Source organism: Eptatretus burgeri, chromosome 12 (genome assembly GCF_056783735.1).
Source record: "Eptatretus burgeri isolate ZD-2024b chromosome 12, Ebu_testis_v1, whole genome shotgun sequence".
In the NCBI taxonomy this organism is placed as follows: domain Eukaryota; kingdom Metazoa; phylum Chordata; class Myxini; order Myxiniformes; family Myxinidae; genus Eptatretus; species Eptatretus burgeri.
Genome location: NC_140972.1, coordinates 21,249,879 through 21,381,871, shown reverse-complemented (window position 1 = coordinate 21,381,871; position 131,993 = coordinate 21,249,879). Strand labels below are relative to the sequence as shown.

The window sequence follows — 131,993 nt, the reverse complement described above, 5'->3', positions numbered from 1 at the left end:
TCCCAACCTGGCACACTGTTCCATTCTATTAAACCTGGGCAAGGCCCTTATTTGTCTTTTTCCATTTGGTGGTGCCAGGCATAACTTGCTGGCTGGGGAGTGTGACAACTACTATGCCTCCTTGCCTGCTTCCAATCGGGGGTGGAGGACACCCAGCGACCTCTGGGTTCACCTGAGCGTGCCTCTGGCGCTCCCAACTAAAGGGTGGCTTTCTCTTGCCCCCATACTGTGCTCTCATAGGACCCACACTGTGCTCTCCTGGCACTGAACCCTACGCTGCTCTCCTGGCACCTCTGACAGCCTTCACCTGGCAGGAACCCCCAAAGCCCTGCTGCCCTATTTCCCGACTCACCAACTTCCCATACCATGTCACACTACCAGCCAGTATCCCCAAACGTTGGCCTGCACCTACCCCTCACAGTCTGCCTGCACAATGGAACAGTGTCCAGAATCCATGTCAAGTCCTCTAAGTCCCCCTAACCTACACTAACCTGGTGAGGAGACTCCTACCGACAGGTTACGTTGTTCGCACTCACTCTTTTCATTCGCACAATCACGCCATTCACCCAAACACTTTAGTCATTCATTCCACAGTGCCACACACCCAGCCCACAACACCATCCAACAACTTTCACTTTTATGTGAAAACAACAACACACCAGTCCCCTGGATCCCACTTGGTCATCAAATTTAACCAGTACACTTTTTCATCAAACCCCAATTAATTTGTCACGACGTCCGTCGTCCTCTGGCCTCCTCCATACTACCCAAATCGTATATTTCCAACAATTTATACGAACCATCAAAATCTCTTCACCAGCCTCATGAACCTCTGCATGGTTCTCACCAGGCATTTCAATCCTTCCTCAAACAAGCCACTCTTTGTCATCCCCTTGTTTCAGGTGTGTTTAACACTCTGCCTGTGATGTCTCCACTACCTTTTTTCAATAGCCACCCAAATCCACTCGTGCCACTCATGCCTTCTGTCATCGCTCAATTTGCAATCACTTCCGGTACAATTTTCAATCAATTTTTCTTGCATCCCCATATGGCATGCTTCTTTGGTTCATTGGACGGGGAGTGGGAACGAATACCTCATTTCCCATTACATGACCCCCCGCCTTTCCGCCACGGCTCAAAGGGGTCACGTCTCAATTGGGGTTGTGGTTCACCCCCTCCTTTTCTCCAGGGTTCACGGAAATCAGGTAAACCCCAACCGGTGGAATGGCCTCCCCCTCTTCTCCAGGGTTCACGGAAATCAGGCAAACCCCAATCGGTGGAGCGGCCTCCCCCTCTTCTCCATAACTCCCTGAAGACAGATAAACCCCACTCAGCTAGCCAAAGCACTCGTGTGCTCAGAAAGGTCTGAAGACCAAGTGACACATGCCAATGCCGCCTGCCACTCATCTGCACTCCACCCCAAACTTCCTGTGAGGCTGAAGTAGAAATTAAATCCAATTTCTAAGACCTGCTCCTGGATACAGCACTTCCAACTCTGTAAGAACCCATGCGGAGCTGTCCACCATGGTATCCGTCCCCTGGCTCAAGCTCCGTCCTGGTGGCACCTCTATTTCCCTTGCACCTCAAAACCATTTCTTATGTCACCACTCATTCCATGCTCAGGACTCCCACACACAGCAGGCTGCACACATTCCAAGGTTATGTGTTGACATTCCACACCTTCAACCTTGCCTGCGTACTGACCAACTGCCTCACACCCCAGTGTCACATTCTCGACCGCCAGGTGAATACCCACACACACTTTGGCCTCGGCAGCACACACCGTTGCTGCAGTCTGGACTGTGGGCTCACAGCATTCGTTCACAGGCACTCCACACACACATTCAGGGGTCACGCATACGTGCACCCCATCGGACAGAGTCTCTTCATTAATGCAAAATTCAATTTCTACCTTAAGCTCCTCGTCCGCACCATGTATGCATGTGCCCACGTACCTGCTTCGTTTCAGTCACCTTGGTCCGGTCGCTTCTCGCCAGCAGGTTGCTCATCATTGATTCACCACACTCCTCCGGGGCTGTCAGCAAAACATGCTGGACCTGCTCAAAATGCATTTCATTCGTCAACAACCCCGTATGCTCCCTCAATGTCTCCATCACCAGGGTTTGCTCTAATTGTGGTGTCATCCGACAAGTGATGTCAATCAAGTTCCGCACCAGTAACATTACTCCCTGTGGTGATATCACACATCCCACATTATTGTGCTGTTCTACTTCCTGGCTCCATTTTCCTTCCCATTTGAGTCGTTCTTCCTCTCTGAACCTTTTGAGTCGTTCTTCCACTCTGAGCCTTTTGAGTTGTTAGTTATCTTTCCGGAGTTTTTCCATCTCCGTGTACTCCAACCTTGCTCTCTTCTTTAGTTGGTCAGTTTCAAATTCGTTTTCTTTTTGTTTTCTATCCCACCGTCTCTCATATTCTTCATTCTCCAATCTCATAGTTTCCTTCAATTTGTTGATTTCCTTTTCCTGTTTCATTCCTTGTTCATTTTGTTTCTTATCCCACTGTCTCTCTTGTTCATCCTTCTCCAATCTTGTCGTTTCCTTCAATTGGCTGATTTCCTTTTCCTGTTTCATTCGTTGTTCTTTCACTATCTCCTCGTACTCCAACCTTGCTTTCTCCTTAAGTTGTTCAATTTCCAATCCATGTTCTTTTTGTTTTCTGTCCCACTGTCTCTCTTGTTCTTCCTTCTCCAATCTCGTAGTTTCCTTCAATTGGCTGATTTCCCTTTCCTGCTTCATACCTTGTTCTTTTTGTTTCTTATCCCACTGTCTCGCTTGTTCTTCATTCTCCAATCTCGTAGTTTCCTTCAATTGGTTGATTTCCTTTTCCTGTTTCATTCGTTGTTCTTTCACCATCTCCTCGGACTACATCCTTGCTTTCTCCTTTAACTGTTTAATCTGCCCAGTGTGGTTCCTTAACGTTTCATTCTGCGTTCTCTTTCTGTTCGTGTTCACATTTTTCATTTTCTCGCTTTTTTTTCCATTCTTCCTCCAAGTTCTTCCTATCCTGGGAGATACCCATCTGCTCTTCCTCTATTCTTTTGTTCAGTTTGCTCTTCTCATATTCCAAATTATGGGTATACAACACAACGAAATTCTTTTTTCCACAGAGTTCGTCGACTCTGTTGGCTGAGTCCTCTTTCAGCCACCGAATTCGTTCCCATACATCGGCCAATTGTTGTGGCCCCCCCGTACACATAATTTTTCTGAAGCTCGTCTGCGTGCCGTTGCACCTCGTCCACTTCAATTTGTACCTCCTTTATATAATTTTCATAACTCACCTCTTCCAAGGCACCCCCCAATTGTGTCTGAAGCTTGCCAATGTTCACGTAGTCGTCCTGCCACGGCACATGCCGTGACCACGTGGTTTGGACCGGTGGCTGGGAGCCTCCGCCTCGTGTTGTGCCATTCGTTGCGCTATTAATAGCCCACTCCCGCTTCGTGTCGCGCCAAGGTGGAGCCGCGCTGCCATTTTGCGACTCCATTTTCATTACAATTTCCAAGTTCCTCACCCGATCTGCTCAAACATAAAATAAAATAAAATTTGGACCGTTTTTTTTCCGCTTCTCGTAACAAACTTTCCGGGTGCGAAATGCACCACTGGTCCAAATATCCCACTCCTGACACCAATTGTTGCGGATCCGGGGTGGCGGGATTCTCACCTGATCCTTGGCACCACCCTCACCACCACAGTCTCTGGGGTTTAAAACTCCGCCCGGCTCGGCACAGGCCTCGGGTCACGTGTCTTCAGTCGCGATACCAATGTAATCCTGAACCTTAACAGTTGGGGAAATAGAACCCCGGTTACAGACTGGTTTTGTCAGATGTCGAGCGTTTTCTGCCAGTCTGTAACCATTTTGATTTTATTTGCCAATCGAACGGATCGTTCCTCGACGCGACACGAATTAATCCATAGCGGCAACTTCATACGAACGAACCACATTTATTGGGGAACATCGGAGAACACGACACAAGCAAAACATTCACGAGAATGTTTATATTAACAATCTTTAACCCGTTCTTAACTGGGGAACCACGGACTTCAAGTTTTGAGGGGGTCGCTACCGAGATATGCCTTATACCTAGTGCAGACAAGACAGCATGCATGCAGACAAGACAGAGTACTTGGTGATGTTTCATGGACAAGAGGAAAGTGTCAAAAAGCACGAATGTTGCTCGTAACAAGTGGATGTCCATGGATTCGAGCCCCCAGCTCGAACTCGAACACGCCGCGTGGCGAGACGGCGCTCGCCTGCCTTTTCCGCACCGCGCGCAGTCTCCGCGAGCTCTGACCCCGCGTAAGGTCGAGGGCACAAGACAGTCAGATCAACGATGGGCCTTAGCTGATTTCTCTCAAGGTCCAGCATACAAATCCAGGCCTGTGAACCAGACAAGGCTCAAATCGGGGTGCCGGGCTCCGGCAAGCGGACCGGCAAACGTGTCGAGCCGTGAGGTGAGCAAGGACCGTCAGAGGCTGCATCGTTTCCTCTCTTGCCTTCCCGCCTCGAAGCCCGACTTCTCAACTCCGTCCTCTCAGTTTCTTTCTCTGCAGAATCACCTTTTCTTTCCTTTTCCACGCTCGCCTCTCAAAGCCGACTGCCGTCTCTCTCACAGCAGAATCACCTCCCAATAAGAGTCGATATATATATATATATATATATATATATATATATATATATATATATATATATATATATATATATATATATATATATATATATATATATACATATACATACACACATATACACGGATCTGGAAACTATATGCATTCAAACATACAGATGTCCCAAATGTCAGTGATTCCGTTAAGTACATGTGAGACAGGTCCCTTCCTTTTGTCTTGTGGGAGAATCAAAGGTGTGCATTGCGATGTTCTTTTAGGTTGGTTATTACATCCAACGAACCATCCAGCAAAGAAACCGACAAAACCACTGAACAAGCACTTCACTCGCCGAACCGTTGACTCGCTGTCCGAGGCAGAATCTCTGGCAGCTCCTTCTCGGCTTCCACAAACTTTGTAACTTCTTTTTGACGAGTATGGGCACGCATGGAGTGGGGGCGGGGTTTTCCCCGCATGGCTGAAACCCCGCCCAGAAAGGGCGGACTGATGGGAGCCCCATCCAATCAGGGCAGACAGTGACGTCTGTTCTACAGAGCCCCCGCCCCGTTCGAGGAGGACCATAAAAGTTACGACGCCATCGTCAGCAGAGAGTTCTGAGGGGATTCGGTCGTTGGTTCAGAGTTCTGTGGAGAAGAGTTCTGAGGGGGTTCAGTCGTTGGTTCTGAATAAGTCTCTTGGAGGAGCAAGTTGGTTGGTGTGCGCTCTACATTTGGCTGGCGATCATGGAGTTTTCCTGGGTCCCGTCCGTGACCCTGATCTCCGCCCTGGGACTCCAACTGCCCCGCTCGGTTTCCTCCACGGGCAAGAGCCCCACGCGTGTGATTGTGGGCAGAGCCGCACGAACAATTGCAGGTGCTGCACCATGGAGCACTCCCTCCCTTCAGCGTGCAGGTACACACGTGAACTGCGACCCCCAGCTCGTCTCTCCCTCTTTGGCTGAGGGGATCTTTCAATAAATCGTCTGAGTGTGTGGGCCCATCTTCTAAGTAGAACTGTTAAGTGTTTTCCATCATTGTAAATTCTTGTTTGTATATTCCGCGATAAGTCTCGCTCTGTCTTCTTTATTGTAAATAAATTACCATCATTAGAAATGTTCCCAGCTCGTTTCCATCCTTTCATTGGTCCAGCATGGTTCGGATCTGAGTATAGGCGGCTTTTTATACCCAATAATGTGGTCATCCGAGCCGGCACAGCTTTGGCAGTTCTGCTCGGCTGCACCCGAACCGGAGTTGGTAGTCGGTAGTTGGAAGTCTACCGCAGTCAGTAGCGTGACCGGGTTCGTGCAAGACGTGCCGAGGGTGTGGTTCCCCTGTAGTCGAAATCGCGTAGTTAATTAGGTAAATTGGTTCTCGACAAAAAGACTACGCTACGCAGTTTAGATATTGGCGTCCACGGTCGGTTCAGCGACCCGCCGGCTGACGGAGTTATCCGAAAGCGACGGCCTACAATTCCAGGGAGCCTGGTGGAGACGACTTAACTTTCCCCACCTTGTGGTCGTTCTCGCCACTGACCCCCGGCCCGCAACAATATATCCATATATACACATGCATACATATTGTTGCGAATTCTGGCCCGCCTGGCGTGCGATCGGCTGCGTACCTCTAATGGCAGCCGCATCGCCCACCGGACGGACAATTCAGTCGTGACCCTCCTGGAACTACCGCCAGGAGCCAGTCACGGGTGTGGGTTTAACCTCACCACGATTGTGCCAATTGTCCACCCGCACAGGATAGGGTTGCTCGCCAAATTCGACCTACCTAAGTACCTGCGCGAGTGGTCGATCGGGCGATCGTACCTCGCCGGTCGGCCGAGGACACGAACCGCTTAAGCGGTTCGTTCTGTGCTACAGTGATAACCGAGCGGTGTCATCGCCGACCTCGACGGATGTGATTCTGTTTACCGGGCGTTCAAAACCCACAACTCATTCCACGATACAAGATGGCACTTCCAATGGGGAAAGGACGCAACGAACGGGATACGTTTCACACAAGCACATTTATTTCAATTACACACACAACACAAGCAAGGCAGTCATGCAATATACAAGCAACAAATAGAATGCAAAAGCAATATGACCGACTATAATTATTATTTACAAGCACTTACACAGTTTCGACTTGACAGGACACGGCACCACAGCATGCATACAAAAACAAAGAAAGACCTCCCTCACAGGCAAGGGGGTAGACGGGGTCCGTAGACCTTTATGGTCGTGGGCCGTGGATGACCGAAAAGACCCACGAGACCGAAGGGTCTTACCCGTACCCTCGTGGTGCGACGGTGGGCAGGTCGCGACGTCTCGTCCCCACGGCAACTAGCGTAGCCGCGCCTGATCTCGGGCCTTGCAACGGTGGGCAGGTCGTGACGCCTTCTCCCTACGGCCACTAGGACAAGACTTCCACCCGACAGCCCCAAGTCTGTCTCTGACGAAGACTTGGACCACGACAGATTTGGACCAAGACCATGACGACCAAGACTTCCACACGACTGCCCCAAGTCTCTGCTATCCGCTCTCTTTCCCAGGCGCTCCTCTTGTCCTTTTATTTCTCCTGTGCCCGCCCCGCCCTTCGCGGCGCGTGGGTGGGGGGAGGAACATTCCAGAGAAATTGGGGCGGGAGCTGGTTTCCAACCGTCAAACTTGTTTATTGGAGGAGAAATTGGGGTGGGGCTGGTTTCGTTGCTCCTTTCGTGGCATTGTGGTTGTTGAGATGGCGTGGTGTTGAGATGGCGTGGTTGTTCCAAAATAACGACAGGTAAAGAAAAATGGCTAAATCAAAGTGTCGCAGCCCAGATGAATCACACATATTCCCTCTAAACAACGGGTGTGGACTAACTACACATGAACTTATCGATATATCTAACCTGAGGACCTTTCTGGTGTATTGCAAATTTCCACAGCCGTAACTATATATATATATATATATATATATATATATATATATATATACACACATATATATATATATACATATATATATATATATACATACATACATACACATACACACATGAGGCCCCGTGAGCAGGAGTGATGTAAGCGACATTTTTTAATGATATGATGATGACAGGCTCAGATGATAGGGTAAGGGTTAAAATAGTGCTTTGTGGCATTAACTCTAAAATGGCCGATGTGTCCCTAACATCACTCCTCCTCACGGCACCTCATATTATATATATATATATATATATATATATATATATATATATATATATATATATATATATATATATATATATATATATATATATATATTTATATATATATGCATATACATACATACATGCATATACATACATACATTCAATTAATGTCGTTCTCTGACCTGAGAAAAATGTCGTGACGTCACCTCCACAACCCACGTACTGTCTATGGCTCCTGGAAGAGCTATCTCGCAGTACTAATTACAAAGGTGTAATTTCAGATGCTGTCACAAATGCATGGAAAATGCAGTTACCGACCAGTTTTGCCTTCATGGCATCATCAGGGCAACATAGCGAGGTTATAAACCAGATACTGTGCGACTCCAAACCATGAGTGAAACAACATTGCAGGATTAACAAGTCCCATACAGCCCTTGCTGCACAATACTGGGAGCGATAAGTGCCGCTTGCCATGTGGAACAGTATCTCCCGCTTTACCAATCTGGAATCATTCATGGTTTGTGGTCAGGCACAATGATGATAAGTATCTGGTTTATAATTGGAAACTTTTCACTCACAAGTGCATGGAAGCTTGCTGTATTGCCCCGATGATACTCTGAGGGCGAAACTGGTCTGCAACTGCATTTTTCATGCACTTGTAACTACACCTTGGTAATTGGCACTGCGAGATAGCTCTTTTGGGAGCGGCAAACAGTACGTGGGTTGTGGAGGTGACGTCACGACATTCATCTCAGGTCAGAGAGCGACATTAATTATAATCATTGCGCCGAACCACAAATCATGAATAACTCTAGATTGTGTTTGGCGAAGCGAGAGATAATGTCCCGCATGGCAGGTGACACTTATCTCTCCCAGTATCAGCGCTTTCACCACTCGTGGTTTGGAGTCGCACAGTAACTGTTACATATCACAGGTACATTCAAGCATGTTTAAGGATGTTTTAATTAGAGCCAAAAGGTAACACCTCACAATGCTTAAAACACAAGTAATAATAATATTAAGAATGCAACATTGTAACCAAAGACACTTGTTCACACGTAACATGTGAAAACCTGAGTGAGAATTCCTGTACTGGACTTTAAAGTGTAGAAGCTGCAGCCCCGCACTGAGATAGCAAGCAGTGTAACCTTGTGTCAGTGTCAAAGACCGACTGAGAACAATAGAACACTTGCCATTTTAACTTTAGATCGGAAGTATTTGTTCAGGGTGCTTGCATTAACTCAGTTTCCACATTGCCAAAGATCCCATGGGATTTTTAATAAACACCATCTAATGCTCGCAGATGGGACACCACATTTTACGTCCATCTGAAGGACTGCGCACACTGACGTCTTGCCCTGCTTTTCCCATTGTGTGCATCATTGGTTAGGGGCGCAGCGATGCCAATGATAGTGCCCCTATTGCCAGTACTCGCAGATACTCGTCTACGACGGGTATGGGGGACAGGACGGATCACAATACCCGGTCACGGTAGTTTCTTTGGATGTTTTGCACCGCATTAAACAGCTCAGTTCATATTAGCGGCGTGTCTGGGTGCCATGGTCGCGTTTGAGACCGGTCGCTTTCGATTGTTGGCCTTGACACATCGTGCCGGATGAGTAACACGAACGATTTGATATATTCATTGTTTCTATATTACCTCCATCAACAGATTAACAACATGGCAGGATAAAAGCCGTAAATGCTGAGTTGAACAAACGTCCTGAACTCATGGACTTAGTGAAGTAAAGCACGTCGTTTGGGACCTGACCGTCGATTTGCCGCCGAACGCTGCTGATTGTAACATCATTGATTCCTCTTTGAAAATTCTATCTATATTCGATTTTTTTGAATCCGCCATCACCTGCGTAAATAGATGGAACACATAATGTGAAGATTTAGGAAGTATGAACAGAATATGTTTGGAGAAAAGTGTGTTCGAAGTTCCAGGCTTACGCCCATTATATTATGATGATGATATTGGTGCTCATTTCACCGACTTCAGAAGGATGACAGGCTGAATCAACCCCTTGGTGTTAATTCAGTGGCCAACGGGCTCAAACTCAGGACCCTAGGATCCCAAGTCACCACCCTAACCGCGAAGCCAACACCAGGCTGCCCTGCCTGTGAAACACCAGGTTGACAGTTTACAGTTGGATCAATATTCATATCCAGGATAGACAGCTCAGAGGGGAGTTTGAAACCTCAAGGTCGAGGCCATCCTACCGGCCCAGAATACAAGGAAACTATAAGTAATTACTTATCATCTACTGAAGTCCCCTACATGAGGCCCAGAATACAAGGAAACTATCAGTCATTAGTTACCATCTACTGAAGTCCCCTACATGAACTTAACCCACCCTCTCCACCACCCCCCCCCTTTCCCTTCTCGCCTTATAATCAAAACAGAATGAGAAAAAAAACAAAAATTCCACACTGGCCACCTGAAAATTTGGCAACCAATCCATACAATACTTTGAGCAAGACTCATTGGTCATTACTTTTTGTTGTCTTTTTTTTTTTCTTTTGTTCCAAACATTACACACCAACATTAAAGAACACGCACACAAAAACAGAGTGCAACATCAAAATAATGCTTTAATTAATAATAAAAAGAACAACCTGGGAGCAAATAGCCAGACATGAACAAAAATGAAATAGTAGAAAGAACAACAAAAGTTTTTTTTTTTTTTAACATCAGCATGAAAGGGAATAAGGAAATGGTGATCAGAATGCAGCAGAAAAATCCAATGATTGAGAAGTTTTGATGTTGCTGTTATTCTTGAAAATATCTGTTCATTTTTAATTCGCAAAACCACAGGAAAACATCGAACAACAGATTGCATCGCGAGTGCAATGAAGAATGCGAAACTTAACAACATTCCGTGACAGACAGTTGCAACGGGTGAAGTAGATAGTGGAATAGAAAGAGGAGGCCCACATAGGAACAAAGAAAATTTCCTCAAATGTACTTTCTATACAGCCATATCTAAAGCATAAATGATAAAACAACAAAAGTAAAACAACATCAAAGATTACTTGAATGACTGCAAAGAAAACGTTTACTTGTTCACACCAAGCAGCAGACGAATACAAACCCACCAATGTCGATGTATGTGGAAAAGTGAAACAGCAGACAGTTTACACACGTAATCAAATTCAGTCGATCCATGTATATTCTGTCAAAGTGTGTGTTTTTACCTTTCACCGTTTGTCTGCGTCACAATACTCCTTACCTTGTGGTCCACTCCATCAAAATCCTTTTGGGGTCATCTCTTTATATGTATCCAAATGTGGTGGAACTGAACCCCATCCCCCCTCCCCCAATGTCCAAAACAACAAATAATTTCAGACTCTTCTCCTATCATCTCAAAACCTACCAACTCACCTGCACATCTTAACTAAATTGCTCCTTTGCAAAACCAAAACACCTGTACTATCAATCACGTGAGTGTTCCCCTCACCATGTTCCTCGAGAACATTTTGTACAGCTGATGAACAAGTAAAGAGTTTCAGCGGTGATTATATCATGCAAACAAATAACAGGTAATTGTAATTGGTGCTTCTCTAGTATTCACCAAAAAAAAAAATTGTACTAATTAAAATAAAAATGAGGAAAGAAAAAATTATTATAATGTATAAAGTCAAACAACACAAAGCATTGCTAATGAGAGCTTCCCCATAGCTGTCCACATGCATGTCTATATTGTAAGGGAAGTTTGAGGAAGAGGAGTGAATAAAGGGTGTGACTATGTGGTGAGGGAAGTGGAATGGGGTGAGCTTGGGAGAGTGAAGGTAGGAGCCAACCAGCTCCAAACATGACCCTCTCTCCTCCCCACCCGCCCCTCTCAACTTCCGCTACCCTACACACGACGCCATCCATACGAGCACTTGGTAACACCAGGTAACTTGCACTGCATACGTTAACAGCGACATGGGGAATCTACGAGTGGGACAGAGACACACACAGGCACAGAGGAGCAAACACGGTGACTGCACAGCACAGCATAACATAACTTGAGCTTATTACAAACGCCTGACCTGCACACAGGAAAGCGTAACGTTGATATCCAGAGGCGGCCAACAAAGGTGATCAAATGACAATGGACCACAGAGTAAATGACACCTTTATCTAGAGATTGTGAGTTAATCCGCGAGACCCCTCCCCCCTCCCCCCCCCCCCCCCGATTCACTTAAACCTGGAAAACGACCTTTCAACCTGATCTTGATAAACTACTACATTGTACATTTCATTAAGGCTTTCACCAACAAAATATATAAGTGAAATAAAGGGCTAATTTCAGAGCATTAATAGATCTATTGGTCTTTAAGTTCATTTCACAAAGTCATCAGAAATATCCAAACAAGTTATAAACAAAACTTAAAGATGATGAAATGAAAATAGAGTGCAATATCACCATATTGCTATTTCATTGAAAAAAAATTTGATAGTTCTTCAAAGGTTCATAAACCAAACTGAAAATGCACCTGAAAGTATTGGCAATTCAATAAAAAAAAAAATCCTGGCAATTCGATCATAAAATTCAATTGCAATGGATTACATCTGTGTGGGATACTTATATCAAGTCCCTGGCTCAAGGCCGTCATTTAAAAGAAATAAAAAAAAATACATACCTACCTCATACGTCAGCCCCACCATCTTAATCTTTCCACTTGTTTATCTTTGATGCATCAACCACATTCTCAACACAACGCAACATCCATGCCTTTTTGGAGAATTCACTTGCATATCATATTTAAACTTCAAAGAAAGAATATAGCCAGAGTACCAACACAAAATGGCCTGCTCCTTTCAAGATGATGAAAAAACCGATTCAAAACCAAAATGCAGAAAGGACAGCCAAATTGAAGACTCCCTCCAAAGGACAGTGTGTTAAACCTCAACAAAGCTCCAATTAAAAACGAGCACTTGGTCTCAGATGGCATCAGTTCCCCAACTGTGAAAGCTAAGAAACTTTCTTCAAAGTCTCCCATGAAATGCTCAAGAAAAATCACCCCCCCCCCCCAGCCCTTTGTTGTAACATGCCCCTCCAACAAGATCAGAGAAAGGGGACATTAAAATAAGCTCTGTCTGACCGATCATCCATGATACTGTCCATGTACTTTTGTCTGTCCATGTACTTTTGTGTACCTGATATTTCAGAAACCATTGACCATTTAGCAGATATCTATTCTTCACGACAATCTCAACCTGTACTGATGATATCAAGGCTGCAACTTGTGGAATTTTGTTGCCGTGGCAACCATCTCGGTAAATTGGCTTGTGTACGTGATATTTCAAAAATAGTGGAATATTTATCCTTCACAAAACAGACCCATTCCTCCTACCACCCGAAAAGCAGGTAACCTCCAGTATCAGCCCCTTGTTTGCACAGCAACTGCCACAGTAAGGCCTTGTTTTCAGGTGAAAATGTATGCCAAGTAATCCAAACCCACCTTTCATTGTGACCTACACTGTGCCCTCTGTTGGTTGCACAAATCCAGGCTGGAACCATCTTTCTCTGTTGACATGGATCATCTTATAACAAACCATCCGAACACTATCGGCCTCAAATTTATATTTTTGTACGCATAGTTGAGGCTCGTGGCGGAGCCAGAACAAAGAACACCTCAGGACACAACGTAACAAAATAAACAGGAGAAAGAGAGAAGGGAACCACAACAGCAACAGAATTAAAGGACAAAATTGGTCATTCCTCAAAACTCGCAACAATGTGTCCTCTCTCAGGAAAGCCAGAAAAGAACATTTGGCAAACCTCAAGACTAAACTCCCAAACTAGTCTCCTTCAATGACCTGTTGGTGTCTTGTTAGGTCTGTCTCTGGTGTATGTTCTCCCTCCACCCCTTCCTTCACTTCAAATAGCACCACAGCTGACTTCTCATGAGAAGGCTGAATGCATCAATTGTGTGTTTGCTCTCAAATTGTGTGCACCCAACCCCCCGACTTCACAACACCTATCCTACACTCTCATACCAAATGCTCTTGGATACTGTGTCATTACCACTTAAGATGGAGAGGTTTCTGGAAAAGCTCGACACCGATTCTGCGACAGGTCTAGACGACATCAGTGCATATGTCCTAAAAACCCACTCTGTTGCTCTGGCTCATCCCCTTTCTGGTATGTTCACTCGAGCATTCTCTCTGGGACAGTTTCCATCTGCCTGAACGTTAGGCAACATCACTGCAATACACAAACATGATGCACAAATGGATCCTTTAAACTACAGACCCATTGGCTTACTTCCAATCATCAGCAAGCTTGTCATGGAATCCATCACAGTGGACATCAAATCCTTCATTTACTCCAACTAGAAGCACCCACTCCCTTACGGGAGCCGTCAAGGGGGACATGTTATTACATTTATGCCTATTTTACTCCAAGGGGTCCCAGGATTACACACCCAAAAAATGGTTGCGTTCGGTTCAGCCGTTTTTGCAGTACCTGGGAACAGACAGACAGACAGATAGATGGTAAATTATAGTAAGATGGCCTGATCTCAGACAATAACTTCAGCTCAGACCAGGTCACTCACTACCTTGGACATGCTGTTCTGCTCTCCTCATCAAATAACTGACCAAATACAGCACTGGAGTATCAGGATGAACAAACAGACAGAGACGGAGTCATCGGGAGAAGCCTGGATCGGATTTAGGTTTCAGCTGCTACAACTACCTACATACCCATCCAGGTGTAGCCAAGTGAACCTACAAAAACTATTTTCAAGATTCATCCCTCCATAGACAAAGAAAAAGAAAGAAAGAGATATGGAGAACAGAAAGAAATAAAGATAGAGGATAGAAAAGACAATGGATCTCCGGAGGCCCTCAAAGTCAGATATGAGATCAGGGCCATCTCTCTGGACAGATCTTGAGCATTCAATGCAGTCTGACACCCCACCTTGTTTCCAAAGTCTCTGCTGATGGCATCGAAGGTAAGTTCCTCCATGGCTTACTGATTACCTACACTCCCATATTTAATCTCTCGCTCTTTATGGGATCCCCTATCTCCTCTCTCTGTCAAGGCTGGAGTGCCCCAAGGCAGTGTCCTCAGCCTAATCTTGTTCCACATCTTCCACAATGATCTTTATGATTTCCTGGAAAATCCTGCCTTCTCTTTGCTGACAATTCCACCCTATGCCATATTTCTCATCCTTCAGTCAAACAGGCAACAACCTCTTCACTCTCTGAAGACCTTGATATAGTCTACAGCTGGTCCAACACTTCAAATATTTATTTGAACTCTGACAAATCCCACACACTTGCACTGTCTGAACCATCTGGCAAACCCTTCCTTCTTCATCCTAACAAACCACTTGAAGAGGTTAAGTCATTCAAACTTTTAAGCCTAACCATTAGCCATGATCTTTCAAAGGCAAACCATATTTCCAAGATGGCCTCCAAAGCGAGCAGTCGACTGGGCATTTTTCATCATGCAAGGTCTTTCCTTGGACAGTCTGAACTTTTGACAACCCAAAAGACCTTCTTTTGCAGTTTGAAGGAGTACTATTCTCTCCTTTGTTCACTGCCCACCTCCACTCATTGTTTGTTCCTCTTTTCTCTCCTGTGGAACCAACTTCCCCCATCTGTTCAGTCCAATTCTTCCTCCAGGGGTTCAAGGCACTACCCCCCATCCATACTTGTGATCTCATATCCCAAATGACCCCATTGACAAGTTCATCGCGATTTCTCCCCCTCACCCCGATCGATCTCGATATCTCTCTTACTCTGCTCTTGGTATTTCCCCATCTCCATTTTGTTCCATTCTATTCTGCTTTAGTTCTTCGAAGAGCATTGACCATGTGCTGTATACCAAAAAAACAAAAACCCAAATTGGCCAAACAACAGAAAGCACAATTTGGATTGGAATAAAAGGTGGGGATCTTTCTATATTGCTTCCTAATGCAATGTGATACAAAAAAGGTGATCCACATTACTGCAAAAACTGAGGAAGTCACCTGTTTTATTCAATGTTAATAACAAGTGAATAAATGATGATAAACATCATGGAGATCTGAGAACAATAAGTTTCTTCACACATGCACACATATTTCTCAGCTCTGAGAGAACTGCTTCGAAGCAAAGTAAACCATCCCAGATTTGTCTCGTCGTTTGCTCCCCGTATCCATTCTCATTGTCTTGTTGTACTTACTTGGTCCTGTTTTAATCGATTCAAGAGCTATTTATCTCAGCCTTTGCTCGGCAGCATGCTCATGAGTCTAAGGCTGTACATTCCATGTTCTGCCTTTCAGTTGCCCTCGTCCCCTCACTCTATCATCCTTCTCCCTTTTACAATTCAACACTTGCAAAAAAAAAAAAAAAAAAAAAAAAATCCCAAAATCATTCTTTCCTCTTACTACTTCCTTCACTCTCCATCACCTATTCCCCTTGAGGACAAAACTATTAAAACCCGTTTTAAAATGTTTAACCTCCCTTTATTGTCCTTCCCAAGTGCTTCTCACAAAGAGCTCCTTCTTCTTCCGTTCCATTTCCTTCCTGGGTCACTTGTAAATCCTCCTTTGCTCTCCTCCCCTCATGCTAATCCTTTATAACCCCTCTCCCTTTCACAACTCAAAAAAACAACAACAAATGAACAACAACAAAAATAAACCTGCCACACCAACCAATCCCTTCCCAAACTCATTTTTCTCTTATTCAATCCTTCACCAATTATTCAACATTACTATCCTTTTACGATACAAAACTTCTTTAAACTGCTGGAGCTTGACCAAAGGCAACCTGAGATCATCAGATTGGCTCACAAGAGGTGCATTTCCATCCTCAGGTGTGTCAGGAAACGTGATATGGTTAAACTTTCCAATCTCCCTCACTCCTCACAGAACCAGATGGCATTGGTTCCCATGTTCTCAAAGCCTGCAGTGCTGCTCTTGCTTCTCGTTTCAACATGTTCATCACCTTAGGCCAAGTATTGTCTGCTTGGAGTAAAGCAAACGCCAATCCCACACACAAGTAAGGTGCCAAAATAGCTCTCCTCAACAACAGACCTGCAAGGTCAAGGAATCAATCTTTGCAGCTGACAAGTTTTTCCTTTTCTCAAACAGCCGAATCTCTGATCAGTTTGGATTATGTCCCGATCACAACTTTGGTGGTGCTTTCGTATCCCTCTTTACAATGGATCGAGGCCCTGATCCTTTAGTTTAACTTTCCAGGGTTGTCTTCCCAAACATATCTAAAGCATTCAAAAGTGTGGCACCCTGTTCTGCTTGGCAATGTTTTCACCTTGCCGACTTCCTCTGCTTATGCAATCATTGCATATCCCAAAATGGAATCCTGTCATCTTTTCTCCCAGTGAAGGTTGGAGTTCCCCAAGGCAGCACGTTTGAATAATGTCTTGTTCCTCATTTACTTAAATGACCTCTGATGCCTTGTAAACACTCAAAAAAAAAATCCTCTTTGCAGACTACTGTACTCAATTTGATCGCATACTGTACCTCATTCAAACAACAAGAATGTTTGTTACAGTTGCTTCTCTCTCTGCATATATGAAAAGGGTCAGATGTTGATCTGACAAATTAACATACCATTCAATCCACGCAAATCTCAAACTCTCCAGCCTGTCTATCTGGAAGGACCATCTCATAAAAATACTTCTTAATACATTTCCAAAATCAACCAGAAAAAGAGGTTCAAGCTCTTGAACTTCTGGGCCTTAACATTAGTCATAACATTTCCAGGGTAGACCATGCATCAAAGCTGACCCCAATGGCAGATAAGGACTGGGCATCTTCCATTGCATGAGGTCCTTCCTTCATAAATATGAGCTTCTCATGACCGACAAAGCCTTTGTCCATAACTCAATGGAACACAACTATTCCCGATAGGCCAGTGGTGCCCCATTCTCCCTTCTTACTTCTCTCTCCTGAATGCTTTGGAATCCAAAGCTCTCAGCATCATGAATATCTTCCACAAAGAAGCTGAAGCACAAAGTTTGCTGATCTCCCATTGTAGAATGGTGGCCTCTCCATTTTCTACAGCCTCTTTTCCAGTCTTTCTCCCTCTGTCCTTTCAGCCCCCCCCCCCCCCAGTTCAAGGATGCACAAGCTTTTCCAGGAAACCCCTCCAATTTCAACTCCCCAAAATCCAGGCTTACTGCATACACCCACTTCCTTGTTGCACTTTTCTACCACTTGTGGAACCACATTCCTGAAGCAGTGTGATCCCAACTCTTCCCTCCAGGCAACTATCACCAAGCACCTTGATCCAATCCTATCCAAGCTCTTTTACTCAAAGGTTACCATGTTCCTCTCCTCTAACAATTCCTTCCATCATTCACTTGCTAGTTATGTCTAACTGTTGTCCCACTATCTGCAAGTTGCCAATCTTACCTCAGTCGCATGAGCTTCTTGCACTTCCGTGAACACAGATGTTTACAAAAAAGAAAATTGCCATTTTCAAGCTGAGTGTACATCTTGACTGCTGGGAGTGGTTTGATAGCAATGGGGGTAAAATAGACAATAAATGCATGTGAAATTATTAGATTGTAAATGATCACTCAATTCATCAAACTCTGATCATCCTTCCTTTATAGTCAGGGAGCAAGGGTTTTTTTTATATATATATATATATATATATATATATATATATATATATATATATATATATATATATATATATATATATATATCTATCTATCTATCTATCTATCTATCTATCTATCTATCTATCTATCTATCTATCTATCTATCTATCTATCTATCTATCTATCTATCTATATATATATATATATATATATATATATATATATATATATATATATATATATATATATATATATATATATATATAGTGGGGAGAACAAGTATTTGATACACTGCCAATTTTGCAGGTTTTCCCACTTACAAAGCACATAAAGGTCTGTAATTTTTATCATAGGTACACTTCAACTGTGAAAGACGGAATCTAAAACAAAAATCCTGAAAATCACATTGTATAATTTTTAAATAATTAATTTGTATTTTATTGCATGAAATAAGTATTTGATCACCTACCAACCAGTAAGAATTCTGGCTCTCACAGACCTGTTAGTTTTGTCTTTAAGAAGCCCTCCCATTCTCCACTCATTACCTGTAATAACTGCAACTGTTTGAACTTGTAATATGCATAAAAGACAGCTGTCCACACTAAATCAATCAGACTCCAACCTCTCGACAATGCGCAAGACCAGAGAGCTGTCTAAGGACATCAGGGACAAAATTGTAGACCTGCACAAGGCTGGGATGGGCTACAGTACAATAGGCAAGCAGCTTGGTGAGAAGGCAACAACTGTTGGTGCAATTATTAGAAAATGGAAGAAGTGCAAGATAAGTCGATCTCCCTCGGTCTAGGGCTCCATGCAAGATCTCACCTTGTGGAGCCTCAATGATCATGAGAAAGGTGAGGGATCAGCCCAGAACTACATGGCAGGACCTGGTCAATGACCTGAAGAGAGCTGGGACCACAGTATCAAAGAAAACCATAAGTAACACACTACGCCGTCATGGATTAAAATCCTGCAGCGCACGTAAGGTCCCTCTGCTCAAGCCAGCGCATGTCCAGGCCTGTCTGAAGTTTGCCAATGACCATCTGGATGATCCAGAGGAGGAATAGGAGAAGGTCATGTGGTCTGATGAGACCAAAATAGTGCTTTTTGGTTTAAACTCCACTCGCTGTGTTTGGAGGAAGAAGAAGGATGAGTACAACCCCAAGAACACCATCCCAACTGTGAAGCATGGATGTGGAAACATCATTCTTTGGGGATGCTTTTCTGCAAAGGGGACAGGACGACTGCACCGTATTGAGGGGAAGATGGATGGGGCCATGTATCGCGATATCTTGGCCAACAACCTCCTTCCCTCAACAAGAGCATTGAAGATGGGGCGTGGCTGGGTCTTCCAGCATGACAACGACCCGAAGCACACAGCCAGGGCAACTAAGGAGTGGCTCCGTAAGAAGAATCTCAAGGTACTGGAGTGGCCTAGCCAGTCTCCAGACCTGAACCCAATAGAAAATCTTTGGAGGGAGCTGAAAGTCTGTGTTGCTCAGTGACCGCCCCAAAACCTGAAGGATCTGGAGAACATCTGTATGGAGGAGTGGGCCAAAATCCCTGCTGCAGTCTGTGCAAACCTGGTTAAGAACTACAGGAAATGTCTGATCTCTGTAAATGCAAACAAAGGTTTCTGTACCAAATATTAAGTTCTGTTTTTCTGATGTATCAAATACTTATTTCATGCAATAAAATGCAAATTAATTATTTAAAAATCATACAATGTGATTTTCAGGATTTTTGTTTTAGCTTCCGTATTTCACAGTTGAAGTGTACCTATGATAAAAATTAGACCTTTATGTGCTTTGTAAGTGGGAAAACCTGAAAAATTGGCAGTGTATCAAATACTTGTTCTCCCCACTGTAGGACCCCCCCAAAACCTGGTAAAAAACCTGGTAAAAAACCCCCCCAAAAAAAACAAAAAAAAACCTTTTTTGTGATTAAAGTAAACAAGGTCCATAATATCTTCATTGAGGTCTAAAGTAACAGAAAATGTGTTTCCATTGTTAATTTGGTAGTGGGCACCAGCAGTGATGTCAATATAAAATAAGTGACACAATTGAGTCATCTTCAGGATGCAAGTGATATGACATTAAAAAAAAAAGTTATATCCACCCATTTCTGGGCTAAGCAAGTAAAAAACAATTATTTAATTACTGTGTTTAGGTTCAGAACAATACAAACACCGTTTCAAATAAAATGCCGTCATATTTTATTTTTAAAAAGCCAAAAATAAACAAATGCACAAGCCAATGGTTATACATCCCAGTTTCCAATAATGAATTAAATGGAAGTATGGTATGTGATTTGCTGACATTTTAATCAGAACAATAACTATAATTTTATCTCATTCCAAATGAAGGTTAATCATGAATTTCTCCAGTCATGATGTGCTCTCGTGCAAACACCAAATCCATTCAGATATCCATCTGATTTTAGTCAAAGGTTCCTTCCTCCTTATCAGACAACAGGACAATGGATGGATCTTTGTCACCACAGTTGTTGCGGGAGTTGCCAGTCAAAAAAAAACACACGCACACACGTTTGGGATGTGCATATAATGTGCAATGAGTATTGCCCTGTAAAATGTCTATTTTCACAATTGAGCACAGCTTTTTTGAGAAGTTTGGCTCCTCCAAATAGCACATACAGATCTTATTTGAGGTCAGTTGCATGCATTTCAGCATCTTTAATGGCAGCAACTGGGGTTAACTTTAACCTCACTCTCTATGACTCATTGGCCCTTTAAGTGGCTCAAAACTCAATGTCAGGATGGTTTTCTAAGATCTGTTCCTTCAATATCCGTCTGGTAATTGTTGGTTGCAGAAGACCATTGACATGACTGACATTTGTGTACAAAACTACTGAAGGGATGCAAAGCTGATAGCATTTCCATTCCTTGAAAAAGATGAACAACTTGATTCAAGTCTCTCATCAATTCCACATTACTATCATTCTTCAGTTCAAAAAAAAACAACAAAAAAACCCTGTTGGTGGCATAAAACGTGCTCAATGTGTGGTCCAACGGTTTCTTTGATGGATAACATCAATGGCATGTGCATCAGATTGGCTTATAGTTATAGCGCATCGGCACACTTCAAATTTGTTGTTGATACCAATTTGTCAACAGAAGCTTTAAGAATTGATGTGAAGAGTCTTCAGTCGATTTCATCTTCATCACAAAAGAAAGTCATATATAGCTGACACAGAACATCAACACATGGTGCTGATCAGCTTCCTAATACGAGCACCCATGTCGGGTTTTCTCCTTTCGTTAATGTCTTTTGCATGAGGAATGTGCTCCATCTATGCCCATTGTCTCCTGACAAAATGATTTCTTTCCATTTCACCTTCTTCCCAAATCCTCATTTCTTTGAACAACTATTTCTTCTGCAGTGACATTTTCCAGTCTTCTGCTTATTTCAGGGAAGATCCATCTCCAGAGTGCTCTCTCTTTTATAGTTGAACATTATTTTGTAGTTTGTAAGAGAAACAACCAGCTTCTAGAGACTCTACTTCCTGACAAACCAATAACTTGGAGAATAAAAACAAATCGGTTTCCAGGTGGCACTACACACAGAAGACACATCTAATCTTCTCCAATCACACACAGACCAGGGGTACCTCAAATTTGACTTTGTTCTCCACATTGCCAGAACAAAAAAAAAAGAAAAAAAAAAAAAAAGAGGAATTGAAGTTCAGTCCAATTACGACAACCACAAGTACACCCACTACAACTACTATAACAACAAACTAATATTGAGGGGTTGGAAACGATTAGAGGGAGTTGAAAGACTCAGGGGAGATAAAGGAGAAGAAGAACTATGGTTATAACAAAAAAAATTTTGGTACTAAAAATGGCAAGAGCCTGGGATTATACAAGACATATAGGTGGGAGATTGCAGATTTTATCGGTATGAAAACGTCAAACGTCATAATGACAGAATCGTATTGCTATTTGAAGTAGGTAATTAATTTGCTGTACACATCAAATAATAGGTCAATGATATGAACAATGTTTTCAAATCCTAATCAGGATTGTTAAAAGATTTCAAACATGATAACCATAATCAAGGAATATATAGTAAGAAGATGAACTAAAAGGCAAAAAAGAAAAAGAACAATAACAATGAAACATCAGGTGGCCATCTCGAGGACGTCATCAAATTCATCTGCCATGGTATCTGGAATGGAAACGTATTTTCTGTTAGCTAACTAGCCTTTTATTATAAAAACAAAAAAGTAGTTGGGTTGCTTTAATCACAAAAAGGCCCATGGTATTACACGTGCCCCCTGACTATGAAGTTGAAGGATATTGCTCACCTCCACCTTTGTTTCACTATTTGCCATCCTTGGAATCAATTTCACATTCAATATTATTCTTCCTTCTTGGAGCTCATGATAACAGCTTGCATTCAACCATTTCCTACTCACTATATTTTGTATTTGCTCATTAAGATTTCTGTCCCATCTCCACCGGTTAGTCCACCTCAAACAAGTATGCAAACCTTACATATTCTACGATGTTCCTCTTTCATGGATTTTCCATTAGTTATATACTTTTAAGAAAGAATTATACTGTATTAGTTTTAAACCACAGAAAGACGGACACTTTATTCAGTCCTCCGTAACATATCTTCCCCTCCAAAATAAAGTCATCATTTCACTTCTCCAACTACACACAGACAATGACAACCTCATCTTTCCTCTTTCCATCCATGACTCAAACAGTTAAGAAACAGAGGTGAAAGGTCATGTTGCATTTGAAGTGCTACATATACAAAGTTTAATGTCAATTGCAAGCTTGAAAGTAATTGCCCGTTTTCATGGTACTTCTGCAGTGCTTCATAGATGAGCAGAAAGACCGATAACAAAAAAAAGAAAAAAAAAAAGCCATCCCAAAATTGTAAATAAAAATAATTAAAAAATATATACAAAAATAAGTTTAAAAAAAATTAACTGAACACACTAACACAATACAATAATCTACAACTGAGAGACATCGATGGCTCAGGAATGATTAAAAAAATAGACTGGGTAAAATATTTGAATGAAAATAAAAGATGCATGAAGGAGGGTGAAATTTAAGGTTGTCGACTTTCAAGTTAGATGAGGAAACAACATTTAAGAGGTTAAAAAACAAAAAGTGAACACTCGAGATACGTAGGTTGAGAGAATATCAGAGCATAAATAAACAGGTGATGAGAATAAGAGAAAGGAAGAGGGTGGAGGAAAAGAAAAAGCAGGGTGAGGAAGAGGGCAAGGGCAAGGAAGGGGCAGGAGAGGAGGAGGTGGTTGGGCGAGGCTGGAGAGGAGGGAGGACGAGGGTGGAGAGGAGGTAGGACGAGGGTGGAGAGGAGGTAGGACGAGGGTGGACAGGAGGTAGGACGAGGGTGGAGAGGAGGTAGGACGAGGGTGGAGAGGAGGTAGGACGAGGGTGGAGAGGAGGTAGGACGAGGGTGGACAGGAGGTAGGACGAGGGTGGAGAGGAGGTAGGACGAGGGTGGAGAGGAGGTAGGACGAGGGTGGAGAGGAGGTAGGACGAGGGTGGAGAGGAGGCAGGACGAGGGTGGAGAGGAGGAGGCAGGACGAGGGTGGAGAGGAGGAGGCAGGACGAGGGTGGAGAGGAGGAGGCAGGACGAGGGTGGAGAGGAGGAGGCAGGACGAGGGTGGAGAGGAGGAGGCAGGACGAGGGTGGAGAGGAGGAGGCAGGACGAGGGTGGAGAGGAGGAGGCAGGACGAGGGTGGAGAGGAGGAGGCAGGACGAGGGTGGAGAGGAGGTAGGACGAGGGTGGAGAGGAGGAGGCAGGGCGAGGGTGGAGAGGAGGAGGCAGGGCAAGGGTGAGGGAGGAGAGGAGGAGGCAGGGTGAGGGAGGAGAGGAGGAGGTAGGGTGAGGGAGGAGAGGAGGAGGTAGGGTGAGGGAGGAGAGGAGGAGGTAGGGTGAGGGAGGAGAGGAGGAGGTAGGGTGAGGGAGAGGTCGCAGGTATGGCGAGGAAGAGGGTGCGGGTGAGGGTGAGGGTGGCGAGGAGGAGGCAGGGCGAGGAAGAGGACGGAGAGGAGAGAGTGGAGGAGGCAGGGCGAGGAAGAGGGCAAGGGAGAGGGCAAGGGCGGAAAGGAGGGGACAGGGCGAGGAAGAGGACAGAGATGAGGCGGCAGGGCAAGGAAGAGGGCACATGCAAGGGTGAAGGTGGAGAGGAGGAGGTAGGGTGAGAAAGAGGGTGCGGGTGAGGGCGAGGGCAGAGAGGAGGCAGGGCGAGGGCGGAAGCGAAGAGGGCGAGGGCGGAAGCGAAGAGGGCGAGGGCGAGGAAGAGAGGAGGGGGCAGGGCAGGAAGAGAGGAGTAGGAAGGGTGAGGAAGAGAGGAGTAGGAAGGGTGAGGAAGAGAGGAGTAGGAAGGGTGAGGAAGAGAAGATGAGGCAGGGCGAGGGCGACCGAGAGGAAGAAGGAAGAGGGCGAGGGCGACCGAGAGGAAGGAGGAAGAGGGCGAGGGCGACCGAGAGGAAGGAGGAAGAGGGCGAGGTGACCGAGAGGAATGAGGAAGAGGGCGAGGGCGACCGAGAGGAATCAGGAAGAGGGCGAGGGCGACCGAGAGGAATGAGGAAGAGGGCGAGGGCGACCGGGAGGAAGAAGAAGGCGAGGTTTTCCGAGAGGAAGAGGAAGATGAAGAGGGTGACCGAGAGGAAGAGTAAGAGGGCGAGGGCGACCGAGAGGAAGAGGAAGAGGGCGAGGGCGACCGAGAGGAAGAGGAAGAGGGCGAGGGCGACCGAGAGGAAGAGGAAGAGGGCGAGGGCGACCGAGAGGAAGAGTAAGAGGGCGAGGGCGACCGAGAGGAAGAGTAAGAGGGCGAGGGCGACCGAGAGGAAGAGTAAGAGGGCGAGGGCGAGGGCGACCGAGAGGAAGAGTAAGAGGGCGAGGGCGACCGAGAGGAAGAGGAAGAGCAAGAGGGCGACCGAGAGGAAGAGGAAGATCAAGAGGGCGATCGAGAGGAAGAGGAAGAGGGCGAGGGCGAGGGCGACCGAGAGGAAGAGGAAGAGGGCGAGGGCGACCGAGAGGAAGAGTAAGAGGGCGAGGGCGACCGAGAGGAAGAGTAAGAGGGCGAGGGCGACCGAGAGGAAGAGTAAGAGGGCAAGGGCGACCAAAAGGAATAGGAAGAGGGCGAGGGCGAGGGCGACCGAGGGGAAGAGGAAGAGGGCGAGGGCGACCGAGAGGAAGAGGAAGAGGCGGACTGCGAGAGGGTCGCAGAGATGTAGAGGAGGAGAGCGAGGGTGACAGAGGAGGAGAAAGAAGGTGAGGGCGAGGGGCAACAAAGACAGAGGAAGAAAGAAGGCGAGGGCGAGGGCGAGGGCGAGAAAGACAGAGAGGGAAGAAAGAGGGCGACAAAGACAGAGAGGAAGAAGGGAGGGCGAGTGCGACAAAGACACAGAGACACAGAGACAGAGACAGAGACAGAGAGCAAGACAGAGACACAGACAGAGAGCAAGACAAGACACAGACAGAGAACAAGACAAGACACAGACAGAGAACAAGACACAGACACAGACAGAGAGCAAGACAAGACACAGACAGAGACAGAGAGCAAGACAAGACACAGACAGAGACAGAGAGCAAGACAAGACACAGACAGAGACAGAGAGCAAGACAAGACACAGACAGAGACAGAGAGCAAGACAAGACACAGACAGAGACAGAGAGCAAGACAAGACACAGACAGAGACAGAGAGCAAGACAAGACACAGACAGAGACAGAGAGCAAGACAAGACACAGACAGAGACAGAGAGCAAGACAAGACACAGACAGAGACAGAGAGCAAGACAAGACACAGACAGAGACAGAGAGCAAGACAAGACACAGACAGAGACAGAGAGCAAGACAAGACACAGACAGAGACAGAGAGCAAGACAAGACACAGACAGAGACAGAGAGCAAGACAAGACACAGACAGAGACAGAGAGCAAGACAAGACACAGACAGAGACAGAGAGCAAGACAAGACACAGACAGAGACAGAGAGCAAGACAGAGAGACACACACAGAGACAGAGAGCAAGACAGAGAGACACACACAGAGACAGAGAGCAAGACAGAGAGACACACACAGACATAGGTGACAGTGATAGATAGATGGGATAGGGATAGGGATAGATAGGGATAGGGATAGATAGGGATAGGGATAGATAGGGAGGGATAGGGATAGATAGGGATAGGGATAGATAGGGATAGGGATAGATAGGGATAGGGATAGATAGGGATAGGGATAGATAGGGATAGGGATAGATAGGGATAGGGATAGATAGGGATAGATAGGGATAGGGATAGGGATAGATAGGGATAGGGATAGATAGGGATAGGGATAGATAGGCATAGGGATAGATAGGGATAGGGATAGATAGGGATAGGGATAGATAGGGATAGGGATAGATAGGGATAGGGATAGATAGGGATAGGGATAGATAGGGATAGGGATAGATAGGGATAGGGATAGATAGGGATAGGGATAGATAGGGATAGGGATAGATAGGGATAGGGATAGATAGGGATAGGGATAGATAGGGATAGGGATAGATAGGGATAGGGATAGATAGGGATAGGGATAGATAGGGATAGGGATAGATAGGGATAGGGATAGATAGGGATAGGGATAGATAGGGATAGGGATAGATAGGGATAGGGATAGATAGGGATAGGGACAGATAGGGATAGGGATAGATAGGGATAGGGATAGATAGGGATAGGGATAGATAGGGATAGGGATAGATAGGGACAGGGATAGATAGGGATAGGGATAGATAGGGATAGGGATAGATAGGGATAGGGATAGATAGGGATAGGGATAGATAGGGATAGGGATAGATAGGGATAGGGATAGATAGGGATAGGGATAGATAGGGATAGGGATAGATAGGGATAGGGATAGATAGGGATAGGGATAGATAGGGATAGGGATAGATAGGGATAGGGATAGATAGGGATAGGGATAGATAGGGATAGGGATAGATAGGGATAGGGATAGATAGGGATAGGGATAGATAGGGATAGGGATAGATAGGGATAGGGATAGATAGGGATAGGGATAGATAGGGATAGGGATAGATAGGGATAGGGATAGATAGGGATAGGGATAGATAGGGATAGGGATAGATAGGGATAGGGATAGATAGGGATAGGGATAGATAGGGATAGGGATAGATAGGGATAGGGATAGATAGATAGGGATAGATAGATAGGGATAGATAGATAGGGATAGATAGGGATAGGGATAGATAGATAGGGATAGATAGATAGGGATAGATAGATAGGGATAGATAGATAGGGATAGATAGATAGGGATAGATAGGGATAGATAGGGATAGATAGGGATAGATAGGGATAGATAGGGATAGATAGGGATAGATAGGGATAGATAGGGATAGATAGGGATAGATAGGGATAGATAGGGATAGATAGGGATAGATAGGGATAGATAGGGATAGATAGGGATAGATAGAGATAGAGAGAGAGAGAGAGAGAGAGAGAGAGAGAGGAGACACACACAGACATAGGAGACGGACACAGAACACAGACACAGAGCACAGACACAGAGCACAGACACAGAGCACAGACACAGAGCACAGACACAGAGCACAGACACAGAGCACAGACACGGGCACAGACACGGGCACAGACACGGGCACAGACACGGGCACAGACACGGGCACAGACACGGGCACAGACACGGGCACAGACACGGGCACAGACACGGGCACAGACACGGGCACAGACACAGATAAAACAAATAAATTAAGGTTGTAGAAAAGGGAGAAGTTAAAGTTTGTAAGAAAAGAGGCATGCAAAACATGTCAAAGCTTCGAAGGAAAGCTGACAGTGGCAGACTCACCTAATTATGCCATCCCAAGAGCCTCAATATGGCTTCTTGTCATTCTTCGAGCGTTTTAGCTGCACCTTGAGGCGTTTCATGCCAATCTGAAAGCCATTCATTGCTTGTATGGCTGACTGAGCAGAATGAGGATTGTCATAGCTTACAAAGCCTGGAAAGATAAATGGGCACAAGAAGAAGAATATCTTCTTATTATAGTTATTAATATTGTGATGACAAGGATTTACTAAGGATCAGAAAGGTTTGTGTCAGACTTGACAATTGATGTAATTTGTCACTCTTGAGTGTAAAAATAAGCTTGGACTGATTCTCATATGTTAAGCCAATGACTCGACATCATGATGCATGGAAAGCAAGGTACGAGAGAACCAATGCACAACAGCAACATTATGTCACTCCCCAAAAACTTAAATTTTAGCTTCAAAATCCACCAAAGAAGGGCAATTTCATGCAGGAAGGGTCAAACTAGAAATCAAATAAAAATTGACCACATTCCAAGTCACACGCTCAGCAAAATGCACAACACAAATACAGACTTTACATGCTCAGTTAATCATAATACCCAGTTATTGGGCATTTGTTACAAATGTACAAACGTTTACACACCACTACATACCAAAGCACTTGCTGATTTTGGTCACACGATCTATGAAGACCTTTGCAGAGACAACATTCCCAAATGGCACGAACATCTGAACAAGATCTGCATCACCAAACTCTTGAGGCACGTGGTACACAAAGAGATTAGCACCCTCAGGGCCTACCCAGAAGAGACAACAAAAAAACAAACCACACGTAGAAAATGTCACCATGAACAATGAACAAACAAAAATAAATAAATAAATCAAAATACAGTGTTGTTTTACAAACATGTGCAACATGGCGATCATTAATGGAAATACACTCGGCCACTGGAACAACTGGCGTAAAACTTAAAAGTAAAACTTGACATTTCAAAGGATGCAAGTTATTGCATATGAATATTCTCTCAATTTTCATTCACATCCTAATATGACAAACACTCCATGAAGCAGTAAATAAAAAGCAATGAAGTTTTCAACAATTTCTGTGGACACAGCCAACAATTTGGCTGTGGAAAGCATGTGATGTGCTGCCATTTTAGATGACCCATGTTTAGGCATTACAACTCGGCCAAGACCAGTTTTTTTTTTGTTTGTTTGTTTGTTCTGGCTAGGCCCACCAAAAAAATAAAAAACTCAATTTTAGACTTCCAGACTAGTTTTGAATGAATAAATGCCACAAAAGCTCAAGTGCAAAAAATGATGGTTTGCATTTTCATTTCTATGAAGCAGATTATCTACTCAAGCCACTAATCCAGTAGTCAGTCAGTTTCCATCGCTAATGTACAAAAGAAAGCTCAATTACTTTGTTCATGATACTATTCTAATCCACATCAGCTCAGAGGTCAAGGACGTATTGGAAAGGAGTACTGGACATCAACCAGTGATGTTTTAAAAAAAAGAGGGAGAAATGGATGAACGATTTCAAAATGGAGGAAGTGGGGTGTTCTTCATGTACAAAAAACAACAACTTTCAAAACATGAATGCACAATTACCATTCAGGTAATGCAGTTCATTGTATATTTGTCCATAATCAAATGAAGAAAACACGAAATGATTATTTAATGAATACATGTTGAGTTAAGGTTCAATAACCTTTTACAGATAAAAAGTAAGAAGTTGGTACACAGAATCATTTTTGGCCCACCCCATGCTTGTGGTGTGGTCAAAAACCAAACAATGCAATTATGGGCACATTTTTAATGAAACTTTGTATAAGCAATCAATATTGGAGGATGCAAGAAATATGTAATGATTGTTTGAGTGTGACCTCTGGTTCATACAAGATTTTATTTATTTTAACTAAATATTTGATATTGGGTCATTGACCTGAATGCAAAGCACTACTTCTGGTGGAAATTTGATATTGGGTCATTTCTGGTGGAACATTTTGCCATCTTTCATCTTTGCTTTAGGGAGGAAGCGTAGGGATTTGCCATAGCAGACCATCGACTGCGCTGTAGTTTTGATCTAATTTTGACAATTTTTTCAGAACACATTGGCTTGGCTTCAAAATAAAATAATTTTTAAAAGGATCATTTATAACACGTAGTTTTTGTTGTGCTCCTTCCATGTGCTTTTAATACAGTGCTTTCAGGAAGTATTCACACCCCTTGACTTTTGTCACATTTTGTGTAACAGCCTAAATTTAAAATGAATTAACTTTCAACTTTTTTGTCACCGATATATACAAAATACCCCATAATGACAAAGTGAAAACATGGTTTTAGAAATTTTTACAAATTTATTAAACATGAAAAGCTGAAATGTCTTTTGTCAATAAGTATTCAACCCCTTTGCGATGACACTCCAAATTGAGCTCAGGTGCATCCAATTTCCTTTGATCATCCTTGAGATGTCTCTACAACATGACTGGAGCCCCACCTGTGGCCAATTCAATTGATTGGACATGATTTAGAAAGAAACACACCTTTCTATAAAAGGTCCCACAGGTGACAGTGCATGTCAGAGCAGAAACTCTACCATGAAGTCCAAGGAACTGCCCGTGAAAGTCAGAGATATATTTGTGAGGAGGCATAGATCTGGGGAAGGGTATAAATCAATTTCTAGAGTGTTGAAAGTTCCCATAAGCACAGTGAGCTCCAACATTAGGAAATGGAAAGAATAGTGAACTGCCCAGACTCTTCCGAGAGCTGGCTGTCCAACTAAACTGAGCAACTGGGCCAGAAGGACTTGGGTCACGAAGGTCACCAAGAACCGAATGACCACTCAGACAGAACTACAGAGTTCTTTGGCCGAGATGGGAGAACTTGCTGGAAGGACAACAATCTCTGCAGCACTTCACAATTGAACTCTCTGACATGAATGCAAAGCGCTACTTCTGGCAGAAACCGAGCACAGCTCATTACCCATCGAACACCATCCCTACCATGAAGCGTGATGGCATAATCATGCTTTGGTGAGGCTTTTCAACGGTAGGGACAGGGAGACTTACAAGGATAAAGGAAACAATGAATAGAGCCAAATACAGGTAAATCCTTGAGGAGAACCCGCTTTAGAATGCAAAAGACCTGAGACTGCGGCAAAGATTGATGTTCTAACAGGACAATGACCCCAAGCATAAAACGAAAGCAACACTGGAATGGCTTCAGAACAAGGACATGAAAGTCGTTGAGTGGCTCAGCCAAAGCCCAGACTTGAATCCTATTGAGAATCTGTGAAAACACTTGAAGATTGCTGTTCACCAACAATCCCCATGCAACTTGACAGAGCTTGAGAAAAAATCCCCAAATCCAAATGGGCAAAGATGACACAGACATACCCAAGAAGATTCGAAACTGTAATCGCTGCCTAAGGCACTTCTACAAAGTATTGACTCAGGGGTTTGAACACTTATTGATGCAAGACATTTCAGCTCGCAGCCAGAAGAGACATAAATATCACTGCCAAGGTAAGTGAATCTCCACATGACCTCAACATCCTCACCACAAACAGGTAAAGACAAGATAGCAGCATTCAAGATGTCATTGAAAGACTGAATCTTAGTTGACACAGGAAACACATCATTCCAGCGGCTCAGACTCCTAATTCAGCACCTCAAGGGCCCCCAAAAGGATATCCAGTCTCCGCAAATATGACTGCATCATCTGCAAAATGAAGGTCAGAGATTTTGGCATTCCCAAATGACGCACCACAGCTTGATCTCTCCTCCATCCTCCCCAGAATCCAATTGATAGAAGCACTGAAAAGTGTGTGGGGTGGGGGGGGGCAGTACCACACCCCGGACGAACTCCAGTAACAACTGGAAATAAGTCTGAGATTGTATCACCACATCTCACAGCACTCTCAGTACCAGAGGAAAGTTCAGACATCACATTGATCAGTTTTGGTGGCACACCACAAAGACCAAGAATCCTCCAGAGGGCATAACGATACATCAAATTGAACACTTTGCAGAGATCAGCATAGGCTGAAAGCAGCCCCTGCCAAAACTCTCATCTGTGTTGGGTGAGGACCGGAAGGGCAAGGATACGGTCAATCGTTGACCTCTGATGTAAAGCCTGACTGCTCTGGGCTCTGGTGCTCAAGCAGATGGAGGCGAACCCCATCAACAATTATCTGAGCAAAGACCTTGCCCGGCACTGAGAGCAGCGTCATCCCTCGGTAGTTGTTGCAGTCCTGGCAATCACCCTTCCCTTTCCACAGAAGGACAACAAGGCCCCTATTTCAGTCAGTTGGGATGATGCCTGTGTTCCAAGCAGAGCACAGAACTGCATGCAACAACATGAGTACAGCATTTCCACAGGCTTTGAGAAGTTCAGCATGGATGCCACAGATCACAGGAGCTTTACCCCATTTCATCCAGTTCACTGCAGCCTGGGTTCCCACAAACGACGGTGGATCACAGTTGATTGGAGTCAGCAATAGGCATAGTAACACCCCTGATATTCAACTCAACAGCTGGTGGATCAGCCTGTTACAGCCGCTCAAAGTCAAAGGACCCAGCGGGCCTTCACTTCAGACTCCTCAACCACCCTCCGCTACAACTGCAGTACACCGAGGGATGGGCTTGGAGGAATGCAATGCACGAATTGCCCTTTAAGTGTGACGATAATCACTTGACCACAGGTGATGCTCTACCCCCTCACAGATTCCTCGCACATAGGCCTCCTTGTCCGCCCTCAGCACACGTACAGTTTTATGCCTCATCACCCTGAGTAGCTCAGCTCTGCCATTCAGCCTGGCCCTGCGACTCTGGTCAATGGTATCCAGTGTCCCTTGAGACCCAAAATTCTTCTTTGCCTGACGGTGAGTTCCAAGACATCCACCAGAAATATTGGGGATGGTGGCCTTGAAAGCACTCCAACTCTTCAATATTCCCCAATGCACCCAGACCCCCCCCCCCAAATCCCCACTCAGCCTGTTCACAAACTCAGCTACACTCTCATCCTTGAGCTTGCCAACATCCGGCCTTAGCTGGGATGGTACCATTCTCCCGGATTTAAGCTGCAATTTCAGAGTTGCTACAACCAGCCTATGATCGGTATTGAGGAACTGCACTCCAGCCGACCCTGCAGTTCTGGATCATCCTCCAGCGACCATCAACGAGCACATGGTCAATCTCTGTTGCCACACCACCAGCGTTGGAATACTAAGTCCAGCGATGAGCCTATGGGTGCTGAAACCATGAACCACCCACCCTGAGTCCACAACTTCTTGCAAAGTCAAGGAACATAGTGCTGTTCTGGCTCCATTGAAATCCCCCAAGACTAGAAGAGTATCTCGCCTGGGGCACTGATCAACTACAGACTCAAGCATGGCATAAAATGCTTCTTTCACAATGAGATCACTCGCCTCAATCGGAGCATATACAGAGACCAGGGAAACAACACCCAAGGAGTGATGAATCCTTCGTCTCATAACACGCTCTTTGACCGGTGTTACCTCAATTATCATTGGAATCAGCTTATTGGACACAGCTTCTCCAAATTTATGGGGCACTGCATGAATGGCAGAGCCACACCCCTGCAAGACCTGATTGAAACTTATGGCCACGTGCTGCATAGGAATGAATTAATCATCTGTGTGGAAGAACAAAGAGAAAAGCCTTTGTATGAAGCACAATTCACATTGTATTATGTCAAGCCTGGTACATTATTTTTAAGCAACTTCGATTTGAAAATTAATTTTATCTTTGACTGCACTTGTGTGATTGAATGGCTACCTAATGAGAGGATGGTATCCAATTGTGTTGTTCATCGTATTTAACATTCATACTAACAAGTGTACCATATAAACAAATGACATTGCTCAATAAATATTTGTGAAGAACCACCCTAACAAGGGGGAAATGTTTTTTTTTTTCACCATGAACCTATTACATGTCCACTTCAATGTAAACATGCATGCATCATTTGCATGCGAAATACTTGGACTCACCTTCCTTCTGACTACCATTGGTATTTAAGGAATATTGGGGCATATTCCTGCCTTGTCCTGGGTAGAGGTTTGCATACTGCTGCATCCCAGAGTATGCCTGAGCCATGGTGTCTGCACTGGATGATCCACTTAAATCTATAAAAAAATAAGATATGGTGAGAAAAGTTTGAACAAAATAAGAATATATTTGAAGTTTCAATTTTGAACTTTAGAAGAAGAGAACAACTTCGCAAAGAAAATTAACACACTTACCCAAACCTCCTGCAAGGGAACCAAGATGACCTCCACCCATGCCCATGCCCATGCCCATCCCCTGCCCACCACCTAATGGTAAACCATGACCTCTTGATCCCTGTGGGCCAGAGCCCATGCCTGGGCCATGAGAGAAGGGAGCAGAAACTTCAGAGATACACATACTTCATACATAAAGTACTGAACATGCAACAACATTTTTGGATCGATTTACCAGTTTTAGAGTTGAACATTTAACATTTTCAAAATAACTATTATACAACACATCAGATATGACAGAAAACACTTCAGTAAACAAAGATAACCTTAGATGCCAAGAGTAGAATTAACTGGGATGGCACTCAGTTGAGTCCGTCCCTCCGCCAGGCTAAAACAGCTTACGTTCTATATCCCACTGAAGAGGTCGGATCTGAATCCGGACGTTAACCAAAATAAAATCAGCTTGCTCTTGTCACCAAACCAACTCATCCACTTAATTTTGTCACAATTCGTCCACAAGTATTTGAGATATAATGCTATACCATAGTTTTTGGCCCCATCTCTCCATGGTGAAGAATAGCTTTAAAAATTATTATATCTGGATACAGATCTTCAGCAAAATCTAATCATTTCGTCCTTGTCCCACACCAAACTTCGTCCGAATCTGTCAACAACTTTTTGTGATTTCCTGTTCACAGAGACAAACAGACAGAGGGGTGACAACATAACCTCCCTCCACCTTCGATGGCCATGGTAATAACAAAGATGATAGATTAACTTTCCTATTCAATAGATCCCAATGCATTTGTTTAAAGGTTTCAAATTTGAAAAGTAATCAAATTGTTGAACACATACCATTATAATGGGAGAATTCACCACAGTTTGAGGGTCCAGAACCTAGACCTGGTAGGCAAGACATTCCACCTGATGCAGAGTTGCCAGAGTAGCCAGGCAAAGATTGCATAGAACCTGTGGAATAGTGGGTAAAATTATAAACATGCCAGTATAACCCCCAGCCTCCCATCCCACGTTCATTTCCACACCAGTGCTGATGCAAAAAAAATCACATTTGACTGCAGGACAATCAAGATACATTCCAACACTGATGCTTTGTCCAAAGAGTCAACGACAAATATTCATCAAAACAAACAACACAGACATTCCAGTTGGGATTGAAAAAAAAAATTTTTTAAAGAAAAAGAAAAAAGAAAAAGGAAAACCTTATAAACCACCCACCTCCACCCCCACCCTCCCCCAACATGCAAAGAATAAATAAATATATTGTTGCGGTTTTGGAAAGACCCCGGGAAGTTAAAATCAACGCAACAGGGATCCCGAGCAGAGTTAACTCCATTGCAATTGTTTTCAGATAAAATAACCCTGCCCCTCATATCAGTGGAACAGTGAAGATGCGTTGTGAATGTCGTTAGAGCGATCCCCTTTGTGCTCTTCCTCACTCTCAAATGCTCACTCTCCAACTTTGTGCTCTTCCCCATACTCAAACATCATTCCCCAACTCTATACTCAAACATAATTCTCGAAAGCTCATTCACCACTCCGTACTTGAATACGCTTCTCAAAGCACACACGACTCCATACTCTAATCACATTCAAATACCGCATTCTCAAGCTTCACTTCCAAACCGCTTCATTTCAACAGTGCTTTGACCGAGTAATCATTTCAGCGCGACAAGCGTCCTCCACACTGCACGACTCTGGGGACGAATTAACACCACTGGATCGTAGCACGCCAGCAAATCGGCGTGGCTGGATGCCAAGGAGCGGACATTGTTGGAGATAGTACGAAGGGTAATAAAGATCCTGGCAGAGCAGCTAGTAGAGAGATTCAGTCGGTGCTGGGTGCAGAGTCAGGAATTGAGAGTCAAGGAGGAATTCCAGTCCAAAGAGTGAGTGCTGAGCTCCAAAGTGCAGAGTTCCCGTCCAGAGAAGGACCTGGCCGATCGAGTCCTGCTGCCCAGCACCAAGCAGAGCAGTTGCTACACAGCGCCATGTGGAATGAGCACTGACCAAGCCAGCAGAACTGATCTCTCTTTTACACGTGATATACCTTTGCATCTTCCAGTGCATACACCGAATTTACTCACACTTTGAGCTCACGCTACACTGCACCTTCCACCACCGCACCAAACACCTTGAGCGATACGCGTGAGCCCGGGGTCGAAAACCATACCCTACAGACTTCTCTTCCCTCTGTCTATCCCCCTTTATTATCTAATTTCCCAGATGTATGAGGTGCCGATGTATTGTTTGGTGACAAGGTTGAAAGGGACTTGTGTGCATAAGGGATAAAATCTCTCATGTGACACTGCATATCCCTGTAAATACGTGCTCAAATAAACAGACCTGTTGTGTCCAACCTGCCTGCGTGTCTTTCCTCCATTGGTTCAATGTACCATGCAATTGGTAGACAGGAGTTTGCCACACTGTTTCACTACGATACACTTTAGCCAACGTTTCCACCGATGGTACATCGCTCAGCCATCCTAAACAATAAAGTGGAAACGTTGAGCACAGACCTCATCTGGGGTACCGAATCCACCAGGGAGGTAACAGGGAATTTGGACGCGAGGACTCCACCAAAATTGGTCATTTCAGATGGCATCTGTGGTTGCTAAGAGAATATACGGCGGCAAGTCAGCGACACGGTCAAAGGTCGGGAAACAGGTCCGAGAGGGGCCACTCGTAACAAAAAAAAAATATATATATATATATATATATATATATATATATGTATGTGTGTGTGAGAACAATAATATAATCAAAGCATAACCCTTTTGACTGGAATTCTTTGCCTCAACATTTGTTTCTTCAAGTCTCTTGCTTCTTTCAAACTCAAAATGAAAAAAAAAATTAAAAAAAAAACTTTTGTTTTGAAAACACTTCAAAATTTTTGATTTTTGGGTCTTTTGGGTCTTCGGTGCCTTTTGGGTCTTCAGGGTCTTTTGAGTTTCAGGTCTTTGGGGTCTTTAGGTATTAACGTTCAAACAGGATGTGATTAAATGGCATATAGTCTTCAACGCTTCCCAAAACACAAACACAAACTTCCTCATTTATTAGTTCGATGACCAAGTAGGCAAGAATCCCTGCCTCCAAGGGTGATGGCGAGCGGTCACTTCCCCGAGGCTGATTGATAGGCATGACGTCAGTAGGAGGCAGGTGATCAGAGAGGACAGGTAAGCAGCTCGTAGCAAGGAGGAATGCACGAGTGCAGAGTGAGGGATGCACGCGATCGAGAGAGAATGTAGCTTGGAGATGACCTGTAAGAACAGGGCTTTACGGCTGGCTTTCCTTCAACGCATGAAGAAGACTGCACGATTCTCAAATTTGTGCTGAGGAAATTTGGCTCACGTCGTGAAGCGAGACGCTGGCCATTGACTCTTGGCTGGTCTTACGAGACATGCCTCGAAGCCTCGTGTATGTCACATCAAAAGGGAGGGTGCCATTCCAAGCCGCACGGGGTCTTTGAGCCTTGGTGTTGAATACTTCCCACGAATTGCCTGATGAACGTTCCCGCTGCGAGAGAGCGACTTGATGCCATTTTGTGCGTGTCAACACGTGCATATTTAAGTGCCTCAATTCCACGTTCCAAAAAGACCATCTCTGAACCAAGCTAAGTGCCAGAATAAAGGAAGGATTTGCTTTTATTTTGTTTCCCCTTGTCTGCATTTCAGTCTGTGTGTAGAGGCGCCTCAACTTTAGGATTTATTTACTTCATGTTATTAATTATTATTATTATTATTATTATTATTATATTGATTACTGTTCCTTGTATATATTTCCATTGTCATTAAATTCCGCAGTTATTTCAAGTTGCTGTGGTGTCCGTGTATTTGTCGTGGCATTTGAGTATAAACCCTGTGCTGTGCTTCCCCGTGCCTCCGTCACTCCACCATTGCACCCCACCACTCTCGCACACGTTACCTCTGAGGATCAACTTGCTGAGGATCAGCAAAAATTAGTTTGCTTTAATGCACGCTCGAGGCGATACCAGAACCCAAAAGGAAGAAGAACCACCTTTCTAACCCACTGTTTTGTTCGTTTCTCGACTTTGCCCATTTCATATTATAAATAACCCGATGTATACACATGAAGCAATAACATGCGTACAGCGTATGTGCATATACAATACATTGTGATTATACACCTGGTATCATTCCAATTGCACTGGGCCATTGACTAACACCCAGGCCTAAGGCCCAAGGTATGCCGATCTGTGCTGCTTCATGCAATGGTGGTGCAAGATTTTAGTGGGGTGGAGTCAGGCCAGCTGTCCAGCCAATGGGTGTAAAGCAGTGGGGTGGAATCAGGGCAGCTGAACACTGACCCATGTATAATGTGATATTTTCTAAGTCAAAAAATGGCATAACTGAAAAATTGATGAAACACCCTAAAACTTGTTCTGTAACGTATCATAATAAAGTCATGCACCAAGTTTCAGTTGAATTATGCAAAATGGTATGGAAAAAAAGTCTGAAAAAAAAAAATCACATATGGGACAGATGGATAGACGGAGAGCAAACCTTCAGTCCCCTCCGGTGAAACCAGTAGGGGACTCATAAAAATATGTATAAAAAAATACAGCAGGCTACCTTTTGCTGTCGAATGGTCAGATGTAATGGAGGAATATTTTTGTATGACTTGAAAAGCAAGGTTAGCAAGAACTCTAAAACTCACACTCTCACTATGTCTCTCCGAAAGAACCGTTTGGAAACCCCCATCCACTTTCTCAAAAATCCTCTTGAAGTCCTTTCATTCAAGCTTCTGGGTCTCACTATGTGCCATAATATTTCCTGGGAAAGCCACATTTCCAACCTGGCCTTCAACGCCATTCCCAACTGGGAATCCTCCATCGTGCAAAGTCCTTCCTCGGCCCACCTGAGCTCCTGACCACATATAAAGCTTTCGTCCGCAGCCTGATGGAGTACTGCTCTCCCCCTGGGCTCTCACCTTTCATGGCTTAACGCTGTGGAAACCAAGGCATTTAGGATCATTGCTATATCCCACAGTGAGGCAGAGTCTTTGGGCCTCTCACCGCAAGTAGGTCGGTGGTCTTTCTGTCTTCGACAGTCTCCTCTCCAGTCTCGCCCCCCTTGCTCTGTCTGCGATCTGTCCTTAACCCCCCCCCAACCCCCATATTTCTGCTGTGTGCTCAAGGTCCGCCAGAAACACCCTTCGGGTAAAACTACCAAAATCACAAATCAATGCTCACCTTCACCCTTTCATTGCTCTTTCTTCCCACCTTTGAAATAAACTCCCACACACCCTTCAATCCCATTCTTTCCTCCAGGCCTTCAAAACAGCTGTTTACCACCACCTCTTATCATCCCCAATCCAAATCCTCGATCTTTTATACCCCCGTTAATCCACCACAAATCCACTGCTTTCCTTCCTGAAAATCCCTCTAATGCCCATCTTGTATACCCCATGTTCCCTGCCCATCCCTCTCTCTTCCACAGATCTCCTAATGTCTCTGTTCCCCACTTATTTGTCCTTCCCTCTCCCACCCCTCGTCTCATGCCCCCTTGTTGTGTGTTGTGCGTTAGCTCTCATACGAGCCTCGACAATGTACACAAAAAATAATAACAATAAAAATAAAAATAAAAACTTCCCATGGCTCAGATTCTTCAATGCATTCATAGTTTTGCTATTGGAAAACCATTTAAACATTGACATGAAGTTTGGGTTTAAACCCCTGTGAATTGTGAAGATAATTTAGCTTCTTTTTTATTCTGTGCTCTAAAACTCATTGAAGATTTGGTACATGAATCCTTGTTGACAAGTTGAACAAGGACTTCAGAAGACATCAATGTACTTTGATAAATTACAAGAATATTGGTAAGCAACCGACAAATCAAGATTGTGGACGGAATCCAAGCATGAAAAGCGATGTGCTCAGATGTGTGCTCCAAACATGCCAACCTGAGGGATGTGTACGAGTCCTATGAAGTTCCCAAACAAGAAAAAGGGCATTTCTCACAATGGCTCAAAGAAGAGCACAGGAAATAAAACATTTGGTAACATTCAGTCTGACAAAACTACAGAAAACTGGACAGTGAAGGAACACTGGAAGCTCTATATTACTGTGTTAACATCTTGCACCTAACTCCATGCCTCACAATTGACTTTTCTCAAAGATCAAGAAATTGTACCTCAATGCTATTTGGTCATTAAATTTTAAAAACTTTTATCAACCTATGGGCAAATATAAAATGCAATTCATTGAATAATCAAAAGGAATAAATTAATTATAGATACCTAAATCATGTTCGGGTTAGTTGTCACGTAATAAATGTCACACAGCTAATTGTGGACCAGAGTGGTTTCAGAAAAGAAAAAGGTAAAACAGAATTTAGGGTTTAAATTGCTCTTGTATTGCAGGTAGGTCAGTGGCTTCGTTTTATTTTATTATTTAACCACCTATCCTCTAGTCGAGTTTCTTCTGCTCCATCAGCCTTCTGACCTTCACCAGCAACGACAGGATGCATACGCACTGTTCTTGCAATACTCCCAAAATCCAGGTTGACTGTACACCTCAAAACTCTTGTTCCTCTTCACCCCCACCCCCCCCCAACCCCCAATCTGAATAGCTGCCTTTCTGAATCTGTTCAAAATCCCACTCCTCCCTCCAGGGCTTCAAGGTAGACCACAATTAAAATTAATGAATTGTTGCACCACTGCAAGCAGGTCTCATGTCATCTCCCATCCATATCCGCAATATTTTCTACACTCATTAAGCCTTAGTTTTCTTTTCCTTCTTCTTCCATCTTTCCTGGGAAAGCCACATTTCCAACCTGGCCTTCAACGCCATTCCTGACTGGGAATCCTCGATTCCCCCCCCCCCCCACCCTTACCTTGCTTATGTCAAACTGTTGCCCCACGGTCAGTTTGTTGCCCTTTTCCCTTTTATAACCCTGCTCTTCCATGAGCCTGAATGTTACATATATTATAATTAATTAATGTTTTTGCTGCTTAATGGAAAGAGAAAACTGATAATGATAATATCTAGTTTATCTGTGTTTAAGAAACATTGTCAGTTTTACTTTAATGGAAGCTTGTCTCACAGAAAATGATCACATTTACACTTCTGAATACTGTACTTGATAACCAACAGGTTAAGGTGTACAGAAAGATGCCACTTGCCATTTAAACAAGACAAAATAAACACCAACAACAACAATAAGGCACATCCGCATAAAAGGGGAAATTGGTGAGGCAACTAGCTCGTCACAAGAAAATTAGTGTTGATTAATGGAGTACAAACTCAACCAAAACAACAAATCATTTAGAAAGTCAGAGAATAGTAGATGCCAGAATTTTGCTTCATCAACCAAAAGGCAGCTTAAATGGTTGAGATTAAAAAAAAATTTAAAGGCCTACATAATGAAGCTACAAAGTGAACACCATGTCACCACTGTACCCTGGCTCACCCATAGCTTCACCTGACACAGTCTGCTTTGGTGGAAAGGTCATGCCACCCAGATTTGACGAAGCTCCCTGTGTCATGGTGGCTGCTGCTGCCAGGGTGGAAATTACCTGCAGCTGTTTGGTGGTCAAAGCTGGTCAGACAAATAAATTAAACAAAAAAGAAAGGGAAGGAAAAGCAAAAAATAGGTGTAGCAAAGATGGAAGGTTGGAAAATAGGAAAAAATAAATAAATCTTTTTAAGAGCTGATTTTTTTTTCCTTGAGATGACAATTACACTCAATTACACACCCCCTTAAAACCAGTTCCAAAAAGAAATATTTCACCTTAAGATTGGCTTTCAACTCAATATTGACAAATTAAGAGGTTTGAAAAATAAAAACAAATGAGAACAGATGACATTAATATTATTATGCCTGGGGTCGGTTTGGAAAGAGAACAAGAGATGCACATTTTGGAGGGGAGCTAGAGGAGATTGGGACCATACTCTGTGCAGAGCATTGGTGCTGCCTAAACAGTCTCCTTGGCTATTGGGCACAATCCTGGATGGGTCGCCACTCTGACACAGTATACCAGCATGCTGGCACTTATTTTGCCGACCTCGGAAGGATGACAGGCCAAGTTAACCCCACCTGGTATTAATTCAACAGCTGACCTCAGGATCCAAAGCCTGCCACCCAAACCATTAAGCAAACACCAGGAGGGAAGGGAAGGGTGATTCATTAATTATCAAAGACATAGACAATAAACTACAAAAGATAAAGAGAAGAGAAGATAAAAGGGGAGGTGAACAGGGGCACTCTAATCTTGGATGTGGGGATAATAAATAATAGTAATCAGAAGAAGAAAAAAATGATACACGGAGGCAATTCCATTTATTTTGTCAAAGTAAAATTAAGCTCATGGTGGAGCTGGAATATACAGTAATTGCATATTAAAAGGTAGGATGGGGGGATTGAGAGATAGGGTATGGGGGTGAGGGTGGGTGAAGCAGGGAATGTACTTTTACATGAATGACAAGGACAACAGCAGACAACAGACAAATAAACAGTATGTGATTTGAACCTAGTACCCCTGCCTTATGGGCTCAGTGAATGGATGGGAATGCCAAAGAAGCCAACCCAAATGATGCAAGTTGTTCCACGCAAAAACATGAAGGAGCATAAAAAATCCTTTCAGAGCACATAACATCGGTGTCTCAATGTTTAAGTTTGTGATTTATCGGGGAAAGGACAGGTGAGTGCAATATGGTACCATTTGAACAAAGCTCACCTGATCCTTGCTGATTGTTTGAGTTCGAGAGCGCTTGTTGCAGCAGCTGAAACAAAATCCACAGTGCAGTTTTGTTGATGGTCGAGCCAAAAATGCAATGTTAATTTGGCATTTCAAAAGCAGAAAAATCAAATCAAGACAAAAGAAACAAAACCTTATTGAAACTTGAGAGTTCATAGAAAATGTAACCCAGTACAGTTTTCAAGTATACATTTCAATTTTAACAAAAGAATGATTATAAAGATCATAGAAATTCTGGAAGTTTAGTGCTGTTGAAGCAGTCATATACAGTGCTTTCAGAAAATATTCACCTCCCCCCCCCTCCACCCTGACTTTTGTCATCTTTTGTTGTGTTAAAGCCCGAATTTAAAATTGATTAAACTTCAATTTTTTGGCAGCGATCCACACAAAATACCCCTTAAATGAGTGAATATGTGTTTTAGAAATTTTTACAAATTAAAAATGAAAAGTTTAAATGTCTTACGTCAATAAGTATTCAACCCTTTTGCTATGGACACTCCAAATTGAGCTCAGGTGCATCCAATTTATTTTGCTCATCCTCAAGAACTCTCAACAACCTGATTGGAGTGAACCTGTGGCCAATTAAATTGAATGGACATGATTTAGAAACAAACACACCGATATAAGGTCCCACAGTTGGCAAGTGTTAAAGCAGAAGAAACTGTCCGGAGAACTCCGAGATAAAATTGTAAGGGAGCATAGATCTGAGGAAGGGTGTAAAACAATTTCTGGAGTCGTGAAAGTTCCCATGAGCACAGTGAACTCCAGCATTAGGAAATGGAAAGAATATGGAACTACCCAGACTCTTCTGAGAGCTGGCCGTTCAACCAAACTGAGCAACTGGGCAAGAAGGACCTTGGTCAGGGAGGTGACCAAGAACCCAATGACTAGTCTGACAGAATGACAGAGTTTCTTGACGGAGATTGGAGAACCTGCCGGAAGACAATAGTCTCTGGAGAACTTCACAAATCTAGGCTTTATGGGAGAGTGGCCAGACGGAAGCCACTCCTGAGAAAAAGACAAATGCAGCACATCTAGAGTTTGCAAAAAGGCAAGTGAAAGATGATCAGAGCACGAGGCAAAATATCCTGTGGTCTGAGACGACGAAAATTTAACTCTTTGGCTTGAATGCAAAGCAATACTTTGGGTGGAAACTGAGCACATCTCATCACCAATCAAACACCATCCCTACCCTGAAGCATGGTGGTGGCAGCATCATGTTATGGGGATGCTTTTCAACAGCAGGGACTGGGATGCTTATTGGGAAAGAGGAAACAATGAATGGAGTCAAATACAGGCAATGAATGGAGAACCTGCTTCAGAGTGCAAAAGACCTTCGACTGAAGTGAAGATTTGCATTCCAACAGGACAATGAACCCCAAGCATACAGCCAAAGCAACACTCGAATGGCTTCAGTACAAGAATATGAAAGTTCTCGAGTGGCCCAACCAAAGCCAAGACTTGAATCCAATTGAGAATCTGTGGAAAGACCTGAAGATTGCTGTTCACCGATGCTCCCCATCCAAGTTGGCAAAAGTTGAGCAAATGTGCAAGGAAGAATGAGAGAAAAATCCCCAAATCCAGATGTGCAAAGCTGATACAGAGACATACCCAGAGATACAGAGATGAAGAGACATACAGAGACATAAGAAGACTCAAAGCTGTAATCGCTGTCGAAGGCACTTCTTCAGATTATTGACTCAGGGGGTCGAACATTTGCTGACACAAGACATTTCAGCTTATATTTTTGTTTAATTTGTAAAAATTTCTAAAAACATGTTTTCACTTTGTCATTATGGGGTATTTTGTGTAGATCGGTGACAATTTTTTTTTAATTTAATCCATTTTAAATTCAGCCTGTAACACAACAAAATGTGAAAAAGTCAAGGAGTGTGAATACTTTCTGAAGGCACTGTACATCACCAATATACATCACCATATTTAACATGTCCAACTACTGCTAAACAGAAGGGTATTGGAAGTGACAAGAAGACAATTTGTGTTCTACAGTGTTGAAGCATTTCATTCAATTTAAATAAAGATTGCTAAAGTCAGATAAATTCATTCATTCCAGGTTTTACTGGCATTTTACGCAGTGTCCATGCAACCACCTTATCTCATAGGAACACGCTAATTAGTTATTTGTGCTTGTTGTACATGTATGTCCTTTATGACGTCCTTAAAAACAGCAAGTTTCCTGCTTGGAATGATTTTAAATTTTGTTTGACTGCCAGACAAACAGGCAGAGTAAAAAAATTAGAAAAAAATAATAATAATAATAAATAAAAAGAAAAGAGAAAAGCAACATCATTAAGATGTGGCTGGCAACCAGAGTGCTCTTGGAAGTGACATGAACTTCCAACAATCTCAGTGGCTGTGTTTGTGTGAAAGTCAAGTCTGGTGTTGTCTCATCAATCTGACTACATGTATGCATGATTTATGGATGCTCCTCCATGAGCCTTCAAGCGTGCAAAAAAATCAAAAAAAAAATCCGCAAAATGCCAACTGGAACAAATAAAACAAAGTTTGATATTGTTGTGGCAATGCTTCAAATGAGACAAAACACTTGAGAACAAAATATATTTGTATAAACTTCAAATTAAACAATAAAACATTTTCACTCAGACATTTTTGGGCAGTTAGTGATCACTGCATGACAATAATAAAAGTATATTGACACACATGCTCAATAAAAAAATAATTACGAGGGTGTGTTAAAAAGTAATGCCTCCTGTAAAAAGTAATGCCTTCTCAAAAATAGGTGAAGATATTCGAATGAAAGAGAGTGCAGTCTGCACATGAGTTCTTCCCACCACTAGGTGCAAAGTTTCATGATTCTGACACTAGACGTCTCAGTGCTACATTAATCAAGATGGCAGATGGCAGATGGCAGCATGACGTCGTCAGTGCTATGTTGGTATGAAGCGAATGCTGGAGATGAAAATTGGGATGAGATGACTGGAGATGAGAGTTGGTGCAACATTACGATTCTGAACGTAAGAGACTGTCAATGGAGCATAGCCACAAATGATCACCAGCCCTGACTTTGCTCCGTCAGATTTTCATCTCTTCTTCAAACTAAAGGAAAAGCTTCATGGAAAACACTTCATTTAACGATGAGGTCAAGGCAGCTGTGAAGCACTGGTTAAGTCAGCAGGATTCACAGCTCTATCAGGATGGCATCATAAAACAATGCTAACATTGGTAGAAATGCTTGGACTGCAGTGATGATCATGTTGATAAATATATATGCACCATGGTAGAATTAAGATGTCTTTCTTTCATTTAAATATCTTTGTTTTGGAGAAAAATAATACAAGCCATTAATTTTCAACACACCCTCAAACATGTAAAATTGTAAAGAATAAATATTCCACTGATATAAAACAGAGTATTTATCTGTCCCCCTTCATAAGAATGATTTGAGAAGGGTTTTAAAGGCCAATATTTTAACATGATTATTTATTCACAACGGTATTTTTTTCAGGATTTAAAAAAATAAAATTTTTAAACCTCAAAATATATTTTCTATACTGGAGTAATTACATCTCTTCTATTGCAAATGTAGACGGTTCCTTGCAAACTGAGCCATAAGGGTGGTGTACCTACCAGAAGCCATAACCGAGGCTTAAAAAATAACAATAAATACAACGCACAGGGAGATGAAATTCGCTGCACATGTGTAACGCACGTAGAGTACAACGAGTATTCATTTACGTCCGTAGGAAGTCTAATAAATAAAGAAGATACAAGCACACCTGACACTCTGTCGAGGAGTCAGACTTTGGCACGCTCACGAGGCTGTAGCGTGGAAATGAAACGTCCCAGAAGATAAAGAAAACATGGTCACATTTGTAGACATAGTGTAATAAAATAATATTGGTACAGTTACACTTTTTTCAAATAACTCACAAAATGGCTTGGTAACATCCTGATTTCATGATGCCGTGCACACATTCAAGGCACCCAGTGCCAGAGACAGCACAGCAACCCCCCCCCCCCCCCCAAAAAAAAAAATCACTGAACCTGCTCCATGTTTGACTGTAGGGAAGGTGTTCTTTTCTTTGAAGGCTTCATTTTGTTTTCTGTAAACATAGAGATGATGTGCTTTACCCAAAAGCTCTAATTTGGTCTCATCTTTCCACAGGACATTCTCCCAGAAGAAGTTTGGCTTGTTCAGGTGTGTTTTGGCAAACTCCAGTCAGACTTTTAGTCTCTCTCTATCTCTTTCTGTCTCTCACACAGCAGTGTGGTCCTCCTGGTTCTCCTACCACACAACCCCCTTTTATTGAGTCGGTGACAGATGGTGCGAGTTGAAACTGTCGTGCCTTGTATCTGAAGGTCAGCTTGAATCTGTTTGGCAGTTGATAGAGGTGCTTTGTCCACCATTCGAACAATCCTTCGCTGCAATCTTCGATCAAGTTTCCTCTTGCTGCCACGTCCAGGGAGGTTGGCTGCAGTGCCATGGGCCTTAAACTTCCTGATAACATTGCATACAGTCGACACAGGAACATCAAAGTCTCTGGAGATGGACTTGTGACCTTGAAATTGTCCATGCTTGGCTACAATCTTGTGTCTGACCTCTTCAGACAATTCTCGAGTTTTTTCTTTCTTTTCTCCAAGCTCATTGCAGTACACACAGTGACACAAAACAGCAGAACGACTCCTTTTTGTTTATTCAAACTGGTTAAATGAGTGATTTTTATATTGCAGGCACCTACAACTCACCACAGGTGAGTTCAATTCCAAAGTAAAGGAGAATCACCTGCTTGAAATCAAATTATTTCTTACAACTTCTAAAAGGTGCAATAATATTGCCAGGGCCATTTTATGATTTCTGTGTGGAATAAGCCAAGATTTAGTAATTTTTTTCAGCTTTTTTTGTTTTGTTCCCCTGCAAACTTCCACTTTTCAGCTTCCACTGGAGTTGGGAGAAGGCACCCTTCAAATCTGGGAGAATTGGAGCAGTTTGCACAAGAAGAGTGGGCCAAACTGCCAGTAGAGAGGTGTAGGAAGCTCAATCATGGCCATAGGAAGTGCTTGACTGCAGTTATTTTGTCCAAAGTCTGGGCCACCAAATATTAAATCAAGGATCTCAATAATATTTTCCATGCCATTTCTTTTTATTTTCTGATTTAAAAGGATACATCAAGTTCTGAATCAAAAACAAAGATTCTGTAACATTAAGTGAAATGAAGAATTGTGGAGACAAAATAGTTTCATCAATTTCAACTTATTTTTGGAGAAAATTGTAAGTTCTTTGAAAAAAGTGCAAGGGTGCCAATATTTTTTGCCACGACAGTATCTTCCACAGTTTCCTTGAATATTTTGAATGAAATAATTGCAACCCATCATTTTCGACGGGCTTTTATACGAGTCCTTACCACAATTCAAGGACCGGTGTGCGTTTGTCACACTACTTCTCTGACAGTAATGGGCCATTTACATCCAGACTTGCTACAGGCGATCAGCATGACCCCAATTAGTATAAAGGGGTGTTTTTATCTTTGCTGTTGGTCTTGGAGGGGTGGGGAGGGGGGGCACAAATTCTCTATATAAATGTGTATCGTGTCGTGCACTCTCAGTGGGAAAGGGTAATACAAGTCTCCACCCTTTACAGTACAGCATTCCATTACAAGTCCCCACCGTTTACAGTACAGCATTCCTGTTTCCACATTTCCAGTGCTTTTTTTCTTTATATTACAAGCAGTGGGTATGTTTTTGCTTCTTGCAAGTAAACCAGGTTATTTATTTTATTTTACTGAGGTCGTGATTGAGGCAGCCATCAGTTGCCTATACACCACCCAAATAAAGGTAGAACGTGTTGCATGGTTGGAACAAGATTGCCCGTTGGGCAGGTACTCTGCTCGTAGCAATAATGGGGCTGGAAGGATAGCTTGCACACTTCCACAAGTTTGAACACTTGCCTCTGAATTACCTAACCTGTGTTTCAATCTCAACCCAGCTATAAACTGTCATCCTAGTGTTTCACATGCAGGGCGAGGGATTAATGTGCACACCATCCATTAGATGCACGTTAAGCTGGATGATAAGTCTGCCAGCACTGGTCATTAAATATCCCACTGTGTGTCTCATCAAGAGTAGTCGAGTTACCACCTGCATCCTGAACCAATTACAAATTCCTCCCATTTCAGTCATATGCTGGGTCTTTGCAGTCGGTTCATGAAAGACTTAAGCCAAAAACATTGCCAGCTGAACCCATAAAAGGGTGGGATTGATCTGGAGCATTAAAGTACTAAGATTAGACACAACAGTCACGAGAATCACAGGCATTCACAAGTAAATGCAATACTCCACAAACACACCAAATCCACTGACAATGGTAAAATCAGAAGACACGGGACCAGTTTACTTGTCTTATTTTGAAAGGGTTGTGGCAAGGAAATTTGTGCTATGTATCATCGGAATTGGTGAAAAATAATACATAGAACAAAGAGAGGGAAGGCATACAAAAAACCTGACTTTTGCAACCAATTTTGGCCAATGATCCCTGCAAAATAGAAGGCGACACGAATAATGTCGACCTGCTTTAATCTGCAGAGGACGTGGTCTGGATTGGTTTTTTTTTTTTTTTAAACCAATTCTTGCCTGACTTTTTTTTGTATACCTTGTCGAGGCTCGTATGAGAGCGAACACAACACACAGCAAGGGGGCATGAGACAAGAGGGGTGGGAGTGGGAAGGACAAAACAGTGGGGAACAGAGGCATTAGGAGTTCTGTGGAAGGGAGAGGGACGGGGCGGGGAACATGGGGACATTACAAGATGGACATTACAGGGACTTTCAGGAAGGAAAGCAGGAAATTGAAGGAGGTGGGCTTGGGTGGATTATCGGGGGTAAAAAAAGATCGAGGATTTGGATGGGGGATGACAAGAGGTGGTGGTGAACAGCTGTTTTGAAGGCCTGGAGGGAAGAATGGGATTGAATAGAGTGACAGAGTTTATCCCAAAGGCGGGAAAAAAAGAGGAATGAAAGAATGAAGGTGAGCAGTGATTCATGATTTTGGTAGTTTTACCAGAAGGGGATTTTTGGTGGACATTGAGTGCCCTGCGGAAATGTGGTGGGACAAATCGCAGAGAGAGAGAGGGGGGACGAGGCTGGAGAGGAGACGGTAGAAGACAGAAAGACCACCGACCAGCCTGCGGTGAGAGAGTGGGAGGACCAAAGACTCAGCCTCATCGCGAGAGATGCCAATGATCCGAAATGCCTTGGTTTCACAGTGTGAAGCCGAGAAAGGTGAGAGGCAGGAGCACCAGCCCAGAGGGGAGAGCAGTACTCCATCAGGTTGCGGATAAAAGCTTTGGAAGTGATCAGGAGCTCAGGTGGGCCGAGGAAATACTTTGCACAACGAAGGATTCCCAGTCGGCGACTGGCTTTGGAGGCGAGGTTTGAAATGTGACTTTCCCAGGAAAGGTCATAGCAGATCGTGAGACCCAGAAGCTTGAAAGAAAGGACTTCTTCCAGAGGATTGTTGAGAAAGTGGGTGGGGGGGGGGGTTATAAACGGTCCTTTCGGAGAGACATAGTGAGTGCGAGTTTGTGATTTTTGTGATTTTACCCAGATCTGCAGTGAGCGAAGAAGCTGCTGCTTGCCGGTCTGAGGGATGACAGATGGTACGGCAGAGGGTGGAGTCATCAGCAAAGAGATAAAGGATTTTCCAGAGAGTCCTTGAGATCAAAGATGAAAACCGGAAAAAGAACAGGGCCCAAAACGCTACCTTGAGGAACTCCAGCCTGGACAGGAAGAGGGGATGAAAGAACTCCATATAGGGCCACACGTTGACTGCAACAGGAGAGGAAGTCTGCGAACCATGAGTGGAGATGGCCTTGGATTCCAGAGGAAGAGAGTTTGGTGAGCAGGGCAGGGTGCCAAACCGTGTCAAAAGCACGTGATATGTCTAGGGATATGGCTCTGATTTCATGTCCGGCATTGAGGACCTCCATCCATTGTTGGGAGAGCAGAAGCAGCATATCCAGGGTAGAGTGACCTGGTCTGAAACCAAATTGATGATTGGAAATCAAGCCATTGGAGAAGAGGAAGGATTTAATGTCTGAAGCGATGATGGATTCCATAACCTTGCTGATGATTGGCAAAAGGCTGATTGGTCTGTAGTTGCAGGGATCTGTTTTTGCACCTTTTATGCAGGGCAGTAATGTTTGCTGATTTCCAAGCAGATGGCAGATGACCTTGAGCAAATGAGAGGGTGAATAGAACAGAGAGAGGGTGAGCAAGAGCAGAAGAGCAGTTTTTTAGGACACGTGGGCTGATGCCCTCTGGACCGGTTGCAGAATCTGAGTTGAGGTTTGACAGCAAGCTCTCCACCTTGTCAGGAGAAAAGGACACAGAGTCCAGGGACAGTTGGGTGCGACTGGGTAAGGTGGGTAGAGAAAGCGATGGGTTTTGGACACAAGATTTAGCTGCAAATACCGAGTTTAGGCATTCAGCCTTTTCACGTGCGGTATCAGCAGTGCGGCCATTTGAGGTAAGGGAGGGGATGGAGGTGGAACAAACACCAGAAACAGATTTGATTAGATGCCACCAGGATTTTGAGGAGGGAGAGAGGTTTGAAAGTTCGGACTTGAGCTTGGAAAGATGTTGTTTTCTGGCTCTCCTGAGGGTAGATACACACTTGTTCCGAGCTTTGTGGAAGAAACTGAGATTACCTCAGTTGGGTTTGCTTTCCATGAGGCAAAGGCAAGTTGTTTCAGAACAACTGCCTTGCCACAAGCTTCAGTGAACCAAGGGTGGGAGGAAGGGAAGGATAACTGAAGACGAGAGGGGATAAATCTGCGCATGAGGGAGAGCAAGTTTCTTTGAAAGAATTCCTAAGATGAGTTGATGTAGGAGAAAGTAGCGATAGGAGACCAGTCTATAAGTTTGATAGCTGCTTGGAGACCCTGCCAGTCGGCTTGAGTGAAACGCCAGACTCGACGGCGGTGAGGTGGTTCTCTGATAATAGCCAGAGAGATGTCCACTTTGACAAGGATGTGGTCAGAAGAACTGATTGAAGCAGAGGAAGAGCAGCAGATATTGTCAGGGAAATTTGTCAAAATCAGATCCAGAAGAGATTGAGTACCATTGGTTGAGATCCGGGTCAGGAAGAAGACCGATTGAGTCAGTCCCAATGAGGTGCAGAAAGCTTTTGCTGAAGTGCCATGACAGGTGAGAGAGGTACCCACACCAACTCTAACAGGCTTTGATTGTAGGGGGTGGGGGAGGGGAGGGTAGGACAAGGGACGAGGGGGGGGAAGTAAGGAGGGTTGTTGAAGGAGTGTGGGGGATTGCAGAATAGCTCGGGGAGGGGGCCGGATGAGGAGGAGAAAAGACTCTGTGGTGCTGGGGGAGAGGGTGGACAAGAGAAGGGGCAGAAGGTGGTTGAGGATTTGAGGAGGTGGAGTGAAGAGAGGTGACAAGGCAGTGGAAAGAGGGAGCTTTGTGGATGAGAGGGGGGCAACTTTGAGAAGGGTGAGTGAGGGGGGATGAATGGTGGGAGAATGGTGGAAGAATGGTGAGTGGGCAGAGTTGAGGGAGAAAGGTGAGAGGGGAGTTTTTGAGAGAGGTGAGAGGGGGGCTTGGAGGAAGAAGAGTGTGATGGTTGCTTTGAGAGGGAGGGGTGAGAGGGGTGAGTTGGCACTGAAATTGGAAAAAAAGAATGGTTGATGGAAAGCAAACATTCATAGCAAACTGGGGTTTTTTAAGTTTTAGGTCAGAGATGCGATTAAACACATATCTTGATGAATGCAATAAAAGGCAAATTCAGATAATGGAGGGAAGAAACGCTGTAACAGTTGGATTTTTTTCGGCAAGGTATAAAGGAAAGGTCAAATTGGGAGCAGTCTGTTGAAATAGAAGAAGAGTAGTGCATTATGATACAGTAAAAAGAGTACCACACGTGTGAAAGAGGAAGATGAAGCATTATAAGAGATCATTTTTATGAGTATTATTATTATTATTGTTTGAGAGAGTTTTCATCAGATTAGGTCATGGAAGTGTTGTAGAAAAAATCGTGAGGTGAATGGTGAAATAGGATCCGTAAACGCAGGGGGTGCAAAAGATCATGTGGTTACGGGAGAAGCAATTGGCTATGGGAGGTGTATATTCAAAAGTGAAATTATTTATTTTATAATAAGGATTGCGTAACATTTGGAAAAGGGATGGTTGAAGTAAAATCGTGGAAGTATGTGGTGAATTTGGAACGGTAAACGCAGTGTGAAGCTGCTGGGTCGATGAAAAGTACCAGGAAGAGTGGAGAGGGACACGTGGTTATAGGAGGTGTGGAGATCGAAAGGATACAAGGAAGATTATTATTTTTTGATGTATTTTTGAAGAACAGGTAAGATTCGGGAATGTAAGGTTATAGGAAGAAATCGTGAAGGTAATGGCGAGAGAGCGTCAGCTCAGTCGAATAAAGATGGTGTGCCGGCAGGAGGAAGAAGAAGAGGAAGAAAGATCGAGACTCGTGAGTGTGCAAGGCGAAAGTTTTTTTTTTTTTTGGATACAAGACAAGAAATAGAGTGTTTAGTTGGGAGGGATGGGGGACGTTGGGAAAGTGGGGAAGATAAAATTGAAGGTAATGGGGAGAAAATACAAATAAACATGATCGTACACCGAGGGGAGGGATGGGTAGGCCTCAAGCACCCGGTAAGACAAGTTCGACAAAAACTCACAAAATAGCACGATTTTTTTCACAAAATAGTTAAAATTCAGAGAAAGGGCAGGCCAAAAATCCCAAAAGCCCAATGCAAAAATTCCAAAACAGACTACAATCCAAAATTGGTCAATGCACACATACAGCAGCGATTTGAAAGCATCTTTTGGCCAACTTTCATCTCTACTGACTCGTACAAGGGAACAGCAACACAAAATGTGATTTCAAAGCTTCATATGTGACTCCTTAAAATGTGAATGCAAGCCATGCCTCCTTAAAATCTGAAGTGGATAAAAATTGAAATAAATAAAAATAAAAATGATAAACCTGGGTGCATTGGACCAATGCATCTCTGTGCCAAATTTGAAGCAAATTGGCTCAGAATTGAAAGAATGATGTATGATTGTAATTGGGAAGGAAGGAAGAAAGAATAAATAAATACGAAGAACAAGACATCACCCATCCTCTTGTGAAGAGACAATAATTAATGTGATTAAATAAAAAAATTTTAACCTCTGAATGGCTGGTGCACCACTTCTCAGTTTGTGGCACAGAGGTGAAAACTCTGCAAACCCAATCTAACCATCTTCAGCAGTGAAAAGGCAATGCAAGAGATAGATTGATGGGTGTGGCAAGGCGTGAAAACGTGTGCACGCATACTGACCGATAGGTATTGCTGCCCAAGTGATTGCAGGCTTGAAAGCCCACTTGGATCAGCGAAGTTCGAACCGAAGCCTAAGCTGGCAAGACAACTCGCCGCTGCCGAACCAGGGTTCGATTGTTGCAGCCCTGCCAGACTGTTCTGGAAGCGCTTCTGCTGGAAGCGCTTCAGCTCTCTCTCTTTGGCTGTGTCCGCAAACTTTACAACCAAGGGTCCAGAACAATTCTGCAGAGCAAGATGGCACAATATGCATTTGGGCAATAGGAATCGATCCGAAAGCTTCTCTACCACACGTTGCAGCAAAGCCTCACCTCCATCGTTTTTGATCTGTGCATCACTTTGATAGCTTTGTGCGCAGAAGTCTTGTTGCTGAATGTCAGAAATGCACATGCTGCAAGTACACAATAAACTCAGTAATTAGCATGGAGGGAAAAGGAAGGGGGATAGCAATCACACCATGATACCACACTCAGAGCAAACAAATAATAAAAATAATTTTAAAAATTTAAAAATATTTATATATTTTTTAAAAACCAACAACAAAAACTTCAATATGAAAGCAATTATTACTGCACTGGTCCCAACTTCATAAACGTGTCATGTTCTGTACCTTTGCTCTCGCCATCAGGTCCTCTTAGTATTTTGCAGTCCTCAATAACACCAAAGGACACAAACAAGGCTCGAACGTCGTCGTCATTCATGTCCTTTGACAACATCCCGACAAACAGCTTTCGCTCCTCCACTGTGGAAATTTGAAAGAAAAATCCCCACATTATGAATGTCCATTTTGCCATCGAGAGCATGGCCCTTGGAAAAAGCATTTCTTCGTACAATTACAAAATATATATATATATATATATATATATATATATATATATATATATATATATATATATATATATATATATATATATACATACATACCCATGGAGGACTGATACAGTGGACGCCGCTTTATAAATCCACGGTTATAAAATCCAGCCGCTTATTGTGACCAAAATGAGTTGGAACGGAATTTTACATAGAGAAATCCGCCGGATAATAATAAATCCACCCGCCGTTTAATAAATCCACCTGCTTGGCACGTGCGCGGTCTCAACCTAAGCTTGATGTAGTATGCGCTGCTGTGGGGGTGTGTGTTTAACGATAGGAGAACTGGAAAATCCTAACGCGCAGTGTCACAGTGGAAATCCCATTGACTACAGCCTTGTGCAATGATTTCCAGCTCACTCTACGCTTTCACTTTTCGGTCGTCACAGTGGGTGAAGTGTGTATGCGGTTATGGCTTACGCCGGTTGGTTGAATTCTATCTCTCAGCATTTTTGTACTTCAAGAGTCACGAGTTGGGTTGCGATTTTGAGTCAAGATGGCGACCACGAGCAAAAAGAGGAAGGATCTATCCATGGAGGAGAAAGTGGCCTTATTTGACCGTTTCAATGCAATGGCAAAACAAGTCAGCGCGAGACTGCAATCGTGTTGGAAATTTCTCGTTGCCAGCTCCAGAATCTTATCAAGAATGAAGGCACCATCAGATCAGAGGTTCAAGAGCTAGGCGGTGTGAAGCGGAAGCGGGTGGGGAAAGACGAGGAAGTGGAGAAAGCCCTGCTTGAATGGTGGGAATTTTCGAATTGGAGGAATATGTCAGTGAATGGCCCGATCTTATGTCAGAAAGTGGAAGTCCTTGCGCAAAAAGCTGGTCATCACGACTTTAGGGCCACTGACGGTTAGTTTCCTCGGTGGAAGAAACGGAATGGAATTGTCTTCACTGTTTAGAAGGGAGAAGCGGCTGAGGCGGATGTGGCTGCAGCGAATGAGTTCCGTCGAAATCAGCTGGGAGAGATTCTTCAGTCATTTGACAAGTGGGACATCCTCAACGCCGATGAGACAGGAATCTGCTTCCGCGCTCTACCAGACTCGATGTACATTGCCAAGAAGGACAAGAAAGGCAAAAAAAGGATTCAAAACGGCAAAAGACCGAGTGACATTGATGGTCTGCTGCAACATGGACGGTGGAAAGGAAGATCTTCTTCTGATTGGCAAACCAAAGAAGCCGCGTTGCTTCAAAAATCTTCAACAACTGCCCCTGACCTACGACTTCTCTTCCAATGCGTGGATGACAAGTAGAATATGGGAGCGCTGACTTCGCGTATTGGATCTCGAGTTCCATCGTCAAAAACGAAAGGTACTTATGCTTGTTGACAATTGTTCGGCACACTGAAGTCGATGGACTGAAGAGCATCACCATCTTGTTTCTCCCGCCGAACACAACATCGGTGCTCCAACCATGCGACATGGGAATAATTAGGACGCTGACTGCCTACTTTCGACACTAGCTTCGCCAGAAAATCATTGATATTGATACTATCGATGATAGCCAGGAAGAGAACTTGTAGCCAACGAAGTCGTCAAAAAGGCAACGCTGTTGGACACGACGAATATGCTCGATGTTGTGTGGGAAAAGGTTACGGCAGAAATGATTCAGAACTGTTGGCGAAAGGGAGGATTTGTTGGAGAACCAGACCCAATGCCAGAAATGGAGCCACTGCTCTCGCCACCACCCGGGCTCACAGCCGAAGTGTTTGATCAATGGATCACCATCGGCGACGACATTGAGACAACAGGTGAAATTACGGAAGAGGAAATGACCGACCAGCTCGTCGGTCAGATTCTCGAAGCCACCGAGCCCATAGCTGAAGAAGTGGAAGAAAGCGACGACGAACCCGAGCCGATGCAAACAGCGGCAGAGATGCGGACTGCACCTCTCAGGTTTTGCCAATCCCGATTTCCGCCACGTGACGGATTCAATAAAGGAACATTTGCGCAAAACCTTCCCTCCCAAGCAAGCGACCTTGGAGATTCTTTTGAACAATCCCCTTGTCACCGTTTGATAAATCAATGCTTTTGTAGCATAAAGCATTGTTTCACGACATTCGCTTTTTGTCTTATCTATCCAGTAGGTGGCTGAAAATAGGTTTTCGGCTTAAGGCCCGGTCACACCTTGACGTTTTAGCCAGCGATGGCAACGTATTAAAATTTGTGTAAAACGCTGGCTTACGTTGAACTTTTGATGTTTTTTTTTAAAGATTCGGACGTATTCATAGCGACTTGGTCTTATGTATAACGCATTGGTAACGGACACAGAACGTTTCATTGTGTTATAGATAACTTATACCAACGAATGCTGAACCTGTTGTCGGCCTACACAACCGATGCCCAACGATAGTCTAACTTAGACATAGCGCGTTGCACGCATCGCCGACGATGTCGTGACGTAGCCTATTAAAAGGCTGACGCACAACGATTCGAATCACAACTGCCGTAGAAATGGAAGTGTCAACATCGCGGTCACACCTTGGCGATCTTGCCAGCGTATGCCGACCTAAGAAAAATGTCTCTAAAACGTTGGGGCACGTCAAATACGGTATGAGTAAGTTTGGTATACATGAGTAGAATGCTAAAGTACGCTATCATACATCGTAGTAAGTAGAGTACGTCAAGAAATTTTAAACATGTTCAAAATTTCACGACGTACTCGGCGTATGACACACGTTCCACATGCGATGGGGATAAGTTTTACACACGATATGTGGACGCTTACACACGTCCACAAAGGCTACTTATAAGCTACTCATAAGTCGAAACACGTCGCGGTAATGTCTTTTTTACGCGAAACTTATTTCTAACTTATGTTTGACGTGCTTTGAACCAATTCTTTACGTAGTCCCAACACACATCGACGTATGTAGACGTATTCCAATGCCGTCTTCCGGTCGACAAAAAAAATAAATGAACATGTTTCTAGCTTACAACTGCCATATAAAGACGTGTTCCCAGCGGTTTTGGGAACTGGTATATAAAAATGCTGCTCATAAAAGGGGAACCCAACAGTGTTTTCGAGTCCTTTTTGAGTCGATGTCCATGTCAGCAGTAACAGTATCAGTATCAGTATTAGTATTAGTTTGTTCATGTTGGCAGTAGTAGGTGAGTGTGAGGGGGAGGGTGTGGGTTATGATGGATCGTCCTTGTGTCCGCGTGTAGGAGACATCTTTTCACCATTGTTCGAAGTTCTTCGCGGCTAATTTTTTATGGGGCTTTTTCAACAATGAGCTATAGCTTGTTTTTACGATTTAGGTCTATTCATAGCGGGTTGGACAAATGCACAATGAACTAATAATGTGCATAGAGCGCTTTGATTACTTATAGATACGATATACCAACGAATAATTATCGTGAAGCCGGCGTTCACAAACTATGCCCAACGATAGCCTAACTTATCCATATCGTGCGGCAGTTTATCTTTGCTGGTGACGTAGGGTTTGCTATTCATAGGCTGCCACTCAACGATTTAAATGGCTGCATCTCCACTATTGAAAGTAGACGCTTGCACTCAATAATTGGATTTTTTTTACACTCAACCACTTTTAAACGGTACCACTCAGCTATTTTCATTGTTTACAATGAACGATTTAAATTACTGTCACTCGCCTTTGTTTTTTAACGCTGGGGTTTGGAAATTTGAAGCGTTTCTTCTGAACGTGTTAAAACGCTCAAACTCGACTATTTTAAATAGATGCTGCCGATGGACAATTGGAATCATAGCCAAGCTAGACATTGAAGTGTGAACATCCTCGTCATGCCGAAGAAAAGTTTGAAGAATGCTGCAAATAAGTGTCCTGGCCGTGGCCGTGGATGCTAACGCAAGGACGATCCATTATACCGACGTCTTTCAGCCTATGAGTAACTTAAAAGTAACGTCTGTCGATGTGTGGCAACGATCGCATAACGTGCCAACAACACGTTAATCATAGGTTAGAAATAAGTTTCGGGTACGCTAAACATTACCTCGGCGTGTCTCAACTTACGATTAACTTACAAGTAGCATGTGTTAACGTCTGTCAACGATTGCAGACCGTGCATACAACTTGTGGCCAGCGTAACGGAACGTGTGAGTCATACGTCGGCATACGTCGTGAAATTTCAAGCATGAAAAAATTTGAGGACAACCAAAAAGTACAACGTTTAAAGCCAGCGTACAACGACGTATGGCAGTGTTTTTCAGCATACTCTCAATGTTATCAAAACTTACCCATAACGTATTCAACGTGTGCCAGCGTTTTAGAAAAAAAAAAAATCAAAAATCGGCATACGTTGGCTAAAACGTCAAGGTGTGACCGGGCCTTTAATAAATACAGCCGGTTGATAAATCCAAACGGCGTGGTCCATGGTGGATTTATAAAGTGGCATCTACTGCAGTTATTTCCCCAACAGGTGGGGTGAAAATGAGCGATTGGGGGAAGGGGTCAGTCTCCCCCTCCTGAAGTGGTACGGTGATGAGGAACACAACTCAAATTAATGGCATGTGCTTCATGAATAGTTTGGTCTGCATCTGGTCATCGGTTTTTGCAAAAAAATTTAAAAAAATTACCTGAATTTGAGGGGAAACCCCACATTTCAGCCTCTTCTTGGTGGCAAATCCAGATGGGGAACACAACCCCATGAGACCTTACTGTTCTGATGTACTGTACCGAATTTCATCCAAAATCAGTCATGTAGTTTGTGAGGAGTGGTTTTAGTCAAATGTCAAAGGACACCGAGACCCAATCTATGAGTTTATTTCGTAGAGAACTTAAAAAAAAATAAAATAAAATAAAATAAAAAAAAAAAGAGAGCAACTGCTTGTCACAGGGGCAACTCACCTGTGCTTCGCTCATTATCTGCTGGTTTCATCTGGACTGGGTGATACATCTGAGGGTATGAAACAACACATCACATTACAAGTCAAAATGTAGTGCAACAAAGGGAACAGATAATGAAGAGGAACATCCAAATGGTGTTAAAAGTGCACAACAGCCAAAAAAAATCACGAAAATGTAGACCGAGACCCTCCCCGCTCTCCGTACCCCAGGCAATATTTTTATATTGTGAAGGGCATTCTGTGACTCTATTGCGGCCTTGCGAGTGTAGAAGGTGACAAAGCAGCAACCTAGTGGGTGGTGAAAGACAGATTGTACACAAGTCACTTCAAACAAACAACAATGATGAGACGGTAATAAAGATGCCACAGCTCATTAAAAGAGCAAGACATAAATGAATACTGTTATGTCTGTGGTGGAGGAGGCAGTAGTTTAAGGTCTGAGAAACTATTTGTTTTTGGGTAGTTCTTTGAATACTTTGAACTCAAAATAGGTACATGCATTGATAAGATGTCTGTGTACCATCACCGCAAGGGGACGACGTTATCTACATTAGATGGTAAATATGGTAAGATCTCTCATCCCTCCATGGAACTGAGCAAAGAACAAAGAGGAGAAAATTCTTATAATCATTTCTAATATGTCTTATCAGAATGCTATGTCCTCGAGCATCTGTATGATGCTCTATGATGGTTTATAGCCACCTCCACCACCATAGGGATAGGGCGGCATGGCGTGGAGAGAGCCTATGAGCTGACATGCAGCGTGCTGCATGAATGGTACAGGGGGTGGCTGAGGCCTCGAGAAATAGAGGTGCATGCTGGCCTTTCAGAACATGGAGAGAGTCGATCTTAGACTCCAACAGGATGTGACCATGCTCAGGACTTCAAGAAGCTCCAAGGCTCAGACAGCAAGCCAAAATAACTCAACTTTTGAAAGGAAGGATGCAGGGTACATGCCGTGCTGTGGCACCGCCCGTCACAGCCACCTTGCGCTGCTTACCTGCCTGCCCCGGCCACTCTGTGCTGCGTCCTTAGTGCACAGTAGCATAAATGCAGCCCGTCCATCAATGGTTCACGATTGCTACTTCCCATTTGAATGTGTGTGCATGTGAGCCCATGGGGGAGGGAATGGGGGTAGTGGCTTCTGAAAGAGTTTTCACTTTTGTCTTTGTTTGGCATTTCATTCTGTCCCCCATTGTTTAATAAATTATTTATTTTGAGAGTCTGTAAACTTCTTGTCCTATTTTGCCGCATCGATATTTGGAAGATTTTTCGATTATGCTTAAAGCAAAAAATCACGAGTCATCCTGAATTTGATAAATGCTACGTTGGAATACACGGAATACGATAAATATTTAACCGCACTGGCATAGATTCATGCAAAATTAATAATCCTTTGGTTCATCCAGTGTTAGACTACACGTGACGTGACTGTAACCGCTTGCAATGTGGTTGATTAGAGGGTAGTTGCCATGCACACACTATTCCTCGTCAATCAAGGAAAAGGAAAACAAACAGAAAGTCATCCTTGATTTTTTGGATACCTGCATTCACAAGGGCAACTATTATGCCTGCATGAAAGGCTCAACTATTCTACAATCACCAACGACCATTACAATTTTAAAAAATATTTTAACTGGTCACCCAGATAGCTCAGATGGCAGAGCACTGGAACGGTTTACCAAAGGACCTTGGTTTGGTTCCCCATCTGGGTGCATAATTTTTCCCACATATACATTTGTTTGCCTGTTCAATTATAACAGTATAATATGCCCCCTGTGGTAAATAATAGCGATCATGCAATTGTCCCCCCCCCCACTTGGGGCGGGGGGGACCCTCTCATGGACAGGCCCTCACTGCTCCTATGGTTGATAGTGAGTGTCCTGGAAGCAGCAGCGGAAAGTGAGTGGCAATTCTATATGTGGGAGAATTGCGTGCTCAGCTCGCAGGTCACCCAGATAGCTCAGATTGCAGCGCACTGGTACAGTTCCCCAGAGGACTCGGATTTGATTCCCCATCTGGGTGCATAATTTTTCCCATCCATTGGGACCATATTCTGTGCAGAGCGTTGGTGCTGCCTAAGCAGTCTCCTTGGTTATTGGACACAATCCTGGAAGGGTCGCCACGCCGACACAGAATACCAGCAAGCTGGCACTCATTTTGCCGACCTCGGAAGGATAACAGGTAGAGTCAACCCTACCTGGCCTGGTATTAATTCAACAGAAAGTCAGATTTGAATTCAGGATCCAAGGATCCCAAGCCCACCACCCTAAAATTTTCCTCACATATACATATAATATTTGTTTGCCATTCAATCATAACCAAATTGTCATTTTGATGAGCAAAGAAAAAAAAATAGCTTGTGAGGGACTGACAGTTAATTCCCCAACAAACAGGGTGAAAATGAGGGATTGGGGGGGGGCATGGCCCCCTTCATGAAGTGTATGGTCATAAGGAGCACAACGTAAGATAACAGCATGGTCCTTGTGTTTCATGAAGAGATTGGTCTGCATCAACCCTCGGTTTCTGAAAAGATTTAAAAATAAATTACCTGAATTTGAGGCAAAACACATCTTTTCAGCCTCTTATAGGGGAAAGATCCAGATGGGGAGCAGAACCCCATGAGACCTGAATGTTCTGATGTACCGAACCAAATATGGTCCATTTCAGTCATTACATGTAGTTTGAGAGGAAAATGTGTTTTGGTACGGGGGATTAAGGGAGGAAGACCATGGCCCCCTTTCCAGGGGAGATATGGCCATGGGGGAGCACAACTTCATGTTAGGGCATGGTCACGATATCACATGGCCAGTTTGGTCTGAATCTGTCTGGCAGCTTTTGAGAAGATATTTGAATAAAATACCAATATTTGGAGGAAAACCCCACTGTTAGCTTCTTTATAGGGGCACATCCAGATGGGGAGCACAACCCCATGAGGCCTAACTGTCCTGGTGTATCGTACCAAATTTGGTCCATCTCGGTCGGGTAGTTTGAGAGATGTTACAGCCAAATGTTAACAGACGTACGTACGTGCAGATGGCCGGACACCGGAACCCATTCCATGAGCTTATTTTAGAGAAATAACCTAAAATTGGTCAGGGCATCATTTTTTTTCAGCTCTAGATCACATGACTGGGGGTTTTCCCCAATATATTCTTCTGACCAACCCATAAAGGTGAAAAGAAGCAGCATTTCCTCCTCAATGCTATTTCAGAACGTGCCCACATTATTTCCTACGTCACTAGCAAAAAACACAAACAGGAGTTAAACAGTACACTCTCCGTGCTGTTGGCAAAAAACAGCATTTGCACAAGAAAATATGTACAAGTGCATTCCAGGTCCATTGGGACCATACTCTGTACAGAGCGTTGGTGCTGCCGAAGCAGTCTCCTTGGCTATTGGGCACAATCCTGGACAGGTCGCCACTCTGACGCAGGATACTTGAATGACTCGGTCATCCCAGCAAGCTGATACTCATTTTGCCGACCTCGGAAGGATGGCAGGCTGAGTCAACCCCCTGGTGAATTAATTCAGCAGGCAACGAGGCTTGAACTCAGGACTCTCGGATCCCAAGCCGCCACTCTAACCACTGAGCCAACACCAGGCATACAAGTGCATTCCATTGGTTTTTAAAATATGCAGCAATCTATTGGGCACCCTGATGGTGCCTCTTGCTGCTTGCTGCTACAAAAGAGCTGCATGCGACTCACTTTCGTGATAACATTGGAAAAACCTGCTACACTTGCTCAATCAGTTTTCAGATTTATTTTTCAGAAGCTCCACACTTTTGTGGTTCACACAACCATGTAAGAACAAAGTTCCAGGATGAAAAAGGATATTTTCCAAGACTTTAAATACAAACTGCAATTTAAGACCCATCGCTTCGCCAACGGGAATATCAATCTTTGCATAATTGTTTATTAAAAAAGAAAAGGTCGTAAATGGGAAAAATATAATTTGGTGGTGTATAGATACTGGCCTAGCTACACACTCAGAGATGAAGAAGGGGGAGGCTGTTAGTCAGATATTCATCACAGCCTTTTTAGATGCTGAATTGCAAATAATATACAACAACACACTGAGGATCAAGATAAAATTTAATTAAAATTATCACTGTCCTCCTCCTCCTCCTCTCTTCCTTCTTTTGACCAAACTGTCTGGCTACGTATTAATAGGCACAGGCCATGTCAGAAAACAAACTCTACTCATGTGTGTATGTGCAACACCTTATATGTTGCGTATATGTATATGTATATGCGTGTATTGCTATGCTGCCAATTGCGTCGAGGGTACCATTATTGCTTGATTAGTGGTACCCCTTACAGGAGATTTATTGAAAAATGGAAGCACGCACGCAGAGAATGAGCTCCTTTTATATTAGATGCATGAAACAATGTTTGGATACGATGCGAAAACAGACAACACATATAAAGTAAATACAACTGAAATATAAATACCTGCCCTGGAGCCAAGGAATTCTGTAATACGGAAGTTAGACTGGTAATTTGCAATAATATGTTGAGGCCGTGCTTTGGTATTTCATGCCTCTCGCATGACTCCCAAGTGCACTTCCCTCCCCTAAGTTCCCAATATCGAATGCCTTTTCACAGACCCTGCATCTTGACTTATGAACGGAATCTTTCACTAGCCAATCCCAGTTGGTGACGTGCTTCAACAACAAGAAAATATAATAGCAAAGCTTTGACATTCTTCAAATTCGCTTTTCTTTTCTCTATAAAATTGGCAGTGTGTAGATGAAGTAGCTTATTCCTACTTAATCGAGTTTCTGGAAGCACTTGCATAATATATGCACGACACAAAGTCAGGTCGTAAAACGACTCAGTCACATTCTTCACTCTCCACATGCAGCATGCTGATCTCCCGGGCCGCCCGACATTTTATTCGCTATCTTTTCGCCTGCTGGATGCTTCGCCTCTCCACTGGATGATGCAGCTGTGGGCTGGACACCCATTTATGGTGGAGCATTTAATCCCTGGTGCCGGTATCCTTTACAAGACCGAGCCTGGCACCCTTTATTGTGTGCTCACGGCCATTTTGATTAGATTTTATTTCCTGTATTAAAGTGTTTTTATATTGGATGGCTGGTGTGCTTTATTTATACGTTCATTTTCATGTCAGTTCATCTTTTGACCAGGGATTCTCCGTTTTTGTCGTCCTGTGCCTTATTAACCTCTGCCATCTTCGAAGATGGATGGAGGTAACTGTTTTCACCCCTTTCTGTTTGTTTGTTTGTTTGTTTGTGAACAGTATTACGGAAAAACTCCTAGACGGATTTCGACGAAACTTGGTGGGGGGGGGGGTTAGGTATGGTCCAAGGATCATGCCATCAAATTTTGGACTTGGTCCCCCCCCCAAAAAAAAAAATTTTGGGAGAAAAAATTTTTTTTTTTTTCATTTCTGCATATTTTAAGTGATTTCCAACCCCCCCCCCCCCAAAAAAAAAGAGAAACATTTTTGCTTCAGTCGACGTTACGAGTTCATTTTAACTTCGATTTTAATTTTGTCTTCGGTTTTTGCGATCGCTTTGGATGCTTAAAACTCGGTTGTCGAAATTCTGGTAAAAATCGGATGTTTTGGAGACGTTTTAAGATTGTATAAGAAATATTTCACTCGACGTGTCACGGGTCGTCCCATGATGCAGTGCGCTCGAGCAGACGCGTTGTTGAGTTACGTTAAGGTATAATTGCGTAGAGAAATGGAGATTTTTGCTTCGGTCGACGTTACGATTTTTGATGGTTTGATACAGAATCATCGTGGAAACTTCTGGTTTGCGTCGCTACCTTCTCGAGAGACAGCTTTTATTAGACAAGGTCAGAGGTCAAGCTGACAATTTCGTAAGTACCAGTCTATGACTGCTTGTTTGTTTGTTTGTTTGTGAACAGTATTACGGAAAAACTCCTCGACGGATTTCGACGAAACTTGGTGGGGGGGGGGGTTAGGTATGGTTCAAGGATCATGCCATTAGATTTTGGACTTGGTCCCCCCCCAAAAAAAGTTAGAGAAAATTTTTTTGATTTCTACATGTTTTTAGTGATGTCCAACCCCCCCCCCCAAAAAAAATTGTTTGAGAAAATTTTTTTTTTGCATTTCTACATATTTTAAGTGATTTCCAACCCCCCCCCCCAAAAAAAAATGAGAAAATTTTTTTTTTTTGCATTTCTACTTGTTATAAGTGATTTCCAACCCCCCCCCCCAAAAAAAAGGAAAACATTTTTTTGGCATTTCTACATGTTTTAAGTGATTTCCAACCCCCCCCCCCAAAAAAAAATTGTTTGAGAAAAACAAATTTTGCAACTTTTTTTTCAACAAAATTTCAATTTTTTTATTTTGCATTTTTACATGTTTTAAGTGATTTCCAACCACCCCCCCCCCCCAAAAAAAATATGTTGGAGAAAAGAACTATAACTCTGTCAGCACTGTTGACATCATATTTAATGAATAAGATATAAGGTTCACTTGAGTGACCCAGCAGTATTGGCAGCGGAGGTTTTGCACTCTCCAGAGTGCTCCCCCTCTAGTTATTATAAGTTGTTAATGCGTAAAAACACCTTTCGTGTGGTGACCTGCCATTGCAGATTTTGCACGCGAGAAATTAACAAATCCAACCAGGGCTGGCAGATTATTTCTATTTGGGAAATTTACTCAATTCTTCTTGGAACTACAAGGAACAAGGACTGACAAGTTGTCTATGACTCTACAGTACTGAAAAATGCTTTTCCATTTCTCCAGGAATTTCAAGGAGTTTCAAGGATAGTGTGAACCCTGACTGATATATTCTTAAAACCTTCCCTTGCACACAGGTTTTCCTCACACACTTAAAATAAATAATTAATAAATGCAGCCCTCCAAAATTGTGTTCAATCATACTCAGACCGCATTTACCTCGGCTCTGTGGTGGCTTTTGGGTCCAGTCTTTAACGAGGCTGATCTCAAAGACCTCCCCAAAGGGAACAAACAGTTCATTCAATTCCTTCTCTGTCCAAGTACGAGGAATTTGTCCAACAAACATGATAATAGAGTCATTGTCTGGCTGACGATCATCATCATCATCATTTGACTGTTGTGATGCAGATACTTCCTTGCCCAGAGGATTCAGGGAGTACCTGTGGATAACCAAGATAATGAAAAAAAAAAAAGTTGACAAAAATAATAATAATAAACAATAAGGGAAATGGAGTCAAATATAAGGTGTGAAAGGCATATGGGAGGAATGCATGGGAGGCCTGCAGGCAGAGAAATGGATTGGATTATCAGCAATCACACCGAAGCAGCAGTTGAGTGACTGACAGAAGACCAAATGGGAAACAGAGATGAGCAGGGTAGGTGTTAAGTTAGTGAAGTTAAAAGAGACATGAATGATGCTTACATTCCACAATCTGCCGCAGCCTCCTCATCAAAGTAGGATCTTTCAGGACTACCAGCCATTTCCTTAGCAGTGGAAGGGCAAGGGATATGGAACAATCTAAAATATGGTAAACAAATGTTCCCCAACCCCCAGGAGACATTTTAGCATCAAGAACAATGATAAATCTTTCACATCAAATGCTGCATATGAATAAACCCATATATGCACAAACTACAGAGCAGTATTATCTGCATTTAACAAATCATTTTTTTTATCCACCAGCTCATGTGTGGGTGCTCATGACTGAGGTGGGCAGTAGAGGAAACCCCTCTCACACTGAAGCGATTCAATATTCAATCTGGCCAAATCTCTCACATATGATGGGAAGGTGCAGAAGTATTTACCTTTGAGCTGTCTAGCATGCGTTTTATTCCCAACCAGACTATAAACTGCCCTCCACCGACGGAATATGTGCTCTTATAACATTGCCTGTTGTGAGCCAATTGCAGTGCCCAAATCCAGCTGTCAAATTCTGTGAAATGCATTAAGCTTTACCATATTGATGCAAGAACATTTCATCACCTCTGCCCACTGAAAGTGGATGGAGGTTATGCTTTCACCCCCATCTGTCTGTTATCTCTGTGTGCGGGATATCTGAAAAGTTGTGGACGGATTCGGACGAAATTTGCTGGGCAGGTTTTGGTGTGTGACAAGGATGAATCGATTCGATTTTGATGAAGATCCTAATCTGGATCCAATAATTTTTTGAAGCGATTCTTCACCATTGAGTGATAGTGATAAAAACAATAAACAACACGATATCTCAACAAGTTATGGAGCAATTCAGCCAAAACTTGATGGATGGGTTGATTAGGTGATGAGAACAAACCGATTAGATTTTGGTTCAAGTCCAAATCCTGATCCGGCCCATCAGTGGGATACAAAACAAACTAATCAGCCTGGCAGAGGTATGCACTCTCCTGAGTGGCGTTTTTAGTTTTATAGGTATCTGTGTTTGTGGAATGAAATCCATCAAAACTTGCTGGTTGAACTCGAGAACATTCTCCAAAGTGGGGATGGCCACCTCTAACTTAAAATTGCCACCTTCCCTCCCCCACCCATTGGTGTTTCTACAGTTGCACAATTTTCCAATGCATTGGGAGAAGCTGAAAATTTTTGTTCATGGGAAATATGCCTATCCCATTTTTTGGACTCTTGATCAGCTCCGACCTTTGTCCAACAACAGAAATATTGTTTGCATTTAAATGATAGTGGACAGATTATACTGGAAACGTCAGTCTACACACAGCCAGTGGATGCTGCGTGTGGACTGAAGTTCAAAACAAAACAAAATGAAAAAAAAAAATCAAAGAGTGAAGGCCAAATTTGAGACACAAAAACCATAGCTGATGAGGAAATCACACATGCTTCTTTTCACTCCGAGCCATAATCAGTCTTCCAGAAGGAATAATATATATATATATATATATATATATATATATATACATATATATATATATATATATATACATACATACATACATACATATACATACAGTTCTGGTCAAAAGTTTTAGAACACCCCCATTTTTCGTTGTTACTGAAATTTAAGCAGTTTAATGTTCCAGTGCACTCTCAAATTAAAGCATAGAACAAATAAACAATTGTAGATAAAAAAAAAATCATGGAATCGTTTTGTTGAACAAAATTTAATCTAAATTTTTGACTCGAAGTCGCCACCTTTTGCAGATATAACAGCCAAATATACACGTGGCATTCTTTCTACAATGGAAATCAAATATTGTTCGGAAAGTTCTTCCCAACACTGTTGCAGAAGTTCCCACAAATGTGTTGCACTTGTAGGTTGCTTTGCTTTCACCATTCTGTCCAATTCATCCCAAACCAGCTCGATGGGGTTTAAGTCAGGAGACTGCGCTGGCCATTCCATGATTTGAAGCCCACAATCTTGTTCTTTTCTTCTAAGGTAGTTCTGACGTAGCTTCGAGGTATGTTTTGGGTCGTTATCTTGCTGTAGGATGAACCCCTGACCAACTATGCGTAGACCAGAGGGTATTGCATGGCGCTGCAAAATGCTGTGGTAGCCCTTTTGGTTCAGGGTGCCAGTCACTCTGTGCAAGTCACTGACTCTGGATCCAGCAAAAGAGCCCCAGCTCATCACGCTTCCTCCTCCATGTTTGACAGTTGGTGTCACACACTGAGAAACCATCCTTTCACCGACTCCACGGCGTACAAAAACACTGCGTAATGAACCAAAGATTTCAAATTGTGATTCATCGGTCCATAAGACCTTCTTCCAGTTTTCAGTAGTACACTGGTGGTGCTTCATGGCCCAGGCAAGCCTCTTTTTCTTATTTTGTCATCTTAACAATGGCTTTCTTACTGCCACTCAACCTGTCAAACCTGCGGCTCGAAGTCTTCTCTTCAGTTTAAACTGAGACTTCCTTACTTCGACCAGTGTTAAGCTGTGCTTGAAGCTGCTGTCCTGTGAGCCGACTATCACGCAAGTTGTTGACTCTCCAAAACTTCTCTTTTGATTGTGTTGTGGCTTTGGGTCTGCTCGACCTCTTCCTGTCAGAGTTTCCTCCAGTTTCCAAGTGCCTTTTGATGGTGTAGGAAACTGTACTCACAAATACCTTGGCTTCTTTGCAATTTCTCCAAAGGAAAGACCTACATTTTTAAGGGTGAAAATGGTCTGTCTGTCTTCCTTTGTTAATTTGTTAATTGTCTTTTTCTCACCATTATGACAGCAATATACTACTTCCTGCAGTGCAATATTGTCCAATAATGCTTCAGAGGGTGGAGCAACACAGTCTGTTCCAACACTGCTTTTATACAGACAGAGGGTTTGTCACTAATCAACAAAAGTTGGGACACCTGTAGGAATTGTTTGCATCAACTTTCAAGGCTTAACTTACTTCCATTGCTGCAGAACAGCTGCAGTTGCTAACCCATTACTTGTTCCCTGAAGAGAGGCTTTTTTAAACAATTCTGAAATTTACATTATTTTTCAGTTTTTGGCAACCAAAACATTTTTTTAACCTCTGGCAGGTTACCACTTAGCTTTGTCCCATTTCAGGTTATTCACTGGACTTGAACTGCTTAAATTTTAGGAAAAACTGGAAAAATGGGTGTGTTCTAAAACTTTTGACCGGTCGTATATATATATATATATATATATATATATATATATATATATATATATATATATATATATATATATATATATATATATATATATATATATATATATATATATATATATATATAAATTTTCTACATGAAAATATTTATCTTCTGAGACGAGTCACTCACTCTACAACCCTCCCAAAAGGAAAGTACATGGATACTATACTGTTGAAGAATCTGCGGCTCTCCATTGCATTGATGTTCAGTCAAGTATGTACTATACACTCTTATACTCCTACTGTTTAGGAATAAATATAACCAAATGCGTAACAGGTTGAGAGGAATTTTATTTCCATCTCATTTCAAACACTTCAAGAAAGTACAAAGTCGTTGCATCGAAGAGAAGACCAAGAGGACAATAATAATAATAACTAGACGACCCGTGAACCCGTGAGGTTCCCGTTGTGACAGCGGTTGATAAAAAAATCATTTCAAAAAAAGAAGATTGCTCCAGCGAACTATACCGCTGAGGTTGTTTGCATTGATCAAATACTCCCGAAGAGTACTTGACTAAATCGGGAATTGATTTTTTAATAGGTTTTTTCGTTGCCCGATTTGAATGAAACTTGATACTGCACACCGCAGGAGAATGGTGAGCTGAGTCAGGTGGCCCTAAAATTTTGTGCTATCGTGTACCATTTTGACTATTTCAGGAACATGCATACATACAAGATGAGAGTTTTAGTAATATGTAGATAATAATAACTAGAAGGGCACTCGGTAGAGCACATACCTCCGCCCCGTAATGCCTGATCCACGAGAACATATCGGGCCCAATATTTTTTTTGAGATATCGTGCTATGTACCGTTTTTTAGCCCCATCGCTCAATGGTGAAGAATCACTTAACAAATTCCAGTAGTCGGATTCGGATCTTCACCAAAATCGAATCCATTCGTCCTTGCAACACACTCAACCTGTCCACCAAGTTTCGTCCGAATCCATCCACAACTTTTGAGATATCGTGCAATACATCGTTTTCGGTCCTGTGTCCAACCGGTGAAGAATCACTGAAAAAAAATTGTCGGTTGGATCTGGATCTTCAACAAAAATCGAATCATTTTATCCTCGTCACACACCCAACCTGTCCACAAAATTTCATCCGGATCCGTCCCCAACTAATTCAGATATCGAGTACGCAAACAGATTGACAAAACAGACAGAAAGGGGTGAAAAAAAATAACCACCTTCACCTTTGCTCGCGGAGGTAATAGCAAACGAAGTGAGCTTAATACTTAACGCGTACACGTGAGAGAATAGAAAACAACAACAACAACACAATACCCCTGGCTATTTGGAATCCGTGTCGTTAGCTATCACCTTTTGCTTCCGGCTGTTGTTAAACGCTGTGCGGTGTATAAACACGATTGGGTTTTATTTCTATCTTGTGAATATTACTTAACGCGTGCACGAGAGAATAGGAAACAAAAAAACAACACAATACCCTGGCAATTGTGAACACGTGTCGTTGGCTATGACCCTTTTGCTTCAGTTTTTGTTTTTGTTTGTTTTTTTTTTGTTTCCGGTTTTTGTCATGGGGAATGATGCATGCCGGGAGATAAAGGCATCGTCGGAAACATGAAATACCCAAATAATATCAGACATGGTGTATATTTCCTCCACTGATTTTAATAAAGATATCTCCCGCATCATCAACAAATAATTTTTAATCGTGATTTACGTTATTTGATCGCCGATTCAGAATCCAGGCCGAAGTAACCGGAAATTGCGTATGCAGTTGTGAACACGTTGTAGGTCAAGTCAGAAGCGAATGCAAGAAGAATTCTACATTCACTTCTGGTATTTTTTTATTTTTAGATGAGATCCTGTTCAAGGCGGTGTAGTTGTTGTTGTGAAGGTTGAGGTTTCCTATGTTGAGGTAATATTTATTTTTTTATCGCAAAAAGACTGTTTAATTTGATATATTTAAGAAGCGAATGTAAGAAGAATTCTACGTTCACTTCTAGTATTTTTTTTTTAGATGAGATCCTGTTCTCGGCGGTGTCGTTGTTGTCGTGAAGGTAATGTTAAGGTAATATTTATTTTTTCATAGCAAAAAGACTGTTTAATTTGATATATATAAGAAGCGAATGTAAGAAGAATTCAACGTTCGCTTCTGGGCTTTGCCTATTCCATATTAAATACATTGTTTTCACGTTTGCAATGAGAAATGTAATTACGGCAAAACGCAAACGAACAAGTTTAAATATTCACTTTTCATCACCGCAGATTATTTTATAACTAGAAAGAGAAATATATATATATATATATATATATATATATATATATATATATATATATATATATATATATATATATATATATATATATATATATATATATATACCAAGACGATTGGCGAAACAATCCAGATGAAATAACTTGATATACACCTTCAAAGGAGCAGCAGCCGATGCTCTGTTTGAAGTGATTCTTGGATATGATTATATTTAATATATACTAGTGTACGTGACCATACGTGAAAAAAAAAATAATTTCAAACCGCGTGCCAGAAACAACCACACAGGCCGTTCCTTTGCTCTCGTGTGGCCGTATGTGCAAAAAAAAATTGCAATGTCATAGCACCGTGTCCTGTCATTGGCTTGGTAAATAAATGGCCATAACTTGGGAAGCACTTATCCGATTAATATCAAACCTTGAAAAGGCACATCCTCAGGTCCCCAGCAATATACCTGGCAAGTTTCAATTAGATCGGACCAGAGGTTGTCGAGAAACAGCGGTCACAGACACACAGCTGGAATTATAGGTATATATATATATATATATATATATATATATATATATATATATATATATATATATATATATATATATATATATATATATATACATATACACACACACACACACACACCAAGACGATTGGCGAAACGATCCAGATTAAATAACTTGATGTACACGTTGAAAAGAGCAGCAGCCGATGCTCCGTTTGAAGTGCGTCTCGGATATGATTACATTTAACGAACAAAGAGTTCGTTATATCGATAACAGATAACACGTCCACGTGAAACAAAGAACCAAAACGACAACAAAAACCATGAACAATATGGTCGAACTCTCAACCCCACGTTGTTCGGATTCCTGTACATATTTTTCAGGATATTTTATAAATTCTCTCCGGTTGTTCGTTCTATTTCATTAAAAAAAAAAATGTCAGTATAAACGTGCTGGACACACCAAACGAGGAACACGGGCCTAATTCAGTGGATGCTGTAAAACTTGGTTAAAAAAACCAAAAATAAACATTTCACAACGTCATAAAACAATTATAATAACCATTAATGATCATAATCGGCCCGATAAGTCATTAAATTGTGAAGCACGTATCGCCTCAGCCTAATGCTATTCGACGAGCTCGGTCGACCTAGTCGAGGCCCGTCCATAAAACATGTCGTAACCAAGGGCCGCACTGTGCGAAAACGTCGACAAATAGAAACACGACAAGCAGCTCGAAGGAACCGAACTCGTCAACAACTACCGACATCACAACCACTCCATGCACACCTTGTCAGAGAATTATCCTCAACTTGCAACTCCAGTGAAAAACGCAAGTCAACGCTTCGCAAGCTCTAGGCCCAATTACGTCATTTCCGCTTTCTCCCTGAAGTCGACGTCACGTTTCTTTTTTTTTCCATTTATTTATTTTATAATTTATTGCTCTTTCGCGTGTACTTTAAATTCCATAATTAAACATTTAATGTTTTGACGCAGAGATGCAAAATAAAATCTAAAGAGGGAAAAGTTAACGACGTTTCATCATATACACCCTCAGTTTTCCGAATTGTACGCACAAACGGTTGAGTGAAGTGCTGGCAAATTGGATCAGAGTCGGAAAGAAGAGGTCACGATTTCCCGATGTTTGACAGTTCGTTTGGGAGGTTGAAATGAAAATGAGATGTTTGTATATACTCGCAGGATGGCCTCGACGAGAGGTGCACACTCGCCGATCTGAGCTCTCTTGCCAGGGTTCGAATCCCGACCCTGCTATAAACTGTCATCTTGGTGCTCTGTGCCATCCCTCACACGGTGCTTAAACTGGGCCTCCCGTCTTCTGGCATTAGTTGGTGGACGTTAAATATCCCACGATGTGCTTCGCGAAGAGTAGGCGAACTATCACCGGCACCCTGAACAATTTAAACAAGCTCAAATGAGCTAAGATCCTCGTCCTCTTAATGATGACGTCATAAAAACGAATATGACGTCATTGTGATGTATCAGGTTTGCGATAAATTATCTGTGCTAATGCCCGGCTTGATTCCCGCAAACAAAATTCAAACAGCTTGCCTAGTTTCGGAGATAATGGTACCGGCGATTTCCATTCGCGGCGATATTATGACGTCAACTTTTTTTCTCGGAAGAATTTCCAAAATCGGAGCTGGTTTCTGCCTGCCCGTGGGCTTTCTGCATATACATGGCAAGTTTCACGAAGATCCGATGAAAACTCTGGGTTGTGAAACAAAAAATGTCAAAAAATAGGAATGACGTCATAAAAAAATAATATGACGTCATAGTGATGTAACATCTTCTTCTTCTTCTTTCGGCTGCTCCCGTTAGGGGTCGCCACAGCGGATCATCCGTATGATCCGCATTGTGATTTGGCACATGTTTTATGCCGGATGCCCTTCCTGACGCAACCCTGGTCGCCTATCACGACACAGGGATATGGTACACCTATTTTTTAACCAGGGTATACACCGGCCCAGTACACTGGTACTCATTTCGCCGACCTCGGAAGGATGACAGGCTGAGTCAACCCCCTGGTGTATTAATTCAGTGGCTCAACGGGGCTTGAACTCAGGACCTCTTGGATCCCAAGCCGCTGCCCTAACCACTGCGCCAACACCAGGATATGTCATAGTGATGTATCGTATGTGCGGTAATTCATCTCTGCTCATGCCCTGTTCGATTCCCGCAAACAGAATTCAAAAAGCTTGCCAAGTCTAGGAGATCATTTTTTCGGCGATTTCCATTCGTGGAGATATTTTGACGTCATAACTTTTTTCTCGGCGGAATTTTCAAAATCGGAGATGGTTACTGTCTGCGCAGGATATTTTTACATATATACGCCAAGTTTCAGGAAGTTTCGATGAAAACTGTAGGCTGTGAAACAAAAAAGTCCACAAGAAGAACAACAACGTGAGTAAGACTTAGAAATCCTCCAAGAGGATCTAAAATTGTCAAAAAATAGGAATGACGTCATAAAAATTGATATGACGTCATTCCTATTGATATGTTACATCATATATTGATATGTTACATCATATAACTGATATGTTACATCAGTAACATATGTGCGGTAATTCATCTCTGCTCATGCCCTGTTCGATTACCGCAAACAGAATTCAAAAAGCTTGCTAAGTCTCGGAGATAATTTTTTCGGCGATTTCCATTAGCGGAGATATTTTGACGTCATAACTTTTTTTTCTCGGAGGAATTTTCAAAATCGGAGATGGTTACTGTCTGCGCAGGGTATTTTTACATATATACGCCAAGTTTCAGGAAGTTTCGATGAAAACTGTAGGCTGTGAAACAAAAAAGTCCACAAGAAGAAGATGAAGAACAACAACGTGAGTAAGACTTAGAGATCCTCCACGAGGATCTAAAAAATAATAATAATAAAAAAAAACCTGTTTTTTCGTCACAAACCTTCCCGGGAGTTCCCTGAAGCCACGGCAGTTCGATTTATTGAAATCCATTCATCCGTTCTCAAGTTTATAACACACAAACAAACAAATGGACAGACACGGCTCCTTTTATAGTTTGGGATAGTGGAAACCAGTGGTTCCCAACCTTTTTCTGATCGAGTACCACCTGGAGGTCCCATACCCTCGCCGCGTACCACCTGGTTCCAGAAAAACTCAATTGCATAAAAGATATCAATTTATTCACAAGTAGAACACACAAATGAACTAACTGTCAACAAAGAACAAAATTTTATGCAAGGGCTGCATCTGTTTCTTCTCCACCAGCTGGTCGATGCGGGGCATAACTTTGCTCACAGCACATCGGAAATCATGCTTGGGCGCAGCAAGACGGTTCCGGCTCTTTGACTTTATGGTCATCATGGCTGAGAACCTCTGCTCGCACTCCCACGTAGAGGGGGAAAATCAGTAGCTGGGGAACAGCGTGACGGGCTAGTGTCGGGTACGAGGAGGCCATCGTCACCCAGAAGTTCATAGGAGAGCATTCCTTGTGCTTCGTCTTTGCTGTGTGTCAGGGTTCCCAGATGTATCAGGCCAAATAATTTTTTTTAAAGGTTGAGCCCAAAAGTGCTCGCGAACCACCTGGAAGGCCCTCGCGTACCACAGGTTGGGAACCACTGATGTAGAACAACCGTCCAGTCCACGGATACTGGCAGGACTGCTAATAGGTTTGGTATGATCGGTAATTGTAATACATATTGTATACATGTACAGTGCTGATTGTAATGCCTGTGAGCAGATCCTCTCAATTGTTTCTGTATCTTTAGTCGAGGCTCATATAAGAGCTAACACATAACGTATAACAAAGGGAGCAGGAGAGAAGAGGGGTTGGGAGAGGTAGGCAAAACTAGAGAACAGGGGCATGAGGAGAACTATGGAAGGGAGAGGGATGGGGTACATGTGGTGAACAAGATGAACACTGCAGGGAATTTCAGGAAGGAAAACGGAATTTGAAGGAGGTGGGTTTGGGGTGGATTCGTGGGGGTAGAAAAGATCATGGTTCAGAATGGGGGAGGATAAGAGGTGGTGGTGAACGGCTGTTTTTGAAGGCTTGAAGGGAGGAGAGGGATTGAAGAGAGTGTGGGAGTTTGTTCCAGGGGTGGGAAAAAGAGGAATGGAAGAGTGAAAGTGAGCGGTGATTCTTCATTTTGGCACTTTCACCAGAAGGGGGTTGCTGGCAGACCTTGAGTACCCTGCGGAAACAGAGTGAGAGAGCACAGACAGAGAAGGTGGGGGGGGGGCGCAAAGACAGAGAGGAGGCGGTAGAAGACAGAAAGACCACCGACCTGCCTGCGGTGAGAGAGTGAGAGACCCAAATAATCAGCCTCATCACGGGAGATACCATGATGATCATACGCCAGTGTGGGATGATTGTTCAACTGTAATAGTATGACATAGAGGGGTACTCTTGCGCATGCGCGTGAAGAGGCTCCATCTTGATTGAGTGCTGTTTGTGGTTCACATTAAACTGTGTGGCATCTACCATTACAAGTACTGACATGGTGATAGCATTTCATCTCACGCCTTTTTATCACAGTCTCAGGATTCAAAGCCGGCAGGTGAGGTTGCGTTTTGAGAAGAATCATGTCCGGACCACAGGAGTACAACAACATGCTTTATTCCATCTCTGCCATATCGCTATACTCCTCTTCTTCTTCACTCATTACCATATGGTATTGTGAAAGGCCCTCATGTGTCCAAAGTGGAATTAGCATTTTCACTTTTCATCGTAATTATACGAACTGGACACAACATGCCCCTTTTTTTGAAAACATTTAGATAATTCTGAATTGAATTATGAAATGGGAAGGAAAGAAACAAGAAAAACATAATGTACAATACAGTAATGATGTCATCACTTGATACCTTCACACTCGAATCAATGTTCTGTTTAATTATCATGAAATTGGAGAACATTGCCCACAATCACTCAAAATAATATTGTTGCAATTCTGCAAAACGCATGCCTCCAAGGCAATGGCACCCAACATACAGTGATCCCCAGGTAGTTATTTCGTTCGTTTTCATGCAGTCAGACCTTCCCCTCATGTCTAGTGAGTTGACGGGACGACGTGCGTTGCGTGGGTCTGAAAGCTAGTTCTATTAACAATCTCTCTATCTTCTATACTGATTTCTATTCCAACCCTTTACTTTCAGACATGGTACAAGTCAAGCAAGCAAGCACACACGACATGCAAAATGAATAGCAAACACACCACGCAGCATCCCGTGAGAGAATCAACATTAGAACAAACACTGTACGGCACACGCATGGCATGCCATTATTTCATTCATATCTGTGCGCCAATTTCCAACAGCATCTCACCTTGCTCACCCCTCGCTCACCAAAAACTCACCACCTCGGCCACCAACACTTCCCGCACACAGAGAAAATATTCCCGCACCTCCTCGCATCTCTGTATCGATACAATTTGCCACTAAACAGAGGTGTGCTGCACGGCTCAGGGTACTCGGACCGTGTGATGCGGGGACGAGCAACGGACGTTAGTAGCACTAACCGCATCTCGCCGGGGGTGTCCCGGGTGGGCACGCGGAATTGATACGACCCTTGTCCAGTCGCCAGAACACGGCAAGACGGGTAGCGAGGGGGGGGGGGTTGCGGGAAGAGCAATCCGGGAGTTTAGTACAGGAGCTCCAGGCCGTGTCACGCCGGATGTGCGAATGAGACCGCTTCCGGCCCCAGGAGCCTGGCGGGTCGTGGCTAGGGCTGCTGGGGTCTAATAGAGAAGTGGGATTCGGGTCACAGCGCGTCGCTACGGGTCGTCACCCCACCAATTGCCCAGGGCTTATAAAAGGCGGATCGTGGAACCGCTCGGCCTCTTCTTCACCTCTCTGCTTTGCCCTCTTCTTCACTGCTCCTCATTGCCTCTGCCTGTCGCTGGCCCTTCACTCACGGCTGGTGTGCGACTGAGACGTGCTTATTCCAGAGGACCAGTGCGGAGTGCATGTTGCCACGAGCCCCGGCAAAGTGACTAAGCTGAAGATAACGCACCAACTCTCGAGGTGGGAATGCTCAAGCGGAGCATCCCACGGAGATGCGCACTGCACTCGCAGACTTATACACGACTAGGTTGGGGTGTCGCCTCACGCGTATTCTCTCCTCTCTCTTTCCGCCCCTCTATCTCATCCCCTTTGGACACATGGGGGAGCATCCTGCTGACTCGCAATCACAGTTTCCTCTGGCACGACATCACACCTCCCACTCCCACACCTTAGACACCAGTATTTCTCCCTCCTACCTCCCCCAAAGCATACTGGGTTGCGTTGGTCAGCCGACCGTGCCAGGTATTACAAGACCGTTTATCCTCATCTGCTCTCTTTCTTTCTGACTGTCTCATCTTCCTCGGGTGTGTGTGTGTGTGTGTGTGTGTGTGTGTGTGTGTGTGTGTGTGTGTGTGTGTGTGTGTGTGTGTGTGTGTGTGTGTGTGTGTGTGTGTGTGTGTGTGTGTGTGTCATGGCTCCTGTCGTAGCATACGTTAAGATTGTAGAAGTGATAATGGGATAAGTCTGCTCTGTGTCTGCTTTTGTAAATTGCTTTCCTTTTGTCGCACCCTACAAATTTCTTGCTATCCCTGCTTTAAATACCAATAAACTCAATTTACTGTACCACATACCTTTCCTCGTTTGATTGTAAATAAATTCTTGTATAGAAATGTTCCCAGCTCGTTTTCCTCTTTTCCTTCATTGGTCCAGCATGGTTCGTATCCTTGCCTTGCCGGGACGTTATCCCCCAACGATTTGTTTTTCTAGCCGGTACATCCTTGGGCAGTTACGCTCAGCTGCATCTGATCCGGTCAGGTAATCCGATTTGAACAAGGCATACCGAGGGCTTTTCTCCTGGAAATTAGATCATGTGACCATTGGGGAAACGGTATTTATTAGACGGAGGACCCGAAGTCACCTGGTTTATCAGTTATCAGCATTCACAGTCGATGCGCGACCTGCCGCATCACAAAGTTATTTGTGTGCGACGGCCTGCGATTCCAGAGAGTCTGGTGGGAACCCAACACAAATTCCCCCCTCATGGTCTTCTCCCTCCCGACCCCCGGGTCCGCAACAATATTAAATGTAAGCAACGAAATTGTAATTTTTCACATTGAGTAGTACATGACCATGTAACATTGACTTCGCTGCTCTCACACTAATCTGAGTATCTCTCAAAATCTTTGAGCCAAGCAGGTGGTCTTCTAACCCTCATGAACGTGCTGGATTTGTAACCGTTTCATTCCTTTCATTTCTCTCTGTGACCGGCGTTATTCCTGTCTCTGGATAGATGGCCAGGTGTGATGCGTTCCATTTCTTCCCATCACCGAGTACGTCTGTACCTGGTCCTATTTTCTCCTGAATCAGCATAGGATCAGTGTATTTTGTAGTCCCTTTCCTCACATGCACAGGTTTCTATACTTGCCCATAATCCCTCGTGGTTGAAATGTCAGAATCGTCGCTCCCCTTCTTTGGTCGGTGCACTCCTTGCTTTTTGTCTGTCTTTTCACAATGGTGTCTCTCACATTCAGGAGTGGTTCGGAATCACTGACGACTGGAAAGATGTTCAGCTTGGTGCGCATCTTCCTTTTGTGGAGCAACTCGAATGGCGACACACCAGTAGTGGCCTGTGGCATTGCCCTGTAACTTTGAAGGAATTCCATCACCGCAGGTTTCCAAGGTTTACATTCTCGTTACACATTCTGTATACACTCCCTCAGCACTCTGTTAAACCTTTCCACAGCACCATTAGCTTGGAGGTAGTAGACGCTGGAGCGACTTTGCCATATTTCTCTCTCTTCCAAAAACTGAGAGAAAGCAGTGGAAGTGAATTGTGGTCCATTGTCAGTGACAATCCAATGGAGATTACCATTTAAACTGAAAACAGAGCACAGGAAAGCAGTAACGACCTCTCTGGTGACACTTGAAGTAAATGCCAACTCAGGCCACTTACTGTAATCGTCGATCAGGGTGATGGCATTGCGGCAATCCCATGTGCCAAGTTCGAACGGTCCAACAATCTCTATTGCCACCTTCTGCCATGGTCCCTCAGGCAGTCGACTGGCTGCTGCCGAACAGGGAAGGTTTTTGCAGTTTTGTTGCTCAGTTGGCAAGACACGCAAGACGATGTAATAGATTGCACAAGACTCTCCATCTGGGGCCACCAGTAAAGGTAATGGAGGCGCTCTTTAGTGCGCACGATTGCCCGGTGACTTTCATGTGCCAGGTTGACCACTTTGTTACGCAACGGCAGCTGTACAATCAACAGGTCGCTCGCAACACATATGCATTGTTCATGATGGACAGCGAAGTATGAAGCAAGCTCAGGTGCAACTGCTTTCCTTGAGTTTGGCCAGCCTTTCCCGATCTGGGCACGCAGCAAACACAATTCCGAGCGGGTTTCACAGGCAGCAGAGAACTCACTTACAGACAGAGCAGTTCGGGCAGCCAAAATAGCGGCAATCAGCTCAGGTTCCTCCTCTGCGTCACAACTGGTCGGCAGAGGCAATGTAGATAGACAGTGTGCAGTGCGATTTCGTTTCCCAAGGTGATACGTCACATCATAAAAGAAGCAAAGCAGTCGAGCAGATGGCAATTCACAGTCCAACGCGCAGGCGTGCAGGATGGTATTTTGAGTGGGGGTGCTGAGGTGCTGTCTATTTTAGTGATGGTGTTAGAGTCGTTGTGAATCCCAACCCCGTAGCAAGATCTCTCTGTCTGTGATCACTAAAAACTAACAAACACATTTTTTAAACTAATATTTTCTACCAGAGTTGGTGTCAAAGCCACACAATGCTCGCCTGTTTATACATTTATCGTTTTTAAAAGACTCGTCTAAAATTAATATTTTTTATAAAGCATTGCAGTGAAGTCTGATCCAAATAATTTTAAAGCAATATATGTATTTGTATATTGTAATCAGGAACAAGAGCGCAAGTGAGCACAATATACGCCCGAGCAAGAAGGTATATACAGAATTGTGGTACGACATGGAAAACAGCATCCTGGTTGCCATGGCAACCACTTTAGATGACGAACGTATGTCTCGACACACCGTCTCCACAGTCTGTACCTATGTACCAAATATGAAACGTGAAAGTTGAAAACTTTGGGAGTTTGAGTGCGGACAGGAATGGATGGAAAGCAGCATCCCGGTTGCCATGGAAACCAGTTTAGATGACGAATGTATGTCGTGACACACAGTCTCCAGTCTGTACCTTGGTACCACTATGTACCAAATATGAAACGTGAAAGTTGAAAACTTTGGGAGTTTGAGTGCGGACAGGAACGGATGGAAAACAGCATCCCGGTTGCCATGGCAACCAGTTTAGATGACAAACGTATGTCGTGACACACAGTCTCCACAGTCTGTACCTTGGTACCAAATATGAAACGTGAAAGTTTAAAACTTTGGGAGTTAGAGTACGGACAGGAATGGATGGAAAACAGCATCCTGGTTGCCATGGCAACCACTTTAGATGACGAATGTATGTCATGACACACCGTCTCCACAGTCTGTACCTATGTAACAAATATGAAACTTGAAAACTTTGGGAGTTAGAGTGCGGACAGGAACGGATGGAAAACAGCATCCTGGTTGCCATGGCAACCACTTTAGATGATGAACGTATGTCTCGACACACTGTCTTCACAGTCTGTGCCTATTTACCAAATATGAAACGTGAAAGTTGAAAACTTTGGGAGTTAGAGTGCGGACAGGAATAGACGGACGGACGGACAGACAGACAGACAGACAGACAGACAGAGACGGACGGACGGACGGACGACCGGTATCACATAATACGCCCCGATATATATCGGGTGTATAAAAAATAGTGTGGTAGATAAAACATTAGAAAGGAAAAAATAGCTTGCACCAAAAACTTTAACATTTTCACGCTTACGCTCATGCTCACGCCAGGGGTATCGCTATAGCTCTCTGTTCTTCGAACAGACGAGCTAAAAATAAAAAAAATGACTTTTTTTTTCTCTATTTTCATTATTCTTTCCCATCCCCAACACTTTACACTTGTTCAGGTTAAATTCCATCTGCCAATCTTCTGCCCAATCTTTGCAAGTATCAATACTTTCCTGTATCTGATCACCACCCCTCTGCTATCCACCTCACCTCCAAGAAAAAAAATAACATTGTTTGAAAAACGTAAATGCTGACCGCATTAGGTCAGCTTCTGCAGAAGTCAGAAAAACGTAAAAACGTAAATGCTGACCGCATTCGGTGTTTTGAATCCCAATGAAAAATGCCATGTGGAGCTGAAAGAGCAAATTTACAAATGAAAGGCACAACAAAAACACAGCAGAATATATCCTCATTTTCAATTTTGCAAGCCTAAAATGGCTTGCAAAAAGAAAATACATTTTCATACAAAAGTTTACAGAAAACCTCGATGTGATGGTCATGTTCACATTGAGGCACTGAGGTGCATGCACACACACGCACAAACACACACTCTCTCACAAACACACACACACACACACACACACACACACACGCACACGTCGTTTCCCTTGTTTATCAGGTGCTCTGAATACTGCCGTAGTGCAATGGTTCCTTATCTGCCGGAAGTAAAAGCCTTTGCTGCGATGTGTCCGAACGGTTCATAAACCACAAAATCCTGCACACATCACAAAAATAAATAAATAAAAACCATTATGTCATGTTTGGTTAGAAAATGCATCAATATACAATTTAAGGTCACATTAACCACAATAGTTGCAGACACTAGTGTCAAATACTTGTTTTAAGATTATCAACAATAAATCACAGAAACCTCACCAAACCTGTCATAGAAGTGGGAGTCATGTGATGCAACCCCAACCAATCTATTTCTAGCCCGTCCCATAACAACTCAATTTGTTCTCTTTTGATTTGCATCCATTTCCATATTCAACAATTTTACAAAAAAAAATGGAAACAAAAATGTGAATAAGTTGAAGTGTGACATCTTCCTGCGCCAGCCTTATTTCAGCACATCAGTGAAAAACGCTCCATGCTCATAGAGGAGCTGAATGAAAAAGAGGTACTGGTTCACAAACTACCATCGGATATGGCAGAGGGGCCTAATCTTGAATATTTTTGTGGAATTTAGACACCAAATTTGAGGAAGGACAGCTGCTGAAGAGAGGGTTCAGCGTAGAACAACGAGATTTATCCCGAGCTAGATACACCAACCTATAAGGAGCGGCTGAAATTAGAAGGGAGGCGATTATAAGGGGATTTGATCGAGACGTTTAAGATAATGAAGGGTAAAGAAAATAAGTGCAGAATAGTTTTTCAGCAGAACATGCAGTGATAGATCAGGGACTGGAGGCTGAGAGTAAAAAAAGAGGAGAGTTATGACAGTAATAAGGCAAGATTCTTTCACTCGGATAGTAGTTTATGCACAGAATGGCCTCCCTCATAAGGTAGTGGCAGCAGAAAGACTTGACAGGTTTAATTTGAAATAAGATACGTATCACGATCCGTTGGAGATAGAGAGGTACAGAGACATTACCAGGACTTGTAGGTAGTTTGTGTGTGGATGGGTGATGGTATCTGATGTTGGTGTAGCACAAGCATTATTTGCTGAATGACCTCCTCCTGCACCAAAGTTCTCTCACATGAATAATGTAGGTCCTAAGATGCTGCTTTGTGGAACACCAGCTTAATGGGAAAGGAGAAAAATCAAGGACCACCTGCTGTTTCTGCTTGAGAGGAAATCAGACAACCACTTGAGCACGAGTCCTGAATACCAAATGAAGACAACTTGGAAATCAGAGCTGGATGCCTGATAGTCGGAAAGACTCCAGAGATATCCAGAGAGAAGGCCCTAAATTGTTGCTTGTGGTTAATAGTATCCATCAACTGCTGTGCCAAAGCAGCAGCATATCCAAGTTGGAATGGCAAGGTCAGAAGCCAAACTAATTGTCAGAGATGAGAAAGTTAGAGAAGATATAGCACCTGAGGTCAGCTACAATAACAGACTCCATTACTTTGCTAATGAAGCAGAACAAGGCTAATAGGTCTGTAGTTGCGAGGATCTGCTTTGGAACATCTCTTATTGATAAGAGTGATGTTTGCAACTTTCCGAGAAGGAAGAAGTTTCCCATTGAAGAAGGACCTGTGAAAGAGAAGAGAGATAGGCTGGAGTTCCTCAAGGCAGTGTAATGGGCCCTGTACTTTTTCTAATCTTCCTCAATGATCTCACCAACTGTAAAATCCTATTTATCTCTTTGCTGATGACTCCACTCTCTGCCGTACCATCTCTCATCCCTCAGATTGGCAGACAACAGCCTCTTCACACTCTGCAGACCTGGATGAAATCACAAGCTGCTCAAACACTTGGAACATGTCCTTCAATCCTGACAGATCTCACATCCTCACGATGTCTCACCAAAATCTACATTCTCAACAATCATCTTGAAGAAGTTCAGTCACTCAAGATTTTGGGCCTCACTTTCTGCTATGTTCTTTCCTGGGAAAGCCACATTTCCAAGCTAGCCTCCAAAGCCAGTCGCCGAGTGGGCATCCTATGTCATGAAAAGTCCTTGCTTGGCACACCTGAGCTCTTAACCACAAAGCTTTCATCCGCATCTTGATGGAGGACTGCACTCCCCTCTCGGCTGGTGCTCCTGCCTCACACCTAGCTCGACCTCATGCCGGGGAAACCAAGGCTTTTAGGATCATTGGCATCTCCCTCGATAGAGCAGAGTCTTTGGGTCTCTCACTCTCTCACCACAGGTAGGTCGGTGGTCTTTCTGTCTTCTACCGACTCCTCTCCGGCCTTGCACCCCCTGCTCTGTCCCCATAATATTTCTGCAGGGCGCTCAAGGTCTGCCAGCAACCCCCTTCTTGGGAAACTGCCAAAATCAAGAATCACTGCTCACCTTCACTCTTTCATTCCTCTTTTTTCCCACCTCTTGAAAAAACTCCCACACTCTCTTTAATCTCACTCTTCGCTCCAAGTCTTCAAACCAGCCGTTCACCACCATCACATCTCATATCTTCCGTTAAAATCTTCCCCCATCCAAAATCTTCATCTTTACTACCTCCGTAAATCCACCCCAAACCCATCTATTTCACATTCCCTGCTTTCCTTCCTGAAAGTCCCTGTAGTGTCCATCTTGTTTCCCTGTGTTCCCCACCCTATCCCTCTCTCGTCCAAAGATCTCCTATTGTCTCTGTTCCCCACTGTTTTGTGCTTCCCTTTCCCACCCCTCTTGTCTCCTGCCTGATTTTATGTTTCTGTGTATTTGCTCTGACATGAGCCTCAACATGGTATCCAAAAAATAAAAAAGGTGCTGTTAATACAGAAAGGGACAGATTTAGAATCTTGGCCTTTTAAGTGAAGAGAGAGTTCAAGAACTCTGTTTGTTCTTGAGCAGTATCGAGTATGAATCGATTTTATGAGGGAAGGAATGTAATTTTGAATTGGAGTAACATTGGAATGGATATTTATTTCTACCACTTAATAAACAAACTTTTATTTAGTGATCACTAACATTCATATTGTGCTCATCTGGAGGTGCAGTTTTTTTATTCACAGATTATACATCAAGTGTACACCTTTCGAATGCAGTCTCATTATAACAATAAATTATCAACTTGGAATACACTTACCATCATTTCACGAAATTAGCTGGATAATAATATCCCAGGTGAAGTGAACAAGCAAGTCTCCTGGTCAGGTCACTATTGTCAGTTGAGTGTAATTAGGTTGAAGGTGAATGAGTAGGATGAAAATGCATGATGTTCATCTACAGGTGAATCAAGGAACATGAAATGGCTCATATTTGTTTTGTGCAATGTGAAAGCCATTGCACTTTTGGTTGTGGAGTCACAGGAACAAAGCAAAGATTTTAGGTTTGTCTTCTGAACATATATATATATATATATATATATATATATATATATATATATATATATATATATATATATATATACCTCAAATAAATGCTTCATTGGGATGGGATTCATTGCTTTGATCAGTTTTACAAGTATAATTATTTCCAAAGTTTTCAATTTTGCTTTTCACCTATCATCCATCGAGCAGTGATTGTAACATTGCCCAGACACAGATTATAATCATCACTAGCACATCACTACCCCCCTTCTGGGCAATCCTGTTAAAAGCATACAACATTTCTTCCACCAAGCCCTTTATCTGGACAGTGTATCAGCAACAGACCACTGCCTCAATCACTCCCAAAAATAAAAAAAACAGGTTAAGTGCATGAAACAATGAGATAGTATTCATAGAACACTGACCCCACGGAGTCTTGAGAAGGACTTGGTGCGAGGCAACTCTTCTGGTGCTAAATTTATTGCATCTGTCTACACTTCTGAGATAAATGTGTACAAATTATACTTTGAAAAGTCTGCTATCAAGTACATTCATAAGTTTTTACAAAGTAGCTTTTATTCTCGTTCTCCAGTGTTTTCATAACAACCAACGCTGATAACGACGCCAGAATAGATCGTTAAACGCCAAAATGTATGTCTTCTTATTCACATTTTCACCAGCCGTACAGAAGAAAGGCGGAAGAGATTTCATCCATCCATTGGGACCATACTCTGTGCAGAGCGTTGGTGCTGCCTGAGCAGTCTCCTTGGCTATTGGGCACAATCCTGGATGCGTCACCACTCCGTCACAGGATACCAGCAAGCTGGTACTCATTTTTCAGACCTCGGAACGATGACAAGCAGAGTCATCCCCACCTGGGTATTAATTCAACAGCCGAGTGGGATTTGAACTCAGGATCCCAGGATCCCAAGCCCACCACCCAAACCATTAATCCAATACCAGGCATACTAAAGAGATTACAATGATTCTAACTTCTAATGTAAATAAGTGACATTGTCTCTGGGCATTAGACCGTTTAATTCACCATGTAAGTTCTGAGGGGGCATGCATCATCCATGTAATATGTGCTATATCAAATGGTTATGTAACATGTGGTAAAGTTTAAATTTCCTCTGTTGAATGGTTTTCGATGTTCCCTCTTAACAGGAGAACTGCCACTTTATAACTGCTGGCAGTAATGACCGGGTTTCAAGACGTCCCGTTTTGATGTACCCCCGCTTTAATCAGACACCTTAACCATTACGTCCACTTTATTCAATTGAATTCAGAATGAGATTGAAAAAAAAAAATTCAAATCAAAAGGAAGACCAAATTAAATAGGTACAGTCTTGCAATGGAGTCATAAGAAGGAACCCGAACATGCAAAGAGCAAAGATGAAGTCATCAGGAGAAACCTGGACAGGATTCGGGTTTCATCTGCTATTCCTCTACCCTCAAAACTATCCAGGCAGTGCCTAGTGAGCCTTATTCAAAAGGAAAAGAAAAAATAACCCAGATTCAAAAAAAAATAATTAATAATAGCTGCCAGACCATATGTCCGATTAGATTGAAAATTAAAACATGTATTCCAAATCACCACTAAACTATAATTTTGAAGTTTCACATCGATTGATGAAGGGGTTGAAGAGATTAAAAAATATATATTTTCCTTCAATCCAATATGGCTGCCAAACCATGTGACCGATGAATTATTCGTGAACACCGTGGTGTGCCCAAGGCTTGAGGAATATGTGTGAAGTTTCCCCTCGATCTGTGCAGCCATTCTGGAGAAGAAGATTTTTTAAAGGTTTTAGAGTAAATCCAATATGGGCACCAAACCATGTGACCCATGACGTCAGAGGTGGGGAACTTTTTGTTCATCATGGAAATCAAAATAAAGACCAATTACTGCACCGTAGTCCCAAGAAGGAAGCTGGACATAACAATACATGTGCACGCACGCGCGCGCACGCACGCACGCACGCACGCACGCACACACACACACACACACACACACACACACACACACACACACACACACACACACACACACACACACACACACACGGCAAGAAGCACACATCCTATTCCTCACACACCACAGACAGGTTGGCAGCCTCTGTTATTAATGACCTCTCCTCTCTGCTCTCTGTCCTCTGACTCCAACTCCTTCAGGGTGCAGATGTTCTTCCAATAAGCACTCTCAGGTTAAACTCCCAAAATCCAGGCTTACTAATGATGGGGAAAATTGCTTTTTAAACAAGTTTTCTCTTCTTTTAAGGTACGCACTACTGTTTGCTCAATGTATACGAATTATAATCAATTCCTTATGTTCAATTACCATTCTTTTCTTTGTATTGAAAAATATATTGCAGGTTGCAGGTTAATGTTTTCTCCCCTCTTCATTATTTTGCTTGCTTGTTTTTGTTCCTTGACTTTGCAAGAAGTCATGGAATTGGAGTGGCCAGTTCATGGTTCCAGCACCCACAAGCTCATCGCTGGACTTGGTATTCCAACACTGGCGGTATGGCAAAGGAGATTGACCTTGTGCTCATTGATGATCACTGGAGGATGCGCCAGAACTGCAGGGGATACCGGAGTGCTCAGTTCCTCAATAGTGACCACCGCCTTGTTATAGAAACTCTTAAGTTGTACCTTAAATCCAGGAGAATGGTACCATCCCAGCCTCGGCTGGATGTTGGCAAGCTCAAAGATGAGAGGGTAGCTGAGGAGTTTGCGAACAAGCTGAGTGGAGATTTTGGGGGTCTGGGTGCTTTAGGAGATCCTGAAGAGTTGTGGAGCACCTTCTCGACCACCTTCAACTGTGGTCCACCTTCGTTTGTGGAAACACAGGCTGCGGTGAACCAGTTGAAATGGGGTAAAGCTCCAGGGATCTGTGGCATCCATGCTGAACTTCTCAAGGCTGGTGGAAATGCTGCACTCATGTCATTGCATGCAGTTCTGTGCTCTGCCTGGAGCACAGTCATCATCCCAACTGACTGGAAGAGGGGCCTTGTTATCTCTCTCTGGAAAAGGAAGGGTGATCACCAAGACTGCAACAACTACCGAGGGGTGGCGCTGCTCTCAGTGCCACGCAAGGTCTTTGCTCAGATAATTATTGATAGGGGTTGCCACCATATGCTTGTGCACCAGCATCCAGAGCAGTCAGGCTTTACACCAAAGAGGTAAACGATTGACTGCACCTTGCTCTTCGCGTCCTCACCAAAAGCAGAAAAGAGTTTCAGCAGGGGCTAATTGCAGCCTATGTTGATCTCTGCAAAGCGTTTGATTCAGTGAATTGGGATGTCCTCTGGAGGATTGTTGGTCTTCGTGGGGTGCCACCAAAACTGATCGATCTGATGTCTGAATTGTACTCTGGTACTGAGAGTGCTGCGAGATGTGGTGGTACAATGACTTATTTCTAGTTGTTACTGGAGTTTGTCAGGGGTGTGTACTGGCCCCCACACTTTTCAGCACTTGTATGGGCTGGATTATGGGGAGCATGTCGGAAAGATCAAGCTCTGGTGCATTATTTGGGAATGTCAAGATCTCTGACGTTGATTTCGCAGATGATGCAGTCATCTTTGCGGAGACTTTAGAAATCCTTTTGGGGGCCCTCGAGGTGCTGTATAAGGAGTCGGAGCTGCTGGGATTATGGGTTTCCTGGGTCAAAACTAAGATCCAGGCTTTCAATGACATATTGGAAGCTGCTGTCCTGTCTGTGCCTGTTTGTGGTGAGGATGTTGAGGTCGTGGAGAGATTCACTTACCTTGGCAGTAATATTCATGTCTCTGCTGGCTGTGAGTCAGAGGTCAACAGACGTCTGGGTCAGGCCTGGGGAGTCATGGATTCAATGGATCATGGGGTGTGGCGCTGCCGGTACCTGTGTGGGAGGACGAAAGTCTGAGTCTTCACATCCTTGGTGCTTCGGTCTTGCTCTATGGATGTGATACTTGGACTCTGGCCAGGCATCTGAGACGGAGACTTAATTCCTTTGGTACCAGGTCTCTTCGGAGCACCCTTGGCTATCGCTGGTCAGACTTTGATTCCAATGAGCGGTTGCTGAGAGAGACTCAAATGAGATTTGTTACTTGCATTGTCCGTGAGCGTCAGGTGCGGCTGGATGGACATGTGGCTCATTTTCCTGATGCTGATCCTGCTCACCAGATTCTCTCAACAAGGGAGTCTTGTGAGTGGAGGGGGCCAAAAGGGCCGACCACGTGCCTCGTGGTTGCAGCAGGTTGATCGGCATCTCAAGGAGATGGGGATGGCCAAGGCATCTGCCTGGGGGGGAGGGGGGGATTACCAGACGGATGCCCCTGGAGTACCGGTGGAAAGTGGACGCAGCGATGCGCTGCTCTGGCGCATGCTTCCATACCTGACCTGACCTGACCTGTTTTTGTTCATGTGCAGCCCCATTGTCATGAAGTTGCCTTTTTATCCTTTCATGCTCTTTTATCTGAAAAATACAAAAAAAAAAAAATTCCCAAGAAGCAACTTGCCTACTCAGCTTGGAAATTTAACTAAACTAAAAGTGATCTTCACGGTCTTTGCAAGGCTTACAAGTTGATGATAAATGGGGTTTCTGGGACTCCCATTCAAATGAATGGGGGGAAAGGGAAAAACTTTCTGACTCAAGCCCCAAAAGCCCAAAATAGAAGACTGATTTTCTCCCCACCTTCCCTCCCATTAAAGCAAATGTAAAATTGAGACTATGAAAGATTGAGACTTACTGATTAAAGCACTTCTTCCCTTTCATATTTTCATTCCACTGAAAGAGTGAACCAACCAATATTTGTCCATGTTCTACTTTCGGGAATAACTTAATTTTCTTAAAACATTCATTTCCATCGAGTATATTCACAAAGAATAACTTGGAATTTGGTTCTTGGTATAAGTGTCTTTGTTGAGCAGAAATGAAATGATAAACTTCTCTTAATGCTCTTATTTTACCACCTCCTGAGGCACATATCATTTTGAGATTGTAGTAAATTGTTTTCCCATTGTTCAATTGATAACCTTCAAAGTTTTCAGTCCATTCAAAGATTTTATTTTTCTTTACATCCTCCAACTTATTTGTAATTAAATTTATCTGCTTATTTGTTTTATCTACCTTTACCCCGGTTATTTCTTCAATCAGACTTATTTGATATTTCTTACATTCTTTATGTTTCCCATTTAAATACCAAGGTTGATTACATCTCCACTCTTTGGTTTGGTTATTGCTTGGTTCTATCATTTATTAATTAGTAAAAAGATGGCGGTAGCCTGTTAAAATTCCCAACCCAATATCTTAACACTTATACTTATAACCATAAGGGAGACTATTGATTCCATTCTCTAAAATATATATTTTATCATCAAAAGCTCCTAATGCTTTCTTATTCATCTCTTCTGTATATAATTGATGTTTATAACTTCTTATTGTATTCATATTTCTGTACTCGTCCTTCTTTAAGGTTAAACAGTTGGAATAATGTTTAAAGTTTATTGTTTCCTTGATTATATATTTTTTATTCCCTTTAGTTTCTAACACATTTCAATGTTATTATTTTCAATATACAGTATGTAAAAGCATAAGACTTTGATCTCAATCCTATAAATTCACTCATGACCTTCCCACCCAATTCATCTTTAACAACTTTCCAACAACCTTTTTATTCTTTGATGAAAACAACACATCACCTGACTTATAATTACTTGTATCATATATATCAATGTTATCAATCATATCCTCATTTACATCACTTGTCTTAATTTCTAATATAAAACTATCTGTATCTATATATAACAATGACACATTATCCTTATACTTTGATTTTAAATTATTATAGTAACAGTCATACATTAAAGACTTTGACAAGTCAAGAATTGATGTTCCTATATAAATAGGTTTATCCATTTCAATACTCTCTTTTTTTCAAATGAATAGCACAAAAGTTCTCTGAAAACACCTCCGCTTGCTCAAAACTTGGTCTATTAATTAACTTTGAAGCCTGTTTCCAAGATGTAGCAAGTCTTATGTTTTGTTGATTCCGAACATTTTCCATAGTCTTTCCAAATACAGCATTATTCATTAATTTCTAAAAGTCCTTCTCAAAATCTGTTTTTGCTTATGTTCTCCTTTTTGTATTAAAATCAATATACTTCTCTAACCAAAGACTTTGATTAAATTTCAAAATCCAATGAATTTTCCTCACTCTCAACCCAGTAGATAAATTATGTTTCAAGTTCTTTTGATGCAAAACATAACTTTCTTTATCATTTAATGTTGTAAGTAGTTTTTCTGGAGATTTACCTTTTATATTAAATGACTGTTGGTAATCACTTAACCATTCTTTTCTTGGCCTTTCTTTATCAGTGGCATAAGGTAGGTCTTTATGTTTGTGATAAAGTTCTTCTGGATATTTTAAATCAACCCCAAAATAATATCCAACTTCAGCTTCATCCAATTCTTTTTGAGAAGAGACAACAATGTCTTGTAAAACTATTTCATAATGTTTTTCTTTAACCCATTGAAGTTTTCCATAAGGTAAAGATTGAGACATAGCCCACCCATACGAATTGTAAGCATCATAATACATCAGGTAAGAGTTGTCCTCATTCTTATTATAATCAGGAAGATATTTATTTGCTTTAGCATATCTCTTGGAACATACTTGAGATATTCCTCCTCTTTTAGCCTTCTCTATCATTAAAAGCATATCTATATCACTGATTAATTCCAAATTGTTTTGTCATTTTTAACATCGCATTCCAAGCCAAACCTGGGGCTGTGTAATCGTGAGCGGGATCTAATCCATAAGAATTTTTATGATGACAGACTGTTCTAAAAGTTTCAAACACATCAGTCAATAACAATACATCAGTCTTAAGATACAAATCATGATATTCTCCAAGATTTTTTATATTAAACTTCTCCCAAACCTTTTTAGCTTGTGTATAATCTCTATCGGAAATATGAGTTTTATTCAACTTGCTATAGAAACTTTCCCTTGAAGGAAGTTGTGTTTCTTTAAACTTCTCAAATGAATTCATGTAGTCATATCGATATATTCCCTTTTGTGATAAGAGATAAATGTCTTCTTAATTTGAGAAATGTGATTTAAGATTCGTTAAGTTTTTAATATTTGATGCGAAGTTAGATAATGGACTTGCCATAAACTTGAATGTGTCAAGAAATCTGATATGGGTTATGGGGGATGTATGAATTCTTTTTGTGAATTAGATGTATTTTTGATCTGTGTTAGGAATGGCAGAAATATCTCCAGATGTCTTTGAAAGTTCATTTATAAATAGATGTGTGTCATAGTGAGCGTTGTTGTGAAGAAAGACAGGAATAAAGTTTGGGGGCTTGTAATTAAGATTACAACAGGAATGAGATGGACCTCTATATTTTCCAGTAAGATGACAATGATCCCTAACTTTGACCTCTCCCTCAATTTTCTCCTCACAAATATGACAGATACTGTTCTTTCTAAATTCCTTTTTCTCTCCCTTTGTTAATGACATTGGTTTATAGGTTTTAACCATTATTTCTCTTAGTCTTATGCAGTCTTTTTCCAATCGTCTTACAAACTCCTCTGAGGCATCTTCTCCTCAATAAAGTTCTAACTTGTTGTATTCATCACCAACAGATGATTTGATATAATAACAGAAACCACAAGGAGTATGTTTATGATATTTTTTGTGTGGAATTTATTTGGATTTGGAGAAACAGTATCTGTCTTTTCAAGGATACTTTCAAAATCAGCATATATCACAAACTGATGTTTTATAGGTTTGTTAAAATCTTTGAATGATATGTTTGAACCTGCTTTTGGTAAATTGATTACGGTTGATTTTTGATTATGACAATATTTTGAATGTTGATTTAATCGTTCTTGTGTGTGAAAAGAGTTGAGACATCTCTTACAAGGATACGTTTTACATTTTCTCTTATATAGTTGTGATTTGGTTAATCTTGATAAATTTTTGATGAAAGCATAATGTGATTTTTTCCTTTGAAGTAAAGTAAAGAAGGTCAATGGGATTCACTTTTGTGATAGTGCTTTGTCTAATTGTCATTAGAAAAAATTTTCTAATGATAGACATACAAAATTCACTTTGTCAGTGCTTCATCATTTTATAGTTGTTTGAAATTTTTAATATCTGAACTTTGTTTGTATCCGTTAATCCATATACATTAACAGATAGGTTATTCATTTTCTCAAATTTAGGAATATCTCTCAATGACATTGGAAACTTTAAATCTTTAACGTTTAATGTATTCTCGTATTTCTTATAATGTTCAACCCTTTCAGGTTTCCTTTGTAGAGGATGGAAGTGAGCAAGAACAGACCATAGAAAACATTTATTATCTTTGTTTTGAATAATAACAACTGCTTTCTTAAGTTTTATGTCTTTTGGTAAATCAATATAAGAAGAAGCTTGAAGAGGCTCTGATTTTAAGATGTGTATATCGAAATAGATTATTTTTGTAATAGCAAATCCACTACCGACTACAGTGTTATCAACATCTTGTTCTTGTCTCTGGAGTTCATTGTAAACATCACATCTTACAAAATCTTGAAATGATGAGATAAAGTGAGCGTTTGAACTCATATAGGGAGTAGTTTCATCACCTTCTCTGACCATATTCCATTTTACTCCCATATAAAACTTAAAAGTTTTAATTTCAATTAATGTGTTTTTAATTATAGCTTCAATACTTTGTTTAACCACATCAACAGCTTCGATGATTGAAGATGGTCCAAGGTCTTGAAAGTGAAACAATCTTATTTTTATATGTCCTTTAAATGCCCCATCAGTATTTTCAATAGAGAATTTAGTAGCACCTTCCCTTTCTTCATTGTCCTTGTGTTTGCGTGTTGAAGGTGTTTATTATAAATAGTTTCAAGAATATCATTATCACATCTATCATAACGTTTTCTTTCTTGGTCAAGTGGAGATATTTGTCTGAAAAGATTGAATGTGTGTTTGTTGGTTTGAAGGTGTTGTTTTATTACATTTATATTCATGATTACAAACATCGCAGTATGTTGTATTCACCATATTTATACAACAAAACTTTGCTTGAAATAAAATTTTCTTGATGAAAATCCATTTAATTCATAGGTGAATCTGTGCTTAAAACAATTTTATCCTCCAACTTTTTTCACTTAATAAATACAATGCATCAAGACACAAAAGACAAGTTTCAATCATTCTCTTCATTTGTAAAAGATACTGAGAAATATGTCGAGGATGTAAAATTGAATAAATATAAATATAACAACTATTGGATGAAAACAACTATGGTGAATAATATGAGTTCTTCAATTTCCTTCAGTGGAAGGGCTTTTAATATATCTGGAAGAACATCAATTAAAGTAGCTCTAACAAAAGTTTCTCCTCTCCTTCTGGCAATATATTCAAAACTAGAAAAAGCAATGAAACAAGATAAAGTATCAAAAAAGAAAAACCTCATGGATGAAGCTTTGGAAAGAAAAGATAAGACCATCTGTAATATGCAAGGAGAAATTTGTTATTTTTTCAACAACCTGAAAGATGTAAATCCTGATTAAATAAAGGATGTTAATATATCAGATGAAATGACATTTCGTTCAATAGTAGTTAAGGATCATTTTAAAATTACCTTTAATATAAAAAAATGTCGGAGTTGAATCTCTTCATGAAAAAAGTATATATACAAGTCTGGAGACGGCAATGGTTCACGAGCAATGTACACGGTTTGCCTTTTTTTTTTTTTACCTTCGAGGGGACGCCACAGGCAAACTGGCAGGAACTGGGAAAAACGTAAATGATGAAAGTTGTAGTAATCGAAGAGCACTTCAAATCAACCATGAATTGCAAAATCCTAAATGTAGTTCGCCTTTTTTATGGCATGAATCGGGAAAAACGTAAATGATGAAAGTTGTAGTACTCGAAGAGCACGACTTGCATACAAACTTTCATTCGAAACAGGCCACGGGCAAACTGGCGGGTATCGGGAAAACATAAATGATGAAAGTTGTAGTAATCGAAGAGCACTACAAATCGACCACGAATTGCGAAATCCTAAACGCAGTTCGCCTTTTTAATTTTTTTATGGCGGGAATCGGGAAAAACGTAAATGATAAAAGTTGGAGGACTCGAAGAGCACTACTTGCATACCAACTTTCATTCGAAACAGTTGAAAACCCGAGGAGCTCGATGCCCAATTTATTGATTTTTTTGACGTTTTCTAAGTTCGTGACGTTGTGATCTTGACCTTGGGACGAAAATGAAAAATCGAGCTCTGTGGGGCTATGCAAGTGCCATTGGGCTAATCAAATAACGAAACCCCTGCCAGATTCGACAAACCCCCTCGGAGAAGATGTAACTTGAAATCGGCTACACCCTAAAAAACATGTTTTTGGGCGTGGCTCCGCCCATAATGGGCACACCACGCCCATTCTCAAGAAAACACAACTAGACCATGATATAAACCTCCCATCCAAATTTTATCAGGATCGGATCAAAACCCACGGAGCTATGCTCGGGACAGACAGACAGACAAGCCGGTAGGCGGACATGGGTAGTCGACTACCCAATAGAATCTGACGCTATGGGCCCGTTCGATGGGGAATGACCTGAGGATTAAGCACAAGAAAATTCATGATTCTAGCTTCAAGGGTTAATGCTGCAGATTGTTTTTTCGTTAAAATACCCCCACATTGAGGTTTTTCGGCCGTTGCTAGGCAACGGAGGGGTCCATAGCAACGGTTCTTTCTCACACATAACTAGGACATACCATGAACCTACCATACCAGTTTCATGTATATCTAACTCATAGTCTCTGAGATATAACGAACTTCGTTTTTTTTATTGTTTTCGACCAGGGTTCATTCAAAGTCTATCTTCTCCGACAGTTTTCAGAGGATCCGGCTGGAAATTTTTGACAATATGGCTGAATGTACAGTCGGTCGTGGCCCGATTTTAGAAAAAATAACTTTTTTATGATTTTTAAAAAATTTAAAAGTCCCGTTGCTAGGCAACCAAAGGGGCATTAGCAACCAGTACCTACGTGGCACAACGAGGTCATAAACTGGTCCTACCACCCAAATTCCATCAAAATCGAACAACTGCAAGGGGGTCAAAAACCCCCGACAAACACACACACGGACAGACCGACACCACGACCAACAAATAAGGGTAAAAATAGAAAAAGATAGATCAAAAAAAAAATTTTTAATCGAAAAAAAAATTTCTAAATTTTTTTTTTTTGGACTCGATCGACTACCCACAGACACACACAGATAACGAATATAGTGGTCACTTACTGACTAATGAACCAATAGAGATGGTAATGTTTTTTCTACAAATTAAATACGAGTCATTATTCAACTGAAGATTTTGAAGATTATGAGAGTGATAGTATCTCTGTTGGAACAGAAGACAGTTGTGATACCGAGAGTTTGGTTCAAACAATAGTTATGAAAGTAGTTTTATAGATTATTGTGAAAGCACCAATGAAAGTATCGAAGATGATACCGAAGATGAATTTTATTTGAAGTAAAGTTTTACTTTATAAATATGAATAGTTTACTAGATTTTGAGCCTCTTGAATTTCCTGATTCTCCACATGACAAATTTGAGAATTGTCCTGCATGTGAAAGATGGAGATTAAACAGTCAAAAGCCTATAAACCATGTATATTCTGTGATTATCTTCTAATTAATGATAATAAAAATTATAAAAAGGAATATAATTCTTTGAGATTTACACCAAAAATTAATTACTTTACATGATTGATTCGAGAAATGAATGTAAAGTATGAGGGTGATAATTCACCTTTTCTTACAAGAGAAGAGACTGAACAAATGACGACCATGTTTCATGGATTGATGATTTATATTATTAACGATTGTCATTTTTAGGGAAATATTAACACAAGATATTGTGTAAATGAAATAATGGATGATCTTGAAATTAAACCTGAACTTCGGATAAAACATAGTTTCCAAAAAAGCCAATAAAATATTAAATAACCTGTTTTCCAAATATATAAATGAATGATTTTTTACCCATTTGGGAAAATAAGATAAAATTTAACAACCATAAAAATCTTCCAAATTCATTAAGATGTCTCATAGTTTGTTCAAGCGGGTGTGGAAAAACCTGCTTACTTTTAAAGATACTCCTTACTCCCAACTTTTTTGGATTATGATAATTTAATAATTTTCACAAAGTCGAGTTTTCAACCTGAGTATCAACTACTCTCACAAGGTTTTAATGCTGATCTTCAAAAAGAAGATATAATCGGTTTATTTAAACTTCAAAACAAACTAAATGATTTCAACATTGAAGATATAATACAACTATTTTGTGATATACAGAGGTATAAAAAGAAATCAAAACCGATAACTTGTATTCTTCGTGATAATACGGATGATATAACTTCTCCCTAATATTTGGATAAATCAAAAAAGAACCTCGTTATCTTTGATGATTGTGTTAATGAGAGAAACCAAATGGTAATGGATAGCTACCACACAAGAGGGAGACATTCTTCTTGTAATTGTATGTATCTTCGTCAATCGTACTTTCAACTCCCTCGTCGCTCAATAAGAAACAATGCTAATACATTTATTTTATTCAAGTTAAATTCAATAGATATAAACAATTTTTGGAGAGACAATTGTTCTACATTATGTCGTATAAAGGAATTTGGGGATTATATGAAGCACACGACTGAAAAATATAAATATATTGTTGTGAAACAAGATGAACTATGAAAGGATATATTTTTTATTTTATAAACAATTACATTTTTAAATAGCAACTATTGTTATAAATCTTGTGGGTAAATCTGCTTCTGGAAAAAAACTTTCATAAATCAAGGTTCTTGAATAGTAAAAATGAAAATATTGTAAATTTGCTTAAAAAGCACCATGTAGTTCGTATTGTATCAACAACAACAAGAGCAATAAAACCTGGAGAAGTAGAAGGTGAAGATTAATACTATATTTCAGTGGAGGAACATATGCGATTAAGGAATGAAGGCCAAATATTTGAGGTTTCTCTTGGTACAACAAAATATTCACATTGTAAGAGTGAGTTAAAGAAACTAAAATCTGGTGGTCTTGGGATATTAGAAATGAATCCAGAAGGAATGAGACAAATTATTAAACATCTGAGTGGTAATGGGGTTAAGATTTTATCATTCGGTTTTGATGTTGATGAAGAAACTCAACGCAAACGTTTGAAAAGCAGAGATACAAGTATTAGTGAAGAAGAAATTACAACTCGTATTTATGTTAACAAAGAATTTGATGAAATATTTAAAGAAAAGGATTTATTTGAACACATCTACTTTAATGATGAAGAAAAGGAAAATTTCCCTGTTGATCTTCATAATTCAGTGAATGATATTTTCCAAAAAATAAATGGATGTGAAAGAAAGAGCAAGAAGATTTAAGGAGCATCAAGAGTTGGTTTCAAAAGTTGTAAAACAACAGGAAGACATAAAGAAGAAATGCAGGCAGAAACTAATGGGTGAAGAAGCATTTGAAAGAAAACAAGAGAAATTTTTTAAACCACTTTTAAAAACTTCCCAAGAAAAAATGATAGATGCTTCCACAGTTCCCACAATGGAATATACTCCAAAAAACTTCAAATGTTAAAAGATTTCAGTCAAATGACGGAGAAAGAATTAGAATATGATGATGGATTATTTCAACAACTGGAAGAGATTAATCAACCCCTGATTAAATTGTGAAGGCTCTTCAAAACAATGAATATTCAGTGGATTCAAAAGCCAAAGCAGGACTCATTCCAACAGAACAACCAGCAATATTTCATCTTGTTCGAGAAAAGGGATTGATATTTAATGATGAATTAAGGTTCTTGAGTTCTGCTCAACCCCCTGTTAAACTAACTCTGAGATTAATGTTTCTTCTAGCAAAAGATGGAAAACAAGGTTCAACTGTGAGGGATGAATCAAAGTATTTTGATAAACCATTGGATATGAAAAATAAGGATGATAAAGTATATATTGATCTGCTGGACTCTCTTAATTATAGGGTTAGTCTATCTGGTAAAAATAGGAAGAATGAGAAGGAGAAACACATTATTCAGGGTTTAAGTAGCCTTGGTTCAGGTGTTAGTTTTCTTCCAAATGACCCATCACAATTAGTTAATAGACTGTTATTGTTGTTAGGTACTAAGAAGGCTGGAAATAACAATTGTTTTAATGAAGCATCAGCCATTTTAGACCAGTTGATGAACATGAAAATACTAAATAAATGTCAATACAAAGACATTTTATCCCATATTAAATAAGATGAGAAGCACAATCCTTAGTTTTAATTTCACAAGTGACCACACATCTTCATTCCCATACCCACAACAACTTGACCCTACAAAAGAATATGAGGCGTCTTTATTGTCTGTGGAAACTTATAATACCTTGTTTAATATCACAGAGAAAAATGACAAGTTTAGTTATAATCCAGGAAGTGGATACAAAACGATAACAGTTTCACCCGGAGCATATGAGATTTCTCAAATATCTTCCGAAATTGCTCGCCTTATGAAAGAACAGGGCGATGAACCAAAAAATATTGTTTTCGATATTCAAAACATACTTCAAAATCAACGATTAAACTTAAAAATAACCACAAGGTTGATTTCACAATTGATAATTCGTTTAGAGTTATTGGGTTTCTCCTCAAAAAAGATTGAAACTAATGGGACGTTTTACAGTGATAATGTCATTCAAATATCCTCAGGCATAAGTTCGGTATTAATTCACTGTGATTTGATTGATGGCGCTTATAATGATGGAATAAGAACAAATACAATATTTTCATTCAGTGCATACTCAACCCCAATTGGTTATAAATTCAATATGGAACCAAAAAAATCTGGTTTGTCTACCTGTGTCAGGAAAAACCATATACAGAGTAAAGTTTAGGATAACCGACCAAGATAATTGCATGATTTATTTTAATGGAGAAATTATATCCATCAGAATTCACCGACGTGAAGTTTTCCAATAAATAAATACGATGGTTATTGTGAGGAAACACGAGTTGGGAAAATATAAAATAATTACAGGGGATGGGATGTTCCTTTCCCCATACTACAAGGGTGAAGGTATGTATCTTGGTAGAGGACACTATAAACCTAAGAGACAAAGGGGTGGAGGACATCAATTTAGGAAAAAAAAGGAGATGGGATGATTGATTCTCTAATGGGTATCGGTTCACGTATTTTTAAACATAAAGACCTAATTGGTTCAATTGCTTCTGCTGTGGGAAATGTAGTGGGTACTATAAAGATTATAAAAGATGTCCAAAAGGAATCTCATAAATTGTAAGCAATAAAAGAAATTAAGAAAGGCAAAACTCAGTTGTCTCCCCAAGAATGACAGAAAATAATTCAAATACTTGGGTCAGGGTTTCAAAAGTTTTAACATCTTTTTGTCCTAAATAAATACAAGTATGGAAGCAATTGATAGTATCTATGATTTGGATGATACCATTGTCATCTCAAACTCTACTAAAAACAAAGACTACTTCAAGGTAAATGCCATAACTGAAACAGACGAATACAAATGGAACAAAAAGTTTTGAAATAAATAATCAACAAACTTATGTGAATCTTGCCGAAAGTTTCTTGTGTAAATTTACATTCACGAAGGCTGCGAATACCACAAATGCTACACTCGTAAATGATTTCTTCTGGAAAATGTTTGATAGTGTTCGTTTGTATATTGGAACACAAGAAGTTGAAGTGGTTGATTATGTCTCTGCTACATCTGAGATGATAAAATTTACACTATATTAATTTAGTGATAAAATGGGAAAGGGGGCTGTCGAAGGTTTTATTCCTCATATGGCAACGGGAACAAACACAGACCCTGGATATAGTCAAAGGAAAGGAATGTATAATGATGATACAAAAACAGGTAATAGTTTATCTGTGGCAGTTCCTCTTAAAGCTATTTTTGGATTTTGTGATCATGATAAAGTTCTGTATGGTCTTAAAATTAAATTTCAACTGCAAAGGAATGATAATGAAAATAGATTGCTTTTTGGTGTGGCTCATGCTTTTGCTGCTCAGAATAAAATTCTAATTGATGAAATTAGTTGGTATATTAGTGAATATACTCCTAATCTTAAAACAAGAGATGTTGAATAGAAGACTTAACGCAAAGAAACCACTCAATGTATCATACCTTAAAAGAAGATGCCAATACGTTAAACTGAACCAAACCACTTACACGTGGAATTTAAGTGTTCTGGAAGAAAAGCCACGATATCTGTGGCTCATTTAAAAAAAAAAAAAAAACAGATGGTGATACTGCTACTGATAAGAATAATGCATTGAGTGATAATGCTCAGGTGAAACAACTTCACGTTCCTCTTGATGGAACATTTTATCCACGAGATAGATTGGAAATTAATTGGGGAAAAAATGATTATGCTGAAGCATACAAGTCTTACCAAGAGGTGTGTGAAAGCAATGGAAATAAAGAACCTATTTTAGACATGACAGCATTTAAAAGTCTGTATACAATCTCTGCGATTGAAATGAGTGCTCAAAAGAAAACTATAAAGTCTTATTGAGTGGATACTTCCCTATACATTGAAAGAAAAGAGAGTGAAGTAGTTGATACATATTGTTAGCTTTTGGAAGAAACAATTACAGATTAATACAGATAATGGTGTTATGATATCGTCTCACACAATTTTTTGATAAATAAATGAGTAGTAAAGTGCCAACTGGGGTATATGTTAATCAAATCAATCTTCATAAACTATCATCTTGTATTCAAAATCAAAAGCCTTGAATGATTAACGTTAATACAATTCAGAGAAAAGGAGCAGTAAGAATTGATGTTTTGCTCACAAGAGAACAGGTGAAAATCTTGAACGATACTGGCTTACTTAAAATTAAAATGTCAAAACCAATGTTGAAGAAATATTCAATAAGAGAGACGAGTGGAGGATTTCTACCATTTCTAATTCCTTTATTTGCTGGTTCAAGTGCGGCTGGAGCATTGACGGGTGGTATTTCAGCAGCGGTGAAAACTGCCAACGAAAGGAAGGCTCAACTCCGGGCTCAAAAAGAGTTGGAAAGACATAACAAAGAGTTGGAGAAACAAATTAGTGGAAGTGGTGTAATTGTAGATTTTGCTGAAAAACTTGAAAGTTTGCCTGATAAAGCGAGATTGTTAGTTGGAGATATCTTTCTTCTATCGCACAGGCAGGTGTAAAATTAACTAAAAGGGGTAATGGATTATATCTTTCTTATAAATAAATGAGCGTTGATGAGTGGTTAAAAGAATTTGGAAAGAATACAACATCAAATTTACAACTTGCCAAATATTGTAGGAAATTAAAAATTCATAATGTGGTTATTTGTAGGAGAGATGAATTAACAAATGTGTCTAAAAATACAAAGTATATTATTATGAACTTCGAAGATAATAATGGGAATGGTTCTCATTGGGTTTGTATATTTAATCATCAAGACAAATATAATTTTGATGGTTTTAGTCTTCCACCACCTGTTGAAGTCATAAAATTCTTACAGAATGGTGTTTATCAAACATTCCAAGTGTTGTGGTCAATTATGTCTATATGTGTTATTTCAATTCAACAAAAATTAATTTTCTAATGACTATTTTTAATCTAATGTAAATGACATGTTGGTAAAGATGGTTCTATCTTTGGTGTATCCCAAGAACTGGATATTGATTTATCAAATTATTACACAAAGGCACAGGCTGAACGACAGAAATATAGTATAGCAAACAATATTAATATGAAAAATGCTTATAAATTAATAAATTATCCAAGCCCGATTGACATGAATGACTTGGTGAGATTAAGTGATTTATCACAATATATATCCTTAAATAAAACGGCACATTTTGTTAAAGGAGTAGAATTTACAACCACAACACCTGGTTTAACAAACCATACACCTTTTCTTATTAAATTCAATCATCTGCTTAGTGTTGAATTTTATAAAGAAGGAAGAATAGCTAATTTGAGAATAGAGAAATGGAGGTATAATATGTGTGATTTAGGATATCATTGGTCTTTTTCATTCAACCTAGAAGACTGACACGATTTTTATCAGTCTCGTAAAGAAGAATATTATCCTCTTGGTAAGAATCAGGAGATATGTGGAAGCACAATGAGCAAACAACAAATACACGATTTCGGGAATAGGAAATTATATGATGGTGAAGCAATCGTTTATATGACAAAGAAGGAAGGATATTGGATAATTATACAAAGTGATTTAACAACAGGAAGATGGGGTGGTATTACGTGTCATCATATTAATCTGTCATATATTTCTGATACATAAATGACAGCAAGAAGACTTCAAGAAAATTATAATTTTTGCATTCAAGGATACCTACAAGAAAAGGGTGTTCAATTTTACATTCCTCATTAATTGGAACATCGACACGGGCAATTTTCAATTAAAAACTAGTCTTATACTGATGTTAAAAAAAACCAACAAATAGAGATTTGATTGAAATATTAAATAAAAATGAACTTCTAAAGGTGATGAAATATAAAACTCTTTTAGAAATCATCAACAAATCTTATTGGTTTCCTATGAGAAAAATAATTGTGGATTCAAGAGTATCGCAGAATCCAGATGAATATATTGTTACGGAAATGGCCCTTAATGGGACTACTAAGTATAGGATTAGCTCAGATCCCCCATTAAATGCCTGTTTAGATAGGTTGTGTGGTGAAAGGGATGAAAAATGTGTCGGGAGATGTAAGAGACTGTTTTTATGTTTATACGGTGGTGAAAGGAGAGATCGCTCTTGTTCCTTCCTTATCCCTGATAGGCCCCGCCCAGTCAGTGACGCGAAGGGGTGTGGCCTAGAGAAAGAGGTGTGGCCTGGAGAGGCGGTGACGTGAAGAGGCGGAGTCTTTGGTCAGTGAGTCGACGAGAGAGGCGTGTGGTGAGTGAGACAGAGAAAGGGTTCAGTTTTGTCAGTTTGGAAAACAGAGTCGCCGAGAGAAGAGAGGAAAGAAAAGAAACAAAAGATCAGTGTGTGGAGATAGTGAGCTCTGAGTTTGGACGAGCATCGGGCTAAAGGGTGCTCGGGTTTCGGAGGCCATGAGCGCCGAAAAGGAGTTCTCAGTTTGGAAGGCAATAGAGGAACTGAGAGAATGAAGTGGGAGTCGGGCTTCGAGGCGGCATGCACGTAGGAACTGAGAGGACGAAGTGGGAGTCGGGCTTCGAGGCGGCCTGCAGGGAGGAACTGAGAGGACGAAGCGGGAGTCGGGCTTCGAGACGGTCTGCACGGAGGAACTGAGAGGATGAAGCGGGAGTCGGGCTTCAAGGCGGGAAGGCAGGAGAGGAGACGCTGGAGCATCTGACAGTCCTTACTCACCTCACGGCTCGACACGTTCATACGCCTGTGGAACTCGGACCTCGACTTGGGCCTTGTCTGGAGGACAGGCCAGGCCTGGATTTGTATGCTGAACCCAAGAGAGAGAGATCGGCGGTCTCGCATCGTCGACATTTCACGGAGCCGGAACGCGCTGAGGAGAACATGCGCACGCGGTGACTTGAGCAGGAAAAGTACTGCGCCGCCATTTTTGCCATGCGGCAAGGTTCGAACTAGGAGTTTGAACCCATGGACACCCGCTTGTTTGTTACGAGCGACAATCGTGATCCTTGACGCTTTCCTCTCGTCCATGAGCCATCACCAAGTACTCTGTCTTGTCCTGCATGCATGCTGTTGGTCTGTTTTGTCTGCACGTGTTGTATAAGGCATATTTCAGTAGTGATCCCCTTGAAAACTGTAGCCGTGGTTCCCTAGATAAGAACGGGTTGATTGTTAATAAAACCATTGTCATGTTTATTGCTTGTGTTGTGATCCCTGATGTTCCCCATTAAATCTGGTTAATTCGTATGAAGTTGCCACTATGGATTAATGCGTGTCGTGTCGAGGAACGATAGAAAGGATTCTAAGGATTGGCATATAAGACCAAAATGGTTACAGAATGGGAGACTCCGCTCGGTCTTTGACAAAACCAGTCTGTAACCAGGGGTTCTATCTCCCCAACTGGTAAGGTGCAGGATTACGTTGGTATCGCGATTGAAGACGTGTGACCCAAGGCCTGTGCCGGGCCGGCTGGCGTTATAGATTCCCGGAGACGGTGGTGGCGAGGGTGGCGCCAGGGACCGGGTCAGAATCCCGCCTCCCCGGATCCGCAACAATATGTATGATATTCAATGGGGTGAAAGTGGTTCAGGGATAGTAAGGGATGAGGAAGGAGTTGAAGAAACTGAGACAAGAGAGAAGGAGGAGAGGGAGAAGAGAGAAGGAGGAGAGGTAGAAGAGAGAGAAGGAAGAGAGGGAGAAGAGAGAGATGGAGGAGAGAGAAGAGAGAGAAGGAGGAGAGAGAGAAGAGAGAGAAGGAGGAGAGGGAGAGGGAGGAAAGAGAGAATAAATAAATTAAAAAATATGGAAACCAGTGAGATTATAAAAAGATCAAAGGTTTTACTGAAAATAAATAAATCTCAACGCACCGAGGAGGAAAACAAAGAATTGGCAAGTCTATTCGAAATATATGCATCAAGACTATAAACATCGGTTTCAGGGAGAAGATTAAAACGAGAAAGTGGAGATAAAGAAGAGAAAGAAGGAAAAGATTATATTATTGATGATGTTGGTGTAATTGACTTTGATTAGAGTTTTACACTTTTTTTCTTAAATAAATGGAGGAGAGAGTGAAGACATTTCTAAGGATTCTTTATGTTTTAAAAATTAAGATTCAAATGTGCATGTTGGAAACTAAAAAGGTTTTTGCACAAATAAATGAGTTATTGTCTAAAATGTAAAAAGAAAACCAAGAGTAAAAATATCTTGTATGTTAAAAGTAAAAATAATAGTGTTATACAAAAAGGTACATGTTCAGTGTGTGGCTCAAAAAAGAGTGAATTCACCAAACACAAACAAGGGGGAGATCATCAAAAGTTTTTTTATCAGGAAGTAAATTTACAACAACTGGAATACCAGGAGAATGACATCTACCAGGGTATTCTTTCTGTGGTCCAGGAACAAACTTGAATAAAAGATTAGATGAGGCAGACAATCCTAAATCGTGGAGCAAACCTATCAATAGGGTTGATGAAGTGTGCATGAGGCACAATATTGATTATGGGAATAGCACAACGTTGGAAGAAAAACACGAAGCCGATAGAGAAATGTATAATTTGTCTGATACAAAATCCAACGTTGAGAGAAAAAGTTGATAGGTTCATCGTGAAGAAGATGATCAGTGATAAATTGAAACTTGTGCTTTGAAATTCAAAAATAAATAAATAAATAAATAAATAAATAAATAAACTTATCGGCTCTAATGATGTCATTAAGACTGAAGAACAATTAGCTGATGAATTACAAAAACCAATAATCATAAAGTTTCATCGAAGGAAGGTTTATTCCAAGGAAATTGATTATATCTGGTCCGCTGATTTGATTGAACTCAATAATGATAAGGGGTACAAGTATGCTTTAACCGTTATTGATTTGAGTAGATATGCGTGGGTTGTTCCTTTGAAAAACAAAACAAGTAATACTCTTATGTTAGCTTTCCAACAGATATTCAATAAAAGCAAGAGAAAACCTTAAAAATTGTGGTCTGATGAGGGTACAGAGTTCTCCAACAAAAATTTTTTGAATTTTCTTTAAAATAACAACATTACATTATCCAGCACCTTTAATGAAGGAAACGCGGTTGTTATTGAGCATTTTAATCGCACTTTAAAAGAGAGACTATATAAAAAATTCACTCAACTCTGTTCTCAACAATGGTTGTCTATAATTCAGGACATTGTAGATAAGTACAACGACATGATTCATACCTCAACGAAAACGAAGCCATCAGAAACATTTACAAAATTAAAATATGAAAAAGAGATTAATGTCAGAGAGCCTAAGTTCAAAGTTGGTGATATAGTAAGAATATACAGGTGGAAATCTCATTTTAACAAAGGTTATACCAAGCGATAGACAAATAAACTTTTAAAAATTGTTGATGTCGTCGGTACAGTTCCGTGGACTTACAAATTATGTGATTTAAAGGGGGAAGAGATTTTAGGTTCATTTTATTCACAGGAATTACAAAAGACAAAGATAAATTGAATTTTTTTGACTCCGCCCCTTTTTTAACTCTGCCCACACAAGCCACAACCACACAAGCTCCACCCACATAAGCCACATCCACGCAAACCCCACTCACAAAAGCCACATCCACACAAGCCTCACCCACATAAGCCACATCCACATCCATCATATCCACATTATTAGTGATTAGTTTATTAGTTCCCACACACAACATGTTAATTTAATTTTAAAAAATTGCTCCACCCACACAAGCCACATCCACACAAGCCCCACCCACCCACACAAGCCCCACCCACTCACACAAGCCCCACCCCCCTGTGCACCCCCACCTTTGACCCACCACCCCCCTCATCCTACACATCGGGAGGGGAGGGGAGAGGGATGAGGGAGGTGGTGGGTCGTTGGGGAAGCGCACCTACCCCCCAACCCTAACCCTCCTCCAACCTCCCCTACCCCCTCCCCTTTACATCTCCTATATTCTTTTCTTTTAATTCAAAATCAGATAATTATAACGAAAGCATTTATAATTAAACAAAAGTAATAACATTGAACAAAATCTTCTTTCGCAGCAGTCTGATGGTTTGTTTTGGTTTTGAAACTCGATCAACATATTCTGTTAAAAACAGAGTGAAGAACAATTAGGGTATATAAAGATGATTATATTATGATATTAATAAAATAATAAATATAACATTTACCTCCAGAAGAGAGAGTGTCGTGTCAGATTCCCCCAGAAGATCAAGTTGTGTGTTTGGTTCATCCAGACAGGTGTTTAAACTGAAAAAAAAAAATAATGAGTCAAAGACAGAGACAGAGAGACACACACACACACACACACACACACAAACACAAATACACACATGTGCTCACATTTACACACACACACACACACACACACACACACACACGGATAATTTCTCACCTTTGACTCAACTCATTCAAGCTCAGAGGACGTGAGAGAAGTTCTTGCCAGCCAACAAAAATGTCATTCAATTCTCTTCTGAACGATTGAATGTCTTCAAGGAAGTCATTCATTTTTAGCCACTCATCGTGTAATTCAAAGGCCTCCTGTTCTAGATCAGTTATCAACGATGTTCTTTTTGGGGACAACCTGTTAGAAAAAGACACACAATAATTATTGGTTGTATAGTGATTTAATTCTGTATAAAACAACAAATAATGAATTGGGTTAAGGATCTCACCTGTCATCTTGTGAAAACGATTGATCTGCAAGGTCGGAGAAATTATCTGCACAATCCATTCTCTAAATAAAACACACTCGGCACACAAGTTGGTTTAAATAAGCAACTTCATGACGTAATGGGAGATTTCACAACAATGGTTTTTTTCAGGGTGTGTCCCACATCGGAAATGACTTCGGAATTGTTTTGGCTTGGTTCGGGCGAGGCAGCTTGGCTGACTCCAGACTGACTCATTTTAACACGAAAATGAAACGGCTTACTTTGAATGAATTTGGGAAAACTTACATTGAAAAGCTGTTTAAACTTCCCTTTCTTTCGTGCTTGAAGAGATAAAGTGAATATTCTCGATGGAAGTGAATGTTATAAGAAAAAAAGTTATTCCCTGAAGTGGAACATGGGCAAATATTCGTTGGTTCGCTCTTTGAGTGGAATGAAAATATGAAAGGGAAGAAGTGCTTTAATCAGTGTCTCAACCTTTCATAGTCTCAATTTTACATTTGCTTGTATGGGAGGGAAGGGGATAGGTGGGGAGAAAATCAGTCTCCTATTTTGGGCTTTTGGGGCTTGATTCAGAACGTTTTTCCCTTTTTCCCCATTCATTTGAATGGGAGTCCCAGAAACCCCATTTATCATCTACTCTTACGACTTTGCCAAATCTCCAAAGACAAGTCAACTCTAACCATCCCACATAATCAAAATGAGTTCTCTTCTATGTCACCATCCTCGAAGATCTAGTTTTAGCTTTTCAAGTCAGTGTCTGGGATTTGTTCAAACTTCAGGTCCTGGACTCACCAAGAATGGATTCAAAATAGATACTCAAGAAAATGCTCTCAATTATTTGTGTCAAACCTATGAGTGTTTGTCTCAGCCTTCTAAATTTGACAATAGTAGTCTTCATTAAATTGAAAAACTCATGCAATTTCATGTAACCTACCCTTTACCTTTGTACGTTTAATGAAAACTATTATGATGAAGAAATCGTATTCTTTACGTATGTCGAGATGTCGTCTTCTCCTCAACAAACACCTTTAACCAACTTCTTCTGAAATGATAGTGACCATGGCTATTATAGTTCTACAACTGCCTTGCCATACCCGAGTAGCGTCAAAGGAAATCCGACAATAGCAGCTGCAAGCAGGAAGGAAAATCCTGCTGACCAAGATACCGTGGCTGCATAGACATTGTTGAAGATGACACTGGCGAGCAGACGACTGACCATTTCCCCACAAGCTACAGCAGAAAACACTGCACCTGAAAAACACAGGAAAACAAGACATCTTGGAGGACTTACCAAACAAAATAAAAACAAAGGAGTTCACAAATCAAAACCTTCCACTCACTTCCACTCCTTTGTCACCCATTTCTTCTATCTTTGGAAATATTTTTTGAGAACTTTTCCTACAGTACTGCACTTCGCAATGACAACCCATGAATAACTCATACCTTCCCATGAGCTTTTCCATTTATATTTTTTTATACATGGTCTAAGCTCATGGAAGAGTTAAGACCCAGAAAAGATCAGGACACAACATAACAAAGGGAACAGCAGGAGAAAGGGGAAATGCCAATAGCAGTGTGGAGAGAGAAGGTAGACGGAGAAGGACAAACAAGGGATGCAGGTAATAATGAGGAAACGGGGAGAACACAAGTGGTGGACAAGATGGATACATAATCAATATTTTTGGAGGGTTGTGGGAGCTTTAATGGGTGTCTTGCAGATACTTGGGGGATGGGGGGAGGGGACACAGCACAGAGCGGGAAGAGGGTACAAGAACAGAAATGAGGCAGAAGACGACAGCATGACCACCGACCTGTTTGTGATGGTGAAGTGATAGGCCCATAGACTCAGCTTCATCGCAAGAGATTCCAATGATCTTGAAAGCCTTGGTTTCCACGAAGTCAAGCTGAGCAAGATACGATGCAAGGGAGCCAGCTCAGAGGGGAGAGCAGTACTCCATCAAGCTGCGGATGAAAGCCTTGGAGATGGATAGGAGTTCAGGTGTGTCAACGAAGGATGCCCAGTTGGCAATTGGCTTTGGAGGCCAACTTTGAAATATCGCTTTCCCAAGAGAGATCATGGCTGAGAGTGAGACCCAAGAGTTTGAATCACTGAACCTCTTTGAGACGGTTGATGAGAAGGTAGATGCAGGGTTTGCAGAACAGTGCTTTTGAAGAGAGAGAGAGAGTGGGTTTGTGGGATTTCTCAGGATCGAAAGACATGTTTCAAATGTTTCACCAGTTTGTGATTTTGTCAAGGTCTGAGGAGAGGGATGAGGGATGTCATGACAGAGAGTGAAGTCATCAGGAAAGAGATAAAGAGGATGTTCCAGAGAGTCAGTGAGATCATTGATTAAGATTAGGAATGGGATGGGGCCTAGAATACTGTCAAGTTTGGTTCTGGCTTCACAGTTAAAGTGGTTGGCTTGAGATCTAAGGATTTTGAGTTTGAGTCCATCATTAATTTGAAATAACAACAGGTGGGTTGACTCAGCCTGTCATCTTTCCAAGGTCAGCAAAATGAGTACCAGCTTTCCGATAACAAGGGCACTGCATCAGCGGGATAGCCGTGCTTCCAGAAATTATGCAACCAGCAGTCACAGGCTGCATATGAAACAACAATAACAGAACACTGCCTTGCGGTATTCCAATCTTGACAGGGAGAGAAGAAAGTGTTCTGTTGAAAGCCATATGTCGGCTTCGAGAGTGGAGGAAGTCAGATATCCAAGAGTGGAGTTGCCCATGGATTCCATCGGCAGATAGTTTTGAGAAAAGGGCAGGATGCCAGACTATCGAAAGCTCGACATATTGTTGTGGGGCCGGGTATCGGTGGCGAGCACGACCGCGAGAGGGAGCAGGAGAGTCGGCTCCACCGAACACACCGTAAATTAGGTCGTGACTCTCGGATAAGTCCGAAAGGCACGGGTCCCTCACTGGATCATGAATCGCCAATAATTCGACCGCGTGGAGTAGGGTCAATTGCCAAACTTCAATATACCTAATTACCCACACGGCAAAGCTACCAGGGAATTCACACTCTCGACAGACCTTGAGTGGGACGAGCCGTTACCGTGCACGAACCGTGTGTAACCTGAGCAGAGGTTACCAAGGCCTGTCGGTCCAAATGAACAATTTACTGCCTCACTATTTCTCAACACACACCGTGCTAAGCCAATGAAAGAAACACAGAAATGAGCTGGAACATTTAACAAAAGGGGTATTTATTTATAATGGGGGCAGGGAAGCACACAAGAAGGCAGACTTAACCGAATAAAAGGAATGCAATGCACAGGCAAAGGAAAGCACTTACACAATTCTACTTAACAGACGGGCCCACAGACACACACACACACACACACACACACACACACACACACACACACACACACACACACACACGGTGGCTGCGGCCTTTGATACCCCCAACGCGGAGGGAAGGTGAGCTGGAGGAAAGAGACTGGCTTTACTTGGACCTTCCTCCTTCATGCAGTTCCTGACGATCTGGCCCGGCGGGACTCGAACCCGCAACACGATGCCGCTCCAAGAACCAGGTACGGAGGGTAGCATTGGGCGCTGACATGCTCCTCCGGCTCGCAGGTAGGCGATTCACGGCGGGAAGACTCTGGCTCGCAAGCAGGCGATTCACGGCGGGAAGACCCTCTCAGCCTCAACCAACGAACCCTCCGACTCCCTCAGCACCCAACCAACGAACCCTCCGACTCTCTCACTGGGTCGCCCCCTCACGATTATATCCCTTCTTTCTGACAGGTGGGAGGGATCCGTCTTGTGTCATTTCCCTCATTGGACAGGAGTGTCGGGCGATCTCCCGGCCGTCCGAGATTGGTCGGGGCGAGGTGCTCATGTCTCCGCCCCTCGACCAGGAAGTCGAACAGCAATATGTTGCATTGGCTCCCCATTGGCCGAGAGGCGGCAGACGTGCTCGCACCCCTCCGATTGGCTGAGAGGGGAGCCATGCCCGTATTTGGAGCGAAATCCAAGATGCCAAAGTCCAAGGAAGCCCCGCCTGGCACATTGGACTCCGCCCACGGCTGTGCTTGACACGCATGCACGTGGGGAATGCCGATGGTGAAGAAGCGAAGATGGGCGTTGTTGTTGTTGTTGGTGAAAAAAACCTACCTAAAAAAGAACCTGTAGCACACACATGCAATTCCCATTAGACAGAAGGGGATGGATTCTAACTGTACACATACTTATCGAAATAACTAAGCTTAGGGACTCTGGCCGTTTGTGTGCACAAGCTTTCCAAATCCGCAACAATATGTCCAGAGAGACGGCACTGCACTCATGACTGATATTGGGGGCCTCCATCCATTGTTGGGAGAGTCGAAACAGCATGTACAAGGTAGAGTGACCAGGTCTGAAACCAAATTGATGATCGGAAATCAAGCCATTGGAGAAGAGGAAGGATTTAATGTCTGAAGCGATGATGGATTCCATAACCTTGCTGATGATTGGGAGAAGGCTGATTGGTCTGTTGTTGCAGGGATTTGTTTTTGCACCTTTCTTATGCAGGGTGGAAATGTTTGCTGATTTCCAAGCAAATGGCAGATGACCTTGAGAAAATGAGAGGGTGAATAGAACAGAGAGATGGTGAGCAAGAGCAGAGGAGCAGGTTTTTAGGACACATGAACTGATGCTGTCTGGTCCGGTAGCGGAGTCAGAGTTGAGGGTTGAAATTACCTTCGCAACCTCCTCAAATGCAAAAGACAGAATCCAGGAGCAGTTGGTTACAATATAATAGGGAAGGATGGATACTGAGAGTGAGGGTTTCGGGACAAAATTTTAAAGCAAACACAGAATTGAAGCATTCGGTCTTTACACGAGCAGAATCAACTGTGTTGCCATTCGAAGTGAGGGAAGGGATGGAAGGGGTGCATACTCCAGAAACTGACTTGACAAGGCACTAGGTTTTAGAGGAGGGAGATAAGTTTGAAAGCTCATTCTTGAGAATGGAAAAAAAATGTTGTTTACTGCCTGTCCTGAGATTAGTGGTGTTGTGCATGTGTGGTGACCAATGGGGCAGAGGACGAGCAAGATACATTGGCAGGGAAGTTGGTCATTATCAAATCCAGAAGGGAAGATTTTCCATTGGGAGAAATCCAGGTGGGAAAATTAATGGATTGAGTTCGTTCCATGGAATAACAGAAGTCCTTTGCTGAAGTGCCAAGGCTGGTGAGAGGTACCAACACCCAGCCAATTAGCATGGTGACAATTGAAGTCACCACATATGAAGAAGAGAGAGTTGGGATGAGTGATTAAAAGTTGGTCCATGTCATCTGAGAGAGATGTAGATGGAGTCATCACTGTTCGGAGGATGGTACAACACACAGATAAATATGAGGTGGGAGTGGAGCATAAGTTGCGGCCCGAGGTACTCCTGAGGTTTGGGAGGTGCAAGAGCAGTAAACAGAGGGTGATAAATGGAGTTTTTCATATACAGCACAACTCCACCAACAGACGATGTTCAAGTCAATCAAACTGGAGGAGACAATAACCAAGGAGAGACACTAAGGAGTCTGGTGGGAGGAAGGATTCTGTTAAACAAATGTCTGGTTTATAGGCAGCAGCCTGGATTCAGAGATGTCATTTTAGAATGGAGGCCCCAGATATTTGAGGTCCATACAGTCGAGATATGGGGGAGGAGGCATTTGGAGTGTGCAGGATGGTGGGGCTTTGCGAGGGCAAGGTGAGGCTTTGGAGGTGAGGTGAGGGGGAAGGTTTGAGTGCATTAGGTGCGGGAGAAGTTTTGTGTGGGAGAGAGGTGCGGGGTAAAGATTGTGTGCATGGGTGTGGGGGAATGCTTGAGTGTGTGGGGTGTGAGAGAAGGTTTGATTGCGAGGTGTGCGGGGGGAGGTTTAACTGTGTAGGGTGTGGAGGAAGGTTTTAGACTGTTAGAGGGTGAGGTGAGGGGGAAGCATTTAAGGGGTGGGGTGAGGGGGAAGGATTGAGAGAGTGGGGTGTAGAGGGAGACAGAAAAAGGGAGACATGAAGCTTTGAGGGGTGAGGTGTAGGTGGATGCTTTTCCCGATTACATATTCCCAATTTTGATCAATGGAAATTAAAAAAAAAAAAACTTTCCCTGATATGCTCATTGTCTACTTATTCCCTCCACCCATTTAGAGACGTTAACCTGCAGTTTCTATGATCTAGATTTTTCATGAGCCTTGATAGTAAAGAGTAAAATTATTATAAAAGTTGTTTGACATTTACAAAAGCACTGTACTTCAAAATGGCAACCAATCAATAAATCACATTTACTTTCATATCTACCCATGAGCTTTTCCATTCTCACAAACTGCCCCGCTTCCCCCCCCCCCCCCCCCGATATGATCGTCGTCTACATATTCCCTCCACCCATTTAGGGATCTGACACCTGCAGTTTCTGTAATCTAGATTTTCCATGAGCCTTGATAGTAAAGAGTAAAATTAAAAGTTTTTTGACACTTACAAAAGTGAAAATATATATCAAGATTGTTTTGTGAAGAAAATGAAGGATACCTTGTTCATTTGGGTTTACAAGCTTAGAAAGCATTGAGCGTAGAACCGGAGCTGGCATAACCGCAAACATCATTGGAATATTCACTGGAATGGAAAAAGAAACAAAATATGGTCAAAAGGAGGAGAGATATGGAGGATACATTTTGAGCAATGCATGAGGATAATGAATGGGATGATGATCCAAATTTAATGAAAGTGGCTTTAATCAGTTCAGCAGTTATTGTTTCTGTCATTATTGCCAATTCATCTTTCACAGTGGCATATTTTCATTCAATAGTGATGTTCATCTTGAAAACATCCCAGAGCCCGATTCAACCAACAAACTTAGTTATGCCACAGGTGGGAATACGGTGTGCAAATCATCCAACCACACCTTGCTCTGCTCCCCAATCCTCTCTTCAACCACTACTTTTGCTAAGTACTTTAACCACTACTTTTAGCTACTAAAAAAAAAAAAAAAATCGGGAAAATTCAGATAACCAAAAAAGAAAACATCATCTAGCTCAGCAATTGTTTCAGCTCACCTCATACTACCCAAAAAGCATAGGAAAGGACACAATCTTCTGTCCACAGTTGGATAAGAGTTGCTTACACCATCCTTTGATGACCCACCCGATGCACCTGCACCTACATTAAATAGTAGACATTTGTGTGCTCATACTCTGACCAAATTCTATAATTCCTGGTCTAACCTACAACACCCGAGCAACAGAGCAGTGACTTATCTATGGATGGTTCTCACTCATGGAAATGTTCACAACTTGTCGGCATCCTGCAGCTGTTACTACTCCCACCACTACTTCTACTACTACTTCTTCCTCTTCTTCTTTAATGGCCTCAATTATTCCTACCTTCTTATGGGTTTAACTGCAGACACCATGATACACTCAAAAGTAATATTGGAATTTAATGATGATAATTTCCCTCCCAATGCACCAATGGAGTGCCAAATGCAGCGAGTTGTTTGGAGCGATGTTACTGTTGTCAGTGTTGTAATATAACCGGAAAGTTGAGAAGAAAAAGTCTCAGCTGCCATTATATTAACAGTAAGAAAAAAAACTTCTTGGTGAGTACAGAGTTATGACAACAGGATGATGGCCTTGATTTAAAAAAAAAAAAGTGTGAACCAGGCTTATTTCTATTTCTTTTTAATGTACAATACTCTTTAGAGAGCGTTGGTGCTACCGAAGCAGTTTCTTGGCAAGGGTAACACTGGTGGTTTGCCATTGCTTTCTCTGCATTGTTTGTTCATGCTCCATCGTTTTAAATGTTGAACATCAAGCAAGTAAGCAGCACTTACCATTTTTCAAGCCTTTGGTGTGACTGAGCCAGGGTATTAACCACCGACCTCCCAGATTCAGAACTAACACTCATCATTACACCACTAAGTCTGGTGATTACCATTTACCACAACCTTCATTTATGTTTTCATTGCTATTTGATGTGTAATAATTAAGAGACTTGAACAAAAATGCTTATGACAGATTACAACATTAATAAAACTACTTCTGAATATCTGATTGGATATGCTCATCTCATCTGATTGACCGAGAAGTTATGCAAATTTAAACTGTGGCAAAGGGGAATGTTGACTGATGATGAGGTTTCGTATTTGTGTGAACAGGGGAAGTAGATTTTATGGCTGGATCCACATGGTGGGCCAAAGGGATGTTTGGGGCACAAACACTTTTTTTTTTTGAAGGGAAATCTGCAACTGGAAGATATGAATTTACATTTGATAACAGGCAAATATGATGAGAAATAACTTCACTCTGCAAGTTATATCCACTTTAAGGTGCCTGTTGTTGAACACTGCAATAAAATGTAACATAAAACTGTGTGTGTAATGAAGACATACCGAGGTACATGATGATGTCAGTTTTCGCAAAATAAGTTGTGACCATTCCACCGACAAAAGACATCATTCCAATGGCAGCAATGAGGATGTCTGGCAAAACCTTTGAGAAGAAATGGACTCCAAGGTAGCTTGTGATGTATATCAAGCAGAAGAAACCAGAAAAATAGCCAAGCTTTATGGAGTTCCACAGAAGAGGTTCATTCAACTGGTATTTAGGAAAAAGGTCATTAGCGCCAAAGAAGTAAAGAGCAGTGACCATAAAAGTGATGAGCATCAGGATGAGTCGAATCCTTTTTTTGAGGTCACCATCCGCCAGACACAACGTGCGAAAACCATCCCGAATTTCCTTTATGAAAGTCATGATGGTTCGCTGAGGAATGTTGCCTTGGGAAGACTCCCTGGTTACCGTTTCTTCTATCAGCAGCCACACATACAGCATGCACAGTACGTCAATCCCAAGAACCAAAATAATCACTTGGTAGAGCTGCATAACGCGACCAAGGTGGCCTGAGATGAGGGAGCCAATGAAACCAACTCCACCAATAAGCATCTCCAAAAAGGCAATTCGGGCATTTCGAGATGTCACAGAACTAACATCGGCCACATAAGCAAAACTGCTGCCCAACAGTGTTGTTGTGCCTCCAAAGAAACTTGTTGTGAAATTGAGGATATAGAAGACCCAAAGTGGTAAGTTGAGGTAGATGAGAATGACCATCAAGATGTTGCTTATAGCATCGCCAAAGCAGATTATGAACAAGGGAAATCTGCGCCCATGCTGGTCACTGTAGGCACCAAAGAAGAGTGTTGCAAGGAAAGAAGGAACAAAACCTGCCAGAGTCAGGTAGAGATCAAATCGTGACAATTCTACTTGCAACACCTGAAGTGAGAAAAAAAAAAACAGAAATGTAAACAGAAACAATTAATTAACAGAAAAAGAAAAAAAACCCCATATAATCACAACAGCCTTATCATAAACATTAAACAATGTCAGAATGTCTTGCCTTTTAAGATTTAAACGACTTTGTGTAATTAGACATAACCAATATTAATTTTTGAAAAGCCAGAAAAAGTGGCCGGTTCAAGAACACACGCAACATGTCCACCAAGTTTCATCCCAATCGGTCCACAACTTTGAAAGATATCCTGCTTTATATTCGTTTAATCCGATCTCTCAATGATGAAGAATCACTTTAAAAATTATCAGATCCAGATCCAGATTCTGATCTTCACCAAAATTGAATCAATTCTTCCTTGTCACACAACAAACATGTCCACCAAGTTTTGTCCGAATCCATCGACAACTTTTGGAGATATCGTGCTATATATCGTTTTTGTCTCGATCTCTCAATGGTCAAGAATCACTTAAAATATTGTTATGGTTGTGGAAATTCACAGAACACCATTCAGGCTTCCCAGAGATCAGTTACGTCAATAAGTGTGTGTTCAGATTAGATTTCCCCACCGAGGTCTAAAGGGATTTATTCGTGTGGCCGGGCTGTGATCTTTGAGTCAGCCATTATTCTTTTGCTATCTTTATTTTGGAACAACCACTACTTCAACAACCGCAACCGCCTTTCAACAACCACGACATCCCCACCACAGCGCTAACCACACTGCAACAACAACATCTCAACAACTCCTGCCCCGATATCCATCAGAACGGGTAAACAGAAACGAAGGTTGGAAAACAGCAACTAAGCCCAGCCGAGCTCTGTTGGAATTTTCCCTCAGAAGGGCGAAAGAAAAGAATGTCCGTGATCGGGCCAAAAGAGCGTCAAGAGGGGCCGCGCCGAACCCCCGTGGAATGCCCCCCCCCCGCGCACTGTGAAGGGAGGGGCGAGGCGCCGGGGTGATAAAAGGTCGGGCTGAAAACGCCAAGGGTCGGTCGGTCGGTCTGGGTTTGCCGTGGAGTTGAGTTGCAGTCTGGGAGAGCAGCGGAGTCTGTCAGTGAGGGGAAGAGAGTCCTCTGCTTGGTCTCTCTCCTTGGTCGATGGAGGTGCCGGTGGAGCCGGAGAGGAGTCGCCAGCCGGATCGTCGTTGAAGGCACGGATGGAGTCCAGCGGAGTGCGGGCAGGGCCACCGAGGGTCGCCGAACCAAGGCCCGGCGAGTCACCACGAGGGTGAAAGGTAGCCTGCGCGGTCTCTCAGAGCCCTTGCAGTCTATACGGCTCCAAGGAACAATAAAGGCCTACGGGTCCAGTTCTGCCCCTTCCCTTTCCTGGGGTTTCTTTGAATGAATGTCGTGGCACATTGTCCATAAGTAGGACTGTTAAGTGCGTGTACATAATAAATAGAATGGTTGTAGTTCTTTGTCTTGCTTGTTCCTGCATTGCTTTATTGTCTACATGATTGCATACGTGTATGACTGATTACGTGTGAATAAATAAATGTCATTGTTTGAATGTCCACCTGTTCGTTGCGTCCTTTCCCTTAATTGAGCTGCCGTATTGCATTCAGGATATTAGCTGGCTTTTAAATAGCCGATAAAGTAATCGGATCCGGCGGAGCCTGGCGATATACACCGCTCGGCAAATCGTGAATGGAGCGAGCTGCTAAAGCGGCTCGTTTCCAAGCAGGTCCCGTTGAGGTGTAAATCCCCGGCGTTCTGTCTGCGCGCATAATTAGGTAAATCGACAATTCGGCGATCGGACCCTGTTGCGCGCAGACAGAATAGTTGGCCAATTTACGGTGTGATTAAAAACACACCCGTAGCTGGATTTCGGCGTTGATCCGAAAGCTGCGACTCGGTTTGCCACGGTCGCTGGGCGCGCGGCCGCAATTAGTTAAAAGCGGTCGCTCGCACGCCGGCGTGGCGGAAATCGACAATATTCTCGTATTCGGATCCGGATATTCATCAAATCTAACAAATTCTTCCTTGTCACACACCCAAACTGTCCACCAAATTTAATCCGAATCTGTCCACAACTTTTTGAGATATCCTGCACACAAACAGACAGACTGTCTGTCACTTGACAGACAGACAAGCAAAGACAGCCAAGGGTAAAAACATAACAACCTCCTCCCACCTTCACTGGCGGAGGTAACTGGAAGGGTACACAGTCAGGTGCATACCTCCACCAGCCTGATTAGTTTACGCTTTGTATGCCACCGATAGGCTGGATCTGGATTCGGACCTCAACCAAAATCTCATCAGCTTGTTCTCAACACCGACGAACTCATCCACCAAGTTTTGACATAACTCGTCCACATATTTTTAAGATATCTGCAGTACATATACATTTTTTTCTTATTTTTTTTTATTATTGTTATTGAAAGAAGAAGGCACTTCCAACCAAAAGTAAAAACTTGATTGACAAGACTAATTTGAGCAAAAAGAGCGAGAGCAGACCCGGTCTCAGGTCTGCAAAAAGAGCGAGAGCAGACCCAGTCTCAGGTCTGCAAAAAGAGCGAGAGCAGACCCGGTCTCAGGGACTTTTTTCCTCAAATTAGCGGAGTCAATTCGTTTTTACTTTTGGTTGGAAGCGCCTTCTTCTTCTTTAAAAAAAAAAAAGTGTAATCCCAACCGCCCCAATCTTATACTATATATATATATATATATATATATATATATATATATATATATATATATATATATATATATATATATATATATATATATATATTATTTCTGTTAACGTCTGCGCGTAATTTGATGTTTCTCCTCCGAAACTGCCAGGCGGATTGTCGCCACTTTCTTCATGCGGGTGGTCTGTGGTCTAATGAACAGCATGGGCGATGTGAGATCACGCCAGACGGACAGGTTTGGGAATTGTTGGCGATTTTCTAATTTTTACATTCGTTTGCATGGCGACGTGTGAGGTCACCGCTGAGAGGCGTAATGAAGTCATGACATCATCGAGCATTCGCTGACGTCATTATGTCAGTCGTCGACACACCGTCACCGCTGAGAGGCGTAATGCCACTCCGAGAAAACAGCGTCTGCAACATAAAATTCTCTTCTGCACATGCTGACTACCTCAGAAGGTGAATTTGACACAAAAATGTAACAAGAAACATTGTATATAAAGAAATTCGATAAATCACATTGTGAGCACTGGATATATTGACGTTCTAACGAACCCCCACTTTCGAAACTTCGTGCAGAGCGGGGTTTGGCTCATAGATACAGTGTGTGTGTGTGTGTGTATATATATATATATATATATATATATATATATATATATATATATATATATATATATATATATATATATATATATATATATATATATATATATATATATATATATATATATATATATTGTTGCGGATTTCGCGCCCGCCGGCGTGCGAACGGCCACGTAACTCGAATCGCGGCACGTCGCCCACCGGACGGACAATCCAGTCGTGACCCTCTCGGACTAACGCCGGGAACCAGTCACGGGTGGACCTTTCGGTCTCACCGCGATCGAGCCAATCAGCCCCCGCGTGGGATAGGGTTGCTCGCCGGGTCGACCTACCTAAGTACCCACGCGGAGGGTAGACCGGGCGATCGCACCTCGCCGCAGGTCGACTTCGGACACGGGCCACTTAAGCGACCCGTTCCGTACTATCAGAATAACCGAGCGGTGTTATCGTCGACCTCGACGGTTCGATTAATTATCGGGCGTACTCAGCCCACTACCAACCCTTAACGTGAAGCAAGATGAGGGTTCAATGGAGGAAAAGACGAAGCGAAGCGGGAGAACAGTTCAACAATAAAGCACATTTATTCGCGGCACACGGGAAGCACACAAATACAATTCCACCAAATGCACACAAACAAAAGAAAACACAATTCCATTTACACAAAAAGCAAACATAAAAGTGAAAACACAGTGCAGAGCTAATACCGACTACCGAGCACACGGCAACACTTATACAATTCTACTTCACAGACGGCGCCGACAACACATACCCAAAACCAAGGAAAAGAAATCCCCCAAGAATGAGGCAGGCCTGAGGCCGAGACCGGGTCGGGCCTACCCGTCTGGTGATGAGACGCGGAGCGGCGATGGCGCTTCTCTCCGCGGGCCTCGCGGACAGTGTCAGGCAGGGGGGTGGGAAAAGGGGCCCCCTTGGTCGCACTATCTCAGCGCGGGGGGAAACAGGAGGGGGTTGCTGATGCTCGGGGTATAGAGGATCTTTATTATCCCTGGTGTGCGTCTCCACCTCGGCCAGGTCGCGCTGCCGGCCTCCCTCGGGCGTGCAGCTCCTGGCACCGACGCGAGCACCCCCTCGTCCGACTCTCTTCAGCTTCTCCAGCCACTGCAGGCTTCGGGCTCCAGTCTTCCACACTCGTCCCCTCCGTTCCGACTCCTTCTCGTTCGACTCCTTCTCGTTCTCGTTTGCGACTCCTTCTCGTTCTCGTTCTCCCTGTCGACTCCTTCTCGTTCTCGTTCTCCTTCTCCTTCTCGTCCTGCTGACTCCTTCTCTGACTGACGAACACCGTCCTTTTATCCCCCCGTAACTTCGCCTCTGACCCCCTCCCTTTGACCTTTCACCTCGCTCCCCATTGGCCCGAGAAAAAGTGGGCGTGAAGGCTTTTTGATCCACAAATTTGCATATATCGATCGCCCTGGGGCGGGCCACCCGCCCCTCGCTCACCGATTGGACGGCAAAAAGTGGGCGTGTGTCGTTTTTGATCCGTTTTTGAAGCACAAAATCCGTGATTTTGTACACGCTGTTCGACGCGCGTTCTGCATGAGTCCAACACCGGTACCCACAGCTGGGCAAGAACGGTGGCGATGCTACGGTTGCGAGGTGTGACGTGAAGGTCGTGGCGGTTGTGGTGAAGCGGTGGTTGTGGTCGGTGGTTGATGTGGTTGTGATCATGGCGGTTGGTCCAAAATAAAGATAGTGAAAGAAAAACGGCTATCCTGAAGAGTCGCAGCTCGCATAAATGACATGTATTCCCACTAGACAACGGGTTTGGGCCTAACGACACATGCACTTACCGAGATACCTCACCTAAGGGACCTGAATGGTGGTTTGCGAATCTGGTAACCACAACACTACCCCCTTCCCTTTTTACAGACTCGTCCCGAGTCGTCAAATTTTCGTGTGCCATCATGTGTAGTTTTCCCCTAGTACATTTTACCTACGGATCCCTGAGTGCGACATTCATGGTATTCGTGTCCCCAAAATAAATAACCTGAGGGCTGCGTAACTATCTAAACAAACTCACTCATACGGACGACTTAAATAAAATTGCCGGCGCTAAGACATACATGCCGGGGGGCGCACTCATATTTACAGTACATCTTACCTTAACTTACAAATTTTACACTAAACCATGGCCCAGGATCATTGAACTCTGCAAAAGAAAAGCAGTTAGCAGGGAGCCAGGCTGCCCACATGCAGTCTCTGGCTCAAACAATGCAGGTGACAGGGAACGTGGCTGGCTGCTCACACGCAGTCCACGGCCTTCCCTTTTGAACTGAACTCAGTGAACCACAACGGTGCTTGGGCTGCACAACGCAGTCTCCGTGCCAGCTCAAGTGGCACACGCAATGAGCACAACGAATGGATGCATGAACGCAAACACGGTGCATGGGCCGCCACTGCAGGCCCGTGTTGTAGCTGCCAACAGGGCAGTTCTCGTAGCTTGCAAACTGTTGCCTTGATCCTGGCGCACATGGAAATGAACAGGGGGGGGGGGGTAAAGCAAAAATTGAACGGGGCTGGTGAACGTGGGCAGTGGGCATGGCATGGCAAAGGTGAGCAGGCAAACACAGCCCGCAGAAGAACTGGCCGGCACAGGCCTTGAAGTACAGCAGCTGCAGACGAACTGGCCGGCACAGGCCTTGCAGAAAAACAGCCAGCCGGCAGACGATCCAGCCGGCACAGGCCTTGCAGCACAGCAGCTGCAGATGAAGCTGGCCAGCTTTTGCCGTTCAGTGGAGGTTGGTGGAGGGAGTGCGGTGGTGCTGGCCACTTGGAAGGCGGGCTCGGACCTACCTACCTGTCTCCCTCCCAACCTATCGCCTTTGCCTGTCACTGTACATACCCACTCCCTTAATTTGTCAAACCCCAATTTAGCCCCAACTTATTTTTTTGTTGTTTTTATTTTTACTCCCCCCCTATAAATCGTCCCCTAACCCCCTTTATCGTCTTTGTTCGGCTAACCTATCCTGTCACCTAGCCTACTCCCAACCCCTACGTTCCCTTCCCGGAGGGGAATAAGGGAGAGCTAACGTCCTGTTTCGAGGCCCAACGAAGCCTCAGAATGGCCTCCCCAGAGTTCGGCGATCTATAACCCAAGTGGGTCCAGCGGCCCACAACGACAGCGAGGGGATGGATGGTGCGGAGGGGTACATCTCCTAATCTACCCTAACCATTTAACTGTTAAACTACCCCGGGGCTTTCAACAAGCGCCTCTCGCTTAAACTATTGGTTCTATAAACCCAGATTCCCGTCGCCTGTATTGGTGTCCTCACAATTTCGGGCCTCGCCCCCCAATTTTCTCTCCGTGCCCTCACACGGTCTCCTGGCTGGGACACGTGGCTCCCTTTGGCAGGCACGACCCTCTGCCGATTCTCCCGCTATGGCACCCCCGGGCACTACACTGCCTCCGAGCCTACCAGCTCCCTAACACCGGGGAGTGCCCCCCATGGCATCTCCCCTGAAACGCACACGTGGCAGGCCGGCCTCCCGGGCCCCTTTCCGAGGGTCACCCGTGCCCACAACACTGCCCACGCGGCTAATGGCGCCCCGGGCCCCCGCACCAAGCAGGCGCACCCGTGCCCACTACTCTATCCCGGCCCCCCATGGGCCCATGGCCTACCGCGGCCGACTAGCCTGGTGCCCGGGGTACCCACTCAGCGATACTCACCTTTCGCAGCCACGCTCCCAAGCCCGTCAACAGGGCTCCTGCACCCCTCCAAATGGGTCTCGAGCCTACTTTCCCACCAACAGCAAAACGACCTCCATTTTTCAATTTGACTAACCCAGCTAACTCACTCTACACTGACCCCGGGGTCCCTTGGGCGGGAGTCACTCCTCCCCCCAATCACTCATCGCACCATGCATTCCCCATTCACTCCACTCACACAGACCCGCTGGCCTCACTCACTCAACAAGCACTCACCTCACAACTCACCAACTCTTCAACACACACACCACTGAACTCTGCCATCCTTCTATCTGCACCCCCTAACTAACTCGTGCTCCCACGTCGTCCCTTAAACTATAGCACGTTCCTTTTAACACTACGTAGCTAAACTACGTCCCCTCTACACACTCACTGTCAGTCACTGTCTCCAAATAATCCCATTAATCAATTTCCCAGGGGGGGAATTTCCTCCCTTCCTACTGGGCTCGTGAACTCGTCGCAAGACTCTGAGAGCCCTGCGCCTCTGCGGGAGCGGCTGTTCCAGCACCGACTCCTCCGGCAAGACATATCCATGAGGGCGTAAGGTCGCCCTTGTAAGGCCTCAGGCGGTCCGCGTGGACGATCCGAGGGAGGGCTCGTGGTCCCATTTTAATTTTTAGGACCACGTCACTGACTTGCGCCAGGACAACCCCCGGGCCCTGCCAAGGTGAGGTGAGCTTCGGGCATCTGCCCTTCCTTCGCCGGGGGTTAAAGAACCAAATCTTTGCCCCCGGTGGGTATTTGCTCACCTGGCTCCGGTGGTCGTACCTGCGCTTCATTTTCATGCCCGCCTGTTGGAGCTGGTGTCGTGCGAAGGCGTGGACCTTCTCCAAGCCCTCCTCCAACCGACGGGCATAGCCCTCCCCCGGGGGCCTATCAAGCCGCTCAGGCGTCGGACCGCACAATAAATCGACGGGGCTTCTCAGCTCCCGTCCATACATCAACAGCGCCGGACTACATGCGGTAGACCCGTGCTGGGACGCGCGATAGGCCATCAGGAGGTACGGAAGGTGTTCGTCCCAGTCCTCCTGGTTAGTGGCGGTGAAGAGGGCCAACTGTTGGACCAGGGTCCTGTTGAACCTCTCCACCATGCCATCAGACTGTGGTCTCAGGGGCGTTGTCCGTGTTTTTCGAATTTCCAGGAGCCTGCACACCTCTTTTAGTAATTCACTCTCAAAATTTCGTCCCTGGTCCGTGTGCAGCTCCTGCGGAATCCCATACCGGCATGTAAATCCTTCTACGAAGGCCTTGGCCACAACCCCTGCTTCCTGGCTGGGAAGGGCAAAGGCTTCTGGCCATTTGGTGAAATAGTCCATAATTACGAGGACGTACTTATTACCCTGGCGAGTGGGGGCAGTGGTCCCAAAATGTCCATGGCCACTCGCTCCAGGGGAGCCCCAACCTGATGTAGTTGGAGTGGGGCCCTCATCCTCTGTGGCGGTCCCTTTTTGCAGTACAGGCGTCGCATGCTCGACACCAGTCCTGTACATCGCGCCCCATGTTAACCCAATAGAACCGCCGGCGGGCCCGAGATTTTGTTTTGGTCCTGCCCAAATGGCCGCCGGCGCGGGTACCGTGCACCTGTTTCAAAATTTGGGTCTTAAACCCATCAGGGACTATCACCAGCCAAGAAGTTTGTTCAGAAGGAATCTCCACCCACTTGCGATACAAGATGTTGTCCCTCATTTCTAGGGTCCTCCACTGAGCCCAGTATGCCTTTGTTCGCGCCCCGAATGGGGCGATTTCCTCCCCACTGGGCCTCCTGTTTTCCTGGACCCATTTGTACACTGGCCCTAGCACGGGGTCTTCCCGCTGGGCCGTGCTCCATGCCAATCCACCAAATTCCTCTCCTGCGGTTAGTGGCAAAGTTGGGCCTACCATCCGGGCCGCACGGACTGGGAGTTTCGGGGAGGCGTCTGCCAATTGGTCCCTCTCCTCATGTCTCGTACAATATTTGCAGTTTTCCCTCAGACAGGGGCGTCGAGAGAGCGCATCGGCATTCCCATGAGCCTTACCGGCTCTATGGACCACACTGAAATCGTACTGCTGCAATTTTTCCAACCACCTTGCAATTTGGCCCTCCGGTTCCTTGAACCGTAAGAGCCATTGCAAGGAGGAATGGTCAGTTCGAACCAAAAATTTCCTCCCGTACAAGTACGGGTGGAAATGGCTCACGGCAGACAGCATAGCCAATAGTTCCTTACGAGTTACGCAATAATTTCGTTCGGGCTTACTCATGGCCCGACTGTAATACGCGATCACTCTTTCCACGCCCCTGTGTCTGAGACAAGACTGCTCCCAATCCTTCCTGGCTTGCATCCGTGTCCAGGGTATACATCCCGTCATCGGTGGGGTACGCTAAAACAGGTGCGGATGTCAAACACCCCTTTAATTTGAGGAAGGCCTCCTGGCACTCCTCCGTCCAATTAAATCTCAACCCCTTCTCCGTCAACCGGTGAAGGGGCCTGGCTATCTCCGCAAAGTTTGCCACGAAACGCCGGTAGTAGGAGCAAAGTACCAAAAAGCCCCGCACCTGTTTGACAGTTGTAGGTACGGGCCACTCCTCTACCGCTGTAATTTTTCCGGGGTCGGTCTTCACCCCCTCGCGGCCTATCACGTGTCCGAGATAGGCCACCTCTGTCGCGAACAAAGTGCATTTCTCTGGGCTCAATTTCAGCCCTGCCTGCCTGAGGTGCCCAAACACCTGGTCCAAATTGGCTATCTCCTGGGTGAATGTTTTAGCGTGTACCAGGACGTCATCCAGATACACCAGGCATGACTGCCACGGCATGCCGCCGAGTACACGCTCCATCAGTCTCTCAAAGGTGGCGGGGGCGTTACACAAACCGAACGGCATCACAGTGAACTGATACAGTCCCTTCCCTGTGGAAAATGCCGTTTTCTCCTTCCCCGTCTTATCCATCTCCACCTGCCAATACCCACTCTTGAGGTCCAAAGTTGAGAACCATTTAGAGCCTGCAACGGCGTCGAGGGTATCTTCAATTCTAGGCAGGGGATAGGAGTCTTTGAGTGTCACGTTGTTCAGCTGGCGATAGTCCACACAGAAACGCGTGGTCCCATCCTTCTTTTTAACCAGCACAACTGGTGACATCCAAGGACTTCCCGAGGGCTCGATGACACCTGCATTGAGCATCTTTTCAACCTGTTCATCAGCCTCCTCTCTTTTGCTCCATGGGAGCCTTCGAGCAGGCTGATGGACAGGCCGGGCCCCATTGGTGTGGATCTGATGTTGCACCAGGCCCGTACGTCCAATATCCTCGGGTGACAAGGAGAAGATCCCGATGTGTCGGTCGACCAGCTTGTACAAGGCCTCCCGCTGGGCCTCCTCCAAATCTACACTACTCCGATTTACCATCTCACAAATGGGACCGGGCCAATTCCTAATCGAGTCTGGAGACTCCTTCTGGGGCCGGTCCGGCTCGACGTTATCGTCCCTCAGCTCTGCGACCTCTTTTACTGGGATGCAATCTGCCACCTTCGTGCCCTTCCTGATAGTGCGTGGTTCCGTGCTAACATTTATCACCCGTACGGGCACTACTGGCCCGTCGGTACTTACCAGGGTGCGGCCCACGACTAAGCCCGGGGTTGACGGCCCTGCCGATGGTTCCGCTAGGCCACAGGGGCCCTGCCACGTTGGGGGTGCTCGCCACCGGGCCGGGACCACCGCCTCGGCACCCGGGGGAATGACCACGGAGTCAGGAGCCTCCAGCTCCACCCTCTCATCCGTGCTCACGCCTCCTAACGGCAACTCCTCACCACCCAACTGCATGACCCGCCGGCCCAAGTCGATCTTACAACCACCGGCCGTCAGCACATCCAACCCTATTAGACATGGGTCGTACACCTCAGCCACCCAAACCTCTATCTTGGTTTTCACAGTGCCCAATTTAAACGACACGAAACCACGTCCTATGATAGGGGCCGTTGCCCCGGTAGCTAGCTGCAAACTATGGTTTTGCAGACGGTGGATCTCATCCCAACCGTCTACACTCGAATCAAGGACCACAGGGCTGATGATCGTGGCGCTTGCTCCTGTGTCCACCACGGCGTCTACCCCTACGCCGGCAATCTTGCACCGAATTGTTAAGCTACCTTTGCCAATTTGGCCACAACTGATGACCTGTCGCAGTTCTGAGGGCTCTTCTCCGTCTGAGTCTGCCGAACACGGCCCTACATGTTCGGCACTTCTTAGTTTCCCGGGGACTGGTGGTAGGGGATGGTTGGGCCTGGCTAACCCTATTGACCCGGGGCGGGGTTGGTGGTCTAGGGGGCCGTGGCTCTTCTCTTCGCGGGGGCCTTTCCCTGCGCGGGGCGTTGCACCTCCGCTGCAGGTGGTCCCCTGCGCCACAATTATAACACCTCTTCTGGTAAGGTGTTTGCCTCCAGTACGCCGAATTATACCCCCTCCATTCCGAATTGGGGTACCCCCGATGGCCCATCTCCCGCCCTTCCCGGGCCCGACCGCCTCTCCACAGGTCTCCCGAACCGGCGGTCGAACATGCCCTGCACCATCCTTTCCATTCGCGCTTGGTCGCCCAGGGTTGCCCCGGCTCCCAGCGCACTGTCGTGCACGGGGTCCACCTGTCGGACTGCCACCGCGTGGCGCCCAGCCCCTCCCAATGGCGTTCTGGCTGCCTCCCAGCAGGCAGCAGTATCAGCCGCCTTCTGGAGGTTGTCCGGGCGCCATACGGTGAGCAATGCTCCGACATCGGTGCCCCTATTGCTCGAAGGAAATGGTCCAGGGCAATCTCCTCCCGGTACTCCGGTGGCATGTTGGTGTGCGCGATCCCCACCAAGCGGCGAATGTCATGTGCCAATTCTCCCAGCGATTCCTGGGGACGTCGTTTGCGCCCGTTGAGCTGAGCTTTAACAAGCTCGCCCTGCTGGTCCATGCCAAATCGGTTTTTTAGGGCCGAATGGAGATCCTCCAGGGTCGCCCCCTCACTGGGTACCGTGGTCAGGACTTCCAAAGCCACGCCACGCAGGGCCGCTGTGAGTTGTGCCACACCCTGCACCTCGTTCCAGCCATTGCCTCTGGCAACACACTGGAACTGGGCCATATATGCCCTC

General features: G+C 43.0%; 3 protein-coding genes and 1 long non-coding RNA gene across 11 annotated transcripts in view; all 4 read right to left on the bottom strand.

The window, feature by feature from the left end:
- Positions 1-10,355: 10,355 nt before the first annotated feature.
- On the bottom strand, positions 10,356-74,412 carry LOC147015231 (CUGBP Elav-like family member 2). Of its 7 annotated transcripts, none has more exons than XM_085849790.1 (16): positions 74,286-74,412; positions 67,577-67,672; positions 67,093-67,313; positions 60,395-60,477; positions 60,191-60,239; positions 55,105-55,236; positions 54,806-54,885; positions 54,498-54,719; positions 43,145-43,190; positions 41,878-42,006; positions 35,285-35,398; positions 34,451-34,570; positions 34,199-34,333; positions 28,833-28,976; positions 28,217-28,367; positions 10,356-11,725 (listed from the first exon to the last, which is right to left on the bottom strand). In XM_085849790.1, exons 2-15 carry the CDS (start codon positions 67,633-67,635, stop codon positions 28,240-28,242), a joined length of 1,662 nt encoding a protein of 553 aa, XP_085705916.1. In that variant the 5' UTR covers positions 67,636-67,672; positions 74,286-74,412; the 3' UTR covers positions 10,356-11,725; positions 28,217-28,239. The 7 variants fall into 7 exon arrangements, with proteins under 7 accessions (XP_085705916.1, XP_085705914.1, XP_085705917.1 ...); XM_085849788.1 differs by having other exon boundaries at positions 67,577-67,638; positions 74,286-74,394; XM_085849791.1 differs by having other exon boundaries at positions 41,890-42,006; positions 67,577-67,638; positions 74,286-74,394.
- On the bottom strand, positions 22,535-25,310 carry LOC147015232 (uncharacterized; the record flags this gene model as incomplete). The annotated part of the gene is made up of 1 exon (XM_085849100.1): positions 22,535-25,310. A coding segment is annotated over one exon (1,842 nt), but the record flags the coding sequence as incomplete, so codon positions are not given.
- Positions 74,413-78,085: 3,673 nt separating the features above from the next.
- Positions 78,086-131,993, bottom strand: part of LOC147015229 (lysosomal proton-coupled steroid conjugate and bile acid symporter SLC46A3-like) — a 69,515-nt gene continuing 15,607 nt past the window's right edge. The window contains exons 3-6 of the mRNA XM_085849787.1: positions 119,051-119,927; positions 117,193-117,276; positions 111,771-111,927; positions 78,086-84,120 (exon numbers count right to left, since the gene is read on the bottom strand). Coding sequence (XP_085705913.1) covers positions 84,021-84,120; positions 111,771-111,927; positions 117,193-117,276; positions 119,051-119,927 — 1,218 coding nt within the window. The 3' untranslated portion in view covers positions 78,086-84,020. The remainder of the gene's footprint in view (positions 84,121-111,770; positions 111,928-117,192; positions 117,277-119,050; positions 119,928-131,993) is intronic.
- LOC147015230 (uncharacterized) lies at positions 109,917-111,764 on the bottom strand. 2 transcript variants are annotated; one of them, XR_015050247.1, is made up of 4 exons: positions 110,677-111,764; positions 110,397-110,585; positions 110,173-110,251; positions 109,917-110,087 (listed from the first exon to the last, which is right to left on the bottom strand). It is a non-coding gene; the product is annotated as an uncharacterized LOC147015230 (long non-coding RNA). The 2 variants fall into 2 exon arrangements; XR_015050246.1 differs by having other exon boundaries at positions 110,397-111,764.

What these genes read in the sequence shown, in the direction of transcription:
- LOC147015231 (XM_085849790.1), bottom strand. Translation starts at nt 67,635, where the DNA reads ATGGCTGGTAGTCCTGAAAGATCCTACTTTGATGAGGAGGCTGCGGCA. An exon ending in AAAGCCACCACAGAGCCGAG is followed by an intron (nt 60,478 to 67,092) that starts GTAAATGCGGTC and finishes ACCACCCACTAG; the next exon opens with GTTGCTGCTTTGTCACCTTC. An exon ending in TGTGTCAGGTGAAGCTATGG is followed by an intron (nt 35,399 to 41,877) that starts GTGAGCCAGGGT and finishes ACTATTCCACAG; the next exon opens with GTTCTATGCAATCTTTGCCT.